The 141,068-nt window shown below is 50.0% G+C and overlaps 3 protein-coding genes and 3 long non-coding RNA genes across 12 annotated transcripts in view; 4 read left to right on the forward strand and 2 right to left on the reverse strand.

Annotated features, from left to right (window-relative positions):
- Positions 1 to 1,060: 1,060 nt before the first annotated feature.
- Positions 1,061 to 54,016, reverse strand: PPP1R13L (protein phosphatase 1 regulatory subunit 13 like). 2 transcript variants are annotated; one of them, XM_083753745.1, is made up of 13 exons: positions 53,853 to 54,016; positions 27,112 to 27,223; positions 21,161 to 21,291; positions 19,911 to 20,481; positions 18,901 to 18,999; positions 17,752 to 17,849; positions 16,195 to 16,591; positions 13,131 to 13,681; positions 12,048 to 12,185; positions 9,145 to 9,278; positions 6,709 to 6,875; positions 5,740 to 5,939; positions 1,061 to 4,676 (listed from the first exon to the last, which is right to left on the reverse strand). In XM_083753745.1, the coding sequence occupies exons 2-13, from the start codon at positions 27,164 to 27,166 to the stop codon at positions 4,638 to 4,640; spliced, it is 2,580 nt and encodes an 859-aa protein (XP_083609871.1). In that variant the 5' UTR covers positions 27,167 to 27,223; positions 53,853 to 54,016; the 3' UTR covers positions 1,061 to 4,637. The 2 variants fall into 2 exon arrangements, with proteins under 2 accessions (XP_083609871.1, XP_083609872.1); XM_083753746.1 differs by lacking the exon at positions 53,853 to 54,016 and adding an exon at positions 34,611 to 34,842.
- LOC310851847 lies at positions 26,408 to 27,158 on the forward strand. The gene is made up of 3 exons (XR_014567877.1): positions 26,408 to 26,462; positions 26,691 to 26,962; positions 27,031 to 27,158. It is a non-coding gene; the product is annotated as an uncharacterized lncRNA (long non-coding RNA).
- Positions 53,491 to 74,001, forward strand: LOC310851842. 3 transcript variants are annotated; one of them, XR_014567870.1, is made up of 2 exons: positions 53,491 to 53,565; positions 73,738 to 74,001. It is a non-coding gene; the product is annotated as an uncharacterized lncRNA (long non-coding RNA). The 3 variants fall into 3 exon arrangements; XR_014567871.1 differs by lacking the exon at positions 53,491 to 53,565 and adding an exon at positions 61,173 to 61,297; XR_014567872.1 differs by lacking the exon at positions 53,491 to 53,565 and adding an exon at positions 71,246 to 72,377.
- LOC310851731 (snake venom vascular endothelial growth factor toxin HF-like) lies at positions 56,669 to 112,532 on the reverse strand. 3 transcript variants are annotated; one of them, XM_083754396.1, is made up of 8 exons: positions 112,367 to 112,532; positions 72,348 to 72,582; positions 70,114 to 70,144; positions 68,600 to 68,796; positions 66,896 to 66,975; positions 64,830 to 64,859; positions 61,516 to 61,578; positions 56,669 to 59,969 (listed from the first exon to the last, which is right to left on the reverse strand). In XM_083754396.1, exons 2-8 carry the CDS (start codon positions 72,393 to 72,395, stop codon positions 59,870 to 59,872), a joined length of 549 nt encoding a protein of 182 aa, XP_083610522.1. In that variant the 5' UTR covers positions 72,396 to 72,582; positions 112,367 to 112,532; the 3' UTR covers positions 56,669 to 59,869. The 3 variants fall into 3 exon arrangements, 2 of the variants coding, with proteins under 2 accessions (XP_083610522.1, XP_083610521.1); XR_014567794.1 differs by lacking the exon at positions 112,367 to 112,532 and having other exon boundaries at positions 56,669 to 60,920; positions 61,061 to 61,578; positions 72,348 to 73,093; XM_083754395.1 differs by lacking the exon at positions 112,367 to 112,532 and having other exon boundaries at positions 56,669 to 60,008; positions 72,348 to 73,096.
- Positions 112,533 to 113,914: 1,382 nt separating this feature from the next.
- LOC310851863 lies at positions 113,915 to 116,380 on the forward strand. The gene is made up of 2 exons (XR_014567894.1): positions 113,915 to 113,998; positions 114,738 to 116,380. It is a non-coding gene; the product is annotated as an uncharacterized lncRNA (long non-coding RNA).
- Positions 116,381 to 133,962: 17,582 nt separating this feature from the next.
- The window catches only part of FOSB (FosB proto-oncogene, AP-1 transcription factor subunit), a 9,628-nt gene continuing 2,522 nt past the window's right edge, over positions 133,963 to 141,068 (forward strand). The window contains exons 1-5 of one of the 2 annotated variants that reach the window (XM_083753500.1): positions 133,963 to 134,764; positions 137,711 to 138,025; positions 138,840 to 138,947; positions 140,500 to 140,784; positions 140,885 to 141,068. The exon at positions 140,885 to 141,068 is cut by the window's right edge and continues 2,522 nt beyond it. In XM_083753500.1, coding sequence (XP_083609626.1) covers positions 134,633 to 134,764; positions 137,711 to 138,025; positions 138,840 to 138,947; positions 140,500 to 140,784; positions 140,885 to 140,950 — 906 coding nt within the window. In that variant the 5' untranslated portion in view covers positions 133,963 to 134,632 and the 3' untranslated portion in view covers positions 140,951 to 141,068. Of the gene's footprint in view, positions 134,765 to 137,710; positions 138,026 to 138,839; positions 138,948 to 140,499 lie in introns of both variants that reach the window. The other variant, XM_083753499.1, reaches the window with a different exon arrangement.

The following is a 141,068-nucleotide window of genomic DNA, read 5'->3' on the forward strand; positions in this document are numbered from 1 at the left end:
CACAGGCTCACACCCTGTTCATATCTTGTATCTGAAGAAGTGTGCGTGCACACGGAAGCTCATACCAATAACAAACTTAGTTGGTCTCTAAGGTGCTACTGGAAGGAATTCTTTTATTTTTTATCTTGAATGTGCCCTTAAGACAGGATTTGTGAGGGCAGGTTTGTGAGGAAAGAGACAATGGGGAGGTTTCCCACTTTGACCTCGCAGAGAAATATTTGAGGTCAATTTGTTCAGGACCTTTTCTGTGTGGTTTCAGACATGTGGTTTATATATACAGTTATGAACATTTCATTTTTTTATATATGATCTTAAAATTCTTATAACAGAAATCATGCTGTACTGTATTTCAAGGAGAATTGCAGGTCAAGCACTTATTCATAGCTGATGGTGTAAATTAGGGTAGGAACAATGGGAACTAACTGTGCATGTTTCTGTCTAACCTGAATCTGTTAAAGGCAGCTTCCGTTAGGGCCAAAAGAGAACAGTAAATTAGCTGGGGTGCATAGCTGTCAAGCGTCCCTTATTTGGCGGGACAGTCCCTTATCCCAGCGCCATGTCCCGCTGCTGTCCCTTATTGATGATGTCCCTTAAATTTCCCGGGTTTCAAAGGAAGCAGCTCCTCTCCCTCCCTCCCTGCCGGCCAGGGAGGAGGGAGGTTCCAACTGTATTGCTCACCCAATAAGGAGTCTAAGAACAACTGGGGGGTGGAGCTTGCATGCCTTGTGCTGATCAAATCGGCCGCGTTGCCTGGGGACTCACCTTTGCTCAGCGCTTCCCAGCGGAGAGGAGACAGTGGTTTTCCTTGCTGCATCCCCTTTGCCAGGTTGCTGCGCTGTGGGAACCACCGCTTGAGGCTTCGTTTGGCTGCTGATTGACTAAAATCCCTTATTTTGGCTGCTGATCCCTTATTTTCGAGGCTGCTGGTCCCTTATTTTCAAATCTGTAAGTTGACAGCTATGCTGGGGTGTGCGCACAAAATCCACCCTCCTCCCTACCCCAATATCTCCACAATTCAGCAGAGGCACTTGTCCGATAAATGGAAGCAACGCATCGATGATCCAGTTAGTCCACATTTATTATTATTTTTTTAAACATACTTTTTAGATATAAGCAATTACAAATACATCATCAACAGAAAAGTACCATAATCCCCCTTGCCAAAGAGTGTGGATCCAGTTTTATGCCTAATACAATATCCATTACACGCTACAGGTGCAAAAACAGGAAGCGAGAGTAATTCCAGGGGGTCCCTGTGCATTTCTGGAGGGCAGAATCAATGCATGATCGATTGTACACGATGAGTAACCATGTTGCATTAAAAGGAGTGCCTTTTCCCCATTTGAGGTTCTCGTACCAAAGTGGTAAATTTGTTCATAAGTATTAAGTTCCAAATTTATGTGATCCAGTTCCTAGATAAGAGAGATATTTCCAATGATTCCAATTATCCCTTTTCCCCCTAGGCTTAGAGTAAACTCGTTTGTTTTGTGTGCATTTCTGTTTCGTTTCAAGCTCCCGTGGTACTATTTCTTGTAGTAATTTGAGCGTTAATGTTACTTTTCTCCTTTTTAATGCCACATTTTTTACTAATACAGATTCCATGGACAAAAGCTTCAAACGTGTCTCAGATTATTGCTAGGGTTTGCCCTCCCATTTAATGAAAAAGCTATGGACTCTCCTTGAGGAGTTTTTCCCTTTGTGGTTTTTCTTTCTGTTACCTAATTTCCCGTGGGTCATGTTGAAAAATTGTCTTGAGAGGGGGAAGATCAGAGAACCCCATCAAACCCATCTCCAAGAGAGGCCCATCCCTTGGAAATATTTAATTGTGTAGCCTTGCATGACTTTTATTTCTAGCAGACATGCGTGGAGAACCCCTGAGATCAGGGTTAGCTATTCTCCAAGAATCGAAAGAATATATTCACAAAATATTAAACGGAGGTGTCCTGAAAGAAGGATTACGAGGAGTCAGTGTTGGAGCAGTCCAATTTTTAATAGTTAACTCTATGTTTTCCCAGCCAGTGTCCTTGATAGAAGCACAAACCCAAAATTCTCCCCCTGCAATCCTTCCTGCAAACAGAGGAATCTTTTTACAGCAGTTGCATGGAAGAGCCTGTGTCTGGGCTGGGGGTGCAACCTTCCAAGGCTATAATATCCAGGGGATACAGAACACTGGCTTCATATCTGTTAACCCACCACCTCCAAGTACTCCATACTTTTCATTCGTTTTAAAATGCCACCCCTGGCTGTGGTTTGAGTGATCTGCTTGGCTAGAGGTGGAGGGGCTTGTCTCTCTTATGGCGGCTGACCGGCCTTAGCAGAATAAGTAAAGGTAAAGGGAACCCTGACCATTAGGTCCAGTCGTGACCGACTCTGGGGTTGCGGCGCCCATCTTGCTTTACTGGCCGAGGGAGCCGACGTACAGCTTCCGGGTCATGTGGCCAGCATGACTAAGCCGCTTCTAGTGAACCAGAGCACCACACGGAAACGCCGTTTACCTTCCCGCCGGAGTGGTACCTATTTATCTACTTGCACTTTGATGTGCTTTCGAACTGCTAGGTTGGCAGGAGCAGGGACCGAGCAATGGGAGCTCACCCCGTCGCAGGGATTCAAACCGCCAACCTTCCAATCAGCAAGCCCAAGGCTCAGTGGTTTAGCCCACAAAATAAGGTGGGGGGGGCGTGGGGCAGCTTGCCCAAGGAGGGTGAGTGTCATGTGTGATAGGAAGGCTTTAGGAGTGGGAAAAGGCAGAGCAAAACAGAGTTTCTGCAATTGAGCCGGGGTTTCCTCCGCAGTTGGAAGGGAGGCAGCCCAGCTCTGGAGCAGAGACCACGCTTGACATGAATTAAGTCTTGGGTTCAAACAGGGGCCTTTCTAGCTAGGAAGATCAGGGAGCTAGCAGCAGGGAAGGCGTCTCTCTGCCAGAGAGCCAGCTGCCAGTCAGTACAGGCCATACTGGGCTAGATGGAGCTGTGTAGAAGACAACACCCTCTTGGTGAGGCAAACTCGCCAAGGCACAAGCTCCCTAGCGGCTCCCATTTGTGCAAAAGTCAAAAGAGCAGAAAGCAGTGGATTTTGCCCAGGCCACGGTCCCATCCTGCGGAGCCCTCCTCCTGGGCAGAGAGGGAGCTCTCCTCGAGGATCCCATTGAAACTGCGAGTCCCAGGGAAGCAAGGTCCTCTTCTCTCATGTCTCCAGTTTCAACGCTGGGACAGGGAGCCGGAGATTCGTGGGGGGAGAACCACAGCTGAGCAACGATCGTAGAAATGAGAGGGGGAAGCAGCTGCCGTTGCCCAAGTTCTCATGCCGAGGCCCCAAGGAAGCTGTTGGCGACGTGGCCGGAGCTGGGAGCAGAGAGGTCAGCTGGTGGTGGACGTGTCCAGAGAGGCAAGGAAGCCAAGGGGATGGAGAAAGGGTCAGGCACCTCTGAATATGCTCAGGGTAGGAGCTGGGAGGGAGGGATGGGGGCAATCTCTTTGAGAGGCAAGGCCTGCTCCAGCAGTGGTTGAATTTATTCCCCCAGAGGTGTGCTATGTACCACTTGGGCAAATCATCTGAATTTTCGTTTGGATGAATGGGGCAAAAACCTTCCAGCCTAAGTGGTGGGGGCTTTCCTTCCTTGGAGATTGGGATTCCCATTCACCAGGGATTCCTCAGCTGAGGGGGTTGGGCTAAATGCCTCTCAGGGACTCCCTTAAAGGTAAAGGTAAAGGGACCCCTGACTGTTAGGTCCAGTCGTGGCCGACTCTGGGGTTGTGGCACTCATCTCGCTTTACTGGCCGAGGGAGCCGGCGTACAGCTTCCGGGTCATGTGGCCAGCAGGACTAAGCCACTTCTGGCGAACCAGAGCAGTGCACGGAAACGCCGTTTACCTTCCCGCTGGAGCGGTACTTATTTATCTACTTGCACTTTGACGTGCTTTCGAACTGCTAGGTTGGCAGGAGCAGGGACTGAACAACGGGAGCTCACCCCGTCGCGGGGATTCGAACCGCCGACTTTGATCAACAAGTCCTAGGCTCTGTGGTTTAACCCACAGCGCCACCCGCGTCCCAGGGACTCCCTTATAACACTACAATTCTATGCAAAACAATAAAAAAAAATGCCATAGCTGTCAACTTTCAGATTTGAAAATAAGGGATCAGCGGCCTCAAAAATAAGGGATCAGGAGCCTCGCCTGTCCCAGGGACAGTCTACGGGATATCTAACAATCCGGGATAGCAGCAGGAAGCAGCGGGAAACGGCGCTGGGATAAGGGAATTCTCCGCAAAAAAAGGGAAGGTTGACAGCTATGAAATACTATCACCCTTCCTAGCGTCATGGCATGTCCTTAATGGAAGCAGGAGGAGAGGAAGGCAGATAGTAAAAAAAAATCAAAAAATCAGGTCAGACCCTCTCCTTTTAGGCATGCTTTTCCAGACACACACACACACACACAGCGAGACAGCCAAGGATTCGCCATCTTCTCATGTCTCTCCCTTCCCTCCACCAATACAGCGCATCTGAGGATGCCAGACAGCCGCCCGCCTGAGGCAGGCAAGGCGATTCATCTGCACTGCAAAGCTGTTCTTCGGGACCTTGTCCAGGCACATTCCTCAGGTTCCTCCTGGGATGGCAGCGACGGGGTTCCTCCCTCCGAAACGTCACGCCTTCCTCTGCTGCGGCCTCACCCTGGGGAAGAGCTGCGGAGGAGAGAAGCACAGGTGGCTTGCGTATTTTGGAACGGAGCAAGCCCAGCAAGGCAGAGAAACCAGCACGCAAGGCTGGATCCTGGTGGCCGCAGGAAGCTCATCGCTGGTTAACAACGTAAGCAGAGTCTCACCCAGGTGCTTTTACGCAGCAGCTAAACTGGTGACTGGGAGCAGCCACCGAGACCACATAACACCAGTCCTGAGAGATCTGCATTGGCTCCTAGTACGTTTCCGAGCACAGTTCAAAGTGTTGGTGCTGACCTTGAAAGCCCTAAATGGCCTCAAAGGCCCAGTAGACCTGAAGGAGCGTCTCCACCCCCATCATTCAGCCTGGATACTGTGGTCCAGCGCCAAGGGCCTTCTGGCAGTTCCCTCCCTGCGATAAGTGAGGTTACAGGGAACCAGGCACAGGGCCTTTTCGGTGGTGGCACCCACCCTATGGAACACCCTCCCATCAGAAGTCAATGAAATAAACAACTATCTGACGTTTAGAAGACATCTGAAGGCAGCCCTGTTTAGGGAGGTTTTTAATGTTTGATGTTTTATCGTGTTTTTAATATTTGGTTGGGCGTCCCCCAGAGTGGCTGGGGAATCTCAGCCAGATGGGTGGGGTATATTATTATTATTATTATTAGTATTATTATTAAGCATAAACAAAGGACCCTCGCACATGTGTGTGTCTTTTAAAAATTATTTTTCTTTTTGACAAAGTAATAATCCTAAATAAATAAGAATAACTATTGTAACTTTCCAGCCTCCCAGATTTTCAACGCCTATTGCGATGGTTTGACAGTACAAATTCTACAAACACCTTCCATATCTCCTCAAAATCATTTCTCCTGCATATACCCCGTCTTACCTTAATGGCACATGTTAATTTATCATTAACAGCTAAATCCTACACCTCTTCATTCCATTCTTCCATTTTGTATTCTGCTTGCCCCTTCCACTTGCTAGCTATAATAATTCGTGCAGCTGTCAACATATTTGTGAACGAGTCCTTTGTAGCCTGCAAACCTCCCATCGCATCCTTGCGCGTGTCTTGAACACTCACCCCGAAGTAGTTCTTGGGCACGTAGCCCTCCTGGCCGTAGAGAGATGCCCACCACCAGTCTGTTTCGTCGGGGTTGTCGTGGCGCAGGACGGTGACCGGCTCGCCCTCGCGGAAAGACAGCTCGTCGCTGAACTCGGCGCTATAATCCCACAAGGCGTAGACCACCCCGTTGTTCATCAGGCCCATGTTCTGCTCAACATCTGCAAAGAGGAATGGGGAGCCCCCCAAAATGTGGATCAACATTGATTCAAAAACTCATGACTTCACTGCCACCCACCATCTGAATCCTAGAATTGTAGTGTCGGGTGCTTCTAGGGAGGAAAGCAATGACAAACCTAGGCAGCATCTTAAAAAGCAGAGACATCACCTTGCCAACAAAGGTCCGTATAGTTAAAGCTATGGTTTTTCCAGTAGTGATGTATGGAAGCGAGAGCTGGACCATCAAGAAGGCTGATCGCCAAAGAATGGATGCTTTGAATTCTGGTGCTGGAGGAGACTCTGGAGAGTCCCATGGACTGCAAGAAGATCAAACGCATCCATTCTGAAGGAAATCAGACCTGAGTGCTCACTGGAAGGACAGATCCTGAAGCTGAGGATCCAAGGTTTGGGCCACCTCGGGGGAAGAGAAGACTCCCTGGAAAAGACCCTGATGTTGGGAAAGATGGAGGGCACAAGGAGAAGGGGACGACAGAGGACGAGATGGTGGGACAGTGTTCTCGAAGCCGCCAGCATGAGTTTGACCCAACTGCAGGAGGCAGTGGAGGACAGGAGTGCCTGGCGTGCTCTGGTCCAGGGGGTCACGAAGAGTCGGACACGACTAAACGACTAAACAACAATATGTATAATTTGGAATATTTAATGTGATTTGAGTGGATTGTTAAAATGGAATATTTAATACAAGTTACTATTATTATTATTTTTTTAAAGGACTTCCTGGTGCCTTTCCCATGTGCCCTCCTACCGCCTCACCTGCCAGGTAGCTGAAGCAGTCGCTGTAGCCCTCGCGGTACGGGTCGCACTTCTCAATGGCCATGCTGCCGTCGCTGAAAGTGGTGGCGAAAATGGCCGCTCCGTGCTTGACCAGGGCTACGCAGATGGCCGTGTCATTGCAGGAGGCAGCGCAGTGCAGGGGTGTCCTGGGAAAGAGAGGGGGGTGGAAAAACACCCAAGCTCAGTTAAGGTGTGTGTGTGCCCTGTTCATGGCGGACGGGTGTGGGGGATTCCCTGGTCCTGAATGGGGTAACCGTGCCCCTGAAGAACCAGGTGCACAACCTGGGAGTCATTTTGGACTCACAGCAGTCCATGGAGGCGCAGGTTAATTCTGTGTCCAGGGTGGCTGTCTACCAGCTCCACCTTGTACGCAGGATGTGACCCTATCTGCCCGCGCACTGTCTCGCCAGAGTGGTGCATGCTCTGGTTACCTCTCGCTTTGACTATTGCACTGTGCTCTACGTGGGGCTACCTTTGAAGGTGACCCGGAAACTGCAATTAATCCAGAATGCGGCAGCTAGACTGATAACTGGGAGCGGCTGCCGAGACCACATAATACTGGTCCTGAAAGACCTATACTGGCTCCCAGTACGTTTCCGAGCACAATTCAAAGTGTTGGTGCTGACCTTTCAAGCCCTAAACAGCCTTGGTCCTGTATACCTGAAGGAGCGTCTCCACCCCCATCGTTCAGCCCGGACACTGAGATCCAGCACTGAGGGCCTTGTGGCTGTTCCCTCATTACAAGAAGCGAGGTTACAGGGAACCAGGCAGAGGGCCTTCTCGGTAGTGGCGCCCGCCCTGTGGAACACCCTCCCTTCAGATGTCAAGGAAATAAGCAGCTATCCTATCTTTAAAAGACATCTGAAGGGACGTTTTTAATATTTAATGCTGTACTGTTTTTAACATTTGATTGGGAGGCGCCCAGAGTGGCTGGGGAAACTCAGCCAGATGGGCGGGGTATAAATAATAAATAAATAAATAAATAAATAAATAAATAAATAATTTAAGTGCAATTCCTGCATTGCTGGGGTTGGACTAGATGGTCACTAGAGTTCCCTTCCAGCTCTACAGTTCTGTGGTTCTGCAGCTTCCTCCTGGGGGATGGCGGGAATGTAGGGAGAGAAGGAAGCTGTGGAGCATTGCAGCTGCAATTCCAACCTTCCCCCAGGGAATAGCTGCAGCCCGATTGCGAACAAAAGCCAAGGGCTTGCCAGGATAGAACACCTGTGCTCAGAGATCCGCACTCGCTGCCGGGTTGAAGGTGTTAATAACTAGTACACAAAGCCCTTAACAACTTGGGAAACCGGTTTGTCTGCGAGATCACTTCACCCCACAAACACCCACTCAGGTCAGTGGATCTGGCCCTGTCCCAGGTGCCCCATATTCTCCGTTCTGCATCTGTAGATGGCTTACTGCGGCAGTGCCTACACTTCGGAACTCCCTGCCTCATGATAAGACAGGCACCTTTGCTGTAAAGCCCTTTCGGCACTTGCTAAAAACGTCCTTGTTTAGACAAGCCCACCCGGCTGCTCAGAAAACTGGACCATTTTTTCTTTTTAGGCAATTGTTATTGTAACTTTCTAAATATCGTATTATTATTATTTTAGGACACGGGTGCCGCTGTGGGTTAAACCACAGAGCCTAGGAATTGCCAATCAGAAGGTCGGCGGTTCGAATCCCCACGACGGGGTGAGCTCCCGTTGCTCGGTCCCTCCTCCTGCCAACCTAGCAGTTTGAAAGCACATCAAAGTGCAAGTAGATAAATAGGTACCGCTCCGGCGGGAAGGTAAACGGTGTTTCCGTGCACTGCTCTGGTTTGCCAGAAGCGGCTTAGTCATGCTGGCCACATGACCCGGAAGCTGTATGCCGGCTCCCTCGGCCAGTAAAGCGAGATGAGCGCCGCAACCCCAGAGTCGGTCACAACTGGACCTAATGGTCAGGGGTCCCTTTACCTTTACAGTGGTTCCTCGGGTTACATACGCTTCAGGTTACATACGCTTCAGGTTACAGACTCCGCTAACCCAGAAATTGTGCTTCAGGTTAAGAACTTTGCTTCAGGATAAGAACAGAAATCGAGCTCCAGCGGCACGGTGGCAGCAGGAGGCCCCATTAGCTAAAGTGGTGCTTCAGGTTAAGAACAGTTTCAGGTTAAAAATGGACCTCCAGAACGAATTAAGTACTTAACCTGAGGTACCACTGTACTATTATTATTATTTTATTTATTACATATGTACACCTTCCTATACCTGAAGGGTGGTTCACAACATAAAATTATGCTCTCTAAAAGACACAGAACGCATAATGAAAATGAAAAACAAGGAAAACCCAAGAATCCTAAGAGCAACAATTTAATTGTTTCAGCTTCTTTTAGTAAGCTGCTTTGAGGATTTTTGGATAAATAAATAAAAAGCTCACCATCCATGGCTGTCCGGGGAGTTGACGTTGGCCCCAATGTTGATTAGGTAGTCCACGATGTTGTAGTTGGCACCGCAGATGGCATTGTGGAGAGCAGTGATGCCCTCGTCGTTGGGCTGACTCGGGTCGTTCAGCTGGGGGGAGAAGCAGGAAAATGCACTTTTGGAGGGTCTGTGTGCTTGTGTGTGATTCAGCTCCCGTGGTTTTATTTTACTTATGATAATAATCCTATACCGCTACAGTGGTACCTTGGTTCTCAAACGCCTTGGTTCTCAAATGCCTTGGTTCCCAAACGCCGTAAACCCAGAAGTGTTCCAGTTTTCAAATGTTTTTCTGAAACCAAACATCCAATGCGGTGGTCGGCTATTGTTTCCGGGGCGCCTGCACCAATCAGAAGCTACGCCTTGGTTTTCGAACATTTCGGAAGTCAAATGAGCTTCCAAAATGGATTACGTTTGGCGCTTTCGTTTTTGCTATTTACTTGGTGTTTTTGTTTTTGAGGCTTTTTCATTTAATTTGTTTTTGCGACTGTGTGGAACCCAGTTCAGCTACTGACTGATTGTGTGACTGTGTAAATGGATACAAGCCCCCCCATCCGAACAATGACTATCATCAGAGCAAGTAAGAAAAAAATTATTATTTTTATTATCTACAATACTGTCTTATTTATTTTATAGTACAGTACATTGATTATTGCTTTCATTTTATGGATCCATGGTCTCGTTAAATAGTAAAATTCATGTTCAATTGCTGTTTTAGGGGTTATTTTAAAAAATCTGGAACGGTTTGATCCGTTTTGCATTACTTTCTATGGGAACGTGTGCCTTGGTTTTGGAATGCTTTGGTTTTGGAATGGACTTCTGGAACGGATTAAGTTTGAGAACCAAGGTACCACTGTACTCATTAAAAAGATATCAGAGCCACAAAAGTCCTATGGCAAAAACCACATGGATATGTTAAGGTCAGAGAAAGAAGGGACGTGATGGAAGCTCATAAAACTACACATGGCACTGAAAAAGTGGAGAAATTAAAGGCGTGTCAGAAGCAACATGAGTTTATAAAACGATGCATGCCAAGGAGGAAGAAGGGAAAGGATTCCCTGCCTCTCTCCTGGACTTGTGGACATCCAAGGATGCTGAACGTTGGAAGATTCAGGACCGATAAAATAAAATCCTTCTTCACGCAGTGCAAACTGTGGAACTCCCTGCCACTTGAGAAGAGGCTGTTGGGCCGGGCCAAAAGGGGCCCATCAGGTCCAGCGACCTGTTCTCACAGGGTCCGACCAGATGCCCAAAGAGAAACCAGCAATCAGGATTCAAACACAAGAGCAGTCAATAGCCCTCCATGAATTTGTGCAGTCCTCTTTTACAGCCATCTAGATTGGTAGCCTGTTGTCTTTGTCCATGGAGTTTTCTTGGCAGGGATACTGGAGTGGCTTGCTGGTTCCTGCTCTAGGAAATGAGGGTGAAAGAGGAGAGCGCAAAATATGGTCTGAAGCTCAACATCAAAAAAGCTAAGATCATGGCCACTGGGCCCATCACCTCCTGGCAAATAGAAGGGGAAGAAATGGAGGCAGTGAGAGATTTTACTTTCTTGGGCTCCATGATCACTACAGATGGTGACAGCAGCCACGAAATTAAAAGACGCCTGCTCCTTGGGAGGAAAGCAATGACAAACCTAGACAGCGTCTTAAAAAGCAGAGACATCACCTTGCCAACAAAGGTCCGTATACTTAAAGGTATGGTTTTCCCAGCAGTGATGTAAGGAAGTGAGAGCTGGACCATAAAGAAGGTTGATCGCGGAAGAATGGATGCTTTTGAATTCTGGTGCTGGAGGAGACTCTTGAGAGTCCCATGGACTGCAAGAAGATCCAACCTCTCCATTCTGAAGGAAATCAGCCCTGAGTGCTCCCTGGAAGGACAGATCCTGAAGCTGAGGCTCCAAGACTTTGGCCACCTCATGAGAGGAGAAGACTCCCTGGAAAAGACCCTGATGTTGGGAAAGATGGAAGGAGAAGGGGACGAGAGAGGACGAGATGGTGGGACAGTGTTCTCGAAGCTACCAGCATGAGTTTGACCAAACTGCGGGAGGCCGTGGAAGACAGGAGTGCCTGCTGTGCTCTGGTCCAGGGGGTCACAAAGAGCCGTCTTTTAATTTTGTGGCTGCTGTCACCATCTGCAGTGATCATGGAGCCCAAGAAAGTAAAATCTCTCACTGCCTCTATTTCTTCCCCTTCTATTTGCCAGGAGGTGATGGGCCCAGTGGCCATGATCTTCGTTTTTTTGATGTTGAGCTTCAGACCATATTTTGCGCTCTCCTCTTTCACCCTCACTAAAAGGTTCTTTAATTCCTCCTCACTTTCTACTGTCAATGTTGTGTCATCTGCATACAGTGGTGCCCCGCAAGACGAATGCCTCGCAAGACGGAAAACCCACAAGACGAAAGGGTTTTCCGTTTTTCGAGGCGCTTCGCAAGACGAATTTCCCTATGGGCTTGCTTCGCAAGAAGGAAGCCCATAGGGAAATCTCCGGGGACCTCTTTTAAATGCTGGCAGTGGGGAGCAAAGCCTTTCCCCCCCCCCTCCGAACTTCAGAAGAGGTCCAGGAAGGCCGGCGGGGGCCGAAAGGCTTTGCTCCCCACCGCCAGCATTTTAAAAGCGGTCCGGGATAGCAGGGAAGCGCTTCCTGCTATCCCGGACGGCTTTTGAAGGCAGGCGGGGGGGAGCAAAGACATTCGCCCCCCGCCGTCCTTCAGAAGAGGTCCTGGACTCGCAAGACGAAAAACTCGCAAGACGAAAAAACTTGCGGAACGAATTAATTTCGTCTTGCGAGGCCCCACTGTATCTGAGGTTGTTGATATTTTTGGTTGTCCCCAAAGATAAGCCACACACCCCCAACACTCACCTCCTTCATGGCTTCCTTCACGACTTCCAACTCGCCGGTCAGGGCCGCATCCAGCAGCAGCACCAGGGGGTTGAGTCGCGCCCTCTTTGACAGCCGCTTCCGTGGGGAGGCCGCCTTGCGCAGCACCGAACGCTTCTCCTGTTGAATGGCAGACGACAGGCAGCCATCAGCATGGAGGCCGCCTTGGGAAGGGCCAACAACCCACACACAGCCAATCCCCACTCCCTCTGCCTTTCGAAGCCAAAGACTCAATCCAGTGTGTTGTTTTTTTAAAGGCCACAAGTGCCTCTGAGCAGGTGCAGAGCACTCTCTAGTCAATAACTACAGCACAGCTACAAGGGACAGCCAGGGACTGGGTTCGAGGTCTCACAGGTTTAGTCTCTTTGGCTCCATTTATTATTATTAAGTGCTGCATGCTCTAGTTATCTCCCGCTTGGACTACTGCACTGCGCTCTACATGGGGCTACCTTTGAAGGTGACACGGAAATTACAACTAATCCAGAATGCGGCAGCTAGACTGGTGACTGGAAGCGGCCGCCGGGACCACATAACACCTGTCCTGAGAGATCTGCATTGGCTCCCAGTACGTTTCCGAGCACAATTCAAAGTGTTGGGGCTGACCTTGAAAGCCCTAAACGGCCTCAAAGGCCCAGGATACCTGAAGGAGCATCTCCACCCCCATCGTTCAGCCCGGACACTGAGGTCCAGCTCCGAGGGCCTTCTGGCAGGTCCCTCATTGCGAGAAATGAGGTTACAGGGAACCAGACAGAGGGCCTTCTCGGTGGTGGCGCCCGCCCTGTGTAACACCCTCCCTTCAGATATGAAGGAAATAAGCAGCTATCTTCTTTTTAAAAGACATCTGAAGGCAGCCTTGATCAGGGAAGTTTTTGATATTTAACGCTGTATTGTTTTTAACATTCAATTGAGAGCCGCCCAGAGTGGGTGGGGAAAGTCAGCAAGATGGGCGGGGTATAAATAATAAATTATTATTATTATTATTATTATTATTATTATTATTATTATTATTATTATTATTATTATTATTATCATCATTATGTGGCCCCATGCCTGCAATAGACCTACCGGACTGGGCAAAGGACTGAAGCTCACTGGGCTCTCTGGCAGAGGCGGAGGCGGGATGGGGGGTGCTGGCATTGGTGGCAGGGGGGCTGCTGGAATGGGGGCCACGACAGCCCCTGGCGCCTTCTGTTCCATGGCCTCGGTGATGGGCGAGAGCTCCGTCTGCGGGGATGCTTCTCCGGCCAAGCCAGCATCCTCTTTGCGGGGATGGTGGTGGAAGAGGCGGCTGATGATCTGGCGGTACTGGTTCTTGTGGGTGGGGGGCAAGACGGGGCCGGGACACTGCTCCATGGATCCACGGCGTTTCAGGGGCCGGGGCATCTCGGCCAGGACCCGCGCCACCTCCTCAAACTCGGGCACTTTCTGGGCCTCGGGGGGCAGCAGAGGCTGCAGGCGGGTGGGGCTCAGCGGCCGGGGGACCTCTTCCGCCTCGGCTGGCTCCCCTCCCGGAAGGAGGTTCTCCAACTCTGCCTCCGTGTCGCCCGTGGTCAAGACGATGGGGACGATGCGGACGGGCTCGGACGAGGGGCTGGCCGCTTTGGCGACGCCGTTCCCTGGAAGAGAAAGAAGAGAGGGGTCACCGCTGGGGATGCCGTTCCTAGGGGAGGGAGCGCTTCCTGGGAAATGAATGTTGGAGTTGTGGCGTCGGAAGGGACCCCTGGGGTCATCCAGTCCAACCCGCTGCAATGCAGGAATCTCAGCGAAAACATCCGTCCAACCGCTGCTTAAAAACCTCCAAGGAGGGAGAGTCCACAAGCTCCCAAGGGAGGCCGTTCTACTGCCAAACAGCTCTTCCGTTCAGAAAGTTATTCCTGATGTTTTGTCAGAATCTCCTTTCTCATACAGGGGAACTTCAGTTTTCGAACGTCTCCGTTGGCTAACGTTTCGGAACCTGAATACCGAAAACCGGAAGTATCAGCTTCGGTTTTCGAACGATTCTCAGAAGCTTCCGCACAGATTCCGCTTTGAGTTTCCCTATTGTATTGTGGCTTCTACTTTTATTTTTTTGTTTTTGAACATTTTGGAAGTTGAACGGTCTTCCAGAATGGATTATGTTCGAAAACCGAGGTTCCACTGGACGGTCATACCTCTTGTTACTTTCGGTTCAGGTTATGTTCTTTCAGGATATGTCTGGCGGTGACCCGGAAGTAATGGAACGGGTTACTTCTGGGTTTCGCTGCTTGCGCATGCGCAGACGCTCAAAATGACATCACGCGCATGCGCGGAAGCGGCAAATCATGACCCGCGCACGGACAGACGCACAGATACGGATTGCGTTCTGCTCATGTTGCGAACAGGGCTCTGGAACGGATCCCATTCGCAACCAGAGGTACCACTGTAACTTCAATTCATTGGTTCGGGTTCTCCTCTCTGGAGCAGTGGAAAGCGAGCCTTCTCCATCCTCCATGGGGCAGCCCTTCAGATATGTGAAGATGGCTCTCGTAGCTCCTCTGAAGTCTCCTCTTTCCCAGGCTAAACAGACCCAACTCCTTCAACTGCTCCTCATCAGGCTTGGTTTTCAGACCCTTGATCATCTTGGTTTCCCTCCTCTGCCCACCTCCCAGCTTGTCAACATCCTTCCTAAATTGCGATGCCCTGAATTGGACACAGTATTCCAGGTGTGGTCTGACTAAGGCAGAAGATGTAGGGGTGCAAATATCCAGAGTGTGGGGGTCAGGTGGGATTGCTATGAGGAATTATGAAATATGGAGCAAGCCATTGTGTCAGCAATGAAAGCATTGCGTTGACTGGGTTTGATTCATTGACAATAGTTTCTGATCGAATCCCACAAGCCTCTGCCATTTGCTTTCTCTACGCCTGACAGGCACGTATAAGCATTCTGAAACACAGACCAGTTGCCAGTTGCTTCATCAGGCATCCTGAGTCATAAAGATAGAAGGTAGTTTTGATGTAGTTTAATATTTAGATAGATCTTAAGGACCAGGAAGAGAGTTCATAAGGAGATGGTAAATACTGCCATCCTGTTTACTCCTATTTATGACCTCCGGGGTTTGCTAAATGCATTCCTCCTTTTATTCCTATTTTATTTACTCTGAACTACATATGCATGCTCAAGTAGGAAACAGTTTCTTTGTAGTTAAAAGAATTTCTTCTGATCTGACTTTGTCCCACGTGGGTTATTTTTGAAATGCTCAGAGGAAATCTGATTGGTTTTTATGAACACTGTGTAAAAGGTTCTTTTGTGAATAAAACGACCTGGGCCGAGGGGTCGACAGGATTACGGTATTATTGTTGTCCGTATAGTTCAAGCTATGGTTTTCCCAGTAGTGATGTATGGAAGTGAGAGCTGGACCATCAAGAAGGCTGATTGCCAGAGAATGGATGCTTTTGAATTATGGAGCTGGAGGAGACTCTTGAGAGTCCCATGGACTGCAAGAAGATCAAACCTCTCCATTCTGAAGGAAATCAGCCTTGAGTGCTCACTGGAAGGACAGATCCTGAAGCTGAGGCTCCAATACTTTGGCCACCTCAGGAGAAGAGAAGACTCCCTGGGAAAGACCCTGATGTTGGGAAAGATGGAGGGCAGAAGGAGAAGGGGGCAACGGAGGATGAGATGGTGGGACAGTGTTCTCGAAGCTACCAGCATGAGTTTGACCAAACTGCGGGAGGCAGTGGAAGACAGGAGTGCCTGGCGTGCTCTGGTCCATGGGGTCACGAAGAGGTGGACACGAATAAACGACTAAACAACAAGAACAACACATATGCATGCTCAAGTAGAAAATAGTTTCTTTGTCGTTAAAAGAATTTCTTCTGATCTGACTTTGTCCCACATGGGGTTTTTTGAAATGCTCAGAGGAAATCTGATTGGTTCTTGCGAACACTGTGTAAAAAGTTCTTTTGTGAATAAAACGACCTGGGCCGAGGGGTGGACAGGAATTGTTATTGGCACCTCTCCCAGAGTCTTGCTGGTCAAGTCTCGTGTGTATTTTATTAATCAGAGTCCAATCCTTCCTTGCTTTTGAAACGCTACAAGAAGAGAGAGGCAGAAGAGAGTTGATGCAGCCAAGAATAGTATTAGCCTCTTTCGCTGTCGCGTGACGCTTACCTTCGCTCCCGAGCGAGGCCATGCGCTGGTGGTGCTGGCTCTGGGGCAGAGTGGGCTGCATCAGCTGCTTGTGGAGGGAGCGGAGGAAAAGCGAGGAGCCCGGGGGGCCCTGGGGAAGGGGGAACTTCTGCCCAGCTGCCCCGTACTCCCAGAAGGCATTCTGCAGCCGGAAGATCATGGAGAGCGGCAGGGGTTTGTGGCGCTTGGGGAGGCTGCCCTGCGGGTTCGGGGGCGGCATGGGGATGCGGGAGATGGGCTGCCAGTTGCGGGGCAGGGTTCCCGTCGGGTTGCTGGGGAGGGAGCGGCGGAAGGAGGTGTCCGGGCGCCGCTCGCTGGCGAGCGGGGAGACCTTGTAATTCCTGGGCAAGGTGGCGCTGTGCATCCCATAATGCTCCTCCTAGGGGAGAGGAAGCAAAGAGATGTGAGACATCCCATCTAAGTCCCTGTTTTTGAAGTGGCCCTAACAAACTAGGAACCTAGATAGACTGCCCCTGGACCTGGAGGTTCCATAAAAACATAATCTGTTTTTTTAATGCGTTTTTTATTGATTTTTCTTTAACAAAAACCAAGCAAAAAAATAGAATGAAGTTCCATCATCTTATACACACTTATTTTCACAACGCTATACTGAGCGCGGAATTCTATTTGAGATCTAGCTATTACATTTTTCACCCCTGAGGTTGCAAATTCGTATCCCCTCCCCTTACTTTAATTTGTCACCATCGCCCGAGATTTCAACCTGCCATTTGTCGCAGGGTTCCCCAATGAGCACCCTCCCCTGGAAAGCTTTCCTTGAGAGGTAGTGTTGTGTAGTGGTTAGAGCGCTGGACCAGGAGAGACCGGGGTTCGAATTCCCGCTCAGCCATGAAGCTCCCTGGGTGACCTTGGGCCAGCCTAACCTACCTCGCAGGGTGTCGTGGAGAATTAAATGAGGAGAACAAGAAAGGAAAAAAAGTGGGATATATGTGAAATGAGTAAACCCCACAGACCATAGCTGTCAACTGTCCCTTATTTGGCGGGAAACTCCCTTTTCCCAGCTCTGTGTCCTGCTGCTGTCCCTTACTGACGATGTCCCTTAAATTTCCCTGGTTTCAAAGGAAGCAGCTCATCTCCCTCCCTCCCTCCCTGCCGACCAGGGAGGAGGGAGGCTCCAACTGTGTTGCTAGGCTGTGTTGCTCACCCAATAAGGAGTCTCAGAACGACTGGGGGGTGGGGCATGCATGCCTTGTGCCGATCAAATCGGCCACCTTGCCTGGGGACTCGCCTTTGCTCAGCGCTTCCCAGCAGAGAGGTGACGGTGGTTTTCCTTGCTGCATCCCCTTTGCCGGGTTGCTGCGCTGTGGGAACCACCACTTGAGGCTTCGTTTGGCTGCTGGCTGGGCTTTCTGCCTTTGGCTCAGAGGGGCTCAGAAGTTGAACATACCTGTGCCCCTTGGAAAATCCCTTATTTTGGCTGCTTATCCCTTAGTTTCGAGGCTGCTGGTCCCTTATTTTCAAATCTGCAAGTTGACAGCTATGCCACAGACCCAAAGGGGAGCCGCGCAGGCCCAAACTTACCTTGCTTGGGCCAATGCCCCCGTCTAAACTCGATTCCCTCCAAGGAGACAGCGGGACGCCTGCCAGGCTCTGGCGGAGCCCCAGGTGGGCGTCTCCTCCTGGACAGGGGGTGGAGAAAGAGAGACTGATTGGGGATGGGATGCTCAGGGCTGGATAAACCATTAAGCAAAATAAGCACTTACTTAGGGCATCAATGAAAGAAGGGGGGGGGGGCAACCACAGAAATTTCCCATTGCCAGATTTTTACCATTAACGGTCAGAAATGGCTCAGCTGAGCATTCCTTTTCTCAGCTGAAGTCTATTAGAAATCCCAGCAAAACAACTATGCAACAAGGCAAGTATAGGAGGAGATGTGTCACGTGAGATTGGTTTTGAGGTTCTGATCAAAAGACTTTGCAATGAGAAAAAGTTGGAGAATTATTTTTTTTCAAATGTAACGAAAGTGGAAGTAATAATAAATAATAATAATAATAATTTTTTATTTATACCCTGCCCTCCCTGGTCAGAGCCAGGCGCAGGGCAGCTAACACCAGTAAAATTACAATAAAACCATAATTGAGGGGGGACAATTTAAATACATGTTAAAAATACAATTTAAAATACAGCCTCACTTTAATAATAGCCCATAGATCAAGACCATAAGGGGAGGGAAACATAAGGGTCAGACTGAGTCCAAAGCAAAAACCAGGCGGAACAGCTCTGGCGAACCAGAGCAGCGCATGGAAACGCCGTTTACCTTCCCGCCGGAGTGGTACCCATTTATCTACTTGCACTTTGACGTGCTTTTGAACTGCTAGGTTGGCAGGAGCAGGGACCGAGCAACGGGAGCTCACCCCGTCGCGGGGATTCGAACCGCCGACCTTCTGATCGGCAAGTCGTAGGCTCTGTGGTTTAATGTAAGTTTCATTGAATTTCAAAAATTAAAATTTTATTTGACAGTTTATTATTGCCTATATTTTGAATTAGATATATATATGGGGGGGCTTCTAAAGGTCTTAATCGGGTGCCCCAGCAGCCTGGCTGCCCCACCACAATGCCCCGGGATGAAGCCCTTTCCTTGCCCCCCACTTTGCCTCCTGCCTGCCCACCCACTGACACATCAAAACGGCTCTTCCTCTCCTCCCTCCAGAGACCCCGGCCAACACTCACGCTCATAACCAACTGGGTGGGCCGCCTTCTTCTCATACGCCACGTCCAGGTCGGATTCATTCCACCCTTTCTGCACCCTCCTCCGGATCACAAGGTCATCTGCAGAGAGGGAGATCTTCAGAGTTCCACCCGAGGACTTTTTTCGGGGATACACCGTTGCCATCCCTTGACCCAGAACCTATGGCTCACCACGTCTTTCCTGACCTTCCAGCCCAGCTCTTTCCAAAGCTTTTCAAGCCATTGTCCCCTTGAGCTCATCCCCAGTGCCCCCTACTATTATTATTATTATTATTATTATTCCTGAAGGAGCGTCTCCACCCCCATCGTTCGGCCCGGACGCTGAGGTCCAGCACCGAGGGCCTTGTGGCGGTTCCCTCACTGCAAGAAGTGAGGTTACAGGGAACCAGGCAGAGGGCCTTCTCGGTGGTGGCACCCGCCCTGTGGAACGCCCTCCCACCAGATGGCAAGGAGAAAAACAACTACCAGATTTTTTAGAAGACATCTGAAGGCAGTCCTGTTTAGGGAAGCTTTTAATGTTTAATAGGTTATTGTATTTTAATATTCCGTTGGAAGCCACCCAGAGTCGATGGATACCCCGCCAGATGGGCGGGGTATAAACAAACAAACAAACAAACAAATAAATAAAAATTTATTTATTAGACACTATATACTGCCCTATACCCAGAGATCTCAGGGCAGCTCACAGAACCTACCCTATTATCTTATCTTATCTTATCTTATCTTATCTTATCTTATCTTATCTTATCTTATCTTAATTAGAACCTACCCTTTATTAGAACCTACCCTTTATTATAAAGAAGCCACATTCAGAAAGCAATTTCATGACCCACCAAGGCTGATAACGCAACAGACTTTGAATTGCACACTTATCCAAAATCCAATTAATTCTGTTTTGTTAACTTGATGAAACTGATGGGCTCATGACCCAAAGGCTAGCAGTCCCACCCCCACCTCAAAAGTGCCCCCCCCAGTCCTCGCCCGACCTTTACCTTGAGACCGGAAAGGTGCGAAAGTGCTGGGTGGCGAGGGATACAGGCTATGGCTCTCGTACGGCGGCGGCAGAGGCAGCCGTGGCGACGGCACCCGGTCCGGGAAGAAGGACTGGGGCGCAGCTCCTTCCGTGGGCATCCGTGGGGAGCTGGCTCGGCCCAGTGTCCCGCCATAGGTCTTGTAGTCATACTGGCGCTCCAGGGAGAGGCTGGGCCGGAGGGAGCGGGGAGAGGCTGTGGGGCTGGGCGACGTCTCGTAGGGTACAGGCAGCACCTTGGGCCGGGGGGGCGGCAGTGCCCGGTCCACCTCTGGCTGGAGGAAGAGGGACGGCCGCGGCGAGGTGGGGCGGCCCAGCGGGGATCTGGGTGCGAGGAGCTGGCTGGGGGACGGCGAGCCGTAGGTGGAGCTGTGTGCGAATCCCGGCGCCGCTTCCCCAAAGGAGTAGTGGGCGCTCTCCGTGGTCTCCGTCGACAGGCTCTTGCGGGGGAAGAGGGGCAGCGGGGAGGGGGCGATGGGACTCATCCTGCCCTGCAGCTCGTGGGATGGGCTGGTGCTGAATCTCTCCATAGCCTGCCAGGAACAGAGAAAGGAGATTGGGGCGTGACTCCACAACGACCCCACCCCCGCCAGGTCTGGTAAAACAAGAGCTGGCAGCCACAGGCCAGGGTTGCGGGACTTGGTTGGCAAGCAAGGTTGCTCCACAAGGCTGCTTGTGGGGACCCCCTTTGGTGTCCCCCCACCTCCAATGAAGTACTAGCAAATGAAGTACTAGCAAAAATTCTTTTGATGCATTAATTCTATCATGCAATCGCAAGCTATCACTCGCTTTGGAGAGGACCTTAAGGTCCATGAATAATCATAGTTTAGAGGTCCCGGGCTCTAAGGAAGTCAGATTATCCTCCACCAGGGCCAGGGCCTTCTCAGTGGTGGCTCCGACCTGGTGGAATGCTCTGTCCCGTGAGACCAGGGCCCTGCAGGATTTAACCTCCTTCCGTGGGGCCTGTAAGGCAGAGCTATTCCGCCTGGCTTTCAACTTGAACTTAGCCTGATCTTTTATTCCCCTTCTCTTCCCTCCCCTTTTATGAAGATCACCCGCTCTGAGACCCCACAGCTAATTCTCCCCTGGTCTCCTCGCTGGCCCAAGTAGAACTAATTTAGCCAGCTAGCCCTGGGGATCATCTAATGTTTATTGGATGGATGCCGGTTCCAGGACCGCCCCCACCCCAAGGCTCCGTGGCTGCCTCCGCACCTTGAGCTGCCCGAGAGGCTGGGCTGGGTTTTCTGTCCAGAGGGACTCCAGTTGCTTGGAGAGCTCGTCCACTTTGGCCACCGCCGTGTCCAGTTCCAACTGCTTCAGGTCCATGTGCTTCGAGGCCAGAGCTGTGGTGGGGAATGCAAGAGAGGAGGGTAAGAGAGGGAGAGGAGAGGCAGGTCTCTGCCTGGGAAGTGGGTTGGGCTAGATGACCTCTGGGGTGCCCCCGACTCTAAAACTCTACCATTTTTAAAATGAAGGAACCAAGACACTTCGTTCCCGAAGGATGCCTGGAACCAGAGATGTTCAGAGAAGGGCTGGTGGTGGTCCAAGATGCCCCTCACCCCCGAGGGCCAGACACAGCTCTCTGACTGGCCCTTGGACCTCTCCTTAGCCGCCGCCCCCAGGCAGCCCTGCTGAGACGACGTGAGCGCATGTAGAGAGCCTAGCCTACTGGGCAAGGTAGAAAATCCACAGGTGTTGCTTTTGTCCATTTGGCCCCGCCTACCATTCACATGCGGCCCCCAGAAGCGAATGTGGCCCCTAGGCCCCTCCAAGCACTCTCTGCTCCTGCCCCAGGAAGGAGAGCGCCAATTGATAGAGTGCAAGACTCTGGGGTGTGGGTTCGAGCCCTAGGTTGGGCAAAATATTCCTACATTGCAAGGGGTCGCACTAGATAAACCAATTCTATGCAGATGACACCCAGCTCTACCTCTCTTTAAAGGTCCTGTGTGAGTGTCTGGAGGCGGTTGGAGGATGGATGGCGGCTAACAGATTGAGGTTGAATCTCGACAAGACAGAAGTACTGTTTTGGGGGGACAGGAGGCGGACGGGTGTGGGGGACTCCCTGGTCCTGAATGGGGTAACTCTGCCCCTAAAGGACCAGATGCGCAGCCTGGAAATCATTTTGGACTCACAGCTGTCCATGGAGGGGCAGGTCCATTCTGTATCCAAGGCAGCTGTTTACCAGCTCCATCTGGTACGCAGGATGAGACCCTCCCTGCGTGCAGACTGCCTCGCCAGAGTGGTGCATGCTCTAGTTATCTCTCGCTTGGACTACTGCAATGCGCTCTACGTGGGGCTACCTTTGAAGGTGACCGGAAACTGCAATTAATCCAGAATGCGGCAGCTAGACTGGTGACTGGGAGCGGCCGCTGAGACAAACATAGCACGGGTCTTGAAAGACCTACATTGGCTCCCAGGACGTTTCCAAGCACAATTCAAAGTGTTGGTGTTGGCCTTTAAAGCCCTAAACAGCCTCGGTCCAGTATACCTGAAGGAGCGTCTCCACCCACATTGTCTAGCCTGGACGCTGAGGTCCAGCACCAAGGGCCTTCTGGCGGTTCCCTTATTGCGAAAAGTGGGGTTACAGGGAACCAGGCAGAGGGCCTTCTTGGTAGTGGCTCCCTGTGGAACGACCTACCATCAGATGTGAAGGAAATAAGCAGCAATCTTATCTTTAAAAGACATCTGAAGGCAGCCCTGTTTAGGGAAGTTTTTAATATTTAACACTGTACTGTTTTTAACACTCGATTGGGAGCTGCCCAGAGTGGCTGGGGAAACTCAGCCAGATGGGCGGGGTATAAATAATAAATTATATAGTTATACGATCTACCGTATTCCCCTTTTTCGTAATAATTTTGGCCCTGACATGTGGGTGGAACAAACAGAAAACGCGATCACAAAATACTGGACAGCCTAGGTAAAGGTAAAGGGACCCCTGACCATTAGATCCAGTCGTGACCGACTCTGGGGTTGCGGCGCTCATCTCGCTTTATTGGCCGAGGGAGCCGGCGTCCAGCTTCTGGGTCATGTGGCCAGCATGATTAAGCCGCTTCTGGCGAACCAGAGCAGCGCACGGAAACGCTGTTTACCTTCCCGCCGGCGCGGTACCTATTTATCTACTTCCACTTTGACGTTCTTTTGAACTGCTAGGTTGGCAGGAGCAGGGACCGAGCAACGGGAGCTCACCCCGTCACGGGGATTAGAACCGCCGACCTTCTGATTGGCAAGCCCTAGGCTCTGTGGTTTAACCCACAGCGCCACCGGCGTCCCACTGGACAGCCTACCAGGATCCTATTTAGGATTTCTGTTTAAATGGATCTGGATTACCGGACTAGGGTATGGCAAAGGCCTGGGTTCGAATTCTCACTCGTTTGCATGAAGACACCATGGGTGTTCCCTTGGGCCAGCCGGTGCCTCCCTCAGCCTCTCCTCCCTCGCAGGGTTGTTGTGTGAGGACGAAACAGGAAGGGAAGGAGCTTTGTGCACCACTTTTGAGCTGGAAGGTGGGATGACAATGTAATAAACCAATAAATAGTTCCGCTAAGGATCTGGGGGAACCAGATTTCTCTCCAATGGTTTTTTAGCTGCCAGAGGGGACTTGGCACTTTACGGCGCTGTAGCATATGAGATCCAAGCAGATACACACAGAAACACTCCTCAGCCACCAGGCTGAAAAATTCCTAGCAGGTGCCATGCATTTTTCCCGGAAAGCCGTCTACAGCACCCCCCCAGGGAAGGGAGGCCCATGGGGTGAGATCAAGCCCGGCGCCCGCTCACAGAGGCACGCCGGCCCTGCAGTGCGGGCCCAGCCCTCCTGGTTTCCTCACCTGTTTGCCGTGGGGCCATTACGCCACCTGCCTCCTGGGCAGGCTCAGCGGGCTACAAAGGGTTCGGCCGAAAATGCCGCAGGAATGTCAAGACAAGCCCAGGACATCCCGGCAAAGAGCCCCACTTTGCTCGCAGCTATGAAATGCCGGGCCAGTTGCCAAGTGAAGAAAATTAAAATTAAAAAGGGCAGGCATTTGGTCCCATAGAGCAACACACACCAGCAGGCCATGCAATACTGAATGTGTGTGTGTGTGTTTTAAAAACATTTCTGAGTCACTTTTCCTGGCAGAGCCTGAGCAAAGTGGCTTACACACACACACTTTTGTATTTTTAAATTGTTCGCGCTGTGGGTTAAACCACAGAGCCTAGGACTTGCCAATCAGAAGGTCGGCGGTTCGAATCCCTGCGACGGGGTGAGCTCCCGTTGCTCGGTCCCTGCTCCTGCCAACCTAGCAGTTCGAAAGCACGTCAAAGTGCAAGTAGATAAATAGATACCGCTCCGGCGGGATGGTAAACGGCGTTTCCGTGCGCTGCTCTGGTTCGCCAGAAGCGGCTTAGTCATGCTGGCCACATGACCCGGAAGCTGTACGCCGGCTCCCTCGGCCAATAAAGCGAGATGAGCGCCGCAACCCCAGAGTCGGCCACGACTGGACCTAATGGTCAAGGGTCCCTTTACCTTTTAAGTATGTTATTTTGTATTTTTGGGTTTTATAAGGCTAACATTCTACTGCCTTTTCAATGTGTTTCTGGGGTGTGTGTGTTGTTTTGTTGCTTTATATATTTTTTATCCTGCGAACCTCCCTGAGATCTTGTGAAAAAGGGTTGTATATAAATTTAACATATTATAATAATAACCTCACGCTCTTTTAACTTGTGCGGTTCCAACCCTACGCGGTAGCAGGCAAGGGGGCTGAAATTGCGCAAGTTGCATCGGAGCAAGGCAGAGAGCTCAAAAGCTCTTTTTGCGCCAGGTCTGCTTCAGGTTTGCTGGCACAGAAAGAGCGTTGAAGCTCTCTGTCTGGCTTGGGGAGGCAAGGCGTGCTCAGTGCACCAGCTCTGAGACCCTCTTGTGAGATCCTGTGGGGCCGTACGAGTTTGTGTGAGATTGGCTGCAAGCACCCCTAGTGTGCTGAGACAATCTTGCCCAGAAAGCAAGGAAGAGGGGTCTTTTTGTGCCTGCTTGGGGTTCCCTGGCTTGTCGATATTCTTCTTAAATTGTTGTGCCCAGAACTGGACACAGTATTCCAGGTGTGGCCTGACCAAGGCAGAATAGAGTGGGACTATCTTTGAACTATGGACTTCTGTTGATGCAGCCTAGAATATTGTTAGCTTTTCTTGCTGCTGCATCACACTGTTGACTCATAATAATAATAATAATAATAATAATAATAATAATAATAATAATTTATTATTTATACCCCGCCCATCTGGCTGGGCTTCCCCAGCCACTCTGGGCAGCTTCCAACAAAATATTAAAAATGCATCAAACTTTAAAAGCTTCCCTAAACAGGGCTGCCTTCAGATGTCTTCTATTATTTTTATTTATTTATTTAATAAAGCTGTATTTTGAAAATTAGAACAAAAATAAAAATAAAAGCTTCCCTAAACAGGGCAGCCTTTAGATGTCTTCTAAAAGTCTGGTGGTTGTTTTTCTCTTTGACATCTGCTGGGAGGGCGTTCCACAGGGCGGGCGCCACCACCGAGAAGGCCCTCTGCCTGGTTCCCTGTAACTTGGCTTCTCGCAGGGAGGGAACCGCCAGAAGGCCCTCGGCGCTGGACCTCAGTGTCCGGGCTGGACGTTAGGGGTGGAGACGCTCCTTCAGATGTTTAGCTTGTGGTCCACTAGGACCCCTAGATCCTTTTCACACGTATTGCTGTCAGGTCAGGTGTCCCCGTCCTAAATTTGTGCGCCTGGTTCTTCCTGCCTAAGCAAAACCTGACATTTGTCCCTGTTGACAAAAGAACTGCCCATACTGAGCTAATTGGAGCAGAACAGCAGTGTCTTCTGTTCCTCTCTCCCTCTCTGGCATTCCTGTTTGCTTGAGTGGAGATCTAGTGTCTGTGTCTTGATTTGGGCAACCGGGACAGATTAAGGAATCTGCCTGTTTACCGCCTGCCTCCCGTGTCAAATCTTAGGTTGCAAAAGTCCCGGGGGGGGGGGGGGGCAGGACACTCTCCTCTGCTACTTTGCAAAGTAACATACGCATTGGAGAGTGTTTATTACGATGATGATGATTATTATTATTATTACTATCCGGTCGTTTTCTCCCTTTGAAGTTAGTTGGGCATTTCAAAGCAGAGATGAGCAACACAAAGTCTTTGGCCTGCAGCCTCTTTTGACATTCCTGGGGCGGGCTCACCAAAGCCCGCCGTAGCCCCAAGGGCAGATTGCATAATCGCCCCATAGAAAGGCCCACTTTGCAACCAACCGCTCACGTAACACACTTGGGAGCCAGAGACGCTTTTCAAAGGCTCAGGACAACCCCCCCCCCCATCCTCGCACTTCGGTCAGAGAAAACAGCCAAACCCTGCTCTCTTCATGTTCCAAAGCATAGGACCACCAAAAATGCAGGAACACCAAAAGGCAGACCCAGCTGCTTCCAGCCTTATTTGTTTTCCCTCAGCGTAATTTACCAAAATTTTATCCTAATCGTTTTCGCCAACAGCGGGTTAGGAATGTACAGTGGTACCTCGGGTTACAGACGCTTCAGGTTACAGACTCCACTAACCCAGAAATAGTACCTCAGGTTAAGAACTTTGCTTCAGGATGAGAAGAGAAATCGTGCTCCAGCAGCGCTGCGGGAGCAGGAGGCCGCATTAGCTAAAGTGGTGCTTCAGGTTAAGAACAGTTTCAGGTTAAGTACGGACCCCCGGAACGAATTAAGTACTTAACCCGAGGTACCACTGTACTGAGCCAGACCCTTGATCCCTTCTAGAACCACACTCATGCCAAACATTTAAAGCACTCTGGTAGCACTTTAAACAATCATGGCTTCTCCCCCCCCCCCGCACCCCCCCCGAATCCTGGGAGTTCTAGTTTGTTGAGGGAGGTCCATATTCCCGCCACGCTTCTATTCCCAGAGTTCCTAGGGAAGTGGGATTGACAGTTTACTATTCTGGAAATTGTTGCTCTATGATGCCACTTGGCTTCCTTCAAAGAATCCTGGGAGTTATAGTTTCTTAAGGGTGCTGAGGGTTGTTAGGAGACCCCCCCCCCCAATTCCTCTGGCAGAGCTGCAATTCCCTGCTCACAGGACAACAGTTGAAGAATCTGTTCTAGGGTAATTTCTTCCCCAGGCAACCTGAAAATCTGCTGGTGAGCTCCCCTGACTCACAATTGAAGCTGAGATCCAAGAGATCCTGGGCACAGGTGATGTCGTCGCTTGCCATAATGCCAGCTGGCAATCAAGGTCCCGATCCTCTCAGCACCCCAAGCGTCGCAGGGACCTAGGAAGATGGAGCAGCTCCATGGTTGGTGTTTGTGGACATGTGGAACCTGCTAGCAGAGCATCCCAGCTTTCTCCACCCACCCCGGCCCACCCCCTGTCCCACTGACACTCTCCACCCCTCTCTTCCCAGGGACGTTTTGCAGCAAACTGAGACGCCAGCCTTGCCAGTCACCCACGTATACCGTATTTTTTGCTCCATAAGAAGCACCTGACCATAAGATGCACCTAGTTTTCAGAGGAGAAAAACAAGGAAAAAAATTATTCTGAACGAAACAGTGAGTCTATGATTTTTGTGCTTCATGCCACAGACATGTGATTTAACGGTGAGTTTGGAGATCCATGTGGATCCGTGCTTTGTAACCACGTTTTTGCGCCATTGCGGCCCCACGCAACAGTGGGTGCATTTTTTTTTTGGTGCAGGCTGTAGCCACAGACATGCTATGTGATCTGATGGTGAATTTGGGGGGACCCAATGCAAAATTCCTGAGGATCCTTGGGCTTTTACCTCCCCCCTCCCAGGCAGCCTCCTTTATCAGCGTCCCTTATCTCCCTCCTGATAGTTTGCCAATCAGCTGTTTCCGTTCAACACTCCCTTCGCTCTTGTTTGCCTTAGTGTCTTTTCCTTAGCTGGAGCAGTTTTTTGCTCCTCCTTTTCTTCTGATTTCTCTAATCATTGCTTTAGTCTTCCTGTCTCCTCTCCTTGCAAGTTTGCTGTCTTTATCGCACCCCCTCCCAGGCAGCCTCCTTTATCTCTAGGTCCCTTATCTCTCTCCCTGGCAAATGATCAGCAGATTTGTTTCAGCACCCCCTTCCCTCTTTCAAAAAAACACACAACATAATTTGCTTTTCGCCCCTGAGCAATTCGGCTCCAGGGACCACGCATTTGCTCCATAAGACACACAGACATTTCCCCTTACTTTTTAGGAGGAAAAGTGCACCATATGGAGCAAAAAAGGGATGCGGGTGACACTGTGGGTTAAACCACAGAGCCTAGGACTTGCTGATCAGAAGGTCGGTGGTTCCTCAGCGCCACCCGCATCCCTTCACTACGTCACTAACATGTCACAAATGGGGAGGGGTACACAAGGGTTACACAAGTTCAGCATTAGGTCACTTGATCAGACACCATCACCGAAAGAACAATAAAACTCTTGACATCTCCTTGCTCTCAGGCCTGGTCTGGAGATGGGCTTTCAGAACACCTGACTTGCTCAACAGCCTCTGTGGATGTCTAGTGTTGCCCCCTTGGTCACTCCCTGGGTGGGGGGCCATGCATGTGCTCTCATGCTCGGGGAATTATGGCAGGATGCCCTGTTTCTGCTTCCTGCTTCTTGGTTCATGAAGGGAGGTGGAGCCCAAATTCACGTTTCTTTACAATAATAAATAATAACATTTTATTTATACCCCACCCTTCCCGGTTTAAAAAACCAGGCTCAGGGCGGCTAACAGCAAATATAAAACACAGATTAAAATGCGACTCAAAAAGAGCATAAAACAGCATAAAAGACAAAATAAAATGCAGCATCAATATCAATAAAATTCAAAAATTAAGGGGTCATTTTTGGGAGGTCCTACTAGGGCCAGCAAGGAGACCAAGGAAGAATTTAAATGTGGGGTTCCAGAAAGGGTTTCTTCATAGAAGAGGAAAGGGGAAAGGGAATACAGCGGACGCTCGGGTTGCGAACGTGATCTGTATGGGATGCACGTTCACAACCTGCAGCGTTCGCAACCCGTGTCTGCGCACGTGCAGGTTGCGATTCGGTGATTCTGCGCATGCGCAAAGCACTATTTAACACTTCTGTGCATGCGCAACCGCTGAAACCGGAAGTAACCCGTTCTGGTACTTCTGGGTTTCGGCAGTCCGCAACTCGAGAAAACCCAACCTAAAGCATCTGTAACCCGAGGTATGACTGTAGAGGATCAGGCTAATTCAAATTGAAGGCCATGCGGAATAGCTCTGTCTTACAGGCCCTGCGGAAGAAGATCAAGTCCCTAGTCTCGTGGGACAGTGCATTTCACCAGGTCGGAGCCGGGTTAAAATGACACTGGAATGAGGAGAGTCGGTTAAAGTATGGATTTTCTACGAATTCATAAAGCTAGGTATCTCCCCTGAGCTGTCAAGTCAAAAGAATACATTCAGGACTAATATTTGTAAAAACTTTAAATATTTGGTCCATCCTAGAGGCAGCGATAGCATCTTAAAAAGCAGAGACATCACCTTGCCAACAAAGGTCCGTATAGTTCAAGCTCTGGTTTTCCCAGTAGTGATGGATGGAAGTGAGAGCTGGACCCTAAAGAAGGCTGATCGCCGAAGAATGGATGCTTTTGAATTCTGGTGCTGGAGGAGACTCTTGAGAGTCCCATGGACTGCAAGAAGATCAAACCGATCCATTCTGAAGGAAATCAGCCCTGAGTGCTCACTGGAAGGACAGATCCTGAAGCTGAGGCTCCAAGACTTTGGCCACCTCATGAGAAGAGAAGACTCCCTGGAAAAGACCCTGATATTGGGAAAGATGGAGGGCACAAGAAGAAGGGGACGACGGAGGATGAGATGGTGGGACAGTGTTCTCGAAGCTACCAGCATGAGTTTGACCAAACCGCGGGAGGCAGTGGAAGACAGGAGTGCCTGGCGTGCTCTGGTCCAGGGGGTCACGAAGAGGCGGACACGACTAAACGACTAAACAACAACAAAGAGGCAGCGATGCTTCTGAATTCAAGTTGCTGGAAACTGGAAGAGTGAGTTTCCCATAAAGTTTGGTGTCTGTGAGAACAGGAGTCTGGACCAGATGGTCCCCTGGCCTGATCCAGCACCCAGGCTCTTCTTATGGTCGTATGCCCCTATCTGAGTAATTGGGGAGAGTCAACCACTTTCCATGACTTCCCATTCCTTGAACTAAGAATTGTGAAGCAAAATCCTCCATTATCATCACCATGGCTTTTCCCACGCTGTCTGCCGGCAGACAACTCTTTCCTTTCGCTCCTGCCTCAATGTAAGATCCTCAGGGCAGGGACCAAATTTCTATAAAACTATGGGCTGTCCGTAAACCAACAGCAGGGGAGAATGCAAAAGCAAACGTGCAAAGGATTCTCACCACTCAATATCCTTAAGCTAATCCGTAAGCAAATGGCACATCTTTTTCTCAACTCCGCGCACGGTTTCATGCGCTGGCTGCGTTTAAAGCCATCAAGCAAACATCAGAAGTACTGAAGTAGAACAGAAAAAATAACACCACCAGTTGCCAGAAGACAAACTGGGAGGGGATTAATGGAATTATTATTTTTTATTAAAAAAAATGAATTAAAACAAAATGCTCTTCTAAACACAATTAAAAGCAAAAGGCTCCGTTTTTAAAAAATATTGGGTGATAGCTACCACAGTCATACTCATAGTAAGTAAAGGTAAAGGGACCCCCGACCATTAGGTCCAGTCATGGCCGACTCTGGGGTTGCGTCGCTCATCTCGCTTTATTGGCCGAGGGAACCGGTGTACAGCTTCCGGGTCATGTGGCCAGCATGACTAAGCTGCTTCTGGCGAACCAGAGCAGCGCACGGAAACGCCGTTTACCTTCCCACCGGAGTGGTACCTACTTATCTACTTGCACTTTGACGAGCTTTCGAACTGCTAGGTTGGCAGGAGCTGGGACCGAGCAACGGGAGCTCACCCAATCGCGGGGATTCAAACCGCCGACCTTCTTATCAGCAAGTCCTAGGCTCTGTGGTTTAACCCACAGTGCCACCCGCTGTGGGTTAAACCACAGAGTAGACCCACTCAAATCCATGGACAAGTCACAAAACTCCACTGAACTCATGAGTATGGGTAATAATAATAATAATAATAATAATAATAATAATTTATTATTTTTACTCTGGGCAGCTTCCAACAGAATGTTAAAATACAATAACCTAATGCAGAATATTAACTCATCTGTTGTCTCGTTTGGGTCTTCAGAGAGGGCATGGTATAATTTAAATTAGCCAAGGTATGCAGAAGGAACCTTTATTAACATTTGAACATTTTATCCTTTTTATTGTTATATTTAAGGTTACAATGTTGTATTTTTCAACACTGTTTAAGCTCCGCAACTCTAAACATACCTGCAAGGCAGCAAGTCCCATTGAACACGGCAGGAGCTGCTCAGAGGCAGTTTTGCGAGATGCTATATCACCTTGCCAACAAAGGTCCGTACGGTTAAAGCTCTGGTTTTCCCAGTAGTGATGTATGGAAGTGAGAGCTGGACCATAAAGAAGGCTGATCGCCGAAGAATGGATGCTTTTGAATTCTGGTGCTGGAGGAGACTCTTGAGAGTCCCGTGGACTGCAAGAAGATCAAACTGATCCATTCTGAAGGAAACCAGCCCTGAGTGCTCACTGGAAGGACAGATCCTGAAGCTGAGGCTCCAAGACTTTGGCCACCTCAGGAGAAGAGAAGACTCCCTGGAAAAGACCCTGATGTTGGGAAAGATGGAGGGCACAAGGAGAAGGGGACGAGAGAGGACGAGATGCTTGGACAGTGTTCTCAAAGCTACCAGCATGAGTTTGACCAAACTGCGGGAGGCAGTGGAAGACAGGAGTGCCTGGTGTGCTCTGGTCCAGGGGGTCACAAAGAGGCGGACACGACTAAACGACTAAACAACAACAAGACACAAAAACTCTCCAAAACTACAACAGCACGCAATCATGCAAACATTTATTTGGTGCGTGATCAGATGAGTCAAGTTTAAAGCTAACCACCTAATTGCACCAGTCGTGGCACTGGGCTGAGACCAGGGAGGGAGCAGGGTTCGAATCCCCACGTACCTGCCACTTTGAGCTCTTTGGAGGGGAGGAAAAAGTGGGATGTTAAACAATAAATAAATAAATTAGGTGGCAGCTGTTGTTTACAAAAACACGTGGAGGAAATATATTTAGACCAATTTACATGCCTGATCTAATTTGCCCTCACGGAAGAAACTTTTAAATGTGTTTGTGGCGAGGCAGGATTACTGTTTTGTTCCTGTTCTTGTTTTCATTTCTTCCTGTTCTTGTTTTTATTGTGTACTTTGTGGTTTTTGTTCCGTATTTCGTGCTGCGAAGTGCCCTGAGGGCTTTGGATGAAGGACGTAAATTTAATAGATGTGATAGGAATTTTATGGTCTTAGATATATGGTAATGTTCATAAGTGTACCAACCAAGGACATACATAGATCAGGGCAGGAGGGCCAACCTGGAACCATTTTGATTCCTAAACTGACCAAATCTTTTCTCTGCAAGGTCAAAATGGAAAAGCCTCCCCAAAATGGAAAAGCCACCTAATTTATTTATTTATTTATTGTTTAATATCCCACTTTTTCCTCCCCTCCAAAGAGCTCAAAGTGGCAGGTACGTGGGGATTCGAACCCTGCTCCCTCCCTGGTCCCAAAATGGAAAAGCCTCCCCATTCACAAATCCTGTCTTAAGGGTATGTCTGTGTTTGAATAGGGTGTGAGCCTGTGACCTGGCCCAGGAATTAAGTATTTATCATTACAAAAGAATGGCCAGGCTACCCAGAAAATCCAATCAAGTAATTTGCCAGACAGGAGATAAATAACAACAGGAGAAAAAAGCAATATTAAAATTTCTGTTTTAGACTGCCTTTTCTGTGATGTAGGTGTGATGTATCTGAGGGGTGGTCTTAAGTTACACCCCTTCTGTGATGTATGCATGATGTTTCTGGGGGTGGTCTTGATCTACAGGGTGGCAATTTCAAAAGTCTTTATAAGGTCTTGTGCGCCATTTTTCTGGGTCCCTCGTCTCTCCTGAGGGTGAGGGGAGCACCCTGTTGCAACAGATCAATAAGGGCCAAGCCTACAGGCTGCTGTTTTGCTCCAAGTAATCCTGGTTGGTGTCTTTGTTTTTTGTCCAAGGGAGCCCTCAGATTTTTCCGTTAACATAGATAAATAAGTAATGGACAAAATTGGGGATCTGGGAGACGGGGTGCAGCCAGATTTCTCCCAAGAGGCCATGCTTAATCAGGAGGGAATCTGGCAGCCCAATTCCGCCTGCAAAGCATTGTTCTCTACAAAAGAGAGCCCTTTGTCTAGGAGGAGAGATTCCCCGGGCAGAGTGCCAACTCCATTTTGTAATGCCCAGGGAACCAGTTCAGGCAAGGACGGAGCCAGCCCTAAACCTCTCTCCCAGTTCCTCCACCCCCAGCACCACCAACAATAAAAGGGACACCCCATTTCCCAAGGCAGATCGCATCCTGCACACCTGCCAAACCAGTCTGGAAATGACAAACCGCCGATTTTAGAGGCCTCGCAGGGTCCCAAACATGAGGGCGTCGGTTGCACAATAAGAACATGACGCAAGAACATAATAAGTGTTGCTGGGTGTCGGTCAGGCCAATGGGGGCCCATTAGTCTGGCATCCCGATCTCATAAAAAACTAAGAATAGTCTGCTGGAAAGAGATGGGAAGAAGACAAGGTCCCTACCAGAGGAGAATGGCAGGTGGACTATGCTGAAATGACTACGTTTTTAATGTGTGACATTTTGATATACCTTTTAATCTTTGTTGGAAGCCGCCCAGAGTGGCTGGGGAAACCCAGCCAGATGGGCGGGGTACAAATAATAAATTATTATTATTATTATTATTATTATTATTATGATGATGATGATGATGACCGGAAGAATCAGAAATCAGGAAGACCAAAATTCCAATAAGGAATGGGGGAAATTTGTAACTTATCTTAAAGACCATTGCAAACAGTTAGAATCGTTAGTAGGATTGGAGTATCACTTGTAGTTTAAGGGTGAATTCTGGACATAATAGAGATATAAAAGATGCCAAAGGAAATGATTAATAACAGGAACCACAAAGGAGATTCCTTGGAATCTTGTTTTTATGATTTATGTTTGATATATCTTTGTAAAATTTTAATTTGAAAAACCAAATATTATTGTTTTTTAAAGAAAAATTAGAGTTCTCCAGATAGTGTACTGGATCAGACCAATGGCCCATCTAAGCCAGCATCCTGCTCTCACAGTGGCCAACCAGATGCCCCAATGTCAGCAGGATTCGAACACAAGAGCAGCTCTCTCCTCCTGTGGTTTCCAGCTGGTATTCAGAAGCATGGTTGCCTCTGGCTAGGACCCCTCAATAGCCCTCTCCTCCGCGAAACTATCCACTACTCTTTTAAACCCATCTGAGTTGGCGGCCATCGCTGCCTCCTGTGGCAGGGAGTTCCGTAGTTTAACTCTGCGACGCATGAAAAGCTCTTCCTTTCTTTGATCCTGCCCTGAATATTCCATCCTTCAATGAGAAGGAGACGGTATACTGCACATGCTCAGAGGCATTCCTCCCTGGTGACGCCTTTGTCTCCCTCTCACGGAAAAACAAACAGGTTGTAGATCTGACCCCTGAGCTCACCTTAAGCCCTGAGGACAGAGCTGGAGGCACAACCCTGACCCTTCCTAGGATCTCATTTTCTCCTCTGCTTTGTAATCAGCAGCTAAAAGAGAGGGGGAAAGGAATTATTCCTTTAATTATACTTTTCGTAAGGGATTGCAAGGCAAAACAGTATGCAATCTAGGCCAGGCTGCCCCTTCTCTTTCCCAATTTTTGTTGCAGCTTAAAAGAAGGAATGGGGTTCCTTTCCTCCACCCGGGATGCAGAGAAGCCAAGCCATTAGCCACCCCCAAGGGCCTCCGTGTCCTCTTTACAGGCATCTTTGAGAGCCAGTGTGGTGTAGTGGTTAAGAGTGGTAGTCTCGTAATCTGGGGAACCGGGTTCGAGTCTCCGCTCCTCCACCTGCAGCTGCTGGGTGACCTTGGGCCAGTCACACTTCTCTGAAGTCTCTCAGCCCCACTCACCTCACAGAGTGTTTGTTGTGGGGGAGGAAGGGAAAGGAGAATGTTAGCCGCTTTGAGACTCCTTAAAGGGAGTGAAAGGCGGGATATCAAATCCAAACTCTTCTTCTTCTTCTTCATCTTTGTAAAGTTGGTCTGCCAGCAAGCCTGAAGCCAGCTGTCCGTACAGCATATCCTATGGGATCTTGCCTACTTGGGTGCTGTACCATAACCAGGAAATTCTCCATTGACGCAGAGCTGGATATGCATACAGTGGTACCTCAGGTTACAGACGCTTCAGGTTACATTCACTTCAGGTTACAGACTCCGCTAATCCAGAAATAGTGCTTCAGGTTAAGAACTTTGCTTCAGGATGAGAACAGAAATCATGCTCCGGCGGCGCGGCAGCAGCAGGACGCCCCATTAGCTAAAGTGGTGCTTCAGGTTAAGAACAGATTCAGGTTAAGAACAGACCTCTGGAACGAATTAAGTACTTAACCTGAGGTACCACTGTATTGGCAAGGCAACCCCGGCAATGGCTTGCCTCTCCAAAAGGGTGTGGGAGAATGTGATGCTAACATCTAAGGCCTGCCAGACTTGTGCGTTGAGCATGCTGCTTTATGGAAGTGAGTCGCGGGCGAGCTGCAACTGTCAGGAGCGATGCGTCAAGGCCTTGCATCAGGATTTTGAGCATCGCACGGCAGGACAGAGCTCCAAGCAAAAATGTGCTCTCCCAAGCCGACATTCTGAGCCTGCTTGCACTCCTGTCTCAGCCATGTCTACGTTGGCTCGGTCATGCCCACAGAACGGAAAATGGCAGGGCACCCAAAACAGCCTCAGCAAATTTAGAGGAAGGCGTTACTCGTTCCACATCTTAGAGTGAGTAAAGGGGACGAAGAGCATTATAATAATATAGTAATAATAATTTATTATTTATATCCCGCCCATTTGGCTGGGCTTCCCCAGCCACTCTGGGCGGCTTCCAACAAAATATTAAAATACAGTAATGCATCAAACATTAAAAGCTTCCCTGAAAAGGACTGCCTTCAGATGTCTTCTAAAAGTCTGGTAGTTGTTCTTCTCTTTGACATCTGGTGGGAGGGCGTTCCACAGGGTGGGTGCCACTACCGAGAAGGCCCTCTGCCTGGTTCCCTGTAGGTATGCTTCTCGCAGGGAGGGAACCGCCAGAAGGCCCTCGGAGCTGGACCTCAGTGTCTGGGCAGAACGATGGAGGTGGAGACGCTTCGTGACCCCCTGGACCAGAGCACGCCAGGCCCTCCTGTCTTCCACTGCCTCCAGCAGTTTGGTCAAACTCATGCTGGTAGCTTCGAGAACACTGTCCAGCCATCTCTGTTGTCCCCTTCTCCTTGTGCCCTCCATCTTTCCCAACTTCAGGGTCTTTTCCAGGGAGTCTTCTCTTCTCATGAGGTGGCCAAAGTCTTGGAGCCTCAGCTTCAGGATCTGTCCTTCCAGGGAGCACTCAGGGCTGATTTCCTTCAGAATGGAGAGGTCGGATCTTCTTGCAGTCCATGGGACTCTCAAGAGTCTCCTCCAGCACCAGAATTCAAAAGCATCCATTCTTCGGTGATCAGCCTTCTTTATGGTCCAGCTCTCACTTCCAACTTTCATGCTTTGCACCAGGCTAATGAGGACACACTGGACGATACACAAACCCACAAAAGCCAAGGAAATTTCGCAGAGGACCACAGCGCCCTTAGTTTGCTCCGATTTGACCCGCAAGACCCCTTGAGGATGGAGAAGAGCAGGATCATTAGTCCCACACCCACCTCACCGTTCAAGCGGCAGTAGCAGGCCAGGAGGACCAGCCCCAGGGCCCCGTACAGCACATAAATAATACACACCAGCATGTGTAAGACACCATCAGGAGACACCCAGAGGCAGAGATCTAGCAGTAGACGGGCTGTTTCACCTGCATGTCCATTTCAAGCTCTCCCAGGTGGGAGACGGGCTCTTAGCATCCTAGAACTGTAGAGCTGGAAGGGACCACAAAGCCCATCTAATCCAACCTTTTGCCCAACATGGACCTCTTTCCCACAACCCTGAGATTAAGCCTCACGCTCTACCTGCTAAGCCATCTTGGCGCTGAATTTTCTGTGGATTAAGATGCAATGCCCCTAAAGCCTTGATCCAGTATATGACAGGTGCAGGATTTGCTCATGAATGGATACCCTTATCAGTCATAATGGCTCCTTCCCTGGCACATATGAGGGATGGGGTTGAGTGCTGAACACCCAATTATATGTGGGAAGGAGGGGAGAGATTAGGTTTATTGTGGCCTATGAGCCCTCTGTACATAAACTGAATTAAGTCCTATTAGTTCCATGGAAGTCTAAAGTCTGCTATGCTAACAGGTTCCAAAATTGTGTGGGGTTTTTTTTTTATCTTATGCAAGCAGGATGTTAATAAAGTTCTACTTTTAATACAACATTCCTTTTTTTTGTCCAGCAGTGATGGTATTTTTCATAGGGAATGAAGATAAGCCATTCAAAGAATAGTTCCACCAATTAAAAGTGGGAGTACACATACCAGTATCACACAATCCTTTTCTGAGTTAAAAGTAACCTACATCTTTCAGTATTGTACAAACAGAAAATAGGAAAGAATCAAACCTATTAATCTCAGGTGTAGGTACTTCATCTGAGATTAAGATTGGTTCTTTTCATGTACGTGGTAGGTCCTTTACTCTCAATTTGTGAACAATTGTGTAAATACAGTTTACCATTTCCATCTGGTACGCAGGCTGAGACCCTATCTGCCCACGGACTGTCTGGCCAGAGTGGTGCATGCTCTGGTTATCTCCCGCTTAGACTACTGCAATGCGCTCTACATGGGGCTACCTTTGAAGGTGACCAGGAAACTGCAACTAATCCAGAATGCAGCAGCTAGACTGGTGACTGGGAGCGGCCGCCGAGACCATATAACACAGGTCCTGAAAGACCTACACTGGCTCCCAGTACGTTTCCGAGCACAATTCAAAGTGTTGGTGCTGACCTTTAAAGCCCTAAACGGCATCAGTCCTGTATCCCTGAAGGAGCGTCTCCACCCCCATCGTTCAGCCCGGACACTGAGGTCCCGCGCCGAAGGCCTTCTGGCAGTTCCCTCCCTGCGAGAAGCCAAGTTACAGGGAACCAGTCAGAGGGCCTTCTCGGTGGTGGCACCCTGTGGAACGCCCTCCCACCATATGTCAAAGAGAACAACAACTACCAGACTTTTAGAAGATCTGAAGGCAGCCCTGTTTAGGGAAGCTTTTAATGTTTGATGCATTACTGTATTTTAATATTTTGTTGGAAGCCGCCCAGAGTGGCTGGGGAAACTCAGCCAGATGGGTGGGGTATAAATAATAAATAATAATTATTATTATTATTATTATTATTATTATTATTATTATTATTATTATTGTGACTGAGGAGGTGGGGAAGGACGAGTCTGCATTTTTAGTTTTTGGATGGTACTTCAAATTACATGTTTGTTTTACATGCAAATAAATTTTGTTTGATGGGGAATGCAAGGCCCAGCATCCCGGTTCATGGCTCCTGTTGAAAACTCCAGCTTCTTCTCCTTTGTCGGCACTTCGTTCTTGGGATCTCTGCCTGCCTGCCTTCTCTTTGGCCCAGAGCGACAGCTTCCCCCCGGGGACCTCACCCACCTTTGCTCACCTGTTTGGTTCCTGCCTCCTTTCCCTTCTCCTCTTCCTTAGTCTCTGGCTGTTGCAAGCTTCCCTCTTATTCACTTCTGACCGGGGCGAATTCACCACGCCTTACTCTCGGAAAGGCTTCTGCTTCTAGGTTGTGAACACTGAACCTGGGTCGCGTACCAAATGTGCCACCTGTCAGCGGCTACACTGGTCTCCACATCGCGATAGCTCAGGTAGTGGAGCACCTTAATTTCGCCTGACCTCACTGTGGCAATGGGAGCTCCAGAGGTACCAGGTGATGTTTAGGGTCTATCTTGCGTGGCACAATTCTTTCCCACAAATCGGAGGGTGTGTGTCTCAAAACACCACAGAAATAAACAACTACCTGACGTTTAGAAGACATCTGAAGGCAGCCCTGTTTAGGGAAGTTTTTAACAACTGGTGTTAAAACTGACAAACTGGAACGTGTCCAGAGGAGGGCAACCAAAATGGTCAAAGGCCTGGAAACGATGCCTTCTGAGGAACGGCTAAGGGAGCTGGGCATGTTTAGCCTGGAGAAGAGGAGGTTAAGGGGTGATATGATAGCCATGTTCAAATATATAAAAGGATGTCACATAGAGGAGGGAGAAAGGTTGTTTCCTGCTGCTCCAGAGAAGCGGACACGGAGCAATGGTTCCAAACTACAAGAAAGAAGATTCCACCTAAACATTAGGAAGAACTTCCTGACAGTAAGAGCTGTTTGACAGTGGAATTTGCTGCCAAGGAGTGTGGTGGAGTCTCCTTCTTTGGAGGTCTTTAAGCAGAGGCTTGACAACCATATGTCAGGAGTGCTCTGATGGTGTTTCCTGCTTGGCAGGGGGTTGGACTCGATGGGCCTTGGGGTCTCTTCCAACTCTATGATTCTATGTTTTCATGTACCGCATTTTCCGGCGTATAAGACGACTGGGTGTATAAGACGACCCCCAAACTTTTCCAGTTAAAATACAGTAGTACCTCAGGTTAAGTACTTAATTTGTTCCGGAGGTCCGTACTTAACCTGAAACTGTTCTTAACCTGAAGCACCACTTTAGCTAATGGGGCCTCCCGCTGCTGCCGGAGCACGATTTCTGTTCTCATCCTGAAGCAAAGTTCTTAAACTGAAGCACTATTTCTGGGTTAGCGGAGTCTGTAACCTGAAGCGTCTGTAACCTGAAGCGTATATAACCCAAGATACCACTGTATAGAGTCTGGGATATACTCGCCGAATAAGACTACCCCTCTTCCAACGCACACCAAATAAAAATTAAAAAAAAACAGTCTCCAGTCCGGCTCGGAAATCCGCTCCACTTCCCAGTGGACGGGGGCTTCTGGGGCCAATTTTCAAGCGTATCTTCATCTTGGTGTCCTTTGGTGGGGAGTTGCTGCAGGAGCTGCTGCTGTAACCGGCGTATTAGACAACCCCCGACTTTTGAGAAGATATTCCTGGGTTAAAACGTAGTCTTATATGCCAGAAAATACAGTATTTTTAATCCTTTGTTGGAAGCTGCCCCGAGTGGCTGGGGAAACGCAGCCAGATGGGCGGGGTACAAATAAATTATTATTATTATTATTATTATTATTATTATTATTATTATTATTAAAAACATTGTCTTGGGGAAGACACAAGATCTATCCACCTTGGAAGAATGGCAGATGAAGGTGATCGACTATATGGGACTGGCAGAAATGACTAGCAGAATCTGAGACCAGGGAAGAGAGACGGCGGAAGAAGATTGGAAGAAATTTAAGGACTATCTTGGGAAATATTGCAAAATTAATGAATGTTAGAATGATGTTGGTTTGGAAAATTAAAGGGTTTTTCAGCTGTAATGATTAAGTAAAGAAAAGAAGGGTTGAAAATTAAATGAAAATCAAGGGAGAGGATTTGCTGAATTAACAATTAGAAATTGGAATACAAAAAGGGGAGGTATGAGGAGGTAGGGGAAGTAAGTTATAAGAAAATAAGGGAATGAAATTTTACTTGTTTTTAAATAGTTTTTAGTTTTCTACTTTGTTTATTTTTTATATTTGTCATTTTTTGTGTTTGTGTTTTGCTTTTATTATTGTTTTTTTATGTATAATTTTTGAAATTTCAATAAATATCTTTTTTTAAAAAACACACACATTGTTTTGGGGAAGGCAAACCAGCTCGCTGTTTGGTTGCCCACAGCTACTAGATGTCAGCAGCCAGGCTCTGATGCGACTCTGCCAACTGGTGCTATTCTGCACCCCCCCGGCAAGTAGCAGCCCAAACTGGAACAGGAGTCGTGTCCCCATGAAGCCCAACCTGCTGGGCCCAATTCACAGTGCTGGTTTCGACAATAAAGCCTTAAACGGCTCAGGACCGCAATACCGCAAGGTCCGCCTCTTTCCATATGAACCTCCCCGGACCCTGAGATCATCTTCTGAGGCCCTCCTTCGTGTGCCGCCTCCTCGAGACGTCCGGACGGTGGCAACATGAGAACGGGGCCTTCTCTGCAGTGGCTCCCCATCTGTGGAATACTCTCCCCAGGGAAATTTGACTGGCGCCTTCATTATACAGCTTTAGGCGCCAGGCCTTTGGTTGATCTGATCGACAACCTATGCCCTTTTAAAATGTTTTTTTGGGGGGGCAGCTATTGGGTTGTTATTTTTATTTTTATTAGGTATTTTATGGTTTTATATCTTGATTTTATTCTGTGAACCACCCTGAGACTCCCAGGTATAGGGCAGTATATAAATTTGATAATGTTGTTGTTGTTTAGTCGTTTAGTCGTGTCCGCCTCTTTGTGACCCCCTGGACAAGAGCACGCCAGGCACTCCTGTCTTCCACTGCCTCCCGCAGTTTGGTCAAATTCAACAACAACAACAATTCCCTTCTTCTGGAACCGGGAGCTACCGTTGGCTCGACCCACTAAGGTAGTAGCACAGAATGATTTAAAATAGCAACAATTAATTGCACATTTATTCAACATCCCATTAAAACTATGTAGTTTAATGAATTCAACTGAACTGGAGAACTTGACACAACTTGTCAAAGTGTGATACTCATTTACATCTCTGCCGTCTCTTTCCACCAGGAAATGCCACTACCATCACTCCCCAGGGGACAGTATTCCCCATAGCGGGAATTTAGAGCTTTATAAAGGGGTGTGGAGTGTGTGTGTATCTCAATATCATCATGAGTTGGAAACAAATAAAGGTAAAGGGACCCCTGACCATTAGGTCCAGTCATGGCCGACTCTGGGGTTGCGGCGCTCATCTCGCTTTATTGACCGAGGGAGCTGGCGTACAGCTTCTGCGTCATGTGGCCAGCAGGACTAAGCCGCTTCTGGCGAACCAGAGCAGCGCACGGAAACGCCGTTCACCTTCCCGCTGCAGTGGTACCTATTTATCTACTTGCACTTTGAACTGCTAGGTTGGCAGGAGCAGGGACTGAGCAATGGGAGCTCACCCCGTCGCGGGGATTCGAACCGCCTTCTGATCGGCAAGCCCTAGGCTCTGTGGTTTAACCCACAGCGCCACCCGCGTCCCTTGGAAACAAATAAAAAACCAATAAAAATGGATATTGGTGTAATGAGATTGGGCCCGAAATAGGAATCTAAATGGCCACGTTCTACAGCAACCGAGGTTACTGAACCGTCTTCAAAAGCAGCCCTAGGCACAGTGCATTGTAGCAGTCTAACCTGGATGCAGCCGCAGCCTGCAGAAATAGGGCAAGAAGAGCTCAGAGCTGCACACTGGTCTTCTTTGTTGCTTGTCATTAAAGTGGCAGCTTTGAGGCTTGACTCCTCCCATAGCAGGGACAGGGCTGAAGGGCGTGTGCTAATTTCCCGGGACAAATGAGCTTCTAGGGACGTGCAGAGTGCCTTTCCCTTCTTTGCTGTGAAGTTTCCAAATATTCAGAATTTGGGAGAAGGTCTGCCTAATCGCTGAGTGGTGCTTCCAGGCAGGGTCTGAACCCTGGGTCTCTTTTTTCCAAAATAAAGTCCACAGGGAGGACCAATTAAGAAGTTTCGTTTACAAATTAAGCAGGACGCAAATTCTGCTAAATAAAGCAGGGGGGTTGGACCAGATGGCCCTTGGTGTCCCCACTCTACAATTCTACAATTCCATGGGAAATAAATGAATGCTGTAGGATTGCTGAAGTTAAGTAAGCCGGGATCTAATTGGGAGCAAGAAGGGGGAACCACTGGGAACCTCCAAATCAGAGCAGGATAGACGTTTCGTCAATAGATTTTATACACCCCAAACAGGTTCTCAAGACACAAAGTGCTTTTCTGGAGCCCAGCAAAAGGATGGCACGCAACAGCTCCGTAGCCACTCCTCTGCAAGAGGCACGAGTGCGAAATTAGCCACTGTGTAGGGCCATTTGCCCCGGGTTCCCTGGCACATGGCATGCGCCGAAACTCCTTTCGGAAGGCGTCTGACTGAAACAAACCGCCGCTACGCAAGACTCTTCCGCCCCAAAGCTGCTCTTCCCGGCCCCATACGGAGGGAAAAACCTGTTCTTATTTTTCTCAGCCCACACCCAGTTCCAGAGAGCCAGGCAAGTTAGCATATTAATCTGTGTTGCCAAACCCACATGGATTTGCCAAGGAGAGAGGGCAAGGCTTTGGCGTTTCACTTGGCAAAAAACAACAACCCTCAACCAATTTGATGAAATGGAAGAAATAAATTGATCCCATGCCTGCGTCTGATCTATATTGGCCTAGGACCCTCGTACCTACGGGACCGCCTCTCCCGGTATGCCCTCCAGAGGACCTTAAGGTCCATAAATAGCAACACCCTAGAGGTCCTGGGCCCTAAGGAAGTCAGATTAGCCTCAACCAGAGGCAGGGCCTTCTCAGTGATGGCTCCGGCCTGGTGGAACGCTCTGTCTCATGAGACCAGGGCCCTGCAGGATCTGATTTCTTTCCGCAGGGCCTGTAAGACAGAGTTGTTCCGCCTGGCCTTTGGCTTGGAATCAACTTGATCCCCTCCCCCTCTTTCCTTTTTCCTCTTTCCTCCTGTGATGGAACTCCTATTTGGGGACTTCCCTGGCTTTTTTCTGGCCCACGTAGGACCAGTCTGGATAGTTGGCCTTGGTGAAGACTTGACGTTTTCATCCCCAAAAAGTTTCTGATTTGAGTTTCTATTGAAATGAGGCTGCATTTTAATGTTGTAGTTTAATCTTGTTTTTAAGTTGTATCTTAATCAATTGTTTTGCATCTGGTGCGGGGTGCCCAAAAACAAGATGCACTTTGCAAGAGGTGAGCTGCAAACTCTAGCCCTAGCATAAGGAAATAAGAAGAGCTTGGCTGCTGGATCAGACCCAAAGCCCATCTGGTTCAGCATCCTGTTCTCACTGGAGCCACCCAGCTGCCCACTGTGGCCACAGCCCCAAAGTCTGCCCAAGAACCATCACCTTCTAGGAACGGCCAGCTGCCCAGTTTGTTTCTAGCTGAGAAGTGCCACGAGGGGACAGGAGGTGGCAGAACTTGCTGTGACTTTTTTTTGCAAAGCATTTTGAGGATAGAATCGTTTGCGTCATCTATAACAACAATAATAATAATTTATTATTTATACGCCGCCCATCTGGCTGGGTTTTCCCAGCCACTCTGGGCGGCTTTCAACAAAATATTAAAATACAATAATGCATCAAACATTAAAAGCTTCCCTAAACAGGGCTGCCTTCAGGTGTCTTCTAAAAGTCTGGTAGTTGTTTTTCTCTTTGACATCTGGTGGGAGGGAGTTCCACAGGGTGGGCACCACCACCGAGAAGGCCCTCTGCCTGGTTCCCTGTAACTTGGCTTCTCGCAGGGAGGGAACCGCCAGAAGGCCCTCGGCATTGGACCTCAGTGTCCGGGCAGAACGATGGGGATGGAGACGCTCCTTCTACTGGGATCTTGACTCTGCTTTGACAGCAGATTTATCCCCTGGGGTGTCCAGAGCACAGCTGAGTCCTTTTGTGCTGGATGAGTTTCAGTTGGGAAGGCTCGATAATGTGCACAAAGTCCTTGTTTCGGTCAAGGACACTTTGTGCCCTGGACACTCGTGGCTGATAAAAACTAGGAGGGACAGCTGGCTGGGCCAGGGAGGTGATGAATGTTTTCCTGGTGGTCCCTGCCTGCTTGAAGGAGGCAGAGAGGGGTACTAATAATAATAATAATTTTATACCCCGCCCTCCCCAGCCAAGGCCGGGCTCAGGGCGGCTAACAAGCAATAATAAAAACAAGTTGAATAAATAAGACCACTTCTCAAGAACTGCCCCTCCAGATCTGGAAAATCTAAGTTACTACTGGCCAAAAGCTTGTGCACCAGATCCAGACACTCTGGGAGGAAACTGATTTTCTAGATCCATTTCAGTCATGGTTTAGGCCCGGTTTTAGCACAGAAACTGCCCTCCGTCGGAAGAGAGGCAGGGGAAATGTGTCCCTGTTAATCCTGCTCAACTTCTCTCTCTTTCTCTCTCTTTTTTTAGATAATTTTTATTGATTTTAACATATAAATTATAAAATGTACCACAAAACTTATCACTTATACAATCTTTTTAGACTTCCATCAGTACCTCTGATGATCCACCGTTTTAATAATAAATTTTATTTATATCCCGCCCTCCCCAGCCGAAGCCGGGCTCAGGGCGGCTAACAACAATCAAAATAATCCAACATTCTAAAAACATTTCATTATAAAAATTAATTAAAATCAAATTGATGGCAACCATTAAGCAAAATTCTGTGCAGATTGCCAGAGGAGGGGGTCAGGCTGCGCCCTGACCAAAGGCCTGGTGGAACAGCTCTGTCTTGCAGGCCCTGCGGAAAGATGTCAAGTCCCGCAGGGCCCTAGTCTCTTGGGACAGAGCGTTCCACCAGATTGGAGCCACGGCCGAAAAGACCCTGGCTCTGGTTGAGGCCAGCCTAACCTCTCTGTGGCCTCAAAACATCTCCAAGGTGTTTTTATTTGCAGACCGTAAGTTCCTCTGTGGGACATACCAGGAGAGGCGGTCCCGTAGGTACGAGGGTCCTAGGCCATATAGGGCTTTAAAGGTTAAAGCCACTTCTTATGCATTTAAAGGTTAACCACTTCTTATGCATTTCTTAACTTGATATTGCCTTTACATCTCTTAACAAATGGCGGCTAACAGATTGAGGTTGAATCCTGACAAGACAGAAGTACTGTTTTTGGGGGACAGGAGGCGGGCAGGTGTGGAGGACTCCCTGGTCCTGAATGGGGTAACTGTGCCCCTGAAGGACCAGGTGTGCAGCCTGGGAGTCATTTTGGACTCACAGCTGTCCATGGAGGCGCAGATTAACTCTGTGTCCAGGGCAGCTGTCTACCAGCTCCACCTGGTACGCAGGCTAAGACCCTACCTCCCCGCGGACTGTCTCGCCAGAGTGGTGCATGCTCTAGTTATCTCACGCTTGGACTACTGCAACGCGCTCTACGTGGGGCTACCTTTGAAGGTGACCCGGAAACTGCAATTAATCCAGAATGCGGCAGCGAGACTGGTGACTGGGAGTGGCCGCCGAGACCACATAACACAAGTCTTGAAAGACCTATGTTGGCTCCCAGTACGTTTCCGAGCACGATTCAAAGTGTTGGTGCTGACCTTTAAAGCCCTAAACGGCCTCGGTCCTGTATACCTGAAGGAGCGTCTCCACCCCCATCGTTCAGCCTGGACTCTGAGATCTAGCGCCGAGGGCCTTCTGGCGGTTCCCTCATTGCGAGAAGTGAGGCTATAGGGAACCAGACAGAGGGCCTTCTCGGTAGCGGCACCCGCCCTGTGGAACGCCCTCCCATCAGATGTCAAAGAGATAAAGAATTACCTGACGTTCAGAAGACATCTTAAGGCAGCCCTGTTCAGGGAAGTTTTTAATATGTAATGCTGTACGGTTTTTAACACTGATTGGGAGCCGCCCAGAGTGGCTGGGGAAAACTCAGCGGGGTATAAATAATAAATTATTATTATTATTATCCTAATCCTCCTCAACTTCTCAGCAGCTTTTGATACCAACCACCATGGTGTCCTTCTGGAGTGGCTGTCCAAGTCTGGGGTGGCTGGCACTACTCTGAGGTGGTCGCGGTCCTACTGGGATGGTCATTCCCAGAGAGTGATACACAAGCCCCATGGAGTCTTCAATGTGGGGTTCTTCAGGGCTAAATGTTATCCCCCAGGCTGTTTCAAAGAAGCTGCTGGGTGGGGTTATCTGCAGGTTTGGGGAATGTTGTCAGCAATATGCTGATGGCACTCAGCTCTATGTCTCCTTTACATCTGCAGGTGAGGCTGTGGAAGTGCTGGACCAGTGTCTTGCCTTGGAAATGGACTGGATGAGAGCCAACAAACTGAAGCTCAATCCAGATAAGATGGAGGCACTGTTAGTAGGGGGTTCCCTAGACCAGATGGGTGGGAGACTGCCTTCTCTTGATGGGGTTACAGATAGGTAGCCGTGTTGGTCTGCCATAGTCAAAACAAAAAAAATTCCTTCCAGTAGCACCTTAAAGACCAACTAAGTCAGTTCTTGGTATGAGCTTTCGTGTGCATGCACACTTCTTCAGATACACTGAAACAGAAGTTTCCAGACCCTTCTATATAGTGAGAAGGTGGGGAGGGGTATTACTCAGAAGGGTGGTGGGAATGGGTGATTGGCAGATAGCTGTGATGAGCCTGTTGACAACTCAACAGACCTTGGATTCTTATCTCATTATATAAAGACCTTGGATTCTTATCTCATTATACATGACAAAGCCATTTTTCACCTTATCACCCCTTGCTTCTTCCTGTAAGACCTATTGCAGTCATTAAGAGTCGTCAACAGGCTCATCACAGCTATCTGCCAATCACCCATTCCCACCAGCCTTCTGAGTAATACCCCTCCCCACCTTCTCACTATATAGAAGGGTCTGGTGACTTCTGTTTCAGTGTATCTGAAGAAGTGTGCATGCACACGAAAGCTCATACCAAGAACTGACTTAGTTGGTCTTTAAGGTGCTACTGGAAGGAATTTTTTTTGTTTTCTCTTGATGGGGTTACACTTCCTCTGAAGGAGCACGTTCGCAGCTTGGGGGTCCTCCTGGATCCTTTGCGGTCGCTCAAGGCTCAGGTGGCCTCAGTTCCTTCCATCAGCTTCGGCTGGTGGCCCAGCTTGCACTCCTATCCGGACAGGGATAGCCTAACTACTGTTGTCTATGCTCTGGTAACCTCAAGGTTAAAGGTAAAGGGACTCCTGACCATTAGGTCCAGTCATGGTTGACTCTGGGGTTGCGATGCTCATCCCGCTTTATTGGCCGAGGGAGCCGGCGTACAGCTTCCGGGTCATGTGGCCAGCAGGACTAAGCCGCTTCTGGCGAACCAGAGCAGCGCACAGAAACGCCCTTTACCTTCCCGCCAGAGCGGTACCTATTTATCTACTTGCACTTTGCGGTGCTTTTGAACTGCTAGGTTGGCAGGAGCTGGGACCGAGCAACTGGAGCTCACCCCGTCGCAGGGATTCGAACTGCTGACCTTCTGATCGGCAAGCCCTAGGCTCTGTGGTTTAACCACAGCGCCACCCGCGTCCCTTAACCTCAAGGTTAGATTACTGCAATGTGTTATTAGTAGGGCTGCCCCTGAAGATGATTTGGAAACTTCAGCTTGTACAGAATTCTGTGGCCAGGTTGCTCAAGACCACGGGTAGGTAAACTAAGGCCCGGGGGCCAGATCCAGCCCAATCACCTTCTAAATCTGGCACACGGACGGTCCGGGAATCAGTGTGTTTTTACATGAGTAGCATGTGTCCCTTTATTTAAAATGCATCTCTGGGTTATTTGTGGGGCCTGCCTGGTGTTTTTACATGAGTAGAATGTGTGCTTTTATTTAAAACGCATCTCTGGGTTATTTGTGGGGCATAGGAATTCCTTCACTTATTTATTTTTTCAAAATATAGTCTAGCCCCCCACAAGGTCTGAGGAACAGTGGACCGGCCCCCTGCTGAAAAAGTTTGCTGACCCCTGCTCAAGACAGTTTGAGCATATTACACCAATCCTGGTCTGACTGTACTGGCTACCAATTAGTTTCCGGGCCCCATTCAAAGGGCTGGTTTTGACCTATAAAGCCTTAAACGGCTCAGGACCACAATACCTCAAGGACCACCTCTTCCTTATGAATATACCCGGACCAAGATCACCTTCTGAGACCCATCTTTGTGTGTCTCCTCCTCAAGAGGTCCAGAGGGTGACAACAAAGGAACAGGGCCTTCTCTGCGGCGGCTCCCCATCTGTGGAATGCTCTCCCCAGGAAAGCTGGCCTGGCACCTTCATTACATAACATTAGGTGCCAGGCAAAAACATTCCTCTTCAACCAGTCTTTCAGCTGATTAATATTCTATGGCTTTTAAAATGAGTTTGCGGGGTGTGTGTAATTATTGGTTTGTTTTCATATGTATTCTGTGTTCTCATTTTGTTTATAATGATCTTTATTGGTTTTTCAGTTACATACTACACATACAAATATTGTTTTACATTTTACATTTACATTTACTCCTAAGAGTTGACTTCCCTCCTTCCTCCTTCTGGCTTTTTTACATCATATCTAAATTTTTTCGCATTGTCGTGTGTTCTTATTTTGTATTATTCTGCCTCAGACCGCCCTGTGATCTCCGGACAAAGGGCGGCATACAGCTTTAATAAATAACAAAATAATAATTGTTATTCATTTCATGTCTAAGGATGCATGGACAGCAATCTTAGGTGTACTTCCTTGTGGATCTGTAGGAGTTATTCCTACTTGTTCATTCTCTTTGCTTCTCACCTTCTCATCACGCAAGGGCCGGGCACATCGAATACAAAATCTAACACAGGGATTGGGAACCCGAGGGCCAAATTCCCTCCTGGGCAATGTTCCGGGGGCCGAATGCCAGCGCTGGGCAGGGCCAGAGGCGAAAAGAGGGCGAGGCGCTGAATTTCACTTTGGCATCGTAGGCCAGTTTCGACAAGACACTTACACACAGGCTCTCTCTGTCTTCCAGCCAAGTGAGCAGGAGATACCGTATTTTCCGCTCTATAAGACGCACCAGACCATAAGACGCACCTAGTTTTTGGAGGAGGAAAACAAGAAAAAAAATATTCTGAATCTCAGAAGCCAGAACAGCAAGAGGGATCGCTGCGCAGCGAAAGCTTGCTGTTCTGGCTTCTGGGATAGCTGCGCAGCCTGCATTCGCTCCATAAGACGCACATACAGTTCTCCTTACTTTTTAGGAGGGGAAAAGTGAGTCTTATAGAGCAAAAAATACGGTAGATTCAGAGCTGAAGGACACTTCCCAACCAGGGAAGAATACTCAAGGAGGGTGAAAATTAGGATCGGTGGCCTGGGAAGAACCACATTTGCCCATAACACAGGCCTGATCTATCTTCATCATTATTATTATTAGATTATTCTTCATCATCATTATTAGAATTATTATTATTAGAATTTTTTCTAGAAATATTTTTCTTAGAATGGCAATGCCGCCCACCTGAGAGTTGCCAAGTTCCAGTGAGTTCCGGCTGACAAAAGCCCTGATTATTATTATAATTTGCATACTGCCCTTCGTCCGCAGATCTCATACCTGAAGCATTAAAACTGTTGAAACAATATTAACCGCTCCTTCTCACCCCTGCCAATTAGTAGCCCAAAACCTCAGGGTTCTGCATCGTTAAAAGCCTAGAGGAAGAGGCAAGTTTTCACCGGGGTCAAAAACTCAGCAGAGTCTTTGCTGCGTGGCTTTTCCAGCAACCACGCAGCCACCACCAAGAAGGCCCTTTTCATGAGCGATGGATATTCGTGCCTTATACTTGGTGGTGGAATAATAAGCAAGGCTTTCAAAGCAGATCTTAAAGTCAAGGTAAGAAAGATGCCTTCTCTGCGACTGAGTCCTTCAGCAAAGCTGGCATTAAAACCAGGAGCCCTGCAGGCTGACCCTCACCCATAGACCCACCACCAAGGGGGCTGGCCATGGTCCATTAGGAGTCCCCTGACATCCTTAGCTAGCCATGCATCATAGAAACCCCAGAATCGAAGAGTAGGAAGGGACCACGAGGGTCATCTAGTCCAATCCCCTACAATGCAGGAATCTTTTTTGCCCCGCGTCTGGCTGGAACCCACAACCATGAAATTAAGAGTCTCGTGCTCTACCGACTGAGCTATCCCGCAGATCCTGGCCTTACGGTCTGAGTGTGAAGCCACGTGATCAGGAGAAGGGAAGGGTGACATTGAGGTTATCAGCAGAGGAGGAACCAGTTTCAACAGCGACGGGAGGGAAGGAGATTCCTTTTTTTGGAACTCGCAGAGCCAGGAATGCATTAGCTTATCTGTCTGAAAGCCTCAGCTCTTTTGAGCTCAGCCTGGGCCAGCCAAGGCTATCATAACAACAACAGAACGGCCTCCAGGATCAGGCCCATCGAGTCCAGCATCCTGTTCCCCCAGATGCCGCAAAGGAAACCCTGAGCACAGGAGCCCTCTCCTCCTCCACAAATCTGCCTAGTCCTCTTTTAAAGCCACCCAGGCAATCACTGCCTCTTGTGGCAGAGAGTTCCACAGTTTAACCGCGTGACAAAGTCATTATCTCTCCTCTGTCCTGAATCCTCCAACGTTCCGCTTCGTCGGATGAACACGGGTTCTAGTGTTATATGGGGGGATATCCTCTTTGCCCACTTCCCCCAGGCCACGCGTTACTTTATAATAAACTTCTGTTGTATAATAATAACAATAATAATAACAACAACTTTTATTTATAGCCCACCCTCCCCAGCCGAAGCTGGGCTCAGAGCGGCTAACAGCAATAAAAGTAACACAGCATTCTAAAATCAATATTCTAAAATCAATTCAAAATCAAACTGCAACCAGAGTTCTACGGGGATCACCAAAGGAGGGGGTCAGACTGTGCCTTGGCCAAAGGCCTGGTGGAACAGCTCCATCTTGCAGGCACTGCGGAAAGATATCAAGTCCCGCAGGGCCCTAGTCTCCTGTGACAGAGCGTTCCACCAGATCGGGGCCACGGCCAGAAAAGCCCTGGCTCTGGTTGAGGCCAGCCTAACCTCCCTGTGCCCTGGGACCTCCAAAATGTTTTTATTTGAAGACTGTGGGACATACCAGGAGAGGCGGTCCCGTAGGTACAAGGGTCCTAGGCCATATAGGGCTTTAATGGTTAAAAAGTATCACTTGCCTTTTCTCTAAACTAAAGAGTCCAAAATGCCACAACCCTTTTTCTCCTAGTCTCTCGGTCTCCCTGACTGTTTTGGTTGCTCCATCCTCCTATTACACTGAATCACACATATCAGAAATAAATGCATATTTCCTCCACTCTGTTCCCCCCTGCCCCCCTTTACCTCTGAGGAACCCCTCGTGCTGCTTACAGGTGGTCAACCCCCATTTTTTTTAGGGTGCGTGAGAGAGGGAGGGGCAGGGACCCTGCATGTTGGGTAAAGCGCCATTAACAATGGATCAGGATAACCCAAGGCAGATTCGGGCATGCCCATCTTTTACACGTACGGATTATCCCAATTATCGCACAATGCCTTCGCCACTGGAAGCTTTCCTCACGTGGCACGGGGCCACTGGAGGCAGCTGGGCACAGGCCCAGGAGAACACGCCGCCCGCCACACCCTCTGCCTGGGCAGCTGCCCACACCAAGCCTCCGGTGAAACCGCAGCCGCACCTTCTCACGCAGCAAAGAAAACGTGAAATATTTTTAGCTGCCGGTGTGTGTCATTTGCCGTTGGGACTCCTGCATCACAGCGGGTTGGGCTGGATGACCCTAGGCGTCCCTTCCTACCCTGCTTATTCCATGTATCACTCGCCGAAGCTTCTTTGACGACAACACAATATTCAAGGGAGATTTGGGGCCTGTTTTGTGCCCCTATGACACACACACAGAGTTGTGCCACTTGCAGGGCACTTGAGGGCAGCCACCCTTGCCAAGGCCCCATCGGGAGAGTGGTGGCGGCTGGTGCCCAGTGCAAGAGGCTGGCAGACCCTTTTAGGGGTGATGTCCGAGCCCCACGGCAGGCAGAGACAACGCTGGGCCGGTTGTATGTAAGAAATCAGGCCAGGGGGTGGGGAGACGGCCGACTGAGGTTTTGGGGGCAGCGCCTGAACATAGAGAGTTGCAGCACATGGAAACGCCGTTTACCTTCCCGCTGGAGGGGTACCTATTTATCTACTTGCACTGGTATGCTTTCAAACTGCTAGGTGGGCAGGAGCTGGGACTGAGCAATGGGAGCTCACCCAGGGATTCAAACCGCCAACCTTCTGATCAGCAAGTCCTGGGCTCTGTGGTTTAACCCACAGCGCCACCCGTGCCCCTGAACCCGGGACACCCTTCTGCATGCCAAGCAGCTCTCCACCGCAGACCTCCTTTCCCACCCCCACCCCCACCCTAATGTACCAGCTGCCAAAAGTAGGAGAGGATGAAATTTGCAAACTCAGAAGGGGGAAAAGAAACCCGGGAGGCTAGGCTCTCTTTTGGCAAACATCTTTTTTGCAAAACAAAATAAATAAATCTCTCTTTTTTGCGCGCGGGGGGGTGGGGTGCGTTCTCTCTTCCAAGTCAAATTCCAGGGCGGCCCTTCCCTCCCCGCTCCCCTCCAGTCTTTGGTGGAAGGGGGGGGGGGTTGAGGCTGCCTGCCTGGCTCTGCAGCGGTGAATAATCGCACCCAAAATGTCTGCAGCGCAGGGCGAGAGCAAGCCCGGGCGTGAATCGGATCCGCCTGCCGGCCGACCCCCCCCACCTCCAGCCGCCGCGGTGCCCTGGAGACAGGCGGATCCGATTCCCTGAGAGAGAGAGAATCAGGGAGGAGAGGAAAAGGGGAGACGGAAAATGGGGACATCTTGGCAAGACCCCCCCCAAAAGCGGCAAAAAAACGCAGAGCAGCAGTTTCCCACGCAGAGGTAGGAGGCGCGTTGGACGGCTTTGGGGAGGGGGGACCCTCATTCCTCCGCCCAGTCCCCGCCTGGCAAAGTTTGGGGAAGTTTTTTTTGGGGGGGGGGTGAAGGACCCGCGCCCCCCAAACCCTTGGCCGCCCCCACCTAAAGGAGGCTTTTCGACCCCGGCTGGGCGCTTACAGGGAAAAGTTTGCCAAAGTTTAGCCAAGTTTCCCAAAGTTTAGCCAAGTTTCCCCAAGTTTGGCCAAGTTTGCCAAACTTTGCCCCCGTCCCCTCGCCCTCCGCGGACCGACCTGGGGCTGAACGGGCGCTGCTGGTGCTTCTCCCGGGGGGGCTCCGGCCGCCGCCGCCGTCGGGGCTCTTCCTGGGACTGATCCGCCGCCGCCGCCGCCGTGCGCCCCACGCCTCTCCCCCGGAACAGGTCGGGCTCCCTGCCCGCTGCCTCCGCCCACCGCCCACCGCGGCTTCCCTTGGCCGTCCAACAGGTAGGACAGCTCCGGAGCGGCTCCTGCTGCATTCTGGGACTGGTAGTCCTGCCCTGAACCGGATTATTAGGGCCGTTCACACGCACAAAGATTTGCATTTGGTGTTTTGGGTATTTTGTGGCATGGCAATGCATGTTTGCGTGCAAGCGTTGTTTACGCAAAGTATCTTTCCATTTCCCAATTTTTCTTGTTTCCAATTTTTCTTGTTTTCTAAATATTGTTTAACAATGTGTGAATGATTGTGTTTTTAGATGCATATGTTTGAAATGTGTCTCTTTTTTTGACATTCTTGTATTATTTAATAAAATCAATAAAAATTTAAAACACACACACGGGGCGCAGTGGGATCCGATTGGAGGCCCGCCGGCGCTCTGGGGGACCGACGCTGCAGGGAGACCTCTGAGCATGGGCAGAGTGCCCAGGCTGTCCCCGCAAGCCCTTCCCCTCTCTTTTTCTTTAGGGGGTGTGTGTCTGAAGTCATTCTTGCTGCTGGTCTGTCGGGGGATGGAGGGCGCTTATTTTAAGGTGTGGATACGGGGGTACAACACGCGCCCCCCCCATGGGTTTTAATGTTGTATTTTAATTTTGTTTTTAAAGTTGTATTTTAATCATTATTGATTGTTAGCCGCCCTGAGCCCGGTCTTGGCTGGGGAGGGCGGGGTATAAATAAAATTGTATTATTATTATTATTATTATTATTATTATTATTATTATTATTATTATTATAAACACCGACTTCTTTCAATTGCATTCCCTGTTGTTGTTTTTTCATTCTGATTCGCCCTGGATTTCCTGGAGGGAGGGGGCAAAAGTACTTTGCCCATGCTCAGAGGCCACATCACTGTCTCTGATGAGCTGGCACGTGGAGGGCAGGCGGCGTGGGGGCCAGCTAAAACAACCGAGGAGAGGATCGGGAAAGAGAAAAGGTGAAGGCAGCCCACCAGGGAACTTCTCCAGCTGGAGGGGGGAGAAGACTACAACTCCCAGCAGCCCCCGCGCCCGCCGGGTGACACATGGCTTTGGAATGCCAGCCTTTTCTCTCCGGCTCCTTCTAGCCAAGGTTGGCCGCCTGCAGCGCAGAAACCGGTCCAGAGAGCCGGGAATCGCCCTCGAGTCAGCAGCGCCTCTCCCCGAAAGCAGAAATGTAGCAGCCAAGCCAGGAGCGGTTCCTGGCCTTGCCAGCTTGGCATTTCTCTCCCCTGCTGAAGATTAAGATTAAGTCCATCACCAGATTCCCTCCAGGGCTTCACCTTGGTAATAATAATAATAATAATAATAATAATAATAATAATAATAATAATAATAATAATAATATATTTATACCCCGCCCAACTGGCTGGGTTTCCCCAGCCACTCTGGGCGGCTTCCAACAAAACACTAAAATACAATAACCTATTCACCATTAAAAGCTTCCCTAAACAGGGCTGCCTTCAGATGTCTTCTAAAAGTCTGGTAGTTATTTTTCTCTTTGACATCTGGTGGGAGGGAGTTCCACAGGGCAGGCGCCACCACCGAGAAGGCCCTCTGACTGGTTCCCTGCAACTTGGCTCCATCCTTAATAAGAGGGTGGCTAACTTAGAATCATAGATTTGGAAGGGTTCCCACAGGGTCATCTAGCCCAACCCCCCGCAATGCAGAAATCACTGATGAAGAATCCCTGGCACCCGTCCTCTGCTTAAAAACCGCCAATGGAGTTGGTGCCACTGCTGAATGTCTCTTACAATCAGAAAGTTCTTCCTGATGTTCAGTCGGAATTTCCTCTCCTGTAACTTGAAGCCACGGGTTCGAGTCCTACCGTCCAGTGCAGGAGAAAACAAGCTTTCTCCATCTTCCATGTGACAGCCCTTGAGATATTTAAAGATGGCTATCATATCATATTGACTATGCAAGCCTTTGACTGTGTCGACCACAGCAAACTATGACAAGTTCTTAAAGAAATGGGAGTGCCTGATCACCTCATCTGTCTCCTGAGAAATCTCTATGTGGGACAAGAAGCTACAGTTAGAACTGGATATGGAACAACTGATTGGTTCAAAATTGGGAAAGGAGTACGACAAGGCTGTATTTTGTCTCCCTGCTTATTTAACTTATATGCAGAATTCATCATGCGAAAGGCTGGGCTGGATGAATCCAAAAGCCGGAATTAAGATTGGTGGAAGAGTCCACCATCCCTCAGGCCATGTGGTGGGCTGGACTATATTTTTTTTGGGGGGGGGGATGAACAAATTCCTATGCCTCACAAATAACCCAGAGATGCATTTTAAATAAAAGGACACATTCTACTCATGTAAAAACATGCTGATTCCCGGACCGTCCGTGGGCCGGATTTAAAAGGCAGTTGGGCTGGATCCTGCCCACGGGCCTTAGGTTGCCAACCCCTGTCCTAGTGCAACGCTCTAACCACTACACCACACTGGCTCTTAATCAGGAAATTTCCCTCCACCGCACTGTCAAAAAGTGCCTGGGAACTTTTTTGAAAGCTGAATTCTCTTTTTTTGTTTTTTTTTCTTTAAAAAAGAAAAAAGAAATCTTTAAGCTGTCTATAGAAAAATGTCTGGTGACCTTTCTATAGGATGGAGTCAAAGCAAAGCAAAGCACCAATGCTTTTTTCATTAAAAAAAATAATTTTTAAATCCCGAAATCCAACGACACCCACAATTTGAAACACTTGCCGGAAAAAGGGGGGGTATCTGTTTGTAAACAGATTTTTTGTAAATAAGAATACTCATGTGCATTTGTGTAAAGCAAACACCAGCAGGGCGAGAATTTATTTGGCCATAATTGGGGAGAGGTGAGTGAATCACCGTCGGACTCTTGTAAATTTAACAGCCCCAAAGAGGAAACAGATAAAACACACCTTTACAACCATCTCAATCAATCAGAACATAAAAAGCCACATGTCTGAAACCACAAAAGCAACCACTGTGTCACAGAACTTGCCCTCAGACACAGATAAAAATTTTAATAGTGGTTTGATCGCCAGAATTTACATAGAATCAGGAAGGAAGTGAGCACTCCAGTCTCATTCTGTCTTCTTAATCTGATTCCCACCTCCCAATAAAAACTGAAAGACACAACGCACAAACACAAACCCTACCAATTTGCTTAAGCTCTGCAGTCATAAGAACCTGGTTTTCCAGGTCCTACTCTGACACTCTAACCACTACACCACACTGCCTCTTAATCAGGAAATCCCCCCCCCCATCCCACCCCTCGAAAAGTGCCTGGGAACTTTTTCACTTTACATTTAAGAATATCCATGTGCATTTTTGTAAAGCAAACATCGGCAGGGAGAGAGAATTTATTTGGCCATAACTGGGGCGAGGCGAATGAATCACAGTCGGACTCTTGAAGATTTAACAGTCCAGAAAAGGAAGCAGATAAAGCTCACCTTTACAACCGGCTCACTCGATCGGAACATCAAAACCACACGCCGAAAACCACAAAATCTATCACTTTGTGACATATCTTTCCCGTAGACACGGATATAATTTTTGCAAGTGGTTTGATCTCCAGGATTTAAAGGTAAAGGTAAAGGACCCCTGACCATTAGGTCCATTCATGACCAACTCTGGGGTTGCGGCGCTCATCTTGCTTTATTGGCCGAGGGAGCCGGCGTACAGCTTCCGGGTCATGTGGCCAGCATGGCTAAGGCACTTCTGACGAACCAGAGCAGGGCACAGAAATGCCGTTTACCTGCCCGCTGGAGCAATACCTATTTATCTACTTGCACTCTGACGTGCTTTCGAACTGCTAGGTTGGCAGGAGCAGGGACCGAGCAACAGGAGCTCACCCCGTCAAGGGGATTCGAACTGCCAACCTTCAGATCGGCAAGTCCTAGGCTCTGTGGTTTAACCCACAGCGCCACCCGCATCCAGGATTTACATAGAGCCAGAAAGGAAGTGAACATCCCAGTCTCGTTCTGCTTCCTCAATCTATTTCCCAACTCCCAATAAAGGTTGAAAGACACAACACATGCACAAACCCTTTGAGTTTGTTTAAGCTCTGCAGTCGTAAGGCCATAAGATCAGGCCAGCATCCTGTTTCAGGCCAGCATCCTGTTCTCCCAGTGGCCAAATACCTCTAGGAACCCAGGTAGACTGCTTCTAGACCTGGAGGCTCTATAAGAAGTCCCTGCTGGACCAGGTAGGTCGATGGCCAATTTGGCCAGCATCCTGTTCTCACAGTGGCCAACAAGGTGCTCAAATGGGAAGCTCAGAAACTGGATCTGACCACAAGAACGTTCTCCCCTCCTGGTATTCAGAATTAAGGCCTCTGTCCGTAGAGACGGGACATAGCCGTTGTGGCTCTTAGCCACTGATAGTCACGGGTAAGTCTTATCCTCTGTAATCCCACGTATCAAATGAAATCAAACCACCGCACAGAACTTGCAGGTGGTGTTTCAGGTGGTAAATCTGTTCTTAGCCATCTACAGAGCATGCATGCAAAAATATATAATCCTCTGTTTTGTCCATACAGGTGGGTGTGTTTTTTAAAAGTGGTTTGTGGCCATAATAACCAAAAGGGTACCAGTGCCACACCTAGGCTTACCGCCGACTTTCCTTCTACACTTCAGGATCTCCTGGCACAGGAGTCCTACTCTCTCGGGGCCTAGTTTTTAAAAGTGCTATTCTCTTCCCCAGAGCATCGCTGACAGCAGGGCTAAGGAAAGCAACAGCTCCATCTGTCGGTGCTTGAAAGAAACACGCAGCAGACTTCAATGCAGTTTAGCGCTGTACAATTAACTCCAAGGCACTTCAAAAGGCAGGCTTCTCGGCAGTGCGGAAGGAAAGGCTCTGCGGTGTTTCGTCGAGGAAATGAAGGAGGTGTGAGTGGCTTCATAAACCAGTGGCTAAAAAGAAATATCAATGAGGTGTGCTTCAGTGCCCTTCAACGCTGCTCAAGTAATTCTAATGCACTTGGAAGGCTGACTTGCAAGATGAGAGGCTAATGAAGACATAAACTGAAATATATGGTATAATAATAATAATAATAATAATAATAATAATAATAATAATAATAGAAAGAGTATCATTGCACATGTGCAGAGTGCTTTTCCCTCACCACCACTGAGTAGCCAAAGCTGACTCCCACTTATCTGGGGTTTGAAGTGCCTCAATTTCGGTCAGCCCATATAACATATCCTGTTTCAAAAGTAAGCACTGGGTTTTTCCCTGATGGTGGGGCATAGAAAATGCTATTTTAAAAACACAACATTTGCAAAAAGCTGCGGCTTCTTTCATGCTAGGAGTGCATGGAAGCCAATGCAACGTCTTTTGGGTGAACACACAAACACTCACTTCCACACATACAGCCACACGCGAGACGCATGCCTGGACATGTGTTTTAGACCTAAGAACGATGCGTCATAAATAAAAGAGGGAGGGAGGGAGGCAACGATGGGGTGGAGGGCAGGAATGCTTTGCAAAAGGCCCCTTTTTTAGTGCAGAAACAAAACATGCCTTGTTGGGTCATCAGAAGAAGGGGGAAACGCGTAGGCATGCCACGGTCCGGCCACCCCAACCTGGTCCTCTCTTTGGAGTTCTGAGTTCGAAACAGCTGGCGGGGAGCAGATCAGGGAAGTCTGTAAGACATGTCTGGGGACCAGTCAGGGAGCAGGACTCTTTAATGGATAGTCAGCGGACGTCTGCCCCACCCCTCTGCAGATGGAGGGTCTCCCGATCGCATCAGCGTCCAGAAAAGGGCAGCCCCTGACCCCAGCCCCCACATAGGGCAGCCCCCAGACTGGGCCTTGCAGGGACTTTTCTGTCCACCATTCTTGCATGGGCAGCTGGGAACAAGGCAGCCCTGCCTGCGTCCGGACTTCAGACAGGAATGTCTCTCTCGGACAGGGGCAAATTCTCGGCTTCTTCTTGGTCTCTGTGCTGGGCCTCTGGTCTCCCCGTGCCGGGGAGTTTGCAGCTGCTGAAATAAAACCACATGCAACAGGTTTGGGGGGTGATGCTGGTGAAATAAAAAAAATAAGGTCTTATATAGATAATAAATGTTCATAAATGTACCAAGCAAACACGTACATAAAGATATATAAACCACATGTCTGAAGCAGCACAGGAAAACAGCCCTGAAAACCATTTTGACTCCCAAACTGACCCAATGATTTCTCTGCAAGGTCAAAGGAAAATGGACAAGCCTCCCCATTGTCTTTTCCATCACAAATCCTGTCTTAAGGGTATGAATAGGGTGAGCCTGTGAGCTGGCTCAGGAACTAAGTATTTATCATTACAAAAGACTGGCCAGGCTCCCCAGGGTATCCAATCAAGTAACCATTAACAGGTAACTTGCCAGACAGGAGGTAAACAACGCACTCAGATTTCTGCTGTAGACTGCCTTTTCTGTGATGTAGGTATGATGTGTCTGGAGGTGGTCTTGGACTCCAGGGTGGGCAATTTAAAATGTTTATATAAGGGCAGGCACACCTTTGTTCTGGGTCCTCCTCCTTTCCTGCGTGTGAGGGGAGCACCCTGTTGCAACAGATCAATAAAGACCAGGCTTATGAGCTGCTTTGCTTCTCAATATTCTCTGTTTGGCCTCTGTTCTTTTCTCCGACTGATGGAGAACCTGCAAAGGACTCTATAAGGGCTCTTGTGTCCCCCATAAGGAAATAAGGGCAGATTTTCGTTTATTACACTGGAGAGGTCTGAAGGTACCAGTCCCCATCAGACCTGCTGACTTTACAGAATTCTGCACTGCAGGAGAGGAAAATTGGGGAGATAAAGGCCTGATTTAAATAGCCAGGGCTGAAGCAACAGCGGTACCTACAGGCAGCTCAGGACATTGCTAACCCTATCGTAACATTGCCCTCTCTCCCTCCATCCATCCTGAAGCCAGAGGGGGGTTATGCTCTGGCCCCATCATCTAGAGCAGTGTTTCCCAACCTTGTGCCTCCAGATGTTTTTGGCCTACAACTCCCATCATCCCTAGCTAGCAAGACCAGTGGTCAGGGATGATGGGAGTTGTAGGCCAAAAACATCTGGAGGCACAAGGTTGGGAAACACTGATCTAGAGAACTAAGGGATGCTGGTCGGGTGTGAAATATGCTCATAAAAGCACGGTGCCCCTCCAGATCAGACTGTACTGCTCTGAGTATGTAACTTCAAGCATTGGCAACTGAGCTCGCTACTTTTCCTCTGCCCTCCCCATTCCTCTTTCCTCTTGCGTCTTTTCGATCGAGAGCCTGCAGGCAAGGCTTGCCTGACCTTTCAATCTCCTAGGACACCTGAGAAGCTTTACAAGTAAGGAATAATGTTATGAAACCACCTGGGTCAGAGCATCTAACCATGTTGTCTACTCTGGCTGGCAGCCGCTCTCAGTCTTTCCCATCACGTTCTCCCAATGGACCTTTATTTTTAATCTGGAGATGCCAGGCTTTTGCATTAAATGTAGGCAATTTGTCCCCCTCTTTCCTATTGTTGCCAACTGCCGCGCAGACACCGTGCTCTCGTGTACCTACAGTGGTGTAAAAGGCGTCAGGCTTGGCTCCCGGGGTCTCCTCTTGGGCCCAATCCGGTGGCTCCTGGGGAAAGGAGAGACAGGTAAATCTTTTTTTGTCTTTTTCGGCAGTTTTATTTATTTATTAACGTTATTACGTTATATCGGTAAAGAATATCGTATTACAGTACAATGCTTATTATCATATAATTTTCAACATGTTTACAAAATTTATATACAAAGTTTATATACCTAAAGGTAACAAAAAAGGAAGGGGAAAAAAGGACAAAAAAGTCATATCTGTACCAACACTTTGGACTTCCTGTCTATCCCATTGTATATTCCTTTTTTACAATTGAATGTACTCTTATTATTGTATATTTCTTTAGGTAAAGGTAAAGTGACCCCTGACCATTAGGTCCAGTCATGGCGACTCTGGGGTTGTGGCGCTCATCTCGCTTTATTGGCCCAGAGAGCCGGCGTACAGCTTCCGGGTCATGTGGCCAGCATGTCTAAGCCGCTTCTGGTGAAGCAGAGCAGCGCACGGAAATGCTGTTTACCTTCCTGCCAGAGTGCTACCTATTTATCTACTTGCACTTTGATGTGCTTTCAAACTGCTAGGTTGGCAGGAGCAGGGACCGAGCAACGGGAGCTCACCCCGTCGCGGGGATTCGAACCGCTGACCTTCTGATCGGCAAGTCCTAGGCTCTGTGGTTTAACCCACAGTGCCACCCGCGTCCCCAGTATATTTCTTTACCCTTGGTCTCATTTCTCAACTCAGTCTTCAACGTCAATCAAATGCTAGCATAGATAGCAAACCTTTGCTGTATTTTTGAACATATATCTTATATCTATCCCACTTTTCCATAAATTTTTGTTTTGAATTGCCTCCCAGGCTATTTGTCAACTGCACCATTACAGCAAATTATTGTAGCTTGTTATGCCAATTCGTTATTGTCGGGGCTTCCTGTTCCTTCCACCCCTTTGCCACCAAAGTATGAGTTGCAGCCGTTGCATATTAAAATACCTCCCTAACGGCTTTCGGGATGTCCCTGGAGAGACAGGTAAATCTAGCGATCCAACTGTTTATAAGGAGGCACCTACAGAGATGGGGAAAAGGGGGTTCTCCCTGGTGAATTGGGAGCACTGAGCTGTTTCTATGGGGCAATAAAGGCAGCTTCACTCCCCCCCCCCCCCCACAGTGATTCATGCATTCGATTCATCAAAACTGGATTACCGCAGTTGCACTCTACTTTCTCTTGCAACAGATCCAGAACGCTGCAGCACAATTGCTGGCAGGAACAGTGCTGGATGTACATATAAGCTAAACAAGCTATAGCTTAGGGCCCCACTCTGTTGGGGGTCCCAAACAAAATTAAAGGAAAAAGAAATTGGATGTACACTTGCAAAATATAAGATAAAAAACAAATAAAATAAAACCTACATCCAGCAACGGTGTTTTGTGTTATGTAGGTCATGAAATTAAAAGACGCCTGCTTCTTGGGAGAAAAGCAATGACAAACCTAGACAGCATCTTAAAAAGCAGAGACATCACCTTGCCAACAAAGGTCCGTATAGTTAAAGCTCTGGTTTTCCCAGTAGTGATGTATGGAAGTGAGAGCTGGACCATAAAGAAGGCTGATCGCTGAAGAATGGATGCTTTTGAATTCTGGTGCTGGAGGAGACTCTTGAGAGTCCCATGGACTGCAAGAAGATCAAACCTCTCCATTCTGAAGGAAATCAGCCCTGAGCGCTCACTGGAAGGATAGATCCTGAAGCTGAGGCTCCAAGACTTTGGCCACCTCATGAGAAGAGAAGACTCCCTGGAAAAGACCCTGATTTTGGGAAAGATGGAGGGCACAAGGAGAAGGGGACAACAGAGGACGAGATGGTGGGACAGTGTTCTCGAAGCTACAAACATGAGTTTGACCAAACTGCGGGAGGCAGTGGAAGATAGGAGTGCCTGGCGTGCTCTGGTCCAGGGGGTCACGAAGAGGCAGACACAACTAAACGACTAATCAACAACAAATGATGTAAGTCATGGGCCCCGCCTGCTAGGCTGCTCCCTAAAATATCATTGGTTTGCTCATTTCCATATCAATTGCTTTGATAAAATACATATTTTGTTATGTGCAAATGGCTTTAGATACCTATTAAAGATAAAGGTAAAGGGACCCCTGACCATTAGGTCCAGTCGTGACCGACTCTGGGGTTGCAGCGTTCATCTCGCTTTACTGGCCCAGGGAGCCGGTGTACAGCTTCCGGGTCATGTGGCCAGCATGACTAAGTCGCTTCTGGCTAACCAGAGCACCGCACGGAAATGCTGTTTACCTTCCCGCTGGAGCGGTACCTATTTATCTACTTGTACTTTGACGTGCTTTCGAACTGCTAGGTTGGCAGGAGCAGAGACCGAGCAATGAGAGCTCACCCCGTCGCGGGGATTCAAACTGCCGACCTTCCGATCAGCAAGCCCTAGGCTCTGTGCTTTAACCCACAGCGCCACCCGTGTCCCTTTAGATACATATTAGGCCATAAATTACCAAATAGTATATATTCAACACAAAAAACAGCGACAATTTGTTGTTGACAAAGGACAGCTGGACATATAAATGGCCCCGTTACCTTCAGGAGATTAGGGCCTCATCAAAACCTAAATCCGGTCCTGGGCAGGAAGGTAGCCTTGGCAACACCTGTGCTCAGAGATCTGCTCTGATTCCCAATGGCCACATTCAAGGTGCTGCTATTAATATATAAAGCCCTGTGCAATTTGGGACCGGTTCACCTGTGAGATCTCCTTATCCCAGGTACCTCCCCCTCAACCGCTTCGATCTATGGAAGTGGCCCTGTTCCAGCTGCCACATAAGACCCCATTCCACATTTGTAAAGAAGTAAATATTTTAGTGTGGCAGCACCTGAACTCTGGCACCAGGCAAATAGATGTTGATGCGTGTTTTCATTGTTTATTTTATCTTCCGAATGTTTTAAAGAGTTTTCATGGTTAGTTCTGCTGTTCTGGCAGTTCCCTCCCTGTGAGAAGCCAAGTTACAGGGAACCAGGCAGAGGGCCTTCTCGGTGGTGGCGCCCGCCCTGTGGAACGGCCTCCCACAAAGAGAAAAACAACAACTACCAGACTTTTAGAAGACATCTGAAGGCAGTCCTGTTTAAGGAAGCTATTAATGTTTAATAGGTTATTGTATTTTAATATTCCGTTGGAAGCCGCCCAGAGTGGCTGGGGAAACACAGCCAGATGGGCAGGGTATAAATAATAAATTATTATTATTATTATTATTATTATTATTATTATTATTATTATTATTATTATTATTTACCACTTACCTCTCACCTTTCAAACGTTTCCGCCGAGGCCTGGAAAAAGAGGAAAACATATATTTACACAAGCGGAAGCGGATGGATTGGTTGAAGCTGATCTGGTGTGTGTGCCTCCCATAGAAAAAGCACCCAGTCCGGCATCCTGTTTTCGAAGTGGCCAAATATCCCTAAGAACCTAGGAATGTAGATAGACTGCCGCTGCAGCTGGAGGTTCCACAAGGAACTAAGAAGAGCCTGGCTGTTGGATCAGGCCAATGGCCCAACTAGTCCAGCATCCTCCATGAATTTGTCTCTTCCTCTTCTAAAGCCATTCAAGCGGGTGGCCATCCCTGCTTCCTGTGGCAGTGAGTTCCATGGTCTAACTCTGTGCTGTGTGAAAGGAGCCCTTTCCTACATATGTCCTGAATTTCCAGCTTCATTATATGTCCATGAGTTCTAGTCTTATGAGAGAGGGAGACGAGAAATTGCCACTTCCTCCATGCCACACATGCGAAACATGCTCTAAGTGTGATTTGACGAATGATCTTATGAATATCTACACAAGTCTGGAAGGCAGAATAGCCTGATGTCGGTACAAGACCCAATCCTTTCTCAATAATAATAATAATAATAATATTTTATTTATATCCCGCCCTCTCCAGCCGAAACCGGGCTCAGAGCGGCTAACAACAGTAAAATAATACAATATTCTAAAATCAGTTCATTATAAAATCAGTTCAAATTGAATTAATGGCAACCATTGGGCTAGAGTTCTGTGAGGATTACCGAAGGAGGGGGTCAGACTGCGCCTTGGCCAAAGGCCTGGTGGAACAGCTCCGTCTTGCAGGCCCTGTGGAAAGATGTCAAGTCCCGCATGGCCCTAGTCTCTTGTGACAGAGCGTTCCACCAGGCCGGGGCCAGTACTGAAAAGGCCCTGGCTCTGGTTGAGGCCTCCCTGTGGCCCGGGACCTCCAGGATGTTTTTGTTTGAAGACCATAAGGTCCTCCGTGGGACATACCAGGAGAGGCGGTCCCGTAGGTACGAGGGTCCTAGGCTGTATAGGGCTTTAATATACTTAATTCTGCTCTAGTTAAATTATGAGAAGACAAATTAACAACTAATGATCCTTTTCTCCTGTGAGGACGTGTCATCTGGCCCTTGCGAAAACCCGGACAGCGCCTACCGGATCTGTTTGTTCTTCTTTTTATCATTGTCACTGAACCACCAATATACGTTGTTGTGAGCACAATCATTTTTGTCCCCGCTGAATTTCTGCACTTTCAATTTCTTGACCTCCTCCGTGAAGGTCTTTAGATCCTTCTCCAGTCTGCATCAATTTGTCCATTTCCTGAGTGTTCGGTTGAGCTTTCAGATTATCCGATACCATACTTATTTATAAACTTTGACCATATCACTCCTTCCTCCTCCCCCCCCCCTGAAGAGTCCCAAATGCACATTTTCTAAAATTAAGGGAATGGGTAGATATGGGAGAGGGGGGGGAAACACTCTGCACGTGCTCAGGGGCACTTTTACAAGTGCACCGTACATTATAGGGATGAGCTGCGGTTTGGGAAATAGGTTCTGGGGTGCAGCAAGAATGAGCTGTGGCATGAAATGGAACCCTTCCCCCCCCCAATTTTTTTGGGGGGTTTTCACAATATTATAAACAAACAAACAAACAAGACAAACAAACATAAATCATAGCCTTATTGAAAATTAAGTTAAGTGACTTCCTCGCTTCCCCTTGGTTGAATTTCATTGCATGTCCTTTTAACGGTTTTCCAAATCCCAATTCTTATGAAATTTAACTTAAACATTAACATCCTTAAATCTTCACCTTGTGGAATTAAACATATGAATTCATCACTTCACATAAATAAAATCCTAAGCCAATTAAGTATCTGCAAGCTATTTTCAATTAATTTAACTTAACAATTTTAACTAGATAATCATTAAATTTATTCCACTCTTCCTGATACTCCTCCTCCTTCTGGTCGCGGAACCCTTTATGCCCCTCCACACACACCCAACATCCAGTTGCAGACCCTCCGCACCAAACCTCCCAGCTGGCTTCTGCTTGGCCTTTGTCTTACCTGCAAGAGCAACGGGTATGCTCCACAAACTTCATTTCTTCCTGTTGCGTCGTGCCCAGGATGGGGCTCACTCGGACCACCTGCCAAGGGGGAAGGGGGACACGTCACCTTCCACCAGCTGCCCCCACTCCAGCTCCCGTCCTCCTCGGGTACCTGCCCCACTAGACGGCGGAGACAGTGTGCTGGGCATACCCTCGCATGCTGGACATACCCTCGCGTGCCTGCTAGGCTTCTTGCCAAATCCTGGGTCAGATCGAATGTTAGTCATACACTAAACTAGCCAAGGGATGTTTTCCCCATATGTACTGGGAATGCCCAGCGGTAAAGGAATTCTGGAATAAAATCCTAAAGGTTATTAATGAACTGTTTAAAGTGAAGCTTTCAATAGACTTTGATTACATGACAATGGGAACACGGCTATAGAGAAAGGGGACCAGTTTACCTTCAAAGCTATGATATCAGCGGGAAAGGCAACGATAGCTTTAGGTTGGGAAGATAGAGGAAAATGGACAGTAGAGGCATGGAATAGTTATTTTTTTGAACTTGTTCAGTTGGACATTGTCGTAGTCATGTCACAGGAAACAACGTGGAAGGTCAAGTCCACCACGATAAGGAACAGATGGGACCCCTGTCTTCAATGGATTAAAAACTACTGGGACAAAAGACATTCGGTGGAAATGAAAGACACTATGCCCGTGGCTGAGGATAACTGTTTGAACCCTTCCAATGGATATGGATATGGGGGTGGGGGTGGGGTGGGAAGGGAGGGGAAGGGAAAAAATGTATAGGAAATTTAAAAATTGGAAGGAGATAATATAATGTATGTAAAAATCCCGAAATAAAAAAAAAGAATATATATATAATCCAGCCCACCACATGGTCTGAGGGATGGTGGACCGGCCTATGCGGGGGGGGGGGGGAGGTTGAAAAAGTCATATGGATTTGACCCATTGGCATCCATCGTGGAATCACCGAGTTGGAAGGGGCACCCAAGGGTCATCTAGGCCCACCCCCTGCAATGCAGGAATCTCAACTGAAGCATTCATGACTGATGGCCATCCAGCCACTGCTTAAAACCTCCAGGGAAGGAGAATCCATCACCTTCCCCGGCGTTGAACAGCTCTTTACCGTCTTGCCTAAGGTTTAGTCGGAATCTCCTGTCTTGTATCTCAAAGCTACGGGTTCGAGTCCTACCCTCCAGAGCAGGAGAAAACAAGCTAATTCCCCTCTTCCATGGGACAGCTCTTCAGACATGCAAAGATGGCTATCATATCACCTTTCAGTCTCCTCTTCAGCTACCTCAACCGTTCCTTGCAAGGCTTGGGAGGTTCATCTGCCATGAGTTCTTTAGTTGTGATTCCTGCATTGACTTGGGGGGTCGGCTACATGACCTCTGGGGGATCCCTTCCAACCGTACAGTACTATGAGCATTAAGTGTGCCTCTGGTTTTACATGTAACTAAGCAACTGTGAGTCTGGGACCCTGAGCAGACGCCAGTCACTGCAATAAGTGGAGTGAGGTTGAGGGAAACCACCAGAGCTCTGCAAGGTGACGGTGTTAAGGAAGGGCTAAAGGTCCGATTCCTGCTTTGCAGGGGGTTGAGCTGGATGACCTTTGGGGGTCCCTTTGAACTCTACAATTCCGTGATGCCTCTGTGGTTCTAGGACTTGGGGCAGGGCAGCAGCCCTTTCCCCACCGGCGCACCTGCAAGTCGATGGTCCGGGTCTCCACAGCGATGCACTCCAGGCTCTCGTCTCCACAGCAACCGGCACATCTCCAGAGAGGGACACAGGGGGGCTTGAAGATGTGCTCAGACTCGTGGGGGAATTCGCTCAGGATGTCCACCAGGGTCTCCCGGGCTCGGCAGTAGCTGCGGCTCCAGACCTCTTCGAAGGGCACCACTGCAGAACATACAGTCAATATCTATATGAAGCCACTGGGAGAGATCATCAGGGGGTTTGGGCTGGGTGTCCATCAATATGCAGATGATACCCAGCTCTACCTCTCTTTTAAATCAGAACCAGTGAAGGTCCTGTGTGAGTGTCTGGAGGCGGTTGGAGGATGGATGGACGGCTAACAGATTGAGGTTGAATCCTGACAAGACAGAAATTTTGTTTTTGGGGGGACAGAGGGCGGGTGGGTGTGGGGGACTCCCTGGTCCTGAATGGGGTAACTGTGCCCCTGAAGGACCAGGTGCACAGCCTGGGAGTCATTTTGGACTCACAGCTGTCCATGGAGGCGCAGGTCAATTCTGTGTCCAGGGCAGCTGTTTATCAGCTCCATCTGGTACGCAGGATGAGACCCTCCCTGCCCACAGACTGTCTCGCCAGAGTGGTGCATGCTCTAGTTATCTCCTGCTTGGACTACTGCAATGCTCTCTATGTGGGGCGACCTTTGAAGATGACCTGGAAACTGCAACTAATCCCGAATGCGGCAGCCAGACTGGTGACAGCACATAACACCGGTCTTGAAAGACCTACATTGGCTCCCAGTACGTTTCCGAGCACAATTCAAAGTGTTGGTGCTGACCTTTAAAGCCCTAAACAGCCTCGGTCCAGTATACCTGAAGGAGCGTCTCCACCCCTATCGTTCAGCCCAGACACTGAGATCCAGCTCTGAGAGCCTTCTGGCGGTTCCCACATTGCGAGAAGTGAGGTTACAGGGAACCAGACAGAGGGCCTTCTCAGTGGTGGTGCCCGCCCTGTGGAAACGCCGTTTACCTTCCCGCTGGAGCGGTACCTATTTATCTACTTGCCCTTGACGTGCTTTCAAACTGCTAGGTTGGCAGGAGCAGGGACCAAGCAACGGGAGCTCACCCCGTCACGGGGATTCGAACCGCCGACCTTCTGATTGGCAAGTCCTAGGCTCTGTGGTTTAACCCACAGCGCCACCTGCGTCCCCCTTTACTTTTACCTTTTTATAAAATCTAAATGGAACACCAGCCAGTAATCTGGCCGAAGCATTTTGGAGCAACTGACATTTCAATTTTGGACCAACGTAAAACCCCACGTGGAGCACATTGCAGTAATCCAGCCTGAAAGTTACCAGTGCCTGGAGTTCAGTGGCCAAGTCATCTCTGTCCGAAAGGGGCTGTAGCTGGCGAACAAAACGCTGTTTGCCACTGGGTGCAAACTCTGCAATTTGGAAGGTTGTGGCTTTTCCATGTGGGGAAGGCAGTGAGTTTTTCAGAAAGGGGAAGGTGGGGTCATGAAACTCACCTCCTGCTGGCTGCTCGGAAGTCAACACCGGCTGTAAGTGAAAGGAGGACCAGTTAGAAAGGAGCACCCTTGGGTGGGGTCTGTGATAGTACACTGAGGTCCTGCTCCGAGGGCCTTCTGGCGGTTCCCTCCCTGAGAGAAGTGAAGCTACAGGGAACCAGGCACAGGGCCTTCTCAGTGGTGGCGCCTGCCCTGTGGAATGCCCTCCCTTCAGATGTCAAGGAAATAAACAACTACAGTGGCACATGGGTTCTCAAACACCTTGATACTCTCAAACACCTTGATACTCAAACAACTTGGAACCCAAACACTGCAAACCTGGAAGTAAGTGTTCTGGTTTGCGAACATTTTTCGGAAGCCAAACATGCTCCGTTTTGAGTGTAACGCTTCCGATTTGAGTGTTATGCTGAGGTCTGTCTGTTTTTGCTATTTTGCATTTTTGTTTTTGTGGCTTTTCTTGTTTTGGTTTTGTGACTGTGTGAAACCCAATTCAGCTACTAATTGATTGGTCGTGTGACTGCAGTACATTGTTTATTGCTTTCATTTCATGGATCAGTGGTCTCGTTAGATAGTAAAATTCATGTTAAATTGCTGTTTTAGGGGTTGTTTTTAAAAGTATGGAACAGATTAATCCGATTTGCATCACTTTATATAGGAAAGTGCACCTTGGTTTTGGAACGCTTTGGTTTTGGAACGGACTTCTGGAACGGATTAAGTTTGAGAACCAAGTTTGAGTCACTGTACATGACTTTTAGAAGACAACTGAAGGCAGCCCTGTGTAGGGATGTTTTAAATGTTTGATGTTTTATTGTAGGCAGACCTTAATTCTAAAGCAGTTCTTTTAAAACTATCTAGAAGCTGCTTTACCAGGGATAGCCACTAGATGGCGGTCCACCGCTACAAGACAATTGAAAGTTAGCTTCAGCTCAAGGGAATCAATCGGCTGGTTTTCGGGGGCAAAAATTATTGTCTATAATCATTTTATGCATTTTATTATTCCATAAAATTTATACACCGTTTAATTGTATTAAAAAAAGAGAGATTGACAGCAGTTTGCAAAAAAAAAACCCCAATGAAATTAGCAATAAGAAGAACTGAGACAATAATTCTTTCAAAAAGTTGAACAGGCTAAAAACAGATTAAAACTCGCACCAGCTTTCTAAATATCTGGGCAAAACGGCGTTAATTCATTTATTTACAGGCTACAGCTCGTCTCGCCATGCTTTTGAACGTGCGCATGTCCACTTGCAGAGAGAGTCTTGCCCTGGAATTTCTTAAATAAATTAATAGCTTTGCCTAGTGGTTAGAATCCCCCACTCGACCGTGTTGCTGCCTCTCAGCCTAACCTACCTCGCGGGGTTGTTGTGGGGATTAAATGAGGACGGGAGGGATGCAGGCGCAGCTCCTTGGAGAAACAGGTGGGACAGAAATATGGTAAATAAATAACAGTAAATAAATATATTTTTAAGGCCTTCTTTTCTCAGGCATCCGAATCAATTCGAGCTGTTTTGCCTCCGCTGAATTTGTTGGTTTCTCTGCCGCTTCTAGGGATATTACTGGGGCGCGGCGGTGTGCCATATTCCCCCCTACTTTTAACTTGGCATATTTGGCTGTCGCTTAGACGATGGAGCGCATCTCGTTTCGGCTGATCCGGAGGACAGGACCCAAACCAAACAAGAAAAGGCGAATTCAAGCTAAATATGAAAAATACCTTCTGGCCGGGACAGGCGCAGAGCTGCCCTTCGCTGGAGGCTCATTAGCAGAGGCGATGAATAAGGCAATGAAATTAATAATGTCTAATAAATACAAAAAACGTTCGCTAATGAATGCCCGCCGGGTTGATTCATCCCCATACGGAGAAGAAATCTGTGTCCCTGCTGCCAAAAAAACCCCGCTTTGCAAGGACCACGGCGCGCTCTGCCTGGGACAGAAATAGTTTCTTGCCTCCTTCCAAACTCTCTGCACCCCCAGATGTATTTTTTAAAAATACGCAAGGCTGGAGAGTTCAGGGGAATTTAACACCCGTCTCCCGCTGGCTCTGCCCACGGCAACAGCGAGGCGAGGCTTCCTGGGACACATGGCAAGACCTTCGTGCTGGGGGGAAGGCTGGTCTTTTTATTCCCTTTTCCACTTTTTGAAGAGGGCATGCAGGAGCCCCGAGCCCTGGGAGAGAGCCCCGCGCCTTTCCCTCCTCCTCCAGACCCCACCCGGTGCCACCCGGAGGCTCTTTTTACCTGAGCGCACAAGAGGGCGATTGCCACCAGGTACCCAGGGACTGGCATCCTCTTCGTCCTGGATCTGCTCGAGGAGCGGACGGTGGGTGCTGGGACAGCGAGGTCCAGGCTCGCCCAGCTCCGGAGTCAGCAGAGGAGGGCATCAGACAAGCCGGAGCGGGACAAGCGGGTGGCACCGACCGGGCGCTCCATGGGTGGCAGCGGAGAGAGAGACCTTTCTTCTGACCCGCTTCTCCTGGAAGTTGGAAGCAAATAAGAGGATGGATGAAATGAGGGAGGGAGAGGCTGGCCAAGAGTGTTGGGGGGGGGGGGAGGCTGGGAGGCGGGGGGGGGCAGGAAGGGGCAGAGGGAAGCGGGATCAGGGCATGTCCTGGAGAGAAGGAAATAAAGTTGGAGCTCCACCCCAGCTGGAAAAAGGAGGGGCTTTCAAAGGCAGGCTCCCCCCCCCCGTCGAAGCTCCAGCTGGAGCCTCTTCAGGGCTCTGTCTGTGCTCAGGGCACCGGGGGTGAGGCGGGGGGGGGGGGCAACTTAGCAGAGGCTAGGGAAGAATCCCTGCGCCCTGGCACGGGCAGCGGCGCCTGCGTGCGTCTTGGCGCACGCACACGGGGCGCTCCTGTGGCCAAGCAGGTGGAAGAGTCTTGTGGCATCTGAAAGGAGGGCGGTGCCAGTGTTGTGCGTTGGTCAGAGTGGGGGTTCGCAAAGCGGGTCGTGGCGCCCCCTGGGGGCGGGATTAACCGCGGGGCGCTGGAAGTGGTGATTTAAGAACCCTGCTTTGTTGTTGTTGTTTAGTCGTTTAGTCGTGCCCGCCTCTTCGTGACCCCGTGGACCAGAGCACACCAGGCACTCCTGTCTTCCACTGCCTCCCGCACTTTGGTCAAACTCATGCTGGCAGCTTCAAGAACACTGTCCCACCATCTCGTCCTCCGTCGTCCCCTTCTCCTTGGGCCCTCCATCTTTCCCAACATCAGGGTCTTTTCCAGGGAGTCTTCTCTTCTCCCGAGGTGCCCAAAGTCTTGGAGCCTCAGCTTCAGGATCTGTCCTTCCAGTGAGCACTCAGGGCTGATTTCCTTCAGAATGGAGAGGTTTGATCTTCTTGCAGTCCATGGGACTCTCAAGAGTCTCCTCCAGCACCAGAATTCAAAAGCATCCATTCTCTGGCGATCAGCCTTCTTTATGGTCCAGCTCTCACTTCGGACCTTTAACTATACGGACCTTTGTCGGCAAGGTGATGTCTCTGCTTTTTAAGATGCTGTCTAGGTTTGTAATTGCTCTTCTCCCAATAAGCAGGTGTCTTTTAATTACGTGACTGCTGTCACCAACTGCAGTGATCATGGAGCCCAAGAAAGTAAAATCTCTCGCTGCCTCCATTTCTTCCCTTTGTATTTGCCAGGCGGTGATGGGAAGAACCCTGCTAAAGCGGCTTTATTAAGCCAGACGTGTGGAAACTGGTTATCACTTCATCAAGGCCACTCATTGCATTGAGAATGTGCTGAGTAGCGAGTTAGTCCCCAATAATGTGGAATGTTAAGACTCTTGCTAAATGACTGTCAAATTTTGAAAGGCGGGGGCCGCTCAACTGAGTTCATCTGTGCTGTTGTATTAGTTAAACTACATCGTTTAGATTGGAATCCGAATAAAGATGCAATTAATCTTCCCTGCTTTGAATTTTATTGGGCTATTATCTTGTTCAGTGGGTCGTGGAATCTGCTATTTTGAATAATGCTTTTTATAGGGTGGGTGGGGCTCTGGGGCATGAGTTTATGGAATCGAAGGGGTGCCTGAGTTTGAGAGCCACTGCAATAATAATAATAATAATAATAATAATAATAATAATAATAATAATAATGTATTTATACCCCGCCCATCTGGCTGAGTTTCCCCAGCCACTCTGGGCGGCTTCCAACAGAATATTAAAATACAATAGTATATTAAACATTAAAAGCTTCACTACACAGGGCTGCCTTCAGATGTCTTCTAAAAGTCTGGTAGTTGTTCTTCTCTTTGACATCTAATGGGAGGGCGTTCCACAGGGCGGGTGCCACCACCAAGGAGGCCCTCTGCCTGGTTCCCTGTAACTTGGCTTCTCGCAGCGAGGGAACCGCTAGAAGGGCGTTGGTGCTGGACCTCAGTGTCCGGTCAGAATGATGGGGGTGGAGATGCTCCTTCAGGTATACTGGGCCTTTGAGGTCGTTTAGGGCTTTAAAGGTCAGCACCAAGACTCTGAACACTGCTTTAACATAGAATCATAGAATCATAGAGTTGGAAGAGACCACAAGGGCCATCGAGTCCAACCCCCTGCCAAGCAGGAAACACCATCAGAGCACTCCTGACATATGGTTGTCAAGCCTCTGCTTAAAGACCTCCAAAGAAGGAGACTCCACCACACTCCTTGGCAGCAAATTCCACTGTCAAACAGCTCTTACTGTCAGGAAGTTCTTCCTAATGTTTAGGTGGAATCTTCTTTCTTGTAGTTTGGAGCCATTGCTCCGTGTCCGCTTCTCTGGAGCAGCAGAAAACAACCTTTCTCCCTCCTCGATGTGACATCCTTTTATATATTTGAACATGGCTATCATATCACCCCTTAACCTCCTCTTCTCCAGGCTAAACATGCCCAGCTCCCTTAGCCGTTCCTCATAAGGCATCGTTTCCAGGCCTTTGACCATTTTGGTTGCCCTTCTCTGGACACGTTCCAGTTTGTCAGTGTCCTTCTTGAACTGTGGTGCCCAGACATGTAGGACTGAGACCTGCGAGATACCAGGGTTCATATCCTCTCATTTGGCTATGAGGTTCACCAGGTGTAGCCTTCAGGGCCAGTCACTGCCTGACAGCTTAGCCTACCTCAAAGGGCTGTTGTGAGGATTAAATGAGGAGCAGGAGAAGAACCATGGGCACCACCTTGAACTCCTTGGAGAAAAAGGGCCGGATATAAATGCAACAAATAAACAATAAGAAGAATACATTGAGTGGGTAAGAATACACTTATCCGATCCCTAGAATGTCATCCTGAATTGCATGGGTAACTAAGTCCATATTGAGGCCTGGGGAGATGTAACCCAATGTATTTCTGTCATTTGGTTTTAAATTGTTTTTAGCATGGCTTTTTAATGGTTTTAGCTGCCCTGGGACCTTGGAGTGGATGGTAGGTGATAAATGATTGTAATTAATGATGCAATGCATACCTTTATTAGGCCAGCCAAAATACCACAAAATGAAATATCACAAAATTAGCTTCTGAGTCCTCCAGAAATCTTCATCAGGCTTGATGGGATAAGAGAGGAGGGGGAAGGGAAGGGTTCTGGTTTTTCGGCTGTTGAAAACATGGAGATTCAGGCCAACATTTTCCCCTCCCTGCCTGCTTCCCATCCCATCTCACTGTTCCGTTTCCTTGCTGGCCTGTTGAAGGACTGTGAAGAAACGAAAAGCTTCCAGGCTATTTTGCAATATTTGGTTTGGCCTGTTATGAGCTATGGAATTTTTTCTTACAGACCAACGTACGTCTGTGTGTGTGCGTGTGTGTCACATAGACAGAGAGATATTTGATGCAGGCATCTGAAAGATCATCACATATGCTGAGGAAAGGGGTCTCTGCACATGCTCTGGGACACTCTCTTCCACCTCCACCCAGACCAGCAGCCCCCACCAGATAAGATGACATTCTGCAGCAATGGGGGAGGGAGCATAATTCCCAGGCCCTCTTACCTTTCTTGCCTTTTTAAAATCATTTAATGGCTTTCATTTGCTAGGAAAGCGCTCTCTGCACATGCTCCACTTTGTGGTTTTCTAATAATAATAATAATAATAATAATAATAATAATAATAATATTTTATTTCTATCCCGCCCTCCCCAGCTGAAACCGGGCTCAGAGTGGATAACAACAATAAAAGTACACAGCATTCTAAAATCAATTCATTTTAAAACCAATTCAAAATCGAATTAAATTAATGGCAACCATTGGGCTAGAGTTCTGTGAGGAACTGTGAGTGCAAAGGAGTGCAATGCACAAGCCACACAGGAAAAGAGAAGACTGGGTGGTGATATGGTAAAGGTAAAGGTAAAGGGACCCCTGACCATTAGGTCCAGTCGTTACCAACTCTGGGGTTGTGGTTCTCATCTTGCTTTGTTGGCCAAGCCGCTTCTGGCGAACCAGAGCAGCGCATGGAAACGCCGTTTACCTTCCCGCCGGAGCGGTACCTATTTATCTACTTGCACTTTGACGTGCTTTTGAACTGCTAGGTTGGCAGGAGCAGGGGCCGAGCAACAGGAGCTCATCCCGTCGCGGGGATTCGAACCGCCGACCTTCTGATCGGCAAGCCCTAGGTTCTGTGGTTTAACCCACAGCGCCACCTGCGTCCCTTGGTGATACAATAGCCATCTTCAAATATCTGAAGGGTTTTCAGGGGGAAGATGGAGTAGACTTATTTTCTCCTGCTCTGGAGGGCAGGACCCCATGGTTTCAAATTATGACCCCTTGGGATCCCTTCCAAGTCGAGAAGTCTATGATTCTGTGAGATTCCAGGACTAAAAGGCGGTGTGCCATCAGGGAGCTCCAAAGAATCCCCCTGAATCTCTTTGGGCTGAACGAAGAGGCCTTGGGGGGTGGTTCCCACCCCATTTCTCTTGCTGTGTCATTTCCCAGCCGAGGAAGCCCTGTCTCCCGTGGATCCTGTCCGCCTCACACCGCAGTCAACAAAGCTAACAGGGTCATGCGCTTTGGACCAGCTGGGATCACTGCACAGGTGTTTTCTGCACGACCCTCCGAAAAGCAGGGATGGCGTCAGTCCGAGGACCTCAATTCCTGGATGCAGCTGCCGGACATTTGCCGGCCTAGCAGCTGGGTCCTGCATGGCTCACAGCTACAGAACGGGACAGGCTTTTGGCAAGGGGACGGCCCCGGCATTGCTGGAGTCAGCGGACACTTTGCAAGGCTGGGAAGCCAGCTCAGCACACAAGGAACCAAGGCTGGGCCGGATGAGGGGATTTGACCGACAGTCATCAATTGTGGACCTGCTGACAGCTTGCATGTCTGTTTGACTTTGATCAGCGGAGGAAGGAGGAGGAGGAGGGGAGCCCGGTCTGAGGGAAGGGAAGTGACCCCATTTAGGGGGCTCTCCACTGGTGGGGTTAGGAAGCATCCCTTCCACAAGGAGACCACAGGGACATAATTCAGCCTCCCTCCTGTGCTTTGGCCTTCATTCCCTCACTTAAGGAATCATGGAACTGTAGAGTTGGAAGGGAACGCCAACGGCCATCAGGCCCAACCCGCTGCGTGCAAGAATCCCAGCTAAAGAATCGGACCAGTATACCTGAAGGAGCGTCTCCACCCCCATCGTTCTGCCCAGACACTGAGGTCCAGCTCTGAGGGCCTTCTGGCAGTTCCCTCACTGTGAGAAGTGAAGCTACAGGGAACCAGGCAGAGGGCCTTCTCAGTGGTGGCGCCTGCCCTGTGGAACGCCCTCTCGTCAGATGTCAAGGAAATAAACAACTATCTGACATTTAGAAGACATCAGAAGGCAGTCCTGTTTAGGGAAGTTTTTCACGTTTGATGTTTTATCGTGTTTTTAATATTCTGTTGGGAGCTGCCCAGAGTGCTGGGGAAACCCAGCCAGATGGGTGGAGTATAAATATATTATTATTATTATTATTATTATTATTATTAGGTGCCCATACAACCTGTTTTTCAACAGAGGAGAGGGCACACCTTCCCAAGAGAGCCTCACTGCCAACTTCATCGAATCACAGAATTGTGGAGCTGGAAGGGACCCCGCGGGTCAACTATTCCAACCCCCTGCAATGCGACTTCTTTGTAGTGTCTGGTTGGTGGTCTCTGGGATGGCAAAACCAGAAGAGAAGGTCCCCCTTTGGTCTGCCTACGTTTCTCTCTCCTCTCTGTCAATGCCCTGGTTTGTGTGGCCTAGGTGGTGGTGTCTTGTTATTTTAGGCGGTGAGTGGGGTCAGCCTAGATGGCCTTTGGATTCATTCCCCACCAATCATTATTATGAGTAATCATGATCTACGCCACAGGGCTATCCAGGTATATAGGCCTTTTAAAAGTGTAAAGTGGGGGGGATCAATGGAGAGAGAAGAAGGGGGCGATGGGAGGGGCACCCAAAGGCCAGGGTGTCGGATGGGAAGAACAGGCATAGAGATGCTCTCGGCCTTTGCTGCCCCTGTACAAATCTATGGTGCAACCACATTTGGAATGTATGTGGTGCTGTGGTCTAAACCACTGAGTCTCTTGGGCTTGCCGATCGGAAGGTCGGTGGTTCGAATCCCTGCAACGGGGTCAGGGGTGTAGCTAGCTGCTCCAGCTCCCGAAGCAGCGGGGGCGGGGCGAACCACTGTGGCGATCCACCCAGGGGGGGCAGCATAGGGCCCACGGAGTCCGCCTGACGGGTGCAAACCCCACATTGACGTTTCGGGCAGCGAAGTGCCCCGAGCCACCCCCATGGTATGCTATTTTGTCACCCCCTCAGGGATGACACCCGGGGCAGACCGCACCCCCTGCCCCTTCCTTCCTAGGCCCCGTGACAGGGTGAGCTCCCGTTGCTCTGTCCCAGCTCCTGCCAACCTAGCAGTTCGAAAGCACACCGGTGCAAGTAGATAAATAGGTACCGCTGCGGCGGGAAGGTAAACGGCATTTCCATGCGCTCTGGCTTCTGTCACGGTGTCCCGTTGCACCGGAAGCGGCTTAGTCCTGCTGGCCACATGACCCGGAAAGCTGCCTGTGGACAAACGCCGGATCCCTCGGTCTAAAAGAGAGATGAGAGCCACAACCCCGGAGTCACCTTTGACAGGACTTAACCGTACAGGGGTCCTTTACCTTTACCTTGCTAGCCACGTTGCCCATGCTCTGTTTTGCAGTGAGAGGCAGCGATGCTTCTGAACACCAATTGCTGGAAACCACATTCACGAAATTAAGAAACGCCTGCTTCTTGGGAGGAAAGCAATGACAAACCGAGACAGCATCTTAAAAAGCAGAGACATCACCTTGCCAACAAAGGTCCGTATAGTTAAAGCCATGGTTTTCCCAGTAATGATGTATGGAAGTGAGAGCTGGACCATCAAGAAGGCTGATCGCCGAAGAATTGATGCTTTTGAATTATGGTGCTGGAGTAGACTCTTGAGAGTCCCATGGACTGCAAGAAGATCCAACCTCTTCATTCTGAAGGAAATCAGCCCTGAGTGCTCACTGGAAGGACAGATCCTGAAGCTGAGGCTCCAAGACTTTGGCCACCTCACGAGAAGAGAAGACTCCCTGGAAAAGACCCTGATGTTGGGAAAGATGGAGGGCACAAGGAGAAGGGGACGACAGAGGACGAGATGGTGGGACAGTGTTCTCGAAGCTACCAGCATGAGTTTGACCCAACTGCGGGAGGCAGTGGAAGACAGGAGGGCCTGGCGTGCTCTGGTCCAGGGGGTCACAAAGAGTCGGACACCACTAAATGACTAAACAACAACAACAAGAAGAAGACTTGAGGTTTTCAGTCTTCTCGAGAGCATGGAGCACCTCGTGTTCCTTCACTGGAGGAGAGATGCTGATAGCACAACACACTTTGCTGCCAACCCACAAAGAACGAACTGTGGGTCCCTAGAAAGCGCTCCTCCCTGCATTACAGGGGGTTGGAATAGATGACCCCTGGAGGCCCCTTCCAAATGTACAATTCTATTTTTTTTATATTGTTTATTTATTTATTTTTATGAGATTTATATTCTGCTCTAATATACTCTGGAAGTCGCCCAGAGTGGCTGGGGAAATGCAGCCAAATGGGCGGGGTATAAATAATGAAAATATTATTATTATAATTAAGATCTCAAGGCGGTTCACACAATAAAATACAGGATAAAAGGAGTAAGTAAGTAAAACGGGATAGCAAAACAATAACCCTTCCCACAGACACATTGAAAAGACTGCAGAATTCTATGGTACTCTGATTATTAAACTGTGGCAGTTGAATTTAATAAGAGTAATAATAATTTGAAGCAAGCAGAGGGGGGGGGGAGAGGCTATTTATGTCTCCACCAGGAGAGGTTTGGGCATGACCCTCTGTGCGACATTATCCTGGCTGGTATTTGCCGCTAATAATAGACGCCGCCTGTGGTGTGTGTGCCTTGCCCAACACCTGACCCTCCCCAGGTCTCCGGCCTCCTCAGAGTTTGCAAGGAGCCCCGGGGGGCCTTGGGCACTGATGGCAGGGTGGGGGAGAGAGAGGGGCAGGAGGGGAAAGGCCTTGTCCCCCGTGGGTGGGCGGGTGCCAGGCTGCATTGCAGATCCTTGCATCAGCTGCCGAATCCAAGCCCCTGAGCAGCTGGGCATTCCCTGGCTCGTCTTTCCTGCTGTGCAAACTCGGCCGCAGGGTCCAGTTTGCAAGGGGGCCGCCATATATGGACACAAGGGAGCCTGTCCCTTGTCTTCCTCGAACCCACATTGCTTCGAGACCTAGTCGGCCTTATTCCATCCCCTTTAAGAACCTAAGGAGAGCCTGTACCATCAGGCTGGTGGCTCACGAGGTCAACAGGGGCGCCGACTTATAAAAAATATTGGGGGGGGGCCCATACCGACTTATAAAAAATATTGGGGGGGCCCCAAGACCTCCAAACCGCTGCTTCTGGGGGAACGAAAGGGGCGAGCCCCGGGCTGCCCCGACCTTAAGTGAACCTGTGAGGGCCCGCCCTTTGCGGCAGCCGATTGGCTGCCGCCGTGGGCGGTGAATATTAATGAGCTAGGGGGAATCCCCGCTTCTCACGGGGCTAGCCCCGGGAGATTGTTGATGGGTCGAGAGCCCGCAACCCCACCCCCTCTGAATGTATTTTAAAAGGTAACTATCGTCAAACAAGGAAAATAAAAAATACCAACATAATTTTGTGATTTTACAAAGCATAATATAACTAATAATTTTCTTAAATTATTGGGGGGGCGGAGGCGAATTTTTGTGGGGGCTCGGGCCCCCTCAGGCCCCATGGAGTCGGCGCCTATGGAGGTCAAACATCCTGGGCATGCTAACGAGAAGCCCACAATCAGGATTCGAACGCAAGACCCCTTTCCCCGTCCACTGCCTCCCTCACTTTGGTCAAACTCATGTTTGTAGCTTCGAGAACACTGTCCAACCATCTCAGCCTCCGTCGTCCCCTTCTCCTTGGGCCCTCCATCTTTCCCAACATCAGGGTCTTTTTCAGGGAGTCTTCCCTTCTCATGAGGTGGCCAAAGTCTTGGAGCCTCAGCGTCAGGATCTGTCCTTCAAGTCTTACTGCTGTTATTTCTGAAGTTGCTGGTTTGCTCGGCTTCCTGGCCAGGCAGGCTGGCAAAGGCGGCTGTTCTTTGGTGGAGAGCGCTGTCTCCTGTCCCATGGCAGGCCGGGCTGGGAACTGGGGGGGGGGGCGACCAGTGTGGGAATGGCCCCCTGGCTCCCTAGGGAAGGCTCTGCAGCTCTGAGAAATGCCTCCGGCAGCAACTGATCTGACGTGAATGGCGAAGGGTCGGGTCAGCTCTCCGTATAAACAAGGAGCAAGGTTACTCCCGGGCTTGGCGTGTGTCTGGGAGCCCAGCTGCTGGCTGGTAGCCAGCCCTTCGTATCTCTATGGCCTCCCTCCTCTTGTCCCTCCGGACCCAAATGCCCAGAGCAAGGGACGCTCCGAGGCTTAGTCACCCCAAAAAGGATTCCAGATGGCATACCAGTGGGTAGCTCAGTTGGCAGAGCGCGAGACTCTTAAGCTCTCTCTTTTTTAAAAAAACACCGTATTTTTTGCTCTAGAGAAGACACATCAGACCACAAGACACACCTAGTTTTTGGAGGAGGAAAAGAAAGAAAAAAATTATTCTGAATCTCAGAAGCCAGAACAGCAAGAGGGATTGCTGCGCATTGAAAGCAGTGGTCCCTCTTGCTCTTCTGGCTTCTGGGATAGCTGCGCAGCCTGCATTCGCTCCATAAGATGCACACACATTTCCCCTTACTTTTTTGGAGGGAAAAAGTGAGTCTTATAGAGCAAAAAATACAGTAAGTGTTTCGTCTTTATTTATTTAAAATATCATCTTGCATATACATTACAAATAGTTACAGCAAAATTAAACACAAAACTATAAAAGAACAAAGATAAGGAAAATAAAAATAAAAAAGCAAATAAGAGTTAACAATACGAGATGAACATCCTGTCTTTTCCAATGAAGTCTTCTGAAAGAAACTTCCAATCATTCTTGTACTTTTTCTATTGTCTTAATTTTATTGCACAGTTTGTTTTATAACTTTTCCTGTATATTTTTCTAGTACATGTATTCCATTTGTTTATTATATACAAGTATCATTCAGTTCTGCTAGGGTAACGTCATTTTTACAATATATTCTTTGAATAGTCTCCATTCTCTAAATAATTTTTGATTTGTGGCTCCTCTGATTTTTCCGGTCAGCTTTACTAATTGAAAGTACTCTAGCATGAGTGATTGCTGTTATGTAGTGAAGTTTCACCCTGGGCCAGCAGGGGGATACTGTATATAGTTTTCACTCAGGTCTGTAGATAGTTTTCACTCAGGTCCACGTCAGTTATTTTAGGTGGAAACTCTGGGCTGTTGTTGCTACAATGTTGACAGCCGGCTGCCTATAAAAGCAGGCCGGCTGAGCTGTTTGCAGTCAGTTCTATTCCAGCTTACAAAATAAAGAGCTATTTGGAGAAATCGCTGTGTCGTCGGCTATGTCAACCCACAACTTAACACTGGCGATGAAGGTGGGATCGATGGACATCAGAGCACAGCCAGATGCGGCCAGCCTCCGAACTGAGCAGAATCACAGAGCGAAATCACAGAGCGAAATCACTGAGCGAAATCACTGGACAGAACCAATTCAGAGCTGACTGTTCTGGCTAGAGCACGGTGTTCCATCCATCGCCCTTCACGTCGGCATCGGAATCATGGCTTCACTTGTGCCTCTACCGCCGTTTGCGCCAGCCTCTGAATCATGGGACTCCTACCTCGCTCGGTTCGACTGCTACCTCCAAGCCAACGAGCTGACAGCAGTATCAAAGGATCGGAAGCGGGGCCTATTCCTCAGCCTCTGTGGGCCTGAGGTGTTTGAGACGGCCCGAGCATTGGTTGCGCCTGAAGCAGTCCAGGCAACACCATGGGACACGATCCAAGAGAAGCTCCGCAACCACTATGCACCAAAGCCGTCCAAGATTGCTGCCCGCCATGCGTTCTACCACCGGAACCAGGCAGAGGGGGAGTCAATCAAGAACTACACCACCGCCCTCAGACAGGCTGCAATGCACTGTGAGTTCCGAGACTTAGACGATGCCCTGATGGATCGAATCGTCTGCGGGGTCCGGGACATCCATCTGCAACGGCGTCTCCTCGCCAAGCCAGACCTCACGCTACAGAAAGCCATTGAGGAGGCTGTGGCCTCAGAGGCTGCTGAACGCTCCGCCCAGGAGATCCGCAAGTCCAGCAGCCAGCGTCTTGCTAGGGAGCCAGTTCCGGTGCATCATGAAGAGGCCAGCAGTGATGAGGCATCCTCCAGTGAAGGCGATGACGTGCACCAGACAAAGCGGGAGCGCAGGAAGTTCCAACAGAAGTCCAAGGGCCAACCGGAATGTGCCGGCTGCGGAGGCAACCATTCCCGTGCCAAGTGTCGATTCAGAGACGCCATCTGTAGGAAGTGTTCCAGAAGGGGCCACATCGCTAAGGTCTGCCGATCGGCTCCGTCTGACACCCCCCCTTCATCGACTCGCAAGTCCAAGCCTTCACTCCAGTCTGCCAAGGAAAGTTGTTTCGCTCTCACCAACTGCCGCTGCCTGTCTGGAACCACGATTGGCCAAACCGACTCGCCTACGCGACGCAAGCTGAACGTCACGGTGCTCATTGAAGGAGCTCCATGTGACATGGAGATCGACACCGGGTCTGCCCTGTCCATCGTGTCGTGGAGCACCATCAAAAGACTGGTACCCAGAGTGTCCAAAAGGCAACTCGACTCTCACCGCGTACACCTGAGAGACTACCAGGGAAACGACATTCCCGTGGTAGGCGTTGGCCGGTTCCGGATCGCCTTCAAGGATTTTTCGGGCCTGCTCCGGTTGGTGGTGGTCGAAGGTCAGTGGCCAAGCCTCCTAGGGCTAGACTGGTTTGATGCCCTCGGCCTGGAAGTCACCGGCATCAACTGCATCTCTAACGCAGAGACTGAGGGTCTGGTCAAAGACTTTGCCGAGGTTTTTGACGGCACCTTGGGGCAATATACAGGTACGCCCATCTCCTTTAGCCTTGATCCACAAGTTGCCCCCATCAAGCTAAAGCCACGCCGGGTTCCCTTTGCTCTCAAGGCTAAGGTGGACGAACAACTGGACAAACTGATCGCCCAAGGAGTTTTGGAGCCGGTTGACCACGCCAAGTGGGAAATCCCCATCATCACGCCTGTCAAGCCAGATGGGTCGGTGAGAATCTGCGCTGACTACAAGTGCACGATCAACAAGGCACTTCAGCAGCACGCTTATCCGGTTCCTGTTGTCCAACACCTGCTGCATTCCCTGGGTGAGGGTAAGGTCTTCGCTAAGCTGGACCTTGCCCAAGCCTATCAACAACTGCCAGTCGATGATGCCACTGCTGAAGCCCAGACGATCGTCACCCACCAGGGGGCATTCCGTTGCCGCCGGTTGCAGTTCGGGGTGAGTGTGGCTCCTGGCATCTTCCAAAGCCTTATGGAGCGTCTCCTGCAAGGGCTTCCGGGCGTGGTACCATATTTTGATGACGTCTTGGTGTCTGCAGACTCACACCAGCAGCTGTTCGAGCGCCTCCGTGCCGTGCTGACCAGGTTCCAAGAGGCCGGGCTCAAGGTAAAGAGGGAGAAGTGCCAGATCGCCGTTCCACAGGTAGAGTTCCTGGGCTATCTTATCGATGCCTCCGGCCTTCACCCAACCACATCCAAGATCCACGCTATCCAGCAGGCCCCCACCCCAAAGAACAAGACGGAGTTGCAGGCGTTCCTGGGGCTGCTGAACTTTTATAACATGTTCCTGCCCCACAAAGCCACAGTGGCTGAGCCTCTTCACCGACTCCTTAGCACTAAGACGCCTTGGGCCTGGGGTCATCGGGAGACGGCGGCCTTCAACGCGGTCAAGGCTCTCCTTTCATCAGACAGTGTGCTGGTACAGTACAGTGAATCCAGGCCGCTGGTCTTTGCCTGCGATGCCTCACCTTTTGGCATCGGTGCTGTCCTTAGTCACCGTTTTCCAGACGGAAGAGAAGCACCGCTCGCCTACTTTTCCAGGACGCTATCTCCGACGGAACGGAATTACAGCCAGCTCGACAAGGAGGCACTGGCACTTGTGGCTGGAGTGAAGAGGTTCCATGAATACCTCTATGGCAGGACTTTTGACCTCATCACTGACCACAAGCCACTCCTGGGCCTCCTCGCCGGTGATCGTCCAACTCCACTGGTCCTCTCGCCACGCATGCTGCGATGGACTGTTTTCCTGGCTGCCTACCACTACCGGCTCATCCATCGCCCGGGGAAATCGATGGGCCATGCCGACGCCCTCAGCCGTTGCCCTCTTCCAGCATTTGTGGAAGACCCGGCTCCAGCTTCATCGCTCCTTCTGGTTGAGGATCTTCCGGCAGCGCCTGTATCAGCTGCCACTGTGGCCTCCGCGTCTGCCCAGGATTGCACCATCAGCCGGGTGCTCAACTGGGTGTGGAGGGGGTGGCCACAAGGGCCTTTTGCATCGGAGTTCCAGCCCTTCGCAACCAGACAACATGAACTCTCAGCTCATCGCGGCTGTCTGCTGTGGGGAGACCGCGTCGTGATTCCCCAGGGACTCCGTCAGCGCGTCCTGGAGGCTCTGCACGTTGGCCACCCGGGAATTGTCAAAATGAAGGCGTTGGCTCGGTGTTACGTCTGGTGGCCTAATATGGACGATGCCATCACTGCCTGGGTGTCCGCCTGTCAAGCGTGCCAAGAGTCGAGGCCTGCACCACCGGCAGCTAAGGGACACACCTGGGAGACGCCAAAGACACCCTGGTCGAGGGTGCACATCGTCCTGGCTGGCCCCTTTCACGGCCGGACCTTTATGGTAGTGGTGGACGCCTATTCCAAATGGCTGGAGGTCGCCCTGATGCCCTCCACCACTACCGAAGCTGTCATCCAGGTGCTGCGAGGCCTGTTTGCAACGCATGGGTGTCCTGATGTCCTTGTCTCTGACAACGGACCGCAGTTCACGTCAGGCACGTTTGAGCGGTATCTTTTGGGACTGGGCATCCGCCATGCCCTAACGGCACCCTTTCATCCATCCAGCAACGGGCAAGCGGAAAGAATGGTGCGCTCGGCAAAAGAGGCACTGGCGCGCCTGGACTGGGGAGACTGGCATGAGTGGGTCGCCAAATACTTGTTCGTGCAACACATCACCCCTCATGCGGCCACAGGGCGGAGTCCTGCTGAACTGCTTATGGGCCGCCGCCTCAGGTCACCGCTCGACCGGCTACACCCGGACTTTGCCGTGGCTGAACCCCCAGGCTGTGCCAACGTGCCACGGTCATTTGTCCCAGGAAACCAGGTCTTTGCCCGGAACTATGTGGGGGACATTCCTTGGGTGCCAGCCACAGTAGTGGGAGCCACTGGACCTCGCTCGTACCAGGTGGCACTCGAAGACGGACGCTTGTGGCGACGGCACATAGACCAGCTTAGGCGCAGGGTTGGGGACTTGGACACTACCGAGGTGCCCCCAACTGCGCTTGCGGCTCCAGAAGAGACACGTACAGATGGCGAGGCCCCACCTACACCTCCCTCGCAAACTGCCAGCGTGGAGCCGAACCAAGCCGCTTCAGAGGGTCTGCCAGACTTACCACAGACTCAGACCACTCCACTTGCGGAGGCTCCACCCACAGCAGCGGATCCAGGGGAGTTGGTTCCAACGCCACCTAGGGTCGCACCACAGCCTCAGCAAGAACTGGGTGGCCCTCCGGACTTGGCTACCAGTCCCCGGCGGTCTGGCAGAGTTTCCAAGCGCCCAACTTATTTAAAGGACTATGTTGTTGGACATGTATCACTGTTGGTCTAAGTATGGGAAATGTAACCAATATGCTTTTGTGCCTAATTGAACCATTACGCGTAGTGCTGTATATAAGGAAACCATTACGATTGTAACTAACGCCTTATCTCGGTGGGGAGGGGTGTTATGTAGTGAAGTTTCACCCTGGGCCAGCAGGGGGATACTGTATATAGTTTTCACTCAGGTCTGTAGATAGTTTTCCCTCAGGCCCACGTCAGTTATTTTAGGCGGGAACTCTGGGCTGTTGTTGCTACAATGTTGACAGCCGGCTGCCTATAAAAGCAGGCCGGCTGAGCTGTTTGCAGTCAGTTCTATTCCAGCTTACAAAATAAAGAGCTACTTGGAGAAATCGCTGTGTCGTCTGCTATGTCAACCCACAACTTGTCAACCCACAACTTAACAATTGCCAATCTATTCTTGCAGGTGTTGTCTCAATTTTACAACTTCTGGCTATCAGTAATCTCAGGGTTGTGGGTTCGAAACCCAGATTGGGCAAAAGATTCCTGCATTGCAGTGGGGTTCGATTAGATGACCCCTTGTGACCCGTTGTTGTTGTTTAGTCGTTTAGTCATTTCCGCCTCTTCGTGACCCCCTGGACCAGAGCACGCCAGGCACTCCTGTCTTCCACTGCCTCCCGCAGTTTGGTCAAACTCATGCTGGTAGCTTCGAGAACACTGTCCCACCACCTCCTTCATTCACAAATCCTGTCTTAAGGGTATGTCTGTCTGTGTATGAATAGGGTGAGCCTGTGAGCTGGCTCAGGAACTAAGTATTTGTCATTACAAAAGACTGGCCAGGCTCCCCAGGGTATCCAATCAAGTGAGCATTAACAGATAACCTGCCAGACAGGAGAAAAACAACACATTCAGATTTCTGTTGTAGACTGCCTTTTCTGTGATGTAGGTATGATGTATCTGGGGGGTGGTCTTGGGCTACAACCCTTCTGTGATGTAGGTATGATATTTCTGGGGGTAGTCTTGGACTCCAGGGTGGGCAATTTAGTGGGCACACCTGGGTTCTGGGTTCCTCCTCCTTTCCTGCGTGTGAGGGGAGCACCCTGTTGCAACAGTTAATAAAGATCAGGCTTACTAGCTGCTTTGCTTCTCAATATTCTCTGCTTGGCCTCTGTTATTTTCTTTGACCGATGGAGAGCCTGCAAAGGACTCTGTAAGGGCTCTTGTGTTCCCCATAAGGGAATAAGGCCGGTTCTTTGTTTATTACATAACCGTTGAGGGGTTCCATTTGTTATCAAGGCTAATGTGTGCTGACAAGCCTGTCTCCCTATGAAATCCACAGAGGGGCGTCCCAATTACCAGACAGAAGAGAGAGAGTCACAATTTGTGGACGGACGGAGCGGGACGCTCTGTGGGGAGGGCCATGGGGCCTGGCCTGATGCAGCTGTGTTGCTAAATACCCTTCATCGTTGCAGGTGGAGGGACAGAATCATGGCACTGGGCTGACAGGCTGTGTCTCTCACCAGACGGGATGATGGACAGGGCGGGGGCCTTGCTCATTGCTGGCAGAGTTTGCTCCATCCATCCCATAATGAGCTGGCCGCTCAGCTTTTCACCCTTGCCCCTCTATCTGTTATTTCCTCTATCCGACTCTCTCACGGCATTCTTCAGTTTCCCATCGCCCCGTCTGTCTATTATTGTCTTCTGCATCCATCCATCTATCTCCGCCCCGCCCCCGCCCGCTTCCAGTGACCTAGTGGATCCTGTCCACCGTGTGGAAAACTCGCCTCCTCCATTCAAGACCTCCCCCTCCATTGCTCTCACAGACACGGTCACACACCTTCGCTGTGGTCCATTGGAATGGGATGAATTTCCTTGTCCGTAAAACACCCTTCTTGAAAAGAGAGCCAGCTCTGCGTTCCCTGGGGGCTCTCAGGTCCTGCTTCCCATACGGGCATCTGGTTGGCCACTGTGAGAACAGAATATATCTTTCAGGATGTATACCTTTATTTACACATATGTAGACTCTGAGTCTGGGACATGGGTGGCACTGTGGGTTAAACCACAGAGCCTAGGACTTGCCGATCAGAAGGTCGGCAGTTCGAATCCCCGCGACGGGGTGAGCTCCCATTGCTCGGTCCCTGCTCCTGCCAACCTAGCAGTTCAAAAGCATACCAGTGCAAATAGATAAATAGGTACCACTCCGGCGGGAAGGTAAACAGCGTTTCCATGCGCTGCTCTGGTTCGCCAGAAGTGGCTTAGTCCTGCTGGCCACATGACCCACAAGCTGTACGCCGGCTCCCTCAGCCAGTAAAGCGAGATGAGCGCTGCAACCCCAGAGTTGTCTGCAACTGGACCTAATGGTCAGGGGTCCCTTTACTTTTACCTTTACAGTGGTACCTCTGGTTAAGTACTTAATTCGTTCTGGAGGTCTGTTCTTAACCTGAAACTGTTCTTAACCTGAAGCACCACTTTAGCTAATGGGGCCTCCTGCTGCTGCCACGCCGCTGGAGCCCGATTTCGGTTCTCATCCTGAAGCAAAGTTCTTAACCTGAAGCAGTATTTCTGGGTTAGCGGAGTCTGTAACCTGAAGCATATGTAACCTGAAGCGTATGTAACCGGAGGTACCACTGTACAGTGAAGGCACCTGCGCGATTTCAATAGGCAGGGAGTTCCACAGGGTGAGTGCTGCCGCACTGAAAGATAGATTTCTTCCAAAGGTTGAACGGCTGTTATCGAAGTGGTCGGCTGGTTGTTTATGGGGCAAGGCGCTCTCGCAGGTCAACTGATCCCAAGTCGTTAAGGGTGTCACACATGAATAGTAATGCATCAGACTTGGCCTGGTAGCACATTGGCAGCCAGGGCAGATCTCTGAGCACAGATGCTATATGTGGACAAGGCCTCTCTCCTGTCAGCAATTGTGCTGCAGCATTCTGCGCTAGCTGCAGTTTCCGGATCAGGCGCAAAGAAAGCTCCACAAAGAGCACATTGCAGGAATCCAGCAATGTGGGAAAGAGAAGGGGTGTCTTGGGGTTGGGGGGAGCCCCAATCAAACCCCTTTAGCTGCCTTACACATAGAATTGTAGAGTTGCAAGGGGTCACAATGGTTTGGTTTTCCCAGTAGTGATGTATGGAAGTGAGAGCTGGACCATAAAGAAGGCTGACCACCGAAGAATGGATGCTTTTGAATTCTGGTGCTGGAGGAGACTCTGGAGAGTCCCATGGACTGCAAGACGATCAAACCTCTCCATTCTGAAGGAAATCAGCCCTGAGTGCTCACTGGAAGGACAGATCCTGAAGCTGAGGCTCCAATCCTTTGGCCACCTGATGAGAAGAGAAGACTCCCTAGAAAAGACCATGATGTTGGGAAAGATGGAGGGCACAAGGAGAAGGGGATGACGGAGGACGAGATGGTGGGACAGTGTTCTCGAAGCTACCAGCATGAGTTTGACCAAACTGCGGGAGGCAGTGGAAGACAGGAGTGCCTGGCGTGCTCTGGTCCAGGGGGTCACGAAGAGAGGACACGACTAAACAACAACAACAATCTGTAACATTTAACAGTTTTAAAGATGTGCAACCCCCAGTAATTTCCATAACAAGGTAATTCACACTGTTCCCTGCAAGGATCCATTCTGTGGGCTTCCGTGCACTGCAGACAGTTATAGGCTACAGAAACCAAACCAACAGCTGGAGAATCTGGCATTTGCCTCTCAGCAAAAAAACTCCAATAACAACAACACCATCAGGCCAGCCCAGAAATTGCTCCCCTCAGCTGATTGCTGCTATTCAGCACCCTTCCTGTGTAGACCAGATGGGGCCTGTCTGGTTGCAGAAGGCACTCAAGCCAGAAAGACCAACATGTGGGGGTCGGAGGGTCAAGGCCCCGATTCTTTGGAAGGTCGTACAGGGGTGTTTGCAAATGGGGCACAACTCTTGGACCGTGTACAACTCCCTTCCCCACCCCAACACTCTCGCCAGCATGTTTTGCAACACTAGAAGGAGGTCCTGGGATTTTCCTTCCCTGGTGTTCGGTTCCATAGCAAAATATTCTGGATTATTTGTCGCTGGAATTAGGAAACCTCCTGCTATTTTATAAAGTTAATTGCGCCATCTAGTGGCCACGGTCCTCTCTGCAAGCCGCATGCTAAACTCAACTCTGGTTTTTATTTTATTTTATTTTAAAAAAATAAATCAGTCACACAGATACTGCAAAATGAGGCAGCCCATCAGGATAGGACTTTAGGGCAAATGTCCAGGGCCCTCCTTCAAGAGGATGAGGTGGGGGTAGCTGGGCTGGGAAACCACATTTTGAAAGGAACACTCACAACACAAGAATTTGTAGGCATGCAAAGCTTTGGGTTAAGACACAGAGCCTAGGGCTTGCCAATCAGAAGGTCGGCGGTTCGAATCCCTGTGACGGGGTGAGCTCCCGTTGCTCGGTCCCTGCTCCTGCCAACCTAACAGTTCGAAAGCACCTCAAAGTGCAAGTAGATAAATAGGCACCGCTCCGGCGGGAAGGTAAACGACGCTTCTGTGTGCTGCTCTGGTTCGCCAGAAGTGGCTTAGTCCTGCTGGCCACATGACCCGGAAGCTGTACGCCGGCTCCCTCGGCCTATAGAGCGAGATGAGCGCCGAAACCCCAGAGACGGCCACGACTGGATCTAATGGTCAGGGGTCCCTTTACCTTTTAAAAGCAGGTGAATGTTGGAAAATTCAGGACAGATAAAAGAGAGTTTCTTGATTTTTTTGATGCTTCAGTTATTTAATTTCTATACCGCTTGATATATTTAAACTACATGTTGTATTATTTTATTGTTGCTAGCCCCCCTGAGCCCGGCTTCGGCTAGGGATGGCAGGATATAAATAAAGATGTATTATTATTTATTACATCTAAGCGGTTGTACGGAAAACGGAAGCAGCAACAGAGAGAACATACAAAAACGTTATATTAATGCAAAGTTACTAATAGGGACTGCCTTGTTTTCATAAGCCACCTATGAGCCAAGCTGCTTGGTTGAAGAGTGAAGGGTACAAATGCTCTAAATAAATAATAATAAATAAATGAAGCAATACTTGGAGGGGTGGCCCTTAAGACTACTATTTCCAGAGTCTAAAGTTACCTAATTACGCCACTGGGTAGCTTAAATTTCACAGGAACCTAAGAGCTGCCGTGTGCTGGGTCAGGGCGAGGAAAACACTCTGTACCAAGTAGAGCCAAGCAAATGCCTCTGGAAACTCCGAAGGCATGGCCTGCCCTTCTTGTTTGTCCCCCCCAGGAACCTGGTCACGCAGAGGTAGACTGCACCTGTCCATGGAGGTTCTACTTTTCTGGCATGCAGTATACCACAGTGGCCACGCAACGGTCACCTCCAGGCTTGATTATTGTAACTCGCTCTATGCGAAGCTGCCCTTGAAGCTGACCCAGAAACTCCAGCGGGTGCAGAATGCCGCAGCGAGACTCCTTACGGGGTCTCTGCCATGGGAGCATATTCACCCAGTGCTTTACCGACTGTACTGGCTCCCGGTGGAGCACAGAGTCAGGTTTAAGGTGCTGGTTTTGACCTTTAAAGCCCTATGCGGCCTAGCACCCTCGTACCTACAGGAATGCCTCTCCCGGTATGCCCCACGGAGGACCTTAAGGTCCACAAATGACAACACTTTGGAGATCCCACGTCGCAAGGTGGTTAGGCTGGCCTCAACTAGGGCCAGGGCCTTTTCAGTACTGGCCCCGACTTGGTGGAACGCTCTGTCACAAGAGACCAGGGCCCTGCGGGACTTGACATCTTTCTGCAGGGCCTGCAAGACAGAGCTGTTCGGCCTGTCCTTTGGTTTGGACTCAGTCTGACCCTTATGTTTCCCTCCCCTTATGGTTTTGATGAAGCTGTATTTTAAATTGCATGTTAACCTGTATTTTTAAATCCCCCCCCATTATGTTTTTACTGTAATTTTACTGTTGTTAGCTGCCCTGAGCTGGCTGGGGAGGGCGGGGTCTGTATATCTGGAAGGATGGTGCCGGCCCTGTCATGAGGCTGGATGATGCAGCTGACTCAGGCGGCAGATTCTGGGAGGGACAAGGGACAGTGACCAGATTTTGGAGGGCAGAACTGAAAGGGCTGTGCAAATGGAGCCTCCAAAAGCAGAGGCAGTTTACCTTATTTTCTGGGGGCAAAGGCCTTCCCACAGAGTGGGATCAGGCACCAAAATGTCTTAGAATAGAATAGAATAGAATAGAATCATAGAGTTGGAAGAGACCCCAAGGGCCATCGAGTCCAACCCCCTGCCAAGCAGGAAACACCATCAGAGCACTCCTGACATATGGTTGTCAAGCCTCTGCTTAAAGACCTCCAAAGAAGGAGACTCCACCACACTCCTGGGCAGCAAATTCCACTGTCGAACAGCTCTTACTGTCAGGAAGTTCTTCCTAATGTTTAGGTGGAATCTTCTTTCTTGTAGTTTGGATCCATTGCTCCGTGTCCGCTTCTCTGGAGCAGCAGAAAACAACCTTTCTCCCTCCTCTATGTGACATCCTTTTATAGATTTGAACATGGCTATCATATCACCCCTTAACCTCCTCTTCTCCAGGCTAAACATGCCCAGCTCCCTTAGCCGTTCCTCATAAGGCATCGTTTCCAGGCCTTTGACCATTTTGGCTGCCCTCCTCTGGACACGTTCCAGTTTGTCAGTGTCCTTCTTGAACTGTGGTGCCCAGAACTGGACACAGTACTCCAGGTGAGGTCTGACCAGAGCAGAATACAGTGGCACTATTACTTCCCTTGATCTAGATGCTATACTCCTATTGATGCAGCCCAGAATTGCATTGGCTTTTTTAGCTGCCGCATCACACTGTTGGCTCATGTCAAGTTTGTGGTCAACCAAGACTCCTGGATCCTTTTCACATGTACTGCTCTCAAGCCAGGTGTCACCCATCTTGTATTTGTGCCTCTCATTTTTTTTTGCCCAAGTGCAATACTTTACATTTCTCCCTGTTAAAATTCATCTTGTTTGTTTTGGCCCAGTTCTCTAATCTGTCAAGGTCTGGGGTGTTAGCCACCCCTCCCAGTTTGGTGTCTTGAGCCTTCTGTGTCCAGTTCTGGGCACCACAATTTAAAAAGGGTGTTGACAAGCTGGAAGGTGTGCAGAGGAGGGCAACCAAGACGATCAAGGGTCTGGAGACGAAACCCGATGAGGAACGGTTGAAGGAGCTGGGTCCGTTTAGCCTGGGAAAGAGGAGACTGAGAGAAGAAGAAGAGAAGAATTTGGATTTGATATCCCGCCTTTCACTCCCCTTCAGGAGTCTCAAAGTGGCTAACATTCTCCTTTCCCTTCCTCCCCCACAACAAACACTCTGTGAGGTGAGTGGGGCTGAGAGACTTCAGAGAAGTGTGACTGGCCCAAGGTCACCCAGCAGCTGCATGTGGAGGAACAGGGAAGCGAACCTGGTTCCCCAGATTACGAGTCCACCGCTCTGAACCACTACACCACAAAGGTGATGCGATCACTATCTGTCATACGGAAGATGAAACACGGCCTGGGACTCTCGTACCTACGGGACCACCTCTCCCAATATGCCCCGCGGAGAACCTTAAGGTCCATAAATAGCAGCACCCTAGAGGTCCCGGGCCCTAAGGAAGTCAGATTAGCCTCAACCAGAGGCAGGGCCTTTTCAGTGATGGCTCCGGCCTGGTGGAACGCTCTGTCTCATGAGACCAGGGCCCTGCAGGATCTGATTTCTTTCCGCAGGGCCTGCAAGACAGAGTTGTTCTGCCTGGCCTTTGGTTTGGAATCAACTTGATCCCCTTCCCCTCTTTCCTTTTTCCTTTCACCTTTTGTGATGGACTTCCCTGGCTTTTTCTGGCCCACGTAGGACCAGTCTGGATATTTGGCCTTGGTGAAGACTTGACGTTTTCATCCCCCAAAAGTTTTTGATTTGAGTTTCTACTGAAAGGAGGTTGCATTTTAATGTCCTATTTTAATCTTGTTTTAAAGTTGTATTTTAATCAATTGTTTTTATACCTGGCGTTAGCCGCCCTGAGCCAGGTCTTGGCTGGGGAGGGTGGGATATAAATAAAAATATTATTATTATTATTATTATTATTATTATTATTATTATTATTATTATCTCCTGTTCTGGAGGGTAGGACTCGAACCCAGGGCTTCAAGTTACAAGAAAGGAGATTCCGACTAAACATCAGGAAGAACTTTCTGACGGTAAGAGCTGTTTGACAGTGAAAAGGTTTCCCTTGGGAGGTTGTGGACTCCCTTCCTTAGAGGTCTTTAAGCAGAGATTGGATGGATATCTGTCAGGGATGCTTTAGCTGAGATTCCTGCGTTGCAGGGGGTTGGACTGGATGACCTCAGGGGCCCCCTTCCAAGTCTACGATTCTATGATTTAATTCGCTTCACCTTCCCTGAAACGCCTAATTCCTCCTCCTTTTCCTCCACCTGCAGAGCCCGCCTGTCTTTTCCCTTCCCAGTGACTCATCCTCTCCGTCCCAGCCCAGGAGGCGCGTTCTGCGCGTCACTTGTGAATCCGCCCTCGGGGAGGCGGAGGGCTTGGCCCGCAAGAACGCGCGTGATGTCAAGCAGGAGCGCGCCGAGAAAAGCCTGGAAAGGGAGAGAAGGATGGAGCCCGAGCGGACTGGCCGGCCAGCCTGTCTGCCTCCCTGCCTGCGTGCGGGTCCCCGGGCGGGCAAGCGCGCAAGGCGCGGCAGCTAAGAATAGCGCGGCTGACGCGCGGCGCTCAAGGGGGCACCTGCGCACCGGCCCCCGCGCTATTTTTAGCGCCGGGTGAGCTATAAATAGCCGCAGGAGCCAGAGGCCAGGCCGAGATGACGCGGGCCGGAGCGAGCGAGGGGCAGGGGCTGATTCAGAGGCGGCGCGCGCGGCCGGAGGCAGTAGGGCGCAATGGTTACGGCTGGGAAGAGAGCCTCCTCCAGCATCGCCAGCATCCCTCAGGAACCGTGCTCCGAGTCCAGGGGGAGCCCGGACTCCTGGGTCCCTGATGGAGAGGCCTGGGCTCCTTTTAGGCACCGGCAAGCTCGGCGCGCGTGGGCTGGATGTGCGCCGCAGTCCCGCTGGTTTCTGGGCTTCTTCCCAGTGGGTCATGGGGGGGGGGGCTACTGGGAGAACTGGAGACTGGGTACTATACCCCCCTCCGATTATTTAGACCTGACCCTGCTCCACCCATTGAACTTCGTGGCAAAGGCGGGGTGTAGGCGGGGGACCCAGATATCCTGGATCCTGGCAACAGGTTTCCCACGACAGCCCCCTGGTTTCTTACTCACCCCAGGCAAGGTGAGGGCAGTGGGGTTCCCATTAAGGGCAGCAGCAGCGAACGGGTCAGAGCCACAAGGGGGCGCTGCCGCGCGGGAAATGCTCCTGCGCAAGCCCCTGGATGGCCCTTACGCAGGAGAAGTGCCCCTTGGACTGGGTTGTCTCCCGAGGGAGGGAGGTCCCGGTTTGGGGGCTTCAATCCCAAAGGTTGCTCAGGATTTTCATTCAGGCTTCTGGGTCCTTGGAAGGTGTATAAAATATTTTTCTGCTGTTAGTTTTGATAGGTTAAGGACACCAGAAGAGCAAAATGAGGCCCAAATAGCTCAGCATCCTGTTCTCAGAGTGGCCGAATACCCATAAGAACCTAGGAACCTAGATAGACTGCCCCTGGACCTGGAGGTTCCATAAGAACCTAAGAAAAGTCCAGGTTCCTGTACTCACAAGAGCAACACTTTCCCCTCCTCTGTTGTTGTTTAGTCGTTTAGTCGTGTCCGACTCTTCGTGACCCTCTGGACCAGAGCACACCAGGCACTCCTGTCTTCCACTGCCTCCCACAGTTTGGTCAAACTCATGCTGGTAGCTTCCAGAACACTGTCCCACCATCTCGTCCTCTGTCGTCCCCTTCTCCTTGTGCCCTCCATCTTTCCCAACATCAGGGTTTTTTCCAGGGAGTCTTCTCTTCTCATGAGGTGGCCAAAGTCTTGGAGCCTCAGCTTCAGGATCTGTCCTTCCAGTGAGCACTCAGGGCTGATTTCCTTCAGAATGGAGAGGTCGGATCTTCTTGCGGTCCATGGGACTCTCAAGAGTCTCCTCCAGCACCAGAATTCAAAAGCATCCATTCTTTGGCGATCAGCCTTCTTTATGGTCCAGCTCTCACTTCCATACATTGCTACTGGGAAAACCAGAGCTTGAACTATAGGGACCTTCCCCTCCTCTAGATTCCAGCAACTGGTATTAGGAAGGATGCTCTCTTTCGACCCATCACTGCCTCTCCGCCTAACCTACTTGCAGGGTTGTCGTGGGGATTAAACGAGGAGGAAGAGGACCATGTATGCCACCTTGAGCACCTTCCAGAAAAAGGTGGGGTGTAAATGCAAATAAAGAAAGAAATAATAATAAATAGGGGTTCAGGTGTCCGATTGCTGCTGCTCATAAATGATGTTCTAAATGTTTTTAAGCAGTAATTCTTTTTTAGTACAAGTTAAAGGGACCCCTAACCATTAGGTCCAGTCGTGGCCGACTCTGGGGTTGCGGCGCTCATCTCGCTTTATTGGCCGAGGGAGCCAGTGTACAGCTTCCGGGTCATGTGGCCAGCATGACTAAGCCGCCTCTGGCGAACCAGAGCTGCGCATGGAAACGCCATTTACCTTCCTGCCGGAGCAGTACCTATTTATCTACTTGCACTTTGATGCACTTTCAAACTGCTAGGTTGGCAGGAGCAGGGACCGAGCAACGGGAGCTCACCCCGTCGCGGGGATTCGAACTGCCGACCTTCTGATCGGCAAGCCCTAAGCTCTGTGGCTTAACCTACAGCGCCACCCGCGTCCCTTAACCTCAAGGTTAGATTACTGCAATGTGTTATTAGTAGGGCTGCCCCTGAAGATGATTTGGAAACTTCAGCTTGTACAGAATTCTGTGGCCAGGTTGCTCAAGACCACGGGTAGGTCTTAAATATTGTTTATTACTCTCTTCAACAAGAACAAAACACCAAAGTCATGGACAACTTCGGTTACAGTGGAGGACTACAGAATTACATAAAATATCAAGTCCGTTATACATCTAAAAGTTGAAACTACATTGACTATATTTTCAAATAGCTCCGCCGTGAAGATGTAAACCTGCGCCCTCCACGACATCTTTAGTAACCTCAGTTAGTTGTTTGTCTGTTTGTTTTACTTGATGGGGGGCAGCTGCCCCCTCTGGTTATGCCAACGGCACTTGTCTCCAATGCACTAACCATTACACCACACTGCCTTCAGTCTCCCCTTGGATTAGTGGGCAGTGAGTTAGATGTTCCAAGAGAACTAGACCCCCATATCTTTTGGGATAGGCTCTTGAGATTTCTAGTGGGGTGCTATTATGCACCCCAGTGATCTTCACAGATGTGTGGGGCTTTGAACCCTGGTCTCCAGGGGCCCCTTTTGACACCCCGAAATACTTGCAATGCGTAATAGCAGGGATACCAAAGCCCTCTGGCACACAGCAGGATTAAATGGGTTTTCATCTATTTTAAATTGCACTGTTTTAACATTTCGATGCTTTCTGTTTTGGAAGAAAGGGCAAGATAAGAGATTTACTGAACGGTTAAATAAAAGAATATTACTAACCGCCCATTCAGTGATTTGCTGTTGTGTGTTTTAATTGATTTTTTGTGTGTGTGTTCTTACTTACTTGTTTTTATTGTAAGATGCCAGCAGCTTGTGCCAAGGGAAGCATCTGAATCATCCAAATAAATGAACAAATTTCCTTTTCAGGCCTCGGAGTGGAGTTGTGGGGGATTTCAGCAAAGCCTGATCATCACAGATTGGGATTTGACAAAAGGAGGGGGATGTGTGTGCAGAGGAAGGCGAGCGAGATGATCAAGGGTCTGGAAAGAAAGCCTTTTGAGGAATGGTTCAGGGAGCTAGGTATGTTTAGCCTGGGTGGGGGTGGAGACTAAGATGTGATAGCAGTCCATGTGTAAAAGGGATCTAGGTGTCTTGGTAGACCACAAGCTGTCCAGGAGCCAAGAGTCTGATGCAGTGCTAGGCTGCATAAACAGAAGTCTCAGGTCCAGATCAAGTGAAATGATAAAAAAGGTAAAGGACCCCTGACAGTTAAGTCCAGTCTCAGACGACTCTGGGGTTGCATGCTCATCTCACTCTATAGGCCGAGGGAGCTTGGCCAGCATGACTAAGCCACTTCTGGTGAACCAGAGAGGCACGGAAATGCCGTTTACCTTCCCGCCAGAGCGGTACCTATTTATCTACTTGCACTTTGACGTGCTTTCGAACTGCTAGGTAGGCAGGAGCAGGGACCGAGCAACGGGAGGTCACCCCATCACGGGGATTTGAACCGCGACCTTCTGATCGGCGTTTGTCCACAGACAGCTTCCGGGTCATGTGGCCAGCATGACTAAGCCGCTTCTGGCGAACCAGAGCAGCACATGGAAACGGCGTTGACCTTCCCGCCGGACCGGTACCTATTTATCTACTTGCACTTGACGTGCTTTTGAACTGCTGGATTGGCAGGAGCCAGGGACTGAGCAACGGGAGCTCACCCCATCGCAGGGATTTGAACCTCCGACCTTCTGACCAGCAAGCCCAAGAGGCTTAGTGGTTTAGACCACAGCGCCACCCACATCCCCATAGTGAAATGCTTTACTCTGCCTTGGTCAGAGCACACCTGGAGTCCTGTGTCAAGTTTCGGACACCAGTTTAAGAAGGATATTGACAAGCTGGAAGGTGTTGCAGAGGAAGGTGACCAAGATGAAACCGAGAGTCTGGAAACCAAGCCCTGTGAGGAATGGTTGAAGGAGCTGGGAATGTTTAGCCTGGAGAAGAGGAGAGGAGATACGATAGCCATCTTCAAATTTCTAAAGGTTTATATGCAGCAGACTTGCTTTCTCCTGTTGCAGAGGGGAGGACCCGAACCCATGGATTCAAGTAAAAGAAAGGAGTTTCTGACTAAACATTTGCAAGAACTTTCTGACAGTAATTCGAATGTGGAATGGACTCCCTCAGAAAGTGGGGGGCTCTCCATCTTCGGCGGTTTTTAAGTAGAGGCTGGAGGGCCATCTGCCAGAGATTCTTCAGCAGCAATTCCTAGGTCCCTGCCAACTCTACAATTCTATAATTCTATGATTTCATGCTCCTGAGCTTGTTCCCTCTTCCGTGTGACAGCCCTTTAGATATTTGAAGATAGCGGGGTGGCGCTGTGGTCTAAACCACAGAGCCTAGGGCTTGCCGATCAGAAGATCAGCGGTTCGAATCCCCGCGACAGGGTGAGCTCCTGTTGTTTGGTCCCTGCTCCTGCCAACCTAGCAGTTCAAAAGCACAAAGTGCAAGTAGATAAATAGGTACCACTCCGGCGGGAAGGTAAATGCCGTTTCCGTGTGCTGCTCTGGTTCGCCAGAAGCGGCTTAGTCCTGCTGGCCACATGACCCGGAAGCAGTACGCCGGCTCCCTTGCCCAATAAAGCAAGATGAACGCCGCAACCCCGGAGCCGGTCATGACTGCACCTAATGATCAGGGGTCCCTTTACCTTTATCCTATCTCCTCTCAAGTCTCCTTTTTTCCAGGCTAAACAGACCCAGCTCCTTCAACCGCTCCTCATAAGGCTTGGTTTCCAGACCCTCGATCATCTGGATTTCCCTTCTCTGTTCCAGCTTGTCAATATCCTTCTTTAACTGGTGCCCCAAACTGGATACTCCAGGTACCCTACCCAGGTCCCTCAACCGTTCCTCACTGGTCTGTATGTGCTGTGTGCGCATGCACGGGGGTCCGCTCTGGGTCTCCCCTGCCCACCAATAGTTCGCACTTATTAGAATTCTGAATTCTTTTCAGGGGCGAGAATGTTCTCTCTACAGTGGTATCTCAGGTTAAGAACTTACGGTAATTTGTTCCGGAGGTCCGTTCTTAACCTGAAACTGTTCTTAACCTGAAGCACCACTTTAGCTAATGGGGCCTCCCGCTGCCGCCGTGCGATTTCTGTTCTCACCCTGAAGCAAAGTTCTTAACTCGAGGTACTATTTCTGGGTTAGCGGAGTCTGTAACCTGAAGCGTCTGTATCCTGAAGCGTCTGTAACCCGAGGTACCACTGTAGTACTCGAGAGCCACAAATCGTTGCTCCTGCAGAGAGCGGCCACCAAAGGGCAGCAGAGAGCCGCGCGAAGAGCAGCGGGAGAGAGCGCGTTGGATAAGCTGCTTGGCATGCAGAATGGTCCATCAGTTCCCCCCTGCTACTAGGGGGGATCTGGTATCTGGGTTGCTGGGTCGTTGCGCAGACTCTCCTGGGGATCTTCTAGGCGCGGTCCCGTGCGGATCAAGCCCAGCTCCTTCGTAGAGGGAGGGAGGAAGGAAGGAAGGAAGGAAGGAAGGAAGGAAGGAAGGAAGGAAGGAAGGAAGGAAGGAATTCATCCATCCCCTTGGACTTTGCACCCAAGAGCTTTGGAGCAGGCGAGCACCTCGGAGGGCTGGCGGGGGGGCACGGAGGTTTGGCCTGGGTGGTGGTGCCCAAGGCCAATTTGGAGGCTCAGAGCTCTGCAGCTCCCTTTATTCAAGATGCGCCCCCCCCCCCAGCGTGGGAATAAGGGACCCGGGAGCCCCCCCCCCCCCCCGCTAAGAAGGGACCAGGTTCCTTCTCTGCACCCATCCACCCAGGTTCTGGGTGCACCTAAGGTGCCCCACCCTCGCCTGCCCCCCCCCCATTCCATCCCCGCAACCCGCTGCGCGCTCCTTCGGGCAGCTCAGGAGAGCATCTTCCATTTTTACCCTGCGGGTGCTATAAATAGTCCCTCTCCTCGCTCGCTCGGCAGCGCCGCAGCCCGAAATAGCCGCGCGCCTCTATATGGAGCAGCCCGGCGGCGAGGCGCGCGGGCTTCCGGCGGCCACCGCTGGCGCGCGCGCCCGCGCATCTGCGTGCGTCTGCGGGGACAGTCAGCCGGAGAGGCACTCCCCCAGCGCACACCCCAGCATTGCGCGCGCGCAGCCCCCCCCCGTCTCGGGAGAGATCAAACCGGGGGACCCCTTAGGAAGAAGAGGTGCATTGCTCAGAGAGGATGCTCAGGCGCAGCCGCTTCGAAGGGGAGGGGGCAGAGATGGGGGGGTCTGTTTGCTTGCTGCGTTTTTGCCCATCCTTTCTCTGAAGTGGCGCCCCGTGCGCACTGCGATCTGGCGACGCCAAAGGCATCGCAAGGCTGAGGCCAGAGTGCTGCGTGGGTCCACCTGCCGCGCTCAGGATCCCGCCCCCTCTACAAGCCCGTAGCTTGCCCAAAGGCTCACCCCTCTGGCCTGGCGCTCTGGGGTCCCAGATACGTGGCTGTGTGTGCGCATTGCTTTGAAGGTGTTGAAGGTTGGCGCAAGAACGTAAGAAGACGCTGGCTGGCCGGCTGGCTGCTGGATCGGTCCAGGGGTCCAGCTAAACCACAGGAAGAACTTTCTGACATCAGTAAGAGCTGTTCGACAGCGGAACGGTCTCCCACTTGACGTGGTAGACTCGCCTTTCTTGGGAGGTTTTTAAGCAGAGGCTGGGCGGCCTCTTGGGTGCTTTAGCTGAGATTCCTGCATTGCAGGGGGGTTGGACTAGATGAGCCTTGGGGGTCCTTAGCAACGCTACAATTCTATGGTTCTCTAATTAGATACTCTAATTCAGCATCGCAGTGGTCAATCAGATGCCCCCCCCAAGGGAAACCCACAAGCAAGACCGAGCGCAACAGCAAGTGGTATTCAGATGCATTGCAGTCTCCGACTGTGGAGGCGGCAGAGTACGGCCATCCATCGTGGCTAGCAGCCAACGCCATTGATAGCCCACTCCTCCAGCAGAGGCGGATTTAGGACAGAGTGACTGGATGGCGAGCCGAGAGGGACCTGTAGGGGGCGCTGCAACAGTGATGGAGAGCGGAAGGCGAGAGGTTGGGGGGTGCCTCTGAAATTTGAAATTTTAAAGTCCGCCACTGGGTCCTCCATAAGGAATATTGGGAGCAGTGGGAGACGATGGGACATAGATGTTCTTGCGGGGACCCCTCATCCATCATTTAGCGGGCGGGCACTGTTGCAGAGTCCTGCTCTTCAAACATAACCTGGAGGTCTCTCTCACTGACGATGAGCCCAGCGCTCTCTGTAGACAGGACCAGAACTAAGGCTAAGCCTGAAACGCCCTCATGGTACGTGCTGTTCCAGAGCGGGACAGACGTGCCTCCGGAAATGGGCTCTGCTCGCTTGGAATGTGTCCAGGCAGCTGGTAGGGCAGTAGTGAGGGAGCCCGACAGTAGGGGGCGCCAGAGCCAAATGACAAGGAATTCTGCTCCAGCCTTCTCCCTGCTGAGCTCTACTAGGGGCAACAAGGAGGAGGCTGGCAGCTTACGCCTCGGAAGGAGGAGGGGGAGAAGTGCTATTGGGAGGGGTCAACCTGGGAAGGGTCCAGGAGAGATGCATTCAGCTCCTGGCCCTGAAGATCTCCATCTTTTACATCTGACATTGCATGTCTTGAGCTGGACAAGGGGACCTCCCAGTGCACAGAGAAGAGTTCTTCTCTGTAGCTCGTGGGCCTCCAACAAAGTTGAATGATGGAAGGTTCGGGACGGATAAAAGGACAGACTTCCTCAGGCGGCGCAGAGCTAAACTGCGGAACTCACTGCTGCAGGGAAGATAGGCAGCCAACCTGGGTGACTCTAAAGAGGATCGCACAAATTGGTGGAGGAAAGGGCTACTGATGGAAACTGAGGTCAGGACAGCTGTGCCCTGCCTCTGCTTGCAAATACCTGCTGGTGGAAAACACAGGAGGGGAGAGTTGCTCTCGCACTCGGGTCCCGCTTGCGGGATTCCCGGAATGGGCATCTGGCCGGACATCATGAGAAGGGGACGCTGGACTTGATGGACTGTTGACCTCCTCCGGGGTGCTGTTCTTATGTTATTTTAAGATACCCTCCAACTCTGTGCATGGGACCCGACCCAAAGGACAAGAAAACAGATTCCAGCTAAACATCGGGAATAATTTTTGCTAAGACCGTAGAAGGGACTCCCTCGGAAGATGAAGGACCCCCATTTGGTGGAGGTTTTTCAAGAGGGGGTGGAAGGCCACCTGTCGGGGGATCCCTCCGCTGCGACTCCTGCCTTGCGGGGGCGGGTTGGGCTGGATGACCTCTGGGTATCCCACCCCACTCTACAGTTCTATTATTCTTTGGGGGAGGAGGGCAAAAACACACAGAAGCGTGGGGCGAAGGAAGCAAGGGGAGGCTGGCTTTGTGACAACAGTGTGTATATAAATATATAGGCGAGGCCTGCTATGCAACCCCCCCCCCCAAAAAAAAAAACTCCTTAGCGACCCGATAGTTCTAGGCAGGCGGGCAAGCAAACAAACAAACAGAGCCGTGGAGGGGCCTCCAGCAAATGCTGTTTATGTAAGCAACAGGACTTCCAGGAAGGAGGGAGCAGGCGCAGGCTCTTGCCAGCCCCTCGGAGGAATGCGCCCAGCCTGCCAAAATTCTCCGTAGAACCCCCTGGCTAACCCAGAGCAGGTACACACCTTACGGCGGGGGTGGGGAGGGTGAGTGCAGCCTGGGTGACTGGCAAGGGCTGGGCTGGGGCAGCTAAGGGAGAGGAGCAGGCAGGCAGAACTTTGGAGAGGGAGGTGCAGATTCTGGGTTCTCACACACACACACACACACACACACACACACACACACACGGCACTCCTCCTGAATCTGTTTTGCAGATGAGGCAAAACAGAGAGAGAGAGAGAGAGAGAGAGAGAGAGAGAGAGAGAGTCTGACCGGGTGAACTGAAACTAGAACCAGGCCTCTGTCTCTGTGATCTCAGTGCGTGGCCTTGGGCAAGACACGGCCTTCCCCGCCTCAGTTTTCCCATGTGTGAAATGGGACCGAACGCGGCCAGGCTCAAAAGGGGTTGCTGCAAGGAGGGGTGAAATAAGGATTGCAAAGATCTGGGAAGCCAGACAGGTTGTAGCGAGTAATTGGGAAAATGCAGAAGAGCTAGGGGGTGAACCAATGGAGGGAAAAATTGAAAAATACAATGGTACCTCGGGTTACAGACGCTTCAGGTTACAGACTCTGCTAACGAAATATTACCTCAGGTTAAGAACTTTGCTTCAGGATGAGAACAGAAATCATGCGGTGGCAGCAGGAGGCCCCATTAGCTAAAGTGGTGCTTCAGGTTAAGAACAGTTTCAGGTTAAGAATGGACCTCCAGAACGAATTAAGTACGTAACCAGAGGTACCACTGTATTATAATCTTAGAATATCTGTGAAGATACATAAAATGAAAGGGTTTAAGGTCAGTGTCCGCCTCTTCGTGACCCCCTGGACCAGAGCACGCCAGGCACTCCTGTCTTCCACTGCCTCCCGCAGTTTGGTCAAACTCATGCTGGTAGCTTCGAGAACACTGTCCCACCATCTCGCCCTCTGTCGTCCCCTTCTCCTTGTGCCCTCCATCTTTCCCAACATCAGGGTCTTTTCCAGGGAGTCTTCTCTTCTCCTGAGGTGGCCAAAGTCTTGGAGCCTCAGCTTCAGGATCTGTCCCACCAGTGAGCACTCAGGGCTGATTTCCTTCAGAATGGAGAGGTTTGATCTTCTTGCAGTCCATGGGACTCTCAAGAGTTTCCTCCAGCACCAGAATTCAAAAGCATCCATTCTTCAGCAATCAGCCTTCTTTATGTTCCAGGTATTGCTGGACCCCAACTCCCATCCTTGCAGGATTTGATGGGAGATTTGATGGGAGTTCAGCAGCTTCTCAGAGGGCTACAGGGTCTCCCATCTCTGTTGGGAAAAAGAAGTGTTGAGCATGTGTTCCGGCCTATTTTAAAATGTATTTGTTTTATAATGTGTATTTTATAATCCATTCCTTGTAACTGCCATTTGCATTTGCAGCACTGAAGCGACCTCTGCAGGGCGCAAGCTTGGGTAGGGTATCTGGAGGTTCCCCCCCCCCCCCCAGGTCTCTTATCAGCCCCTTTTATCCAGAAAAGAACCACCCTTCTAAAATGCTGCCTGGCCTGGTAAGAGATAGCCTTTGACTTCTAGACACACTCACCTGGCTAAGTGATTAGGAGTCAATATTCTCTCTCTCTCTCTCTCTCTCTCTCTCTCTCTCTTGCACATAAACATTGGTTTTATTTATTTCAGAGCAAAAGAAAGAGGGCTTCGGGGGAAACAGGGGCATTCAGCCAAGGACTGGGGAAGCGGATGGCCTCACGAAGCCCAAAGTTAAACCATGGAACTCTCTCCCACAGGATGCAGGAACAGCTTTTTAAAAATTTGTTGTTGTTTAGTTGTTTAGTTGTGTCCGACTCTTTGTGACCCCCTGGACCAGAGCACACCAGGCCCTCCTGCAGTTGGTCAAACTCAAGCTGGTAGCTTCGAGAACACTGTCCCACTATCTCATCCTCTGTCGTCCCCTTCTCCTTGTGCCTTCCATCTTTCCCAACATCAGGGTCTTTTCCAGGGAGTCTTCTCTTCTCATGAGGTGGCCAAAGTCTTGGAGCCTCAGCTTCAGGATCTGTCCTTCCAGGGAGCACTCAGGGCTGATTTCCTTCGGAATGGAGAGGTTGGATCTTCTTGCAGTCCATGGGACTCTCAAGAGTCTCCTCCAGCACCAGAATTCAAAAGCATCCATTCTTCGGCGATCAGCCTTCTTGATGGTCCAGCTCTCGCTTCCATACATCACTACTGGGAAAACCATAGCTTTGACTAGACGGACCTTTGTTGGCAAGGTGATGTCTCTGCTTTTTAAGATGCTGTCTAGGTTTGCCATCGCCTTTCTCCCAAGGAGCAGGCGTCTTTTAATTTCGTGACTGCTGTCACCATCTGCAGTGATCATGGAGCCCAAGAAAGTAAAATCTCTCACTGCCTCCATTTCGGATTAGACAAATTCACAGAGGAGGAGAGGGCTATCAATGGTTATTTCTAGCCTCAAAGGCTAGGCTCTGCCTCCACAGCTGGCAGCACCGATGCTTCTGAATACCAGTTGCTGGAAACCACTGCTGGCTGCAGTACCCACCCAAAATGAAATGAAGTTATACTTCCGCTGAGTTGCCAGGGGGTTGAGCTAGATAACCTTTGGGGGACCCTTCCAATGCTATGATTCTGTGGTCCCCGTCCCCCCCTCTTCCTCCCTCTGTCCCTGTTCCCAGGCTCCTCTGCCCGCCTCCCTGCCAGACTGGAGGCCCCAGCTTTGCCGGAGCAAAACATTGGTCTCTTAGCAACAAGTTTCGCCTTCCAATTCTGGCTGTTGTTATTTACCGAGGCCACCAGCCAAATTCCCCTGGTCCGGGGCCAGAAGCCACAGCTGAGGAGGGATAGGCTGAGCTCCTGCCGCTGCCAGAGGCCGCTGGCACGCAATGCGCTGGGAGCGCGCTGCTGGGCTGGAGTCACCTTTCGCACACAAAACCTCCCTGGCACACTCACCCAGATAAGGCAGCTCTGCCTCTGCAACACACACACACACACCCCTTGTGTGATTGTGTCTCTGCACAATCACAGGCCAGGAGATGCAGCCAGGCTTTCACCCCAGCTGGTGCAAACGTCTCCGTTTACACACATGCATTCCCACAAACACACACACACAGCGTTACTCGCACAGCTGCACGATCCCTTGCATGATTGTTCACACATGCACGAGCACCAAAACAGAACCGTGGAATTGTCGAGTTGGGACACCCACCCCCCACAGGGCCCAACCTCCTGCAATGCAGGAATCACATCAAAAGAATCCCAAAATAATAATAATAGGAATAATAGGAATAATTTATTATTTATACCCTGCCCATCTGACTGGGTCTCCCCAGCCACTCTGGGCGGCTTCCAACACAATATTAAAATACAGTGGTCTGTTAAACATTAAAAGCTTCCCTAAACAGGGCTGCCTTCCGATGTCTTCTAAAAGTCTGGTAGTTGTTGTTCTCTTTGACATCTGGTGAGAGGGCGCTCCACAGGAAGGGTGCCACCACCGAGAAGGCCCTCTGCCTGGTTCCCTGTAGCTTGGCTTCTCGCAGCAAGGGAATTGCCAGAAGGCCCTCAGCGCTGGACCTCAGTGTCCGGGTAGAACGATGGGGGTGGAGATGCTCCTTCAGGTCTACTGGGCTTTTGAGGCCGTTTAGGGCTTTAAAGGTCAGCACCAACACTTTGAATTGTGCTCGGAAACGTACTTGCCTGCCCAAGCTCTGTTTAAAAAACCTGCAGAAAGGAGAGCCTGCCATAATTGGGGTGACCAATAAAACAAAGGCTAAATATTCCACTAGTAGTTAATATGTATGGTAGACTCTCCTTTGTTAGAGACCTAAAGGATTGTGCTGTTCTCTGAGAATTCCATTTCTAGGGAAACTCTGGGTTAAGATTACTGCAATGCCTTATATTTGGGGCTACTGGTGGAGGAAGTGGGGTGCGGGAGGTGTAGTTTGCTCCGGGTGTCATCCCTGAGACGGGTGACATCCCCACCCCACCCCCTGGGACACTCTCCGCGCTGCCCCCAGTAAGACACTCACCACGGAGGAAGAAGAATTACCGACGAAAGAAGAATGGAGGATGAAATTGATGGACTAATCAGAACTTGATAAATTAACTGGAAGGATTCAAAACCTGCGGGATCAGAGATTCTCAGAAGACTGGAGTAAATATACAGACTATTTGGAAAGTAATTGTATTGAACAGATTACGCTAGTAAGACTACAAGGAGGATTATTCGAAAGATTGCAAGGAAGACTAGGAGGAGAATTATTAGTTAGTGACAATTAAGAGTAATAGTGAAATTAAGAAATGCAGAATAAGTGATAAAGAACGAAAAACCATCAGAGGTGTTGATGGAAGTCTAAAATATTGTATAAGATGAAAAGTTATGTAATATGACTGTTGAAAATGATATGTTAAAAAACCCAATAAAAATGTAGATTATAAACAGACGCTCGCCACGGACAGCGCCCTGTGGGACGTTTGCTGTGGGTGGCGCCATCCCCGTGCTTGCTGCCCTGCCCCGTGGGACACTCACGGCGCTGCCCCGTGGGTGGCACGCCCTGCCTCTGGGTGCAAAGCACATGCACCGCTCTGGAATCCGGAGCAGCTAGCTCTGATTCTGCATGGGGCTGCTTTTGAAGACAGTTCGGAAACAGTGCAGAATTTGGCAGCCAGATGGCTCACCGGAGCAAGACGGTTTTAGCCTATTGCACCCAACCTGGTCCAACTGTGCTGGCTGCCAGTCAGTTCCCAGGCCCAATTCAAAGTGCTTTTCTTGACTTATAAAGTCTTTTTTTTCCAAATTTTTTTTAATTGATTTTCCAAGATTTTTAAACAAACAAACCTCTTAATTGTATTTAATGCAATCTTAGTAACATTGTTAAGTGACTTCCTCAAATCCCCCTGGCTGAATTTCAGTGTATATTACTGTAACAGTTTTCCAAAACCAATTTTCTCATAGAATTAACTTAATCACTTAATATCTTCCTTTCTTTTCCTTTTAACTTTAAACATGTTATTCTCTAACATTTCGTATTTAAATCCTATGCCTATCTGCAAGTTTTTCCAATTAAGTTATCTTAACATATTTAACGAAATAGTCTTTGAATTTCATCCATTCCTCCTGGTAGTCCTCCTTCTTCTGGTCGCAGACTCTTCCGGTCAGGTTGGCTAGCTCCGAAAAGTCCATGATCTTCATCTGCCATTCCTTCTTGACTTATAAAGTCTTAAATGATTCAGGACTGCAATACCTCAAGGACCACCTCTCCCCATAGGAACTGACCCTGTATCTTCTAAAGTTCTTATTTGTGTGTCTCCTCCACAAGAGGTTCCCCATTTGTGGAACGCTCTCCCCAGGGAGACTGAGCTGGCCCCTGCACTGAACAGACAAAAATGTTCAGCTTCTCCTTTGGCCGATTAAGCAATCTAGACACCCTATTATGTATCCTGCGTTTTTATCTTATATTTTTATGCTGTGAACCTACCTGAGGTCTGCAGGTGCAGAATGGTATACAACTTTAATAAAGAATATCTCAACCAGAGCCAGGGCCTTTTCAACACTGGCCCCGGCCTGGTGGAACGCTCTGTCTCATGAGACCAGGGCCCTGCGGGATCTGATTTCTTTCCGCAGGGCCTGTAAGACAGAGTTGTTCCGCCTGGCCTTTGGCTTGGAATCAACTTGATTCCCTCCCCCTCTTTCTTTCTTTTTTCCTTTCTCTTTCTGTGTTGGAACTCCTATTTGGGGACTTCCCTGGCTTTTTTCTGGCCCACGGAGGACCAGTCTGGATAGTTAGCCTTGGTGAAGACTTGACGTTTTCATCCCCCCAAAAGTTTTTGATTTGAGTTTCTACTGAAAGGAGGCTGCATTTTAATGTTGTATTTTAATCTTGTTTTTTAAGTTGTATTTCAATCGTTTTTGTATCTGGTGTTAGCCGCCCCGAGCCCAGTCTTGGCTGGGGAGGGCGGGGTATAAAGAAAATTTATTATTATTATTATTATTATTATTATTATTATTATTATTAGAAAAGGGCTTGCAGGTGCCTTATTAATGAGATGTCCGAAGGTGCCCAGTGCAGAAAGAAGACTGGCCTTTATTCTGCCAGAGACGACAGAAGAATATCAATAGTTGCTGTTCATAAAATCATAGAATTGTAGAGTCACAAGGGACCCCCATGGTCATCTAGTCCAACACCACTAGATGACCTTGGGGGGCAGTCATTGCCCCTCTCAGCCTATCCTACCTCGCAGGGTTGTTGCGGGGATTAAATGAGGAGTTGGAAGAGGCATATGTACACTGCCTTCAGCTGCTTGGAGGAAATGGGGGTGGGGCATAGAAACGCAATAAATAAAATATTCAAACGCCTTCGAAATTGAGGTTGAATCCTGACAAGACAGAAGTACTGTTTTGGGGGGACAGGGGGCGGGCAGGTGTGGAGGATTCCCTGGTCCTGAATGGGGCAGCTGTGCCCCTGAAGGACCAGGTGTGCAGCCTGGGAGTCATTTTGGACTCACAACTGTCCATGGAGTCGCAGGTCATTCTGCGTCCAGGGCGGCTGTCTGCCAGCTCCATCTGGTACGCAGGATGAGACCCTCCCTGCCCGCGGACTGTCTCGCCAGAGTGGTGCATGCTCTGGTTATCTCCCGCTTGGACTACTGCAATGCACTCAATGTGGGGCTACTTTTGAAGGTGACCCAGAAACTCCAACTAATCCAGAATGCGGCAGCTAGACTGGTGACTGGGAGCGGCCACCGGGACCACATAACACTGGTCTTGAAAGACCTACACTGGCTCCCAGGACGTTTCCGAGCACAATTCAAAGTGTTGGTGCTGACCGTGAAAGCCCTAAACGGCTTCGGTCCAGTATACCTGAAGGAGCATCTCCACCCGCATTGTTCTGCCCGGACACGGAGATCCAGCATCAACATTTGTCCACAGACAGCATTCTGGGTCATGTGGCCAGCACCATGATGGAAACCAGAGCGCATGAAAACACCACTTACCTTCCCGCTGGAGCGGTACCTATTTATCTACTTGCACTTTGACGTGCTTTCAAACTTCTAGGTCGGCAGGAGCTGGGACCAAGCAACGGGAGCTCAGCCAGTCGCGGGGATTCGAACTGCCGACCTTCCGATCAGCAAGCCCAAGTGGCTCAGTGGTTTAGACCACAGCGCCACCCGCATCACTGGTCGTTCAGTGGAAGAATTCTCACCTGCCATGTGGGAGGCCCGGGTTTGATTCCCGGCCAATGCAACGGTGAATTCCGACGAGGATGCAATTATTAACAAGTCACTACAATTCTTGTTAATGCATTCCAAATATCACTGGATTTATCCACACACAAGCAAACGATTCCTAGGTTGCAGGGGGGGGGGGGTCCTGACATCTATCCCACTGATCAAAGGGGGCCAAGGCATTATATTTCTCAGTGAATCAATATCAGTACAGTATTTTGGCAGAGGTAAGGGCGTGGGGAGTCCGTTTACGTTGACCAGCTGTCATCCCCACCCCAGATCGACAGGGGTCCCCGCCCCCCCCCACATTTCACCCCACATGCCGGACCCCTATGTCATCATCCTACTAGTAAACAAACATTCCCCTCCTCCTCTTTCTCACCAGATACACAAAACCCTCCCCTGGCATTCGTCTAACGAGCCGTGGGGAGGAGGCTCTACTACAAATCCATCGTGAGCCCCACTTCCTTTCAATGGGGCGGGGGGGGGAGACCGAGCGAGCAGCCCCCCTCCCTCGAGGCTGCCTCGCCGAGCGCCGGCAGCCGACTGGCTCCGCCTCCGGAGGGTTCGCTTCTGCCGTTGGCGCTGCCCTCGGGAAGCCCCGCCCCGCCTGCTCCCCCCCCCACCGTCGCCAAGGCAGCGGCGCCGTTGCCGGGCAACGTCAACAAAGCCCCGAACGGCCGGCGTGATGACGCGCGCGGGGAATGGAACGCCGTTGCCGGGGAGACGGGCGGGTTGTTTTTTTCTCGGCCGGGATGCCAGCCACGTGGGGCGGCCGGGCGCTCGCAGAGCGAGGAGAGGATCGCCGAGCCGAGCCGGGACGCCGGAGCTGGACGGGGCCGGCGGAGAAGGAAGGGAAGGAAGGCAGAGGCAGAGGGAAAGGGCTTAGCTGCGGTTCCCGCACTGCAGGGATGGGGTTGGGCTGGATGACCTCTGGGGGTCCCTTCCAACTCCGGAACCCGGGGAGGATCGGAAAGGAGAGGCAAAAGGTTTAGCTGCGGTTCCTGCATTGCAGGGATGGGGTTGGGCTGGATGACCTCCGGGGGTCCCTTCCAACTCCGGAACCTGGAGAGGATCGGAAGGGGGAGGCAAAAGGTTTAGCTGCGGTTCCTGCACCGCAGGGATTGGGGTTGGGCTGGATGACCTCTGAGGATCCCTTCCAACTCCGGAACCTGGAGAGGATCGGAAGGGGGAGGCAAAAGGTTTAGCTGCGGTTCCTGCACCGCAGGGATGGGGTTGGGCTGGATGACCTCTGGGGGTGCCTTACAACTGTGGAACCCGGAGAGGATCGGAAGGGAAAGGGCTTAGCTGCGTTTCCTGCATTGCAGGGGGTTGGGGGTCAGACTGGATGACCCCAGGGGATCCCTTCCAAATCAACCATTCTATGAAAGCCCCCGAGGCTTGAACGGAGCATCTGCTGTGCTCCCGTAGCCCGCCTGCTCGCACGGGCTTCCTCCTCGTTCCTTTTCCTTCCCTGGGACATCCTGGGACTCTTTCTGCCTTCCGCCGGTCCTTTTGGGGTTCCTCCCATCTCCCAACCCCAGAAGACCCCTTTGCGCATCGCTCCCTGCCTGCGCTGGGTCTCCCGCGCCTCCTGCTCCAAATCCAGTCCCCGCCCGCCCTCACAAAAACTGAGCCCCTCCCCCGCTTGCCTGCTCGCCCCTCCTGACATGGACGGCACCATAGGTGGGGGGCAGACGATCTTCTCCCCAAGCAAGAACCTCACCCACCCCCATTCGTCTTCCATTCCTGAAGCCCAGTCATTAACCCACACTGCTCTTTCAGAGAGCTTAACATGGACGCAACTAGAATGATGCCTTACCCCTCTTGTGCCCCCAGCCTTCCTCTCCCCCCCCCCGCCGCTTCTCTCCTCCTGCTGCCCCCCCACACACATCTGCAGCCTCCTGCCTCCCATCGCTTCTGCCTCTTACAATCCCAACTATGATGGATGATCTCTCTCTGGCCACCCTGGGGGGAGCTTCCTTGCCCACTAGGCCTAGTCAGGGCCTGCCAGGTATGTAACTGGGCTTACCAGAGTGGTGCATGCTCTAGTTATCTCCCACTTGGACTACTGCCATGCACTCTGCGTGGGGCTCCCTTTGAAGGTGACCCGGAAACTGCAATTAATCCAGAATGCGGCATCTAGACGGGTGACTGGGAGCGGCCGCCGGGACCACATAACAGTGGTCTTGAAAGACCTACATTGGCTCCCAGTCTGTTTCCGAGCACAATTCAAAGTGTTGGTGTTGACCTTTAAAGCCCTAAACTGCCTCGGTCCAGTATATCTGAAGGAGCATCTCCACCCCCATTGTTCTGCTGGACACTGAGGTCCAGTTCCGAGGGCCTTCTGGCGGTTCCCTCATTGCAATAAGCCAAGTTACAGGGAACCAGGCAGAGGGCCTTCTCGGTAGTGGCACCTGCCCTGTGGAACGCCCTCCCACCAGATATCAAAGAGAAGAACAATTACCAGACTTTTAGAAGACATCTGAAGGCAGCCCTGTTTAGGGAAGCTTTTAATGTTTAATAGACTACTGTATTTTAATGCTTTGTTGGAAGCCGCCCAGAGTGGCTGGGGAAACCCAGATGGGTGGGGTATAAATAATAAATTCTATTCTATTCTATTCTATTCTATTCTATTCTATTCTATTCTTGGCTGGGGAGGGCAGGGTATAAATAAAATTTATTATTATTATTATTATTATTATTATTATTATTATTATTATCATCATCATCACGTAGGCTGCTTCTTCCAGACATCCCATTCTCAGTCCTTCCCCCCAGTGTCCACAGCAGCCAGATTCTGCTTCAGGAACTCCAAGCCATCCTCACGGGTCTCTTATTGCTGGTAGGATTATTATTTCCACAGGACATGCCAATTCCTCCCTGCCCCGCCACAAACACCCACCCCCCTCTCCTCTGCCAAACCTTTTCCTTCCAGCTCACATGACCAGCCGCAGTCCAGAGGGACATGTGTGTTTTTGTCAGCTGAGGAAGGAAGGAAGGGGAACCCGAGACACAGTGTGCCGCCAACAGAGCTGGTGGTCGAAATTCTGCACATTTCTCACACTGGCAGCCCTGCTGGAGTCCCCCTGGACTGTGGCTGGTCATGTGAGTGCAGGAGAGAGGGGAAGAAACATGCACACAAAGTTCTGGGCCAGGGGTAGCCAATGTGGTGCCCTCACGATGCTGCAGACTCAGCCTGCATGGCCTAAATCCACAGGTTATGGTGACAGCAGTCACGAAATTAAAAGATGCCTGCTCCTTGGGAGAAAGGCGATGGCAAACCTAGACAGCATCTTAAAAAGCAGAGACATCACCTTGCCGACAAAGGTCTGTATAGTTCAAGCTCTGGTTTTCCCAGTAGTGATGTATGGAAGTGAGAGCTGGACCATCAAGAAGGCTGATCGCTGAAGAATGGATGCTTTTGAATTCTGGTGCTGGAGGAGACTCTTGAGAGTCCCATGGACTCCAAGAAGATCAAACCTCTCCATTCTGAAGGAAATCAGCCCTGAGCGCTCCCTGGAAGGACAGATCCTGAAGCTGAGGCTCCAAGACTTTGGCCACCTCATGAGAAGAGAAGACTCCCTGGAAAAGACCCTGATGTTGGGAAAGATGGAGGGCACAAGGAGAAGGGGACGACAGAGGACCAGATGGTGGGACAGTGTTCTCAAAGCTACCAGCATGAGTCTGACCAAACTGTGGGAGGCCGTGGAAGACAGGAGTGCCTGGCGTGCTCTGGTCCAGGGGGTCACGAAGAGTCGGACACGACTAAACGACTAAACAACAACATGGGCCTCCTAGATGCCAACATGTGGAGGGCACCACGTTGGTGGTCCTTGTTCTGAGCAGTCCAAAAGAGTATCTGTCAAATTTACATCTCAGCCTGCCTGCCAAAGGAGCAATTGTTTCTTTTCTAAACTGAGAGGTGAAGGGGAGCAAGGCCTTTGTTTTGCTCCAGATGTTTCAAGGCTTGGAGCCATTCCTTAATTCGGCACTGGCTGGGGCTGACGGGAGTTGTAGTTTCCAACACCTGGATGGCACAGCAGGTGGGGGAAGGCTGTTTCGTTTAATTTTGGACTGAGAGCCAAGCAGGAAGGGCGTTGCCACAATCGGAGCATCACTAATTTGTCTTAATGCCTTCGCTTTCAAAAGCACATCTGAAGTCTGCATTCCCAAACATACCTTGCAAGGGATATATAACTCTGGGACTTCTTTCTGAGTAAACATGCAAAGTATTGCACTGAGGGTTTTTTAATATATTTGTTTATTTAAACTCTTTGCCCTTTGAAATGCAGATTTTTCGGTTGTAAGCTCACAGGCAGGAACTTGCCTCTGAAGAATTCCCCGCTGCCAGTTAGTTTTAAACGCTTCATTAAAAACGCAATGAAAACAAAAACGGTGTGCAAGGGAAATTTTCTTCTGGCATTCTGGGTGGTGGGGGTGGTGCCTCCCCTCGTTTAACCACGAGGAAAAACAGAGAACCTCCCACCGATCTTAATGAATGGGATGAGAGAGTTTGTGTATGCATGTGCCTGCTTCTGTGACGAAGAGAAAAGCACTCTGTCCATGCTTAGAGGCACTCTTTCCTAGGGCCACCATTCCAGGTCTAACTGGTGGCTTAGGTTTCACAAGTTACAGCTTGATCTCTAAGGGTGAAGTTCATGAGCCTGCGCTGCTAAATAAGGTCCCCTTTGTCACGAAGATCCCCATTAATCTTTGCGGCCAGAGAAAGGAAGCCCAGAGAAGACTTAAGGAAGCTCATATCCCATCAGAGGTCCATCTAGTCCAGCCCTCTGCTACCCCCGCTGTCCAGGTAGATACCCCAATGGGAAGCCAGCAAAGCAGGAGTCATGGCGCTTAACTGAGATTCCTGCATTGCAGGGGGTTGGTCTAGATGACCGCTGGGTGCCTCCCAGCTCTATGATTCTAAGTCAATTGCCCCCTCCTGTTGTTCCTCCCTGGCAGCTGATACCAAATTCTTCCAAGAGCTAGAACCTGGGGGTGGCATTCAGAGAGTGGAGGTTAGGGCCCAGGCAACTTGCCTCCTGAAAGTCTCAGCCCACATTTCCTCTTGCACAGGTGAGCCAACTTGAATTAAATATTTTTTGGGGGGTGAGGGGAGGACAGGTAAGCCCCACCCTGAATAATCGATCACAAGACACGGGGCACACAAACACCACTTGAATGGCAATGCCCGTCGAATGGGGGGGGGTCCCCTCTAATATTTTATTGGGGTGGATGCCGAAGGGACCTCAGCTCCTAGGAGATGCTCTTGCAGCCTCTCAAAGTACAGAACCCACGTTCAGCTCCAAGCACCCTCTCCAGTACACCCCATAAAAACAAACACTCCCACCACCCCATTTTCATCCTCAGGGTGGGGGGTTGGGGTATGGCAATCTGCTCCTTTCTCAGAAAACCTGGCATCATACTGTTACTGAATATTTCAGACAATACCAACGTAGTTGTATTGTCATAAGAACTGGTCTGATATAGGATACAGAAATCGTATCACAGTACTGTAGAGATAAGGGACGGGGGTGGCGCTGTGGTGGTGTCTGAGATGGGAGACCCTCCGAGAAGTTGCTGAACTCCCATCAAATCCAGCGAGGATGGGAGTTGTAGTCCTGCAATATCGCTGTGGGTTAAACCACAGAGCCTAGGACTTGCCGATCAGAAGGTCGGCGGTTCAAATCCCCGCGACGGACTGAGCTCCCGTTGCTCGGTCCCTGTTCCTGCCAACCTAGCAGTTCGAAAGCACATCAAAGTGCAAGTAGATAAATAGGTACCACTCCAGCGGGAAGGTAAACGGCGTTTCCGTGCGCTGCTCTGGTTCGTCAGAAGCGGCTTAGTCATGCTGGCCACATGACCCGGAAGCTGTACGCCGGCTCCCTTGGCCTGTAAAGCGAGATGAGCGCCGCAACCCCAGAGTCGGCCGCGACTGGACCTAATGGTCAGGGGTCCCTTTACCTTACTGTAGAGATGGAAGGGAACCCCAAGGGTTATCTAGTCCAACCCAATGCAATGCAGGAATCTCAACTAAAGCATCCGTGTGTAATTGCGGCTCAATGGGAAACAGCCCCAAATTTTACACCAGGCGTTTGGTACTGCTCCATCTGGAATATGGCTGTCGTGGGGTGGGGTGGAATCGTGCATAATTAGAGGTTTTCCTTTTTGAATTTCCATCCGTCGCTACAGCTGCTCTCCTAGTTTTTATACACATTATAAAATGAATTTCTTAAAATCTTTAGGAAAGAAGAAAGCTGGCCATGTGGCTCTCTTCTTGCTCTGACCATTGCACCTCACTGCCTAGCGACAGAAACCGCGGGCGGTGCTGCTTCCCACCACCCTGGCTCCCAATTTACCCCTGCTTTATAATATTTTTTTAATTATACCCCGCACATCCAGCTGAGCTTCCCCAGCCACTCTGGGCGGCTTCCAATCAAGTGTTAAAAACAATACAGCAATAAATATTAAAAACTTCCCTAAACGGGGCTGCCTTCAAATCTCTTTTAAAAAGAAGATAGCTGCTTATTTCCTTCACATGTGATGGGAGGGAGGGCGCCACCACCGAGAAGGCCCTCTGCCTGGTTTCCTGTAACCACACGTCTCGCAGGGAGGGAACCGCCAGAAGGCCCTCGGAGCTGGACCTCAGTGTCCGGGCTGAATGATGGGGGTGGAGACGCTCCTTCAGGTATACTGGGCCTTTGAGGCCGTTTAGGACTTTCAAGATCAACGCCAACACTTTGAATTGTGCTCGGAAATGTACCGGGAGCCAGTGTAGGTCTTTCAAGATGGTTGTTATGTGGTCTTGGCGGCCGCTCCCAGTCACCAGTCTAGCTGCCACATTCTGGATTAATTGCAATTTCCGGGTCACTTTCAAAGGTAGCCCCACGTAGAGCGCATTGCAGTAGTCCAAGCGGGAGATAACCAGAGCATGCACCACTCTGGCAAGACAGTCCGCGGGCAGGGAGGGTCTCATCCTGTGTACCAGATGGAGCTGGTAGGCAGCCGCCCAGGACACAGAATGGACCTGCGCCTCCATGGACAGCTGTGAGTCCAAAATGACTCCCAGGTTGAGCACCTGGTCCTTCAGGGGCACAGTTGCCCCATTCAGGACCAGGGAGTCCCCCACACCCGCCCGCCCTCTGTCCCCTTTCCCTGTTGAGAAATAAACGCGCGCCTTGAGTGAACAAAAAGCCCGGTTTCTCATTTCCCCCGCTTTCCTCATTGGGTTACAACGTGAGCCTTAACAGCTGGAAGGATGAATGAATGAATGAATGAATGAATGAATGAATGAATGAATGAACGGAGCAATGGCGAGGCGCCTGTGTCAGCAGCCGGTGAAAGCGCCCAATTGGAGGCTCGGCCCCCAAACCGTGACTCAGAGCCCAGGAATGGCTGCAGCGTTCTTGGCCGGTGACATCAAAGTGCTGTGTCAGACACGTCGCAGGATTCCACCTCCCTCCCAGGCCAGACAGCCAGAAATGTCTCTGGTGTCCGTCTCCCCTGTCCAGCCGACCCGATCCACCCCCCGGATCCTGGATCTGAATCACTGACCACCTCTGGATCTGTCTGAAGGGCTGAGGTTTCCTAACGAGGCTTCTCCCCTCCAAAGGGGCGCGATCCGTTCTCCTTTCTCTTTCTCTTTGTGCATCATAAGGGAGGTGACTCAGCAGCAGACACAGAAATAGGCTTTGCTGGGTTGAAATGGCCCCTCCACCTTATGGGGGTGTTGAGTAAGGCCTCCCTGCTAAGGGAAGGCAGCTATTTATGACTAAGCAAAATATATCTCCGAGGAAAAGGGGGGGTGAGTAGATTCAGAGAGCAGGAGGTCTGGGTTTGACACCCCCCCTGCTTTCTATAGGGGCGCAGTGGGAGTAAAAACCTTTAGAGCCATGTTTCCCAAATTTGGGGGAGCCACTAAACTCATCCACCCCAGTGCCCCCCTATAAAATGCAATGTTCAGAATAGCAATTTGCACGATCCCCTATGGAAGATGGCAAAATTAAATTGAAAACAGCGACAATTACTGTATTTTTCCATCTATAAGATGCCTCCATGTATAAGACGACCCGTATGTATAAGACAACGCCGGGGGTAGTGCCACCCCTTTGGGAACCACTAGATTAGATGATGATGATGATTATGAGATGATGATGATGATGATGATGATGATAGTATACTGCCCTCCAACCATAGGGTGGTTCAAAACAAAAATACAAGATAAAAAACCACAAAATACATAATAGGAACAAGAACACAAGAACAAACCAATTACCCACTGGACCCACCCCTACATATTTAATAATATAATAATAATAATATAATAATAATAATTTATTATTTATATGGCTGAGTTTCCCCAGCCACTCTGGGTGTCTCCCAATCGAGTGTTAAAAACAATACAGCATCAGACATTAAAAACTTCCCTAACCGGGGCTGCCTTCAGATGTCTTAAAAATAAGATAGCTGCTTATTTCCTTGACATCTGAAGGGAGGGCGTTCCACAGGGCGGGCACCACTACTGAGAAGGCCCTCTGCCTGGTTCCCTGTAACCTCACTTCTTGCAATGAGGGAACCGCCAGAAGGCCCTCGGAGCTGGACCTCAGTGTCCGGGCAGAACAATGGGGGTGGAGACGCTTCTTCAGGTATACAGGTCCGAGGCCATTTAGGGCTTTAAAGGTCAGCACCAAAACTTTGAATTGTGCTCAGAAATGTACTGGGAGCCAATGCAGATCTCTCAAGACCGGTGTTACGTGGTCTCGGCGGCTGCTCCCAGTCACCAGTCTAGCTGCCGCATTCTGGATTAGTTGCAGTTTCTGGGTCACCTTCAAAGGTAGCCCCACGTAGAGCGCATTGCAGTAGTCCAAGCGGGAGATAACCAGAGCATGTACCACTCTGGCGAGACAGTCTGCAGGCAGATAGGGTCTCAGCCTACGTACCAGATGGAGCTGGTAAACAGCTGCCCTGGACACAGAATGGACCTGCGCCTCCATGGACAGCGGTGAGTCCAAAATGACTCCCAGGCTGCGCACCTAGTCCTTCAGGGGCACAGTTGTCCCATTCAGGACCAGGGAGTCCTCCACATCTGCCCGCCTCCTGTCCCCCAAAAACAGTACTTCTGTCTTGTCAGGATTCTGCCTCAATCTGTTTTACGCCATCCATCCTCCAACTGCCTCCAAGCACCCTCACAGGACCTTCACCGCCTTCACTGGTTCTGATTTAAAACAACCAAACCAAACAAACAAACAAACAACAACAAAAAACCCCTCTCTGACTGGCTATGCGTGTTCCACCATCAAACAGCTCTCACTCTCAGAACACCCTTCCTAAGGTTTAGATGGGAACTATTTTCTTGCTGTTTGAAGACGCTGGTTTGGGCCCTACCCTCCAGAGCAGCAGAAAATGAGCTTGCTCCTTCTTCAATGTGACAGCCCTTCAGATATTTGAAGATGGTGATCATATCTAATAATAATAATAATAATAAATTTTATTTATACCCTGCCCTCCCCAGCCAAGACTGGGCTCAAGGTGGCTAACACCAGATATAAAACAATTGATTGAAATACAACTTAAAAAACAAGATTAAAATACAACCTTAAAATGCAGCCTCATTTCAGCAGAAACTCAAAAACCTCTTTGGGGATGAAAACGTCAAGTCTTCACCAAGGCTAACTATCCAGACTGGTCCTACGTGGGCCAGAAAAAAGCCAGGGAAGTCCCCAAATAGGGGTTCCATCACAGAAGGGGAAAGGAAAAAGGAAAGAGGGGAAGGGGATCAAGTTGATTCCAAGCCGAAGGCCAGGCGGAACAACGCTGTCTTACAGGCTCTGAGGAAAGAAATCAGATCCTGCAGGGCCCTGGTCTCATGAGACAGAGTGTTCCACCAGGCCGGAGCCATCACTGAATAGGCCCTGGCTCTGCGTGTGGCTAATTTGACTTCCTTAGGTCCCGGGACCTCTAGGGTGTTGCTGTTTATGGACCTTAAGGTTCTCCGTGGGGCATACCAGGAGAGGCCGTTCTGTAGGAAGTATCTAGAGGAAGTAGTTCTGTCCTGCCCTGTACCGTTGAGCTAGTGATGAACCACAGACCATATTTGCTTCCCAATGGAGTAATCCAGAACCCCTAAATTTGCAGCTGCGCCTGGAGTTGCCACTGGGGCTTGAACCCGGGGCATTCAGCATGTGAAGTAGGGGCCCCGGAGCTATGGTGGCCCTTCCTCACTTAGGCTTCTCCACGGGCGGAAGGGACTTCGTTGGGAAAAGGGGCAGCCCTTCTGTCTAGTCACTGTCGCTTGGGCGGAGGGGGATCAGACAGCAATGAGATGGGAGCAGCAGTAGGCAGACAGACAGACAGGGGGTGGCACAGTGGGGCAAGGCAGGGGGTGAAAACCAGCTACTCAGAATAGCCAAGCTCTCCAGGGTCCTGTCTGATTGCTGGTGGGGCAGGCTGGCAGGGTCTATATTTGGTACCCAGGCAGAAACGGCCAGGCCAGGCTCCACCTTGTCATTATTTGTGTCTCGCCTGCTGGTCACTGTCCCCGGGAAGATCAGTTTGTGGCAGCGGCGAGAAAGCCTTTTGCCTTGTGGTTATGAGCCTTACCCAGAGGAATGCAAACTGCCGATCGAGTCAGGAGGTTCCTTGCCTCTAAAGAGAAACTCACACCCAGCACAAACTGGAGCAAGAGACATTCCTCTGCAACAGGGAATTCAGTATTGCTTCATCTTTCCAAACTTTTCATGTTGGTGACACACTTTTTTAGACGTGCATCATTTTGTGACACACTAATTCAGTTTCACTAGCAAACCGGAGGTCAAACTAACCCCTTATGAGAGATACGGACACATATCGAGGAATGCATCTACACACTGCAGCCGACACACTAATGAATTAGGAAATAGAATAGAATAGAATAGAATAGAATAGAATAGAATAGAATAGAATAGAATAGAATAGAATAGAATTTCTTATTTATACCCCGCCCATCTGGCTGGGTTTCCCCAACCACTTCCGACAAAGTATTAAAATACAGTAGACTGTTAAACATCAAAAGCTTCCCTAAAGAGGGCTGCCTTCAGATGTCTTCTAAAAATCTGGTAGTAGTTGTTCTCTTTGACATCTGGTGGGAGGACGTTCCAGAGGATGGGTGCCACTACAAAGAAGGCCCTCTGCCTGGTTCCCTGCAACTTGGCTTATTGCAGTCAGGGAACCGCCAGAAGGCCCTCGGTGCTCGACCTCAGTGTCCAGGCAGAACAATGGGGGTGGAGACGCTCCTTCAGGTCTACTGGAAAGCTCTGATTTACATCTTTAATCAACTGTAATTGGTTTGGCAGCTACAGCCATTCCTGGACCAGGAAAGCCTAGTCAGAGTAGTGTTTATGCACCAGTTACTTCAAGACTGGATTCTCTGCAAGGCTTCCCTCCAGAAGCTGCAGTCTGTGAGCAAGAATACTTATTGCAAAATACTGGAAGACACAAGATCTACCCACCCGGGAAGAATGGCAGATGAAGATGATGGACTACATGGAACTGGCCGAAATGACGGGCAGAATCCGAGACCAGGGAAAAGAGTCGGCAGAAGAAGACTGGAAGAAATTTAAAGACTATTTACAGAAATATTGTAAAATTAATGAATGTTAGAATGATGTTGGACAGAAATTAAGTGGTTTCCAGCTGTAATGCTTAAGAGAATATGAAAAAAAGGTTTAGAAATAAGTAAAAACTAATGGTGAGGATTTGCTGAACTAACAATTGGAATTGGAATACAAAAAAGGGAGGTATGAGGAGGTCTGGAAAATAAGTTAAAAGAAAATAAGTAATGGAAATTCTATGTGTTTTTAATTGTTTTTATTTTTGTATTTTTGTTATTTTTTCTTTTTATTTTACATTGTATTATTTTTGAAAACTTTAATAAATATTCTATAAAAAAAAAACAGAAGCTGCAGTCTGTGAAGAATGCTGCAGCACAATTGCTGGCAGGAGAGATCCCTGGTCAGCATGTAATTTCTGCGTTCAGAGATCTGCACTGGTAGCTGATTTTCTACAGGGTCAAGTTCAAGCTGTTGCTCTTTGTGTATAAATAGCCCTTAACAACTTGGGACCAGCTCACCTGCGAGATCACCTTATCCCATATATGGCCACTTGGCCACTTCGATCGGGGGAATTGGCACTGCGACAGGGGCCACATAACGAAATAATAAACACATGCCAAGTGTGTGTGAAAATGCACTCTGCACATGCACAAGAGGGGCTAGACCCCAAACCTGCCTGCGCTACACTGCTAATGCAAGACGTGTGAGAGAAAGGAGCTGGCTACAGTTCCAGCCAGCACTGAGGGACTCTGCGTATGCTCAGGGTCGCACTCTGTCCTTTATTATTGCTTCTCAGAGTCCATGAATCTTCCTTGGCATTGAAAGCAGCTTCTGAGGCTAAGCTAGGTCTAAAAGCCAGGCTGTGCTGCCCCTGGGGTTTGGGGTGGGATCATGAGCTGGCGCAGGTTTAGAAGAAGAAGAGTTTGGATTTGATATCCCGCCTTTCACTCCCTTTAAGGAGTCTCAAAGCGGCTAATATTCTCCTTTCCCTTCCTCCCCCACAACAAACTCTGTGTGAGGTGAGTGGGGCTGAGAGACTTCAAGGAAGTGTGACTGGCCCAAGGTCACCCAGCAGCTGCAGGTGGAGGAGCGGAGACGCGAACCCGGTTCCCCAGATTACGAGACTACCGCTCTTAACCACTACACCACACTGGCTCTCTGGTTTACACTGGTTTACGCTGCAGAACAACTTTCTGAGTTCAGTGGGCCTTACTCCTACGTAGATGTGCCCAGGGCTGAAATCACAGAATCATACAATTGTCATGTTGGAAGGGACCCACCAATCTAGTCCAACCCCCTGCAATTCAGAATAACAGCAAAATAACCCCTGACCGATGGCCATCCAGCCTCTGCTTAAAAACCCTCAACAGAGTCCACCACCTTCTAAGGTTCCACGGTCAAACAATTCTAAGTTTCATGCACAGAGGGGGACATAAACACAGCCTCTCAATGGTCCTACTCTCAGGCTTCTGTGACTAAATACAGTGGTACCTCGGGTTACAGACACTTCAGGTTACAGACGCTTCAGGTTAAAGACTCTGCTAACCCAGAAATAGTGCTTCAGGTTAAGAACTTTGCTTCAGGATGAGAACAGAAATCGTGCAGCAGCAGCAGTAGGAGGCCTCATTAGCTAAAGTGGTGCTTCAGGTTAAGAACAGTTTCAGGTTAAAAACGGACCTCCGGAACGAATTACTGTATTTTTCGCTCTATAAGATGCACCAGACCACAAGACACACCTAGTTTTTGGAGGAGGAAAACAAGAAAAAAAATATTCTGAATCTCAGAAGCCAGAACAGCAAGAGGATTCGCTGTGCAGTGAAAGCAGCAATCCCTCTTGCTGTTCTGGCTTCTGGGATAGCTGCGCAGCCTGCATTCGCTCCATAAGACACACACACATTTCCCCTTACTTTTTAGGAGGGGAAAAGTCTTATAGAGCAGAAAATACGGTAAGTTCTTAACCCGAGGTACCACTGTAGTAGCCAGCTGCCAGGAGGAATAAATTCCTCATGCACCCAGGCAATTAACAGCAACAAAGGGAGCTTAATTGAGAGGCGATTTGCCTTTCGTTCTTCAACTCTGCCCAAGCTGACCCTAGACCCTCTCGGACCACACTGCCACACTGCTGCTCCTTTTGGATTTCTAGCAAGCGCTGAATGTCGCCCAGTGCATTTGATGAATTGTTTTGGGTGCTATTCCAGTGGGTTTCTCCCCCTTATGCCTGAAGAAAAAGGCCGTCAGAACATTCTGGGCGCCAAGTCCGGCCTGCCCCTTCAACTGCCACCCAAATGAGGGGCACAAACAAAGCCAGTGGAAGAGGCATCGCAGCTCAGACCAGGAACTGCAGTTCCGGATCTGGAGGCCGTTTCCCATCCCTTTGTCTCAGCCTTGTTGGCATGATCCTGGCAGGGTGCCCACCCATTTCCTTCTCGGTTCACGCCCATCGAGAACACAAGAGTCGCCTCGCTGGATCACGCAGAGCAGATCCAGGCTTGCAGGTTTATAGCCACCCTGAAGAACCTTTAATTTCAGCTTATTTCATTTGTTTAAGGGTGCTTATATCCCGCTCTTCTAGTGTAAACACACCGCTCAGGGCGGCTTATAATATTCGTGTTGAATTTGAAAGTGATGTTATATACGACTTTATTTCGTTTCACACAATCGACACACTGCTTGATTTAAGAAACTTAAAGCTGTTTACAAAAAGGATGAAACAATGAAATAATCAGAAAGGGAAAAAATTGAAAATTCAAATCGACATTCAGCTAAGAACATGCATCAACATACGCCTCTCAAAGCCAAAAGTTTCTTCGCAGATGCCAAAAAGAATGCAGCAAAGACTGCTGCCTGGTGTCAATAGGCAGGGAGTTCCAAAGTTTGGTGCAACTGCACTGAAAGACTGAGTTTTTATAAATGTAGAAGAGATTTTACTTTCTTGGGCTCCATGATCACTTCAGATGGTGACAGCAGTCACAAAATTAAAAGACGCCTGCTTATTGGGAGAAAAACAATGACAAACCTAGACAGCATCTCAAAAAGCAGAGACATCACCTTGCCGACAAAGGTCCATATAGTTAAAGCTATGGTTTTCCCATTAGTGATGTATGGAAGTGAGAGCTGGACCATCAAGAAGGCTGATCGCCAGAGAATGGATGCTTTTGAATTCTGGTGCTGGAGGAGACTCTTGAGAGGCCTATGGACGGCAAGAAGATCAAACCTCTCCATTCTGAAGGAAATCAGCCCTGAATGCTCACTGGAAGGACAGATCCTGAAGCTGAGGCTCCAAGACTTTGGGCACCTCATGAGAAGAGAAGACTCCCGGGAAAAGACCCTGATGCTGGGAAAGATGGAGGGCACAAGGAGAAGGGGACGACAGAGGACCAGATGGTTGGTCAAGTGTTTTTGAAGCTACCAGCATGAGTTTGACCAAGTTGTGGGAGGCAGTGGAAGACAGGAGTGCCTGGCGTGCTCTGGTCCAGGAGGTCACGAAGAGTCAGACACGACTAAAAGACTAAACAACAACAACAAAGGAATGGGTTGTTGCTTTCTACGTAATTGTTTTCCGTTTTGTTTCCAAATTGACTTTAAGCATTCATTTTTTATTTATTGAATCTATATACCACCCTATACCCGGGGGTCTCAGGGCAGTTCACAGAACAAAATGCAAAATGTAAAACCACAAAATATATATTCAAAATAAAAACAACAGCCCAATAAACCTCACCCCAAAGAAACACCCACATTTTAAAAGGGCAAAGGATGCAATCAATTTAACATACATTTCTACTAGACTGCAAATTGCTTCAAGATTCACTGAAGGAGGTGAGTTATGAATGAAATAGATATACAATATGAATAATAAAAGGCAATTTCCTTTTTTTATTAAAAAAAGCCTGCTGGAAATAAAAAGGTCTTTGGTATCCGGTAAGAATATAAGAGGCCTTCTGGATCAGGCCAGTGGACCACCTAGCCCAAAGTTCTGTCCCCAAAGTAGCCAAATTGATGCCCATATTGGGAAAACTGCAAACAAAGCCTGAGAGCAACTCTCCCTTCCTGCAGTTTCCAGAATTGCTGCCTCCTCCAGCTGTGGAGGCAGAGATTAGGCAACTTGGCTAGTAGCCATCCATAGTTATCCTCCACCAATTTGGCTAGTTATCCTCCACCAATTTGATTAACTAACCCTCTTTTAAAGCCATCCGTATTGGCATCCGTAAGCCATCCTGTGGGAGGGAGTTCCGCAGGTTATGCACTCCATGAATAAGTCCTTTTGTTTATCTGTTCAATCTTCCACTCCTTTGGTTCCTTGTGTCAGTAAATCACAAACAGAGCATGCACACGAGAGCAACTCTCTTCTCCTGCAGTTTCCAGAAGCCGGTACTCGGTGGAAGGAGAACATATTCACGGTTAAAAGGTAAAGGGACCCCTGACCATTAGGTCCAGTCGTGGCCAACTCTGGGGTTGCGGTGCTCATCTCGCTTTACTGGCCAAGGGAGCCAGCGTACAGCTTCCAGGTCATGTGGCCAGCAGGACTAAGCCGCTTCTGGCAAACCAGAGCAGCACACGGAAACGCCGTTTACCTTCCCGCTGGAGTGGTACCTATTTATCTGCTTGCACTTTGTCGTGCTTTCAAACTGTTAGGTTGGCAGGAGCAGGGATGGAGCAACGGGAGCTCACCCTGTCACAGGGATTCGAACCGCCAACCTTCTGATCGGCAAGCCCTAGGCTCTGGGGTTTAACCCACAGCGCCACCCGTGTCCAGGGTTAGTTAATGGGAAAATGAGGGAAGCGGGACAGACCTCAATTTTCATGGGGTCATGCATAGATTGCATGTGGAGGCAGCCACCCTCTCAGGCTCCCACACTGTACACAGTGCTTGGCTGAAGCTGATGGCAATTCTAGTCTGGGCTGTCAAAGTTCTGTCTTAATCCGCTCCAAATACTATTAAAGGCAGACGGGATTGTGCAAGCAGGAACTGCAATCTTGCTAAGACTACATTTTAAATGATAAGGGGGGGGGACAGCCTAGCCCAGGCATGTCCAACCAGTAGATTGCGATCTAACAGTAGATCCCCGGCTGATCCTGGTAGAACGGGGGAACCTAATAATAATAATAATAATAAATGTTATTTATACTCCGCCCTCCCCGGCCAGAGCCGGGCTGAGGGCGGCTAACACCAATAAAATTTCAGTAAAAACATAATAAGAAAAAAAGAAAAAGAAACAATTTAAAATACAGGTTAAAATGCAATTTAAAATGCGGCCTCATTTTAAAAGTCAAAGCCATAAGGGGAGGGAAACATAAGGGTCAGACTGAGTCCAAACCAAAGGCCAGGCGGAAGAGGTCAGTCTTGCAGGCCCTGTGGAAAGATGTCAATTCACGTAGGGCCCTAGTCTCTTGTGACAGAGCGTTCCACCAAGTCGGGGCCAGTACTGAAAAGGCCCTGGCCCTACTTGAGAGCAACCTAACCACCTTGCGACCTGGGACCTCCAAAATGTTGTTATTTGTGGACCTTAAGGTCCTCCGCGGGGCAGACCAGGAGAGGCGGTCCTGTAGGTACGTGGGTCCTAGGCCGCATAGAGCTTTAAAGGTCAAAATCAATCGTGGGATTAAATAAAGTTTGTCGAAAGTTAACAAATAAAAGCTGAAGAACTCTGGGCTCAACAACTCTGGGCAATCCACCCACCCTCCATGAATGCTCCTTGTCCCTCCGATGACAATGGATAGATCACTGCTTGTTGTTTTATACTGGGAGTAGATTGCAGTCTCTTGGGAGAAAAGCAATGACAAACCTAGACAGCATCTTAAAAAGCAGAGACATCACCTTGCCAATAAAGGTCCGTATAGTTAAAGCTATGGTTTTCCCAGTAGTGATGTATGGAAGTGAAAGCTGGACCATAAAGAAGGCTGATCGCCGAAGAATGGATGCTTTTGAATTCTGGTGCTGGAGGAGACTCTTGAGAGTCCCATGGACTGCAAGAAGATCAAACCTCTCCATTCTGAAGGAAATCAGCCCTGAGTGCTCACTGGAAGGACAGATCCTGAAGCTGAGGTTCCAAGACTTTGGCCAACATGAGAAGAGAAGACTCCTTGGAAAAGACCCTGATGTTGGGAAAGATGGAGGGCACAAGGAGAAGGGGACGGCAGAGGACGAGATGGTGGGACAGTGTTCTCAAAGCTACCAGCATGAGGGAGGCAGTGGAAGACAGGAGTGCCTGGCGTGCTCTGGTCCAGAGGGTCACGAAGAGTCGGACAGGACGAAACGACTAAACAACAACAAGATTGCATTCTCTTGGGAATTGGACATGCCTGGCCCAGCCAATCCCAGTCTCGCAGGATCATCTTACAAGTCAGGCCCACAACCATGAGCAGTAAAAATAAAAAGGGAAGCTCTTCCTCAACACCAGCTGTTTAGAGGACATCTGGAGCTGATCAGGAGGCACTGGCTAAGGGAGAGGGGGGAAGACTGTGGAATAATCATACGGCAAAAGAAGCAGTCAGGCTGGCACAGAGAGGCGTTCCCTTTTTACCTGCAGGTTACATAAATCCCCTGCCTTGGCCTCAGTATCAGCTCCTCGCTGGGTGGAGCATTAGAAAGCTATTAGTGTGGGATGGGCAGATTAGCCTTTCCTGGAAACACCTGTTAAAACCTCCCCGGAAGCCAGGGAGGGGCTCCAGGAAGGTGACATCTTGGCTTATTCCCCTGAGATCAAAGCAGAGCTGGTTCAGCCTGGCAGGGCAGATCGGACCACCCCCCTTTTGTTAAGAGTCAGCTCAGCCTTCCCCAACTTGGGGTCCCTCCAGAGGTTTTCAGCCACATTTGGAATACAGTGGTACCTTGGGTTACATACACTTCAGGTTACAGACTCCGCTAACCCAGAAATAATACCTCGGATTAAGAATTTTGCTTCAGGATGAGAACAGAAATCGTGCGGCGGCAGCAGCAGCAGCAGCAGCAGCAGCAGCGGGAGGCCCCATTAGCTAAAGTTGTGCTTCAGGTTAAGAACAGTTTCAGGTTAAGAACGGACCTCCGGAACGAATTAAATACAGTGGTACCTCTGGTTAAGAACTTAATTCATTCCAGAGGTCCGTTCTTAACCTGAAACTGTTCTTAACCTGAAGCACCACTTTAGCTAATGGGGCCTCCCGCTACTGCTGCACCGCCAGAGCACGATTTCTGTTCTCATCCTGAAGCAAAGTTCTTAACCCGAGGTACTATTTCTGGATTAGCAGAGCCTGTATCCTGAAGCGTCTGTAACCTGAGGTGAACAGTTCAGGTTGCCTCAGCTCAGAAAGGGTGTTGCAGAGTTGGAAAAGGTTCAGCAAAGGCCAAACAAGATAATAAATTGGGGTGGAGCAACTCCCCCCTATGGTAGTTATGTATGAGAGTGAGAGCTGGACCATCAAGAAGGCTGATTGCCAAAGAATGGATGCTTTTGAATTCTGGTGCTGGAGGAGACTCCGGAGAGTCCCATGGACTGCAAGAAGATCAAACCTCTCCATTCTGAAGGAAATCAGCCCTGAGTGCTCACTGGAAGGACAGATCCTGAAGCTGAGGCTCCAAGACATTGGCCACCTCAGGAGAAGAGAAGACTCCCTGGAAAAGACCCTGATGTTGGGAAAGATGGAGGGCACAAGGAGAAGGGGACGACAGAGGACGAGATGGTGGGAGAGTCTTCTCGAAGCTACCAGCATGAGTTTGACCAAACTGTGGGAAGCAGTGGAAGAAAGGAGGGCCTGGCGTGCTTCAGTCCAGGGGGTCACCAAGAGTCACGACTACGCAGCTCATTCTCTGGGAGGTGAGAGGTTGCATCTCACAACTGCTCATTAGTTTGTGTTCAATTTCTAACAAGAGGCCAGCCTGGGCCTAAAGGTAAAGGGACCCCTGACCATTAGGTCCAGTTGTGGCCGACTCTGGGGTTGCGGCGCTCATCTCGCTTAATTGGCCGAGGGAGCCGGCGTACAGCTTCCGGGTCATGTGGCCAGCATGACTAAGCCGCTTCTGGCGAACCAGAGCAGCGCACGGAAACGCTGTTTACCTTCCCGCCGGAGTGGTACCTATTTATCTACTTGCACTTTGATGTGCTTTCGAACTGCTAGGTTGGCAGGAGCAGGGACCGAGCAACGGGAGCTCACCCCGTCGCGGGGATTTGAAGCACCGACCTTCTGATCGGCAAGCCCTAGGCTCTGTGGTTTAGATCACAGTGCCACCCATGACCCTCATAGCCCCTTCTAAAAGACAAGCCCTCTGAACAGGAAACTCACCCCAAACTGTTTGTGGATACTCAAGCGATATGTAATGGCCAATCTGCACATGTTCAGAGGCAATTCTCCATTTGGGGGCAGGGGAATCATGGTTTCCTATGTTCCTGGTTCTGTGTTGTATGTCTAGATGTGCTCAGAGGAACTGCTATCTTATTTTTACGACTTCATTGTCCTTTATCGACCACTTCATAGCATCTTAGCACTTCAAATAGCATCTCCAAGAGTCAGGAGAGACTCTCTGCGCAGAATCCTAGCAAGACACTGCCAATTAGCGTAGTCAGTAATAAATCAGGTCTGCCCAGTGGTCTGATTCAGTATAAAACTGCTTATTATGTTTCATACATGCTATCAGCACACTTGAAGATGTTACCACTGTCAAACCCTTTAATCTAGGTGTTGCAATGGAACCTGGGGAACTCCCAGCCTCTAGACGAAAGTGGATTTTAACAAGACGGCAATCCAAACGCTTGGCAGGGGTGTGTCTGTCTTCCACTCACATAAGGTATGGAAGGTCAGGTGAAGCCTGCGTGGGAGTGGCAATATTTCGGTTCATCCACAGAGGATATTTACACCTCTGAATTCACTCTCTAGCAGAGGCTCCACCCCTCTGAAACTGAGGGATGCTGCATGCAGGCTGTCTCGAACCCAGAGCCGCTCTGATTAGAACTGGACTCTTGTTTGGGTCAGAGAGGCACAGGGGTGCCAAGGATTGAACCTTGGGCATTCTGCATTCAAAGCAGGTGTTCCACCACTGAGCTGCAGCCCTGGGGCTTTTAGTGAGGCATCTGAATAAAGGGTGATGATGATTAGTTTGCAAATTCATCATAAAAACAGGGGGTAGGGGTGGAGGGAGAGAGGAGAAAGCCAGCCAAAGAATGGATTCATTACAGGCATTTGTGTGCCGTCCTTCAGACATACTTCCATGCAGGGGCCGGGGCAGTGCCACCATGTTCCCAGGATGGTGGGAATGTTCCTTATTGATGCCAGGCGTTTTCATCCTTCAGCCAAATGAAGCTGTCGAGGAGGGGCGTAGCAAACGTCACGGAAAAGACAACCCCTGCCCACAGCACAAAAGGAAAAAGGGATTGAGAGGGAAGAGGAAAAAAAGAAAACTCAGGCAGATTTATGGGTCACAAGCAGAATGGCTCCTGAAGACCTTTCCAAAATAGGAGACTATGAGAGTTGTAAGCTTTAATTAGTGGGATCAATCAACTCATTTGTGAACTGATGTGGGGGGAGGGGCAGTAACCCGTGAGACTCAGAGTTTAGAGCAATTTAGTTTACATCCAATGTGATACAACAATTCAGAATGTGCGTGTATGTATGTATATATATATGTATATATATGTGTGTGTATACACACACACACACACACACACACACACACATACATATATATATGATTCTCTTACCTTCAAACAACGAATGTTAGGCTGTGAATGGCAAAGCATTGTACAATTAATTCCACATACCTTTTTATTTCTTGGCAATATGCAAAAATTAAATAAATGTCAACAGTAAATAAATGTCTACCTTTGAACCAAGCGGGTTATTGGCTGTAGACTGCTGGAGCTTGTCTGAATTAGTTTTCCCCTCTCCTCGCACTTTCCCTAAAAGGGTCATCCTCACATCTTGTGGCAATGAGTCCCGTGAGTGAACTATGATACTGCTGTGATATATATATTTTTGGCGGGGAGGTGGGCCTAAGTGCCGATCCTCCTGGCAATAATACAAATCTACTCCTTGGCAGGTATTTAAAAGCATCCCCCGGAGTCTTCCCCCCTAATGTGGGGGGGGGGTTGGTTTCTAGAGGGGGGGGCGAGAAGAGAGGTGCCCCCCCCTCGCCTTCCCCTCCGCACGCCTCCCGCTCCCAATGCCATTTCTAGAACGGTAGTAAAAGTTTCTATTAATAAAAAGCCGCGGCGGCAAACACGAAAGCTCTCCAGCGCCGCCGTCGCCGCCGCCGAATCCGCGAGGCCTGTGAGAAAGGGATTCCCTCTGACGTCATTGCTAGGATACCAAACAAACACAGCCGAGACAAGGCCATATATGGCTAATTGCGTCACAGGAACTCCGGCGGGGCGGAGCGAGGGATCCCCGCTGAAATAGCCCTTTGGCGGCCCCGCACGGAGACCCCTTCGGGCAAGCGGGGAGGTCGGGGAGAGAGGGAGCCGCGGGCCGAGTTTCGGGGTCGGCGGGGTCCGGGATCGCCGGGGATCCGCGTTTGGGGGGCCGGATCGGCGCGCTTCCTGGTTGACGTCACGAGGGGCACGGCCCCCCTCTTGTATAAATAGGCGGCGAGGCAGAGCGTGGTTCATTCATAAGATTTCGGGCCCGGGAAGGAAGACCGGCGGCGGGCAGCGGAGACAGAAGCGAGCGCCGGAGGGGAGATCCCGACACTACTGCTCGGAAACCGACCGATCGCTTCGGATTGCTGGCTGCTTGTTTGGGGGGAGGGGGGAGGCTTTTCTCCTGGGCGCGCGTTGGGGTTGGAGTTGGCTCGACCGGTGGAACTTCGGCCTGCCGCTGCCTTCGGGACCATGCTGTTGCTTTGAAAGGAGAGCGAAGGGGGGGACCCGAGGGAGCCGTCTCCCCCTCCGCCAGGCGACCCGGAGAAGAGGAGCAACTCTCGGAGGCGCCCCGAGCCTCCTGCCTCGGATCCGGCGGCGGCGGCGGCGACCACGGCAGCGGCGGCAGCAGCGGCGGGAGAGTCGGCCGGCTGGCTGTGCTCGGCGCTCACCTTGGCTTCCAGGCGCCCCCGGCGAGGCCGCGGCCTTTCCCCGGCGCCCCCGAGGGAGATGTATCAGGGCTTCCCCGGAGACTACGACTCCACCTCCCGGTGCAGCTCGTCCCCTTCGGCCGAGTCCCAGTACCTCTCCTCGGTGGATTCTTTCGGGAGCCCCACGGCCGCCGCTGCCGCCTCCTCGCAGGTAAGAGAGCCGCCGATCGCGGGTGTTTGTGTGTGTGTGAAGGGACAAACACTTGCTTGACGGGTTCTTTCGTCCAGCCATAGGAGTCGGGGGGGGGGGCTGCGTCCTTTGCACCGGACTCTCCCGGGCGCCGGGATCAGGAGATCGGAGGCGGGGACGGGGCTCCCTTCTTACTCCCCTTGCAGTTCCCTGCACCCCCAGCCCGTGATCCAAGCGCTGGTCCCCTGGGGGTCTCCGGTGCTTGCATGCCTGTCTGCCTATCGGGGGACTCTCACGTCCCGTCCCCCCACCGCAATTGCATGTGCTTTTTGCTTTCCTCTTCCCTCCCCGCCGTCCTTCCTTTTTTGCCCCACCTGCCCACTTCGGCCGATCCCCTCCCAAATTGATCCCGATTGCGGTCCAGATCCCCCCCCTTCCCTATTTTCTTTCGTTTTTAAAACACGCGGAAATTCTCCGGATCGGGTGTCCGACCCGCGATTGGAAAGCAAAATATAAGTAAAAATATTCCGGCAGTAGCAATTGAAACGGATCTCCCGCAAAACTCTCCCCGTGCGCGCGAGTCTCCCCTGCGGTCCGCATTCCTCAACTCTCTCTCCGCTTCCCGCACCCCGCTTCCCTCCGGGGTTTCGAACGCGCATGCGCGGAGAGGAGGAGGAGGAGGGGGGGAGTGGAGGAGGCGAGCGCGAAGACGAAAGGGGGGAAAGGGGGGCGGGGTTGTGCGTAACGCATGACGTGCTGGAACCCTCCGTGCTGACGTGAAGCACGCACGGCGCGTTGCTCCTCCACCTCCTCCTCCTCCCCGAGGCGCGCGGGTTATTTTGGAACGCTGGTCCACCCCCGTTGCTAAGGGGCGGGGCGGGCGGGAGGAGCGCGCGGATTGGCCGGGGCTGGGAAGGGGAGGCCACGCCCCCTCCAGCCTCTGCTGCTGCTGCTGCTGCTGCTTCTATCTTGGTGCAAGTCAGCAGAGCAAAAAGGAAATGCTAAAAATAATCCTCTCCAACTGTGGAAGGAGCAGGAGTGCAATGCTTTGCGTCCCATATTTCGGGGGGCAGTTGCCAGCTCTCCACTCCATAATGCCCCCTTTAGCTGGAAGAGAGAAATGCGCCTTGCTCCAGCCCATAATAAGCATCCATCTCTTTCCTTCCCTTGTTAAATTGGGAGAGGAAGATGCATGCCTGCTCGCCCTCCCAATGTTGTCCCTGGTCCCCTGGGAGCTCTAGGGGCGCGCGCCCCCCCTCTGCAATTCAGAGGGGGGTGCAGTGAAGGGGTGGAGGAGCCCCACAGCTTGCTCTGACCCACTCACTGGTGAACGTGGGAAATGGGTAATAATATTAGGTATAAATGTGCTTGCTTCTGACACTACAGCCAGGAATGGCAGCCAGCCCCCGGCCCATTTGGAAGTGTCGGGCGGAAGGCCAGGTAAAGTGGCTTGGAGGCAGCTTGGCTTTCCTGTGAATTGCATAGCAGCAGTTGGGTGAAACCCTTTCCCTTTGCTTTTGAGGGAAGGAGCAGCAAATTTTCGGGATGAGCCTCATTTTGCCCTCCGATTCACAGCTTTTCCCACCTGGAGCTGAGTTGCTTTAGAGCTCCTTGTCTAAGAGTTATTTCTGAGCTGTGTTACCTGCAGGTGGAATCTCCGGCAGCTTTCTTCCCCTCAGATCTTACTGCACTCTTATTATATCACACCTTCTGGTAGTTTGTGTGCTTTGAGGTTTCGTCCCAAAAAAAGACGAGAAAAAAGCCAAGGTTTCAAACCAGAGACTATTATTCCCAGTACTGTAGAGGTCCAGGATACAATACATATACACACAAAAATATATGTATCTTCCCCCTGAAAAGCAATAAAAAGAATTCTGGTATCTTGCCCAAAAAGTGTCCATCGTGGTGGCAGTCGGTGATGGCGGATGCTTCGCCTTCATTTGATCTTGTGATATTTGTTAATATTTCTTGATGTCACTTATTCAAGAAACGAGAGGTTAGCCTTCAGTTTTCAAGCTGGAGAGGGAACAGTGTTTGCCACAAGCTTCCACCAACTCTTTTAACAGAAATCCAACACGCTCACTGACAGAATATCTGTGTTGCATCTCCACTGCAACTGGCAATTCCTCTCTCATAACCCAGATGGCAGGCAGGACTAGATGACAGAGCCAGCTGTGGTGGCTCATTTCATAGAGTTGCCAAGGGGTCATAAGGGTCATCTGGTCCAACCCCCTTTGGTCCTAGCTAGGTGACTAGCTTAGATATGGGGTTGGTGCTCCAGGTGTCATTGGGACTAAAGCTGAAGTTGATGGGATTTGACACCGGCTGAAGCTGATGGGATTTGTAGTTCAGCAATGCAGGGGGTTGGACTAGAAGACCCTCGGATCCCATTCCAACTCTACAATTCTGTGAACACCTGGAGGGCAGCAGGCTATTACTCATCACTTTTCTCCCCCCCCCCAAATGAACTCAAAGCGACTTACAAACATTAAATAATAATTATTATTTATACCCCACCCATCTGGCTGGGTTTTCCCAGCCACTCTGGGAGGCTTCCAACAAAGTATTAATCAACAGTAGTCTCCCCTAAAGCTTCCCTAAAGAGGGCTGCCTTCAGATGTCTTCCAAAAGTCTGGTAGTTGTTTTTCCCTTTGACATCTGATGGGAGGGCGTTCCACAGGGCAGGTGCCACTACCGAGAAGGCCCTCTCGGTAGTGGCCGAGGTTGCTTTTTAAAAACCGTAATAACGAATGAGGTTGAGACGAAACCAACTGCACACATCAGCTCCCACAAACATTTTATTGATAAAGCAAAACACTTCATTTGTTAGGCATTCGCCTTGGGGGCCAATTTATGTCACTGGGATCATGTACGCCACAGTTGCCCGCTTCATGAAGAAGGAACATGGAAGCCTTATTTCAGCTGTCTTCTGAGCATGCATGCCTCCCCCTCTCTCTCCCTCTCCAGGAGTGCAGTGGCCTTGGGGAAATGCCCGGATCCTTTGTGCCAACAGTGACTGCCATATCGACTAGCCAAGAACTGCAGTGGTTGGTGCAGCCCACCTTGATTTCATCCATGGCCCAGTCTCAGCAGCCTCCGGGCCAGCAAATGCCTCAACAACAGCAGCAGCAGCAGCCACCCACTGTGGACCCCTACGACCTGCCGGGGACCAGCTACTCCACCCCAGGACTGAGCGCTGCCTACGGTGCTGGCCCCTCAGGGCTGCCTGCCACCCAGCCACGCTCCATCAGGGCCCGGCCCCGAAGGACTCGGGAGGAAACGGTGAGCGGGGAGGAATGTAGGGCCCTGCTTCTCCTGTGGAACTTCCTCTGGGGAGCCGGCGACGAGGTTATTAACTCAAATCGTTTTGCACCCTTGATTTGACCCTGCTTGACAGATTCCCCAAGCAGCCTTAACGGCTGCCTTTGGTATATATATTTTTGGGGTGTCATGTTGGCTGGTTGCCTTCTCCGCCCTCTCGCCCCCTTGGTAGCTTGGGGGAAAGTATGGGTGACTTATCCAGATTGCAGCGACGGATTTGCCAGTCCACTGTAGCCAGAACCACTTTGGCTGGACAGCGTCCATCTAAGTTGGGCTGCTTGACCCCCCCCCCCCAATCTGGTGCTCCGACGTTGCTGCATCTTTTCCTAGACTTGCAGAGTTGCAAGGGGACCATTAGTCATCTAGTCCAACCCCCTGCAATGCAGGAATCTATTGACCAATGCGAGGCTCAAACCCACAACCTCTGGATTAATTATGGTTACTTGCGTGTATTCTCCTGGGTTGAATACTGGAGTAAAACCCAGGATGTCCATTTGCCCCACCAGAATTGAGCAAAGATAGTGTTGGTGGCAGGGGTCGGTTGTGTGGATCCCAGGATTCTTGACAGCCAGTCAGGGGAAGGGATCTTCTGTCTCTTCATGAAGTCCAAATATAGACCATCTTCTCCAAAGTTCATTAGGGATGGATGCAGCTGGTTTGCCCTGCAGGAGAGAGGTGGTGGCAAAGTCCTTTGGGACGATGCCATGTCTAGAAAGGGAGAATTGTCTCTAGCCTTCATCCATGGACTGACCGCCTCTTTCTCCCGCCCTTGCAGCTGACACCGGAGGAGGAAGAGAAACGCCGTGTCCGCAGGGAGAGGAACAAGCTTGCCGCGGCCAAGTGCAGGAATCGCCGCCGTGAACTGACAGACCGACTTCAAGCGGTGAGTGGAGAACTGGGACTTTCTGGCCATGAGCTTTTTGGTGCCACTGGCCCTGCCCTTGGGTGGGGGGAAACCCACAAGCTTTGAGAGAGGTGGAGCTGCCTCAGTGCCCTGTTCTGCCTGGCTCAATGCCCAATTTCTACCTATTGCATTTATATCCCACCTCCCTCACATTTCACCTCCACAACAACCCTGCGAAGTAGGCCAGGCTGAGAGATAGGGACTGTGACCGGAGGCTCAAGGTGAGCTTCACGGCCTGGTGTCTCTCAGGCTCTAACCACTACCCCATGTTGTCTCCTCATGGCCGGTATTACCATTTTAAGGGGCCACAAACGGCCAATTATTTCATTCCCTATGACTATGGGGTAAAGCCAGGTTTTTCAGGGCAAAGAGTTTGAAAAGTTTTTTCTTCCATCGGGATATTTGAAAACGGTGTTGGGTTTTGTTTTGTTTTTTAAAAAAGGCTGCAACCGCTGATTTTTAATGCCCTTCTCCTTGTGGCTTGTTCTAAGCTGTTTTGGGCTCCCATATTTAGGATAACAAGCTTTATTTATCTTGAAGAACGGACAGCTCATCCCCATCTTTTGGGGACCAGGCAAACCCCAGTTCCTCCCTCCTGAGCTTCAAGCTGAGATGGGGTTGTTTCCTTTTGCTTTCCCTCCACTTTCCCTGCAGTGTAGGTAACAGCTCTAGGCCGCCATCTTGGAGGAATGGGCGCCATAGAGTCTGTTGGCCGGAGCGTTTCTCGCCCAGCAGTGGTCCCTCTGGTCCTGCAGACGCCATTTTGAAAGAGGGCAAAGGGTCTCTTGCTTGGCTAGGGCAGGAGAAATGGCAGACTCCCTGACTGCAGTGCCCACCAAAACTGGGATGCCCCCCCCCCAAAAAAAACCTAGGAGCAGGCAGCGAGGCAAGATGGCAGATGCAGACTACCCACAGGCATCCCTGGGTGGGCTTGAACCACCAACCTTCTGGTGGTGATGGTTGTTGTTACAGTATTATTATTATTATTATTAGAATTTATATACTGCCCTATTCCCCGGGGGGGGGGGTCTCTCCAGGCGATTCACAGAATAAAATCAAGATATAAAACCACAAAATACCTAATAAAAATAAAAACAACAACCCAATAGTCACCCCCACAAAAAAATAAACATTTTAAAAGGACATAGGATGCCAATCAGATCAACCAAAGGCCTGGAACATTTTTGCCTGGGGCCTGTATGATGAAGGCGCCAGGTGACCTTCCTTAGAGAGAGCATTTCACAAACAGGGAGCCACTACAGAAAAGGCCCTGTTCTTGTGTTGCCACCCTCTGCACCTCTTGAGGGCCTCAGAAGATGATCTCAGGGTCTGAGTTGGTTCATATAGAAACAGGCGGTCCTTAAGGTACCTGAGTTTCTGGGGAATTTTGGCCAGACGCACCACCCAAGGGAACTGGTGGTGGTGGTTTCCCTCCCAGCTCCCCAATTCCACAGCATCTCACCTCCCCTTCCTTGCCCCCCCCCCCATGGCTTCCTTGCTGAATCCGCTGGTGTCCCCGCTCCTTCTGCAGGAGACCGACCAGCTGGAGGAGGAGAAGGCTGAGCTGGAGTCGGAGATTGCGGAGCTTCAGAAGGAACGCGAACGGCTGGAGTTTGTCCTGGTGGCTCACAAGCCCAGCTGCAAGATCCCTTACGAGGATGTGCCAGAACTGATCGGGCAGCCGGGCACCTCGGGCGAGGTGAGCGCTTTAGCCCTGGCGGTCAAGGAGGACCCCTTTGGGCCCACGGCCTACTCGTCGCTGCCCCTCCACTACCAGCAGACCCTTGGCGGAGTGCAGGCCTTGTCCCCCGCGGAGGTAGCGTTTTCTAGTTCTTACTTTTCACATGGTGAACAGCTGACCGACCCGTACCCGGCTAACCCTTCCTATACGTCTTCGTTTGTCTTCACCTACCCAGAGGGAGCCACCTGCGGAGCCACACACCAGCGGAACAGCAGCAGCGACCAGTCCTCGGACTCCCTGAACTCTCCCTCGCTCCTTGCCTTGTGAAACTCAAAAAACCAAAAAACGCGCAAAAACAAAACGCAAAAGCCCAACCGCCTCCCAATCTCGAAACCTTTTCTTTGCCTGACCTCCATTGG

This window comes from Podarcis gaigeae (genome assembly GCF_964106915.1).
Source record: "Podarcis gaigeae genome assembly, chromosome: 8".
NCBI classification, from domain to species: domain Eukaryota; kingdom Metazoa; phylum Chordata; class Lepidosauria; order Squamata; family Lacertidae; genus Podarcis; species Podarcis gaigeae.

Excerpts from the sequence above, each read along its gene's own strand:
- PPP1R13L (XM_083753745.1), bottom strand. The coding sequence starts at position 27,166 with ATGGCAAGCGACGACATCACCTGTGCCCAGGATCTCTTGGATCTCAGC. Across the intron at positions 9,279-12,047 it reads TGAAGGAAGCCATGAAGGAG|CTGAACGACCCGAGTCAGCC; the intron begins GTGAGTGTTGGG and ends TTCTCCCCCCAG. Across the intron at positions 4,677-5,739 it reads TGCCCAAGAACTACTTCGGG|CTCTTCCCCAGGGTGAGGCC; the intron begins GTGAGTGTTCAA and ends TCTCCTCCGCAG.
- LOC310851731 (XM_083754395.1), bottom strand. The coding sequence starts at position 72,395 with ATGCCAGTCCCTGGGTACCTGGTGGCAATCGCCCTCTTGTGCGCTCAG. Across the intron at positions 70,145-72,347 it reads TCGCCCTCTTGTGCGCTCAG|CCGGTGTTGACTTCCGAGCA; the intron begins GTAAAAAGAGCC and ends TTTCACTTACAG. Across the intron at positions 66,976-68,599 it reads CCCGGACCATCGACTTGCAG|GTGGTCCGAGTGAGCCCCAT; the intron begins GTGCGCCGGTGG and ends CCCCCTTGGCAG.